This window comes from Lampris incognitus, chromosome 17, assembly GCF_029633865.1.
Source record: "Lampris incognitus isolate fLamInc1 chromosome 17, fLamInc1.hap2, whole genome shotgun sequence".
NCBI lineage: Eukaryota > Metazoa > Chordata > Actinopteri > Lampriformes > Lampridae > Lampris > Lampris incognitus.
The window spans coordinates 7884263-8026931 of NC_079227.1; the positions used below are offsets into that span (position 1 = coordinate 7884263).

Genomic DNA, 142669 nt, shown 5'->3' on the forward strand with positions numbered 1-142669 from the left:
ACAACGGTAACTACTACCACTACTTTCGGCTGCTCCCATTAGGGGTGGCCGCGGCAGATCATCCGTTTCCATTTCTTCCTGACCTCTGACCTTAGTGCGTGAGTTAGACTACATGCTTTCCCATGATCTATGACTTCTCGATTGCGCTGGCTAGGTAGTTTATCAGTGGTTAACTACTGCCCACGGTACATATAGGGTGCAAGTCAAACCAGGAAGGAGCTCAGCCATTGATAATATCGAGCACTTTGGGTAATAACTTTTCACTTGCATCTTCGTTTTCACCTCCAAATATGTAGTTTAGATAACTGGGTTGAAATGCACCTTGTTTTTTTTTTTTTTTTATAAATTTATTTCTGATTTTTCCCTTTTTTTTCTCCCAATTTAGTGGCCAATCGATCCCTATTTTAATTCAAACACCCACCCTCGCACTGTATGCGCTCGCCAACTGCATCTCTCCGGCCGGCAGTCTCGAAGGAGACCGCCTCGCCACTTTCGTGACAAGGCGACTCCAAGCCGAACCACTGTTTTTCCGACACACACAGAGACGCATTCATGTGACGAACACAAGCCGACTCCGCCCCCCTCCCGAAGACAGCGTTGCCAATGATCGCTGCTTCGTCGAGTCCGGCCATAGTCGGATCTGACGAGACCGGGGCGCGAACCCCAGTCCCCAGTGGGCAACTGCATCGACACAGAGCCGATGCTTAGACCGCTACGCCACCGCGGACCGGAAATGCACCTTGTTAAAACATGTCTGACACTTGTGTTCAGGATGCCCTATAGTCTGCATGGTGGTCCCGTATCCAAAAATCTCAACTGTGAAGCCAGTGAGCAAATAGCCATGGTGACAAAAACTACAAAAATAATATCCAGCCGGTAAGAAAATCTTGTAAAGACTAGATGTCAGTTGAAATGCTTCATTTATCCAGACAAAACCACACCTTCATACCAGTGGGCGCTGGAAGCTGCCCAGTATCACCAGTCTTCTGTTGTCATCAGGCAGGCAGCTTCCCTGGGGAAGCTGAGCGTTACGTGCTTTGCTCAAAGACTCTTCATAAGTAGTTTTCTGACGAAGCGAAGGAAGAGCTCTTTACTCTCTCTACAGACTGTCACACCAGTGACGTTTCAGCTGAAAAGCCCAAATCCTCTAATGCCCCAATATACTCCATCTGCCCTCACACACCTTACGCAAGCGCACCAAAATCAGTTCTGTTTTTTTTTTTCCAGGGGTACCAGCCGTGTTCGTGTCCATCTGGGTCAGCGCACGAGCTTCCCTGGCAGACACACAGTAAGTCATACTATGCAGTGTTTCACCATCTGCTTTTTACAGGATCAGCCATCATCACCCACAGCCATCATCACCAACAACCAGATGCTGCACATGTGAACTGATGGCTGACCTTTGGGCTTTTGAACAACTTCTTGCACTTTCACTTTAACCCGTTAAAAGCTCAGTGATAATACGCTGTTCCTGTCTCGTTAAACACATCAGTCGTATAAGTCGTCCTTGTTTCAGCGGAACAGTATTGAGCTTCCGGCGTTATTAACCCCTCCAAACACTGGCCCATTCAGACTTACGCTAGATGTCTCACAAGGCGGGGCGAGAAGAGGTTTGTTCGAAACGTGTCCTGGTCGCTGCATTAGCGCCTCCTGTGGTCGGTCGGGGTGACTGTTCAGGGGGGGAGGGGGAACTGGGGGGGAATATTCTCCCACACACTGTGTCCCCCTGGCGAAACCCCTCACTGTCAGGTGAAAAGAAGCGGCTGGTGACTCCACATGTATCGAAGGAGCCATGTGGTAGTCTGCAGCCCTCCCCGGATCGGCAGAGGGAGTGGAGCAGAGACCGGGATGGCTCAGAGAGTGGGGTAATTGGCAAAGTGCAATGGGGGGGGGGGGGGCAGACAGGCCCAAAAACGGTGGCAAAAGTGAAATTAAGAAAAAACAGGTGGAGTACATTACCGAACAGCGTGCAGGCAGAAGAGGATGGCGAGACACGGAGTAATACAAAGAGACGAGCTGACAGACACGCTGCAATGACCGGGGTTAAACAGACAGGTATGATAAAGATGATGGGAGACAGGTTTGCAGGAGAAAACAGGAGGCGGAGTTCAGGACATGCTGGACAAAAAACGTGCAGGGAGACAGAAAAGGGAGAACGACTCGTGAAGGACAGGCAGGAGTTGGGATGCCTTTAGTTTAGGTAGGCAGGACAGAAGGAGATTAGAGGCCGATATTTCAGTTAGTCAACAGGCAAGGTTTAATCACGAGCGACAGGCGAGAGGAGGATGAAGAGCTGTTCCTCATATACTGACCAAAGTGGGCTTTCTGTCGGCCCTTCAATTTTCTCTCGATAACTCCTCTGACAGCTTTATGACTCACCTTAAAGATCTGGTTTCCCTCTCACCCCGACTTTCCGCTGAACCCGGTGACTCCGGCTTTGTTTGAGCAAAGCGAATGAGGTGCATGGAAGAGATGTAACGGGAAATACCTGGGGGGGGGGGGTCACAGGGGTGAAAGCACTTAGATTAGATTGAACTTCAGCACTAGCACTTGGGTCTATTCAAAGTTCAAAGTCTTTGTTGGTCACGTGTGCAAAATAACATGGAGTCATTCTGAACAGTGAAGTCGTCGATGAAAAGTAAGGCAGTAACGAAGACGAAAAATTATTTACAAAGGTCGGTAATTTGCAGGGTTTACAAGGCTAAGAAGGTGTGTCCTATTGTCAGTGCAAAGTGCAGTACAGTGCAGCATGCACACAGACACTGTTAAATGCACTCTTCCTCTCGGTCTGCAGATGCTGGGACATCAGTGCGGGGAATCTGAAGTGGATCTACCAGGTCCCCATCCTGGCAGCCATTGTTGTAAGGACATGATGAAGGGTGAAGCATGAAGGATGTAAGGATGTTTTACCGGAGTTGATAATGACGCCGTGTTCCCCACAGGTCAACTTCTTCTTCTTCTTGAATATAATCCGGGTTCTGGCCTCCAAACTGTGGGAGACAAACACCGGCAAACTGGACCCCCGACAGCAATACAGGTAACTGGTCATGTCCCAGTTAAAAGCGGTCATGCAGCCAGTCAAGCCAAGCTCGTGTTTATCGGCCACGTGTTTAAAACCGATGAAAAGTTTCTTTGCAACGCCCCCCCCACCCCACCCCACAGTAAGTAACGGCAATGACAGCAGTGAAGCATCCCAGTCAATAACACAACACACAACAACATAACACACAACACAAAGACAATGGACTGGCGGTCTATCCCGTTGCCTACCAACACAGGGATCGCTGGATCGAATCCCCCGTGTTGCCGCTGGCTTGGTTGGGCGTCCTACAGACACAATTGGCTGTGTCTGCAGGTGGGATGTGGGTATGTGTCCTGGTCACTGCACTGGCGCCTCCTCTGGTCAGCTGAGGCGCCTGTTCGGGGGGGGGGGAATAGCGTGATCCTCCCATACGCTACGTCCCCCTGGTGAAACTCTTCACTGTCAGGTGAAAAGAAGTGGCTGGCGACTCCACATGTATCGGAGGAGGCATGTGGTAGTCTGCAGCCCTCCCCGGACTGGCAGAGGGGGAGAGTCAGCGACTGGGAGAGTGAGGTAATTGGCCAGAAACAAATGGGGAGAAAAAGGGGGAGAAATAAAAAAAAAAATAGCAAGAAGAGGTGTAGAGATGTGCGTCAGCCGTGCATCTAGAATTGGATGAGACGGCAAAAATGCTTTCTGCTGCCACTTTTTTCTTCCTTTAAATTAAGCCTGTTGTTTTGAACAAATGAATGTTCTTGTGTGCAGGAAGCTGCTGAAGTCCACCTTGGTGCTGATGCCTCTGTTTGGGGTTCACTACATGGTCTTCATGGCTCTGCCTTACACAGAGGTCAACGGGCTCATCTGGCAGGTCCAGATGCACTACGAGCTGTTCTTCAACTCCTTCCAGGTCTCTCTCTCTCTCTCTCTCTCTCTCTCTCTCTCTCTCTCTCTCTCTCTCTCTCTCTGTCTCTCTGTCTCTCACACACACACACATTCAGGAAGGTACAGATGCACTATGAGCAAGGCTCAGCGTTTTCGGTTTTTTACCCATTTTCACCAAAAAATAACCCAGATTTTTAAACTGATTTTCACCCGGATTTTACGTTTCCACGGATCCAAAAGTTGTTCCTGTTCGTGTGAGGTTACGTAACAGTGCCCTCTCGTGGCGAAATTCGGACATGCTGGGTGGCTTTGAAAAATAAAAACCGAAAACGCTGCGAGATATTCTTCAATTATTTCCAGGTCAGATATATACATAACACTTGCCGGATCACATGTGCAGTTGCGACCTGCCGCTAGCTTGTGATTGATTGTTTTTAATGGCGATGCTGTAAAACAAATCGCTTCAATGAGGACATTAAAATCTATATCCATCTATACAGTGATATCTGAACATCCATGTGCCAACATATCCAGACAAATGAACTCGTCACTGGCGAATGTCGTTTCTGATTCTCTTGTTTCCCCTCCAGGGTTTTGTCGTTGCGTTTATCTACTGCTTCTGTAACGGAGAGGTAATCGCTCCTCCATCTCACACATCTCCCATCTCTCTGCGGGAGGGGGCAAGCCTTTGACTCCGCCCATCTCCTCTTTTTCCAGGTGCAGGCAGAGGTGAAGAAGGCATGGCTTAGGCGGAGCTTAACCCTGGACCTCAAGCAGAAAGTGCGGATGACCAGCAGCGGGGGCGGAGGCAGCTGTTACTACGGCGGCATGATGTCACACACCACCACGCACAGCATCAGTCTGTCTGCTGCCAACCCCAGAGGCCTACCCCTCACCGGAGGGGCCGGAGGTCACGGTACCGGGGTCCCGGCAGGTGGAGGAGGGGCCAGGCAGTCGCGTCTAAACTCCACCCACCCTCTGAACAGCCTGCCGGGATACATCCCCTCTGACACCCAGACCTCTGCTCCCCAGCAGGAGCCGGTGGCCAGGAGGCTCGGCGGGGCAGTAGTACCCGAGACAGGAGCGTTCACCAGGCGCCACAGGGCCAGCGAGGAGAGCACAGGAGGAGCGGGGTCACCACCCAGAACCCCGGAAGGAGCCGAGCTGAGCGGAGCCTTGTCTCTGAAGGAGCTGGAGACCATTTTATGAACGTTAAAGGCTACAGCCCCGACGACAGGCCCATTTTTCTTCTGTTTACTGACACCTGTGGTGATACTGCGTGACCACGCCAGATGCGGTCGTTTGGAAGTTGTGCTGTAAATACGCGTCTCGTTGCAGCAGAAGCACCTCGGGGTCGTTTTTGTGTACACACCTCAAAACTAAAGCCGTTTCAATAAAACGCCGAACAGCACCAGTCTACCCTGACGCTGGCATTCAGTCATCGATAACCAGACGTTTCTAGATGATCTCTGTTGCTGTGGGAGGTTAAATTACCCCACAGGAAGGATAGGAAATTAAAACATTTATTAAAAAGCCCAAAAAAAAAAGGTTTTTGTGCCCCTTAACGTGTTCTATTTTCTCATTTAGCAGACACTTTTATCCAACATGAGGGGGGTCGAGGATGTCTGCGCCCTAAAAGTAGCTGTCATTCGAGAAAGGCCTAAAAGCCGTCCTGTCCCAGGCTCACCTCAGTCTCTTGAGCGGTGATGTGATGATACTCGTTCGTTGTGTTGTGTCGCTATCGGGTTTCTCATGACTTCCGCTGTTGTGAGTTGGTTGAGGTGTCTTGTAAATGTGTTACGACCCTTGCTCTGGAGAGGGTGCAACAATTAGTGTGCTGGGTAACAGTGAGGTGAGGGTGCAACGCAGTGAGACGTAAACGTTTGAATGTATTTATTAACACCGTGACAGGACAAGGGAACCGAACGGTTGCCCAAACAAACTAACAAAAGTAACCCCCCCCTGACAGTGCTGAAAAGCACCAAACCTAGAGACAAAAAGTGGCAGCTGCTGCTAACCTAGTGTGTCTGCTAACCTAGTGTGTCTGCTAACCTAGTGTGTCTGCTAACCTAGTGTGTCTGCTAACCTAGTGTGTCTGCTAACCTAGTGTGTCTGCTAACCTAGTGTGTCTGCTAACCTAGTGTGTTTGCTAACCTAGTGTGTCTGCTAACCTAGTGTGTTTGCTAACCTAGTGTGTCTAATAACCTAGTGTGTCTGCTAACCTAGTGTGTCTGCTAACCTGTTGTGTTTGCTAACCTAGTGTGTTTGCTAACCTAGTGTGTCTGCTAACCTAGTGTGTTTGCTAACCTAGTGTGTCTGCTAACCTAGTGTGTCTAACAGAGGTGAGCCACATGATGGGGTGTTTGCCCCATGGGCATCTTACCATGATCCCCTTGCCCAAAAGAACTAAACAAATTAAAGGCCAAACATAACTCAAAATACTCAGGATTTAGACGAAAACGGGCCAGACATTACAAACACAAAGTAGCCACAGAGACAAAGACCTCAACACAAAGTAGCTACACAACACCAACTAAACCAGCTGGCCGGGGAACTGAAGACACGTGGGGGTTTAAATGGGACACTGCACAACTGATGGAAATGAGATGATTGGTTGGGCGGTTGATCAGGTGATGAGGAGCACGTGGCGGGTACCTGGATGTAGGGGAGCCAGAGTGAGGGCTACATACAGAAGGCAACACAACACAACTACACGTAACAATGTTAATAACATACAGTAGATATATATCACATATAGACACACGACGTTACGTATTGCCCCCTGGTACTTCATACTGCCTATTCAAGTAAATAATGTAAATATTTAAAACATGTAAATTCATATCTTACATAGTGTGTCTGTGTGTGTAAACTGTATAGTTTGAGCAGAATGGGATTCTTCTGAACACTACCAAAGCCCAGCAACCCAACACAGATTAAACAGGTCACCTTTCTTTTCTAGCCATCAATGCCGGCGCGTCCTGCACACGTGGTCTCTGCCCCGTTCGGGCGATGTGAACACCCCCTTGCAGCGAATTCGGGGGGGGGGGACAACGCAACCACGGGAACTGCCGCGGCCGGGACGCGAACCCGTGTCGCCCGCACCGCGGGAGGCATCGCTAACCGCTCGACTAAAGGGTCAGACCCACCAGCCAGCGGCCAGCGTGTCTTCTTATCCATGCACGTTACACCCTCTTTGTTTCTGCCCTCGTAGGCCAGACCCAAACGCGCCTTCTCCCCCCCCCCACTCCTCCACCCCCCCCCCAACCCCCTCACAACACCGTCCGAAATTTCACACGATGTCGAGCCGCGGAGCCGGAGGCGGCGTGGCCGTCCGAGCCCGGAGTCTGACGGACAGACCCGCCCCGCCCCCCCCCCGCGCGCGCTGTCTCCTCCCGTGCACAGGACTAACAGCAACGCTGAGTGGCAGAGAGCCGGGAGGCAGGGAGGGGCAGAAACGCAGAGACGAGGAGGACCTCTCTGCCCACGGAGAGGCGGGGGGGGGGGGGGGAGCGAAGTCGCCGATCACCCGGTCGGACAAGCTGTCAGGACGCGTTTCGCCTCGCGAGCGCCGATGTGTCAGTCAAGACGCCGCGGTGTCTGCACAGGAAACTTGGCATTTTAATTGTGCACCCTTCAAACAAGGGGGTTTGGAATTGGGTTCAGACGAATTGGGACTGAACGAAACGGAAGATGTCGAGGCAGGGAAAAGGAGCCCTCGGACAGACCAGCAGGGGACACACGACAGAAACCGCCACGTTACTGGATGAGCAAGGGCAAACAGTGCTGACGGTGGGGGGGGGGGGGGGAGGAGGAGGGGGGGCAGTTGTCGGATGAAGGGGGAAGTTCTGCAGGCGACACGGAGCGTCCAGTGCACCGGCATGCTGTGCGCTGCAAAATTAAAAAGAAGTCTCTACTGCCCTCTAGAGGCAAACAGCAGGGACGCTCTTTAGTGTGTTACACAGACTTGTTGATGTGTCCCACATCGCCTCAAAAACGTCTCCTCCGCCCTCACCTCCTGCGGATCCCTGTGCCGCCGTGTTGACTTCCACCCCAGCTCTGTAGGAGACGAGGGAAGCTGTTTCAAACAACTCCTCAGGTGTCCCATCAGCAGAGAATTCACACGTGTGTCCTACCCAGGGGGTATGTTGGTTGTGATCGCGCCCAGAATCGGACACCACACCAGAACTTAACAATGGATGGATGGGTGGGTGGGTGTAGCACCAGCAATTAATGAAACTATCGGCAGTAACGCTGCTTGATTATATAGGGTGAGCGATGTAATCGATGGACTTTATGTATGGTTCCCCACGTGGCTGTAACGTGCACCATCTGGTTGTCAGGACTGCAGGCTAACAATTAAAATGTCCAGTGTCCGTCTCATTATATGGGCTGATGGACTCATTTGTGTAAGGGAGGGTGTTGTGGCATGGCCCTGTTTCATTTCCAACATCGCTTAAGCAGTGCCGCAAAAGGCACATTTGCTGCAAATCGACCAACTAAGGAAATCCAATTTGGCAGCGTGGGTGGAGGAAAGTGGCTCATCTGTCCATGTTTACTGTCAAAGCATCGTTCTTTTCCACTTGGTGTTGGCTTCAGCTTTCATTTGTCATGAGCACTGAGATTAAATACGTGACATTCCTAATGAAAAACAAAACGGTAGCCAATATATTGAGCAGAGGGAGCAGTAATGAAGAACCAAACGAGGCCTCGGGGCTTTTTCTCTATCTATGTCTCCTCAGGGTTAGGTCAAAGGTTATCTAATGTTTTTCTTTCTCTTGTTATTTAGATTTTTGCACACGGTATACTTTTCCACTCATGCAGCCTCTCACATACGCCATGGTTTTGACTGACAGACCAGACACACGTTCTCTGGTTTGGGTGCTTTTGTGGATAATATTGTAGCGAATTTAGGGGGCAGTCCGGGAACCGCCACGACCGGGACGCGAACCCGTAACTCCCACACCGCAAGCGACAACGTTAACCAGTCGATTAGAGGGCCCGACCCGTCAGTCAAGGACCAACGTGTCTACTTATCCATGCACGTTACAATATCTAAACAACAGTGGTTAACCATTCATTGTGTCTTGGTCTGAACCAGGTGGTGAGACCAGAGGAGGTCAAGAGCAGGGTTTGGATTTTCATATTACTGCTCTTGATGTGACATGAGGACTGATTGTAGTTCACCTGAAAGCTTACCACCCTGATGTCACATTATCAGGAATAGTATTTATGGAGACACATGGCACGCCAGACACTGTAGGTGGAGCTCCACATGGCTGAGTGCTCCTTTATCTGGGAAATGATCCACCACCTAACCCCCTCCCCCCCGAAATGTTGGTGGCGCACAGCTGCCATAACAAACCGGGGAGAGGATGCTAGCAGAGGCAGGGCTGACGTGAAGTCACAACGAAGAGGAATGATATCATTAAAGATGACCTACAGTAAACTGCTTTCCAAGCTGTTAAATGGTTTTCTGTGATGACTCGTCGTGTTTCATGTTTGCTGTGATGCACAGTGGCACCTACATATTATTTTGAATAGGTTCTCCATAGGGGGGGGCAGGTATTTTGGGGGGGCTGGCTGGCTTTCGAATTGTTCTTAATTGCTCTTAACATTATATATTCTGCATATTCCGGACAATAAAAAATGCATCTCACACAGTTGCGCGATCGAGAGGACGAGGAGACGCAAATTCATCAATTAATGCACATGGAAAAATTGCCAAACAATTGGGCAGAGGGATACAAATCCCTTCTCCGTGTTCTCCGTAAAGACGACAGCGTCAGAGCTCCGCGAAATGACGACGCCACCATCTTGCGTTCGCCGTCGCTAATAAATGACGTCAGACCTGACCGCCATATGCCGGGTGAGCTCAAGGTGACGTCAGAGAGAGAGAGAGGGGGGGGCGGAACAACGAGAGAGAGAGGCGCCGGAGGAGGAGGAGGAGGAGAGAGAGGCTGGGGCTGAATCACGGCGACGGGAATAAAGGGAGAAGGGGAGCAGTCGGGCGAGGCTGCCCGGTGTGTCGTCTTTTCCTCCTGTCGTCGTGAAATCCGAAGGTGGACGAAGGATGAGCGGCGGCCGGTAGGGAGGGAGGGAGCGGGGGAGCGGAGCTCCGCGGCTTCAGACTGCGCTCCTCCGTCTGCTGGATGGAGTCCGTCGGTGTCCAGGCTGCGATGGCGACGGGAGACGCGTCGAATAAAGCGTCGGCTCGGAACGCGGCCGTGGAGCGCAAGAACCTCATCACCGTCTGCCGGTAAGCCCGCCAAGGCGACGCCTCGTCACGGCCTACGTCACAGCCTACCGAGCAGGTGAACCGGAGCTGTCGTGCGGTTAGAAACCCCCCCCCTCTCTCAGAAGGGCGAAACCATGAAGGAGGCGTTACTTACTTACTTATGTTGGCACAAAATGAGAAATCCGTGTTATTGTCAGATTTGTTTATTTATTTGCGTGTTACGATAAACACGCGCGTCGTGTCGAATCTGCTTTGCCGGAGACGTGCGATAAGCTCCGCTGACGTCATCTTATAACCGGTCGTTATAATGGCGAGAGCAGCGCACGGTCTCCTTGTTGGGGGGGGGGCGGGTTGAGATTTCAAACTGGAGATGGAGGGCAGAGGATTTTCAAGCACATATAACCCGAATGCATGCACCTCCACCCACCCCCACCCCCAGCCCGGCCCTCCGTCACAGCCTAAAGTGGTGTCACGTTGACAACCTGACGTTTGTCGAGTCGCTGCTGCGGCTGCTGCGGCTTCAGTGACGACAACCTACCAGGGGCAAGGACGTGGCTGGTGCCCCCGGGGAGTCAGGGCAGGGAGGCGGATGCTCTCTCTGCATCGGGTCGTTATTCTTTTATCGTGTGCGAATGGGGAAGGGGAAGTCAGCTGTTTATGGGAAAGCTGTGGCCTGATGTGCCTTTCAGTAGAGTTTACAGATACACCCGCTCTTACCCCTCTTTCATTCACCGTCTTTGTCCTTTGTCACACACACACACACACACACACACACACACACACACACACACACACACACACACACACACACACACACACACACACACACTAATTCCCCTAGAAATGACATGCTCTTGGCTATAGTATAAGGCTATATATTTACGATTTAGTGCTCTACGTTAACATGTCAGAGTCAGAGACACTCTGCCGTTTCATTTCATGTGCACAAGTGCATGAAATGAAACGACACATTGTTCCCCCCAGCCCACGGCAGTGCAACACAAAGACAACAACACATATCCAAAAACTACAACAACAACAACAAGAACACATATCCAAACTATCACATATATCCATCCATCCATTATCCAAACCGCTTATCCTGCTCTCAGGGTCGTGGGGACGCTGGAGCCTATCCCAGCTGTCATTGGGTGGCAGGCGGGGAGACACCCTGGACAGACCGCCAGTCCATCACAGGGCCCACACACACACACACATTCACACCTAGGGACATATATCTAAACTGACAAAAAGAAAAATCACTGTCCAGGAGAAGGAACGCCAGCCAGGATGACTGTCGGAACTGCCGGTCTGCATGGGCTAGCAGTTAGCTTAGCCTGCCCCGCTTCTGTGTCCTGTCAGACCACTATCGGTCAGGGCCGTGGTCCTTGGGCCCACATGACACAGCAGACCAGGCTCCCTCAGCCGATCCAACGCCAGCTCTCCCAGCCAGACACCTCCCTGCACGCCACACAACAACACTAAAAACACAGTCGAGGCTAGGCGAGGCCGCCGCCGGACCGCCCTCGGTGTTAACAGAACTGCCGGTCTGCATGGGCTAGCAGTTAGCTTAGCCTGCTCCGCTTCTGCGTCCTGTCAGACCGCCCTCGGTGTTATCAGAACTGCCGGTCTGCATGGGCTAGCAGTTAGCTTAGCCTGCTCCGCTTCTGCGTCCTGTCAGACCGCCCTCGGTGTTTCCTGCTCGGGCACAGCTCCAGGAGGGCCATGGTCCCTGGGCCCACAGGACGCAGCAGATCCAGCGCCAGCGCTCCCCGCCATCAAACGAAGACTAACTTAGATGTGGACAAAGACACTGCATGGACGGTGCTGGGTGAGGCCGCAGCAAACGTGAATTTGCACCGCCATCTTCCCACGCCGGAAGCGGAACACCTGAATAGATATCTACTAAATGCTGACTCTGTTGTAAGGCACTTTGGATAAACAGCATTTGATATGTCAACAACATGCACACAAAAACAGACGCAGACGGACGGACGGACAAGACAGACAGACATGTAAAACAGTCAGACAGACTTGTAGACAGATAGACGAGCAGATGGCAGCATGATACAGTTAAACAAAGAGACACACCTGCGCACAACACAGAGACCGAAGACGGACATATATGCAAACGGACAAAAAGGTCATGCAGTTTGACAGAAACACAGGCAGACAGGCACACAGATGGACAGGTGAGTGGGAGACAGTCTGTCAGTGTTACTTAAACAGCTGAACGTATGCAGACACGTGTGAGATGCTGACGTTGGCTTGGTTGTTTGCAAAAGACTCTGATAATAATAATCAATAAACAAACAAAAGAATAAAAACCTTGGGTGTATTTCCACTCCGTTAGCAAGTCTGCAGTGTTTGGTGTCGAGTGACGGCTTCGGTAAAGGAGCCTTACCGGACGGGTTGAACACAGTGAGAGTGTGTTTCTGTCATGGATTACGGACCGGGCAAGTGCCCCGGGGTCCCGGACCACGAGGGGCCCCAAAAGGTCAGGGGTATTGTGTTCGCCTATAGTAGGGATCCCCAATCATACCCTACAAGGATGTTTGTTCCGACCCTGCGTCGCGATGCAGGGCCCAAGCTAGCCTCTATTGATGTGGGGGCCCTAAGCTACAGTCTCTACTGATGTGGGGGCCCCAAGCTACAGTCTCTAAAAATGCAGGGCCCCAAACCACAGTCTCTACTGATGCGGGGCCCCAAGCTACAGTCTCTATTGATGTGGGGGCCCCAAGCTAGCCTCTACTGATGCAGGGCCCTAAGCTACAGTCTCTACTGATGCAGGGCCCCAAGCTAGCCTCTATTGATGTGGGGGCCCTAAGCTACAGTCTCTACTGATGCAGGGCCCCAAGCTACAGTCTCTATTGATGTGGGGGCCCCAAACTACAGTCTCTCCTGATGCAGGGCCCCAAGCTACAGTCTCTATTGATGTGGGGGCCCCAAGCTTCATTGTTTCATCATGTGTAGTTGAACAAATGTGCTAGCTAGAATGCCCATACGGAAAAATAATTAAACAGATAGTTTTACGAAAATATTTCACGAAATTGTTTGCTCTGAAATTCCCGTCGGTAAGCCGCTGTAAGTGGGAAGAAGGCTTGGCAATATATTTGCGATGCTGCGAGCCGCTATTCTCGTCTCTGCTCGTTTTGTGATTCAAAATTGTGTTGTACTTTGTAGTCGCCATCCGAATCCCACGCCGATTGGCACAGTGTCGACTGCCACGTTGGCTATTTGCATTAGTTTTACGTTTAATAATGTTTGGTATTGTTTGCGTAGCCTATCTGACAGGGCAGAGGGGAGGGGGGGGGCCCAATGGACGTGCGTGCCCCGGGGCCCCCTGGTGGGTTACTCCGGCCATGCCACTAGCAAAGCGTCGGTGCGACGTGAAACCCCGCAGACACCCTCAACGTGCTGTTGGCGTTATGAAGCTGTGCATCCCAGAAACCCCTCCTGGCCGCCGCTTTGCGGAGACGTTAGCGTGCACCTTTGCAGAGGTGGTTAGCATTTTTATCAGCCTGGTGTGAAGGAGGTGAAGGACACCGTGTGGGTCCTCGCTCACATGGCCTGAAGGACACACAGGACACATTGTTCCTCTCAAAACAATGGAGAGAGAAATGAAACGCTCCTCTGTCTGGACCTGTTCCACGAGCAGTGTTAGAGGAGCATTGTCTCTGATACACACACACATCCATGCAAGGACACACACAAACATAAACACACAACAAATACCGGTCTAGGTTAGCTTTATATTTTTATTTTTTACCCAGGCCTCTTTATGATGTCGTCGGGCATGGCCCGCTCTGTCCAAAGACATTGAAATACACACACATGAAGACACAGACACAATCCGTGTGTTTCCGTGTGTGTGTGTGTGTGTGTGTGTGTGTGGGTTGATGATGAACACCGCACGGTTTCACTTCTTCCGGGCGTTTGAGAACACCCGTCCACTGGCCACCAGCAGAGGAGGACTGTGGTTTCACTGGGCGGCTCCCAGTGACACAGTAGCCTGGAGCTCAGTCTGCGAAAGACGTGTCCGGTTTTACGTCTCCGTCTGTTTGACGGCTCGGTGGGGGTCGGCCGGTCCGCAGAGCGGTTTCCAACCCGCGGTATCGCTCCATCTGATTGGACAAAGTGAATTCGGCCCGCTCTCAGCGAATGGACTTCCCGAGTTATTTAGTCTCTTAGGACATACACGTGAATGGTCTTCTCAAGGGACGGATAATGTAGCCCGATATAGAAGTGACAGAAGGAGAGCCTCCATTATTATGATTTACTGGAGGGAGGGGTCTTGGTTGTGACTGAGGGGGTTTGGGTTTGTGGTAGGACAAGTGAGCAGAGTGGCTTATCTGGACAATTGGGGACATTTCTGACACTTCTCCGCCTGTGGACGTGCGGCGTCTCTTTGCCCAGATGTGGTATTCTGGTTTCATGTGTGTTTCAACTCCGATGACAGATGGACAGGAGGGGTGGGAGTACTTCCAACACACTTATTGGACTCACTCTTTATCTCTTTTGTCTGCTTTACTCTCTCTGTCCATATCTCTCTCCCTGTCCCCATGTCTCTCTCCCTGTCCCCATGTCTCTCTCCCTGTCCCCATGTCTCTCTCTCTGTCCATATCTCTCTCTCTGTCCATATCTCTCTCCCTGTCCCCATGTCTCTCTCTCTGTCCCCATGTCTCTCTTTCTGTCCATATCTCTCTCCCTGTCCCCATGTCTCTCTCCCTGTCCCCATGTCTCTCTCCCTGTCCCCATGTCTCTCTCTCTGTCCATATCTCTCTCTCTGTCCATATCTCTCTCTCTGTCCATATCTCTCTCCCTGTCCCCATGTCTCTCTCTCTGTCCATATCTCTCTCCCTGTCCCCATGTCTCTCTCTCTGTCCATATCTCTCTCTCTGTCCATATCTCTCTCTCTGTCCATATCTCTCTCCCTGTCCCCATGTCTCTCTCTCTGTCCATATCTCTCTCCCTGTCCCCATGTCTCTCTCTCTGTCCATATCTCTCTCCCTGTCCCCATGTCTCTCTCCCTGTCCCCATGTCTCTCTCTCTGTCCCCATGTCTCTCTCTCTGTCCATATCTCTCTCTCTGTCCATATCTCTCTCCCTGTCCCCATGTCTCTCTCTCTGTCCATATCTCTCTCCCTGTCCATATCTCTCTCTCTGTCCATATCTCTCTCCATGTCCATATCTCTCTCCATGTCTCCATATCTCTCTGTCTCTGTCCATATTGCTCTCTCTGTCCATATCACTCTCCCTGTCCCCATGTCTCTCTCCCTGTCCCCATGTCTCTCTCTCTGTCCATATCTCTCTACATGTCCATATCTCTCTGTCTCTGTCCATATTGCTCTCTCTGTCCATATCGCTCTCCCTGTCCCCATATCTCTCTCTCTGTCCATATCTCTCTACATGTCCATATCTCTCTCTCTGTCCATACCTCTCTCTATGTCCATATCTCTCTCCCTGTCTCCATAGCTCTCTCTCTGTCCATATCTCTCTACATGTCCATATTTCTCTCTCTGTCCATATCTCTCTCCATGTCCATATCTCTCTCCCTGTCTCCACATCTCTCTCTCCCTGTCCCCATGTCTCTCTCTCTGTCCAAATCTCTCTCCCTGTCCATATCTCTCTCCCTGTCCCCATGTCTCTCTCTCTGTCCATATCTCTCTCCCTGTCCCCATGTCTCTCTCTCTGTCCATATCTCTCTCTCTGTCCCCATATCTCTCTCCCTGTCCCCATGTCTCTCTCTCTGTCCATATCTCTCTCCCTGTCCATATCTCTCTGCATCTGTCCCCATATCTCTCTCCCTGTCCATATCTCTCTCTCTCTGCATCTGTCCCCATAGCTCTCTCTCTGTCCATATCTCTCTCTCTCTCTCTCTCTCTCTCTCTCTCTCTCTCTCTCTCTCTCTCTCTCTCTCTCTCTCTCTCTCTCTCTCTCTCTCTCTCTCTCTCTCTCTCTCTCTCTCTCTCTCTCTCTCTCTCTCTCTCTCTCTCTCTCTCTCTCTCTCTCTCTCTGTCTCATTTCACTTCACTTCAGCTCAGTTGGAGGCTTTACTGGCATAACTGTAGTTATGTCCAGTAGTGCTAAAGCACATTGTGTAAGATAATTCAACATCACGGTAAGATTACAGTATTATAAGAGCAATGCAACAGTAAAACGCTGTCACGAAAACCAAAGGGGAAAAAAGGGATAATAGTTTAGTTGTTGAATTACATTGGTAAATAATAACATAAAGGTGAATAAAACGTATTAATGAGTTATTTGTTAACAATATATATTGTACTATAAAGATCTAAATGGTGACTCTAGCAAAACAATATCTTATCTATGACATGCAGTTATAAATTCCCCTGCCAGTTCTGCTGCGTTGATTCTCTCTCTCTCTCTCTCTCTCTCTCTCTCTCTCTCTCTCTCTCTCTCTCTCTCTCTCTCTCTCTCTCTCTCTCTCTCTCTCTCTCTCTCTCTCTCTCTCTCTCTCTCTCTCTCTCTCCCTCTCTCTCCTTGACTGTATGTCGCACGCCCTGCCTCCACAGATTTTCGGTGAAGACGCTGTTGGAGAAATACACGGCCGAGCCCATCGATGACTCGTCAGAGGAGTTCATCAACTTTGCGGCCATCTTGGAGCACATCCTCAGTCACCGCTTCAAAGGTAAGCAAACCAACACAGAGAGGGTCAAAGGTCAGACCAGCAACCCCCCCCCATCCGCTTATGGAATGATATGCGGAGATTTGATTCGATTCGATGTGATGTGATGTGATGATGGAAGTTTCTGCCTCTACTGCCCAAACTAACAGACACAAATGTCGTATAAAGAGGTGAAACGTCTCTGGAAAGAGCTTTCTTTGGCACTGGAGTGGACATGAATGGGATGAGGATGACTGATGATACAGAATCTCTGCCATTAAGAAGACAGAATAGTTTGTTCAAATGACATGGTGTGCTGCTGAACTTGCTTCTGTTCTGACTTGTATTTTTAGTTGTGTTAAGTACCAGCATGCTTTAAACCTGCAGTAATAATGCCTGTGCCTAAGAAGCCCATTCTTAGCTGTTTAAATGACTACAGGCCCGTTGCCTTAACATCTGTTGTAATGAAGATGTTTGCGTATCTAAACATCTGTCCAGTACTGTGCCAGAACCCAATCAGTTTGCGTATAGGGCAAATAGGTCAGTGGATGATGCTGTATCTCTCGGTCTCCATCCCATCTCATAGCATCTAGAGGCACCTACCACCCATGCTCGGGTATTGTTTACTGCCTATAACTCAGCTTTTAAAACAATGACACCCACAAGGATATGTAACAAACCTTTGCAGCTAGGTTTCCGTCAGTCTCTGTCTCTGGTTCTTGGACTTCTTACTGGGCAGAACACTGGTCGTCAAATTCAACAATAGATTTTCAAACTCATTGACGATTAGCACAGGCGCCCCCCAGGAGTGTGTCCTCTCACCTCTGCTCTACTCTTTCTACACCAATGGCTGTATTTCCCACTCCAACGCTGTAAAAATGACTAAGTTTGCTGATGATGCAACACAGGCGGGACCGATTTCCTGTAATGACGAGACAGTTTATAGAAAGGAGGCCTCCTCTGGTCGACTGGTGTAGCACTAACAATTTGGATCTGAACATCAACCAAACTGACTAACTTGTGGTTGACTTCTGTAAAAAACCAGGGGGCGCTACTACTGCTGGCCATTAACAGCCACGTAGTAGAGAGAGTGGAGCATTTCAAATTCCTTGGGACTACAATCCCCTCCTCCCTGAAATGGTAGGACAACTTCACCACCATCCAGAAGAGAGCTCACCAAAGACTGTTCTTTCTAAGGCAGCTTAGGAAATGTGGGGTGTTGCAGGTCTACAGAGCTGTAATAGAAGGTGTGCTCACTTTCTTGATAGCTGTATGGTATGGCGATACTACAGCCCACGAGAAGAAACTGCTGGGACAGAGTCTCACGCACAGCTTGTGCACTCCTCACCGTTTCTGAATCATGCCATATCCGCATTCAGCGGAGAGGGTTTTGAATTTTTAAAGAACTCCTCACACCCCCCTATCCAATCATCTCCCCTTTGGGTAAAAGACACCGCAGTATCAAGACCAGAACGTCTCACTTCCACAATAGCGCTTCCCCTGCTGCATCCTGCATCCTGCATGCTTCACTGCTCGTACAAGTACAGCATCCTCCAGCACCTGCACTTCAATTCGTCACTTTAGCAGCATGGCACATGTGGTCGCATTAACTGAATTATAACTGGACCAGCATGCTTTTGTGGACGCTGCTTGTGTGCATTGTGTGGTTTATATGCTCACTGTTGTTATTTCTGAGCGCACCGGAGCAAAATGCCAGATCAACTGTAAAGTTGACATGGCAATAAATTCTTGACGTCAAAGCGTGACGTCATCGTTTACCACATTTGATCTATTGGCGATTTTGGGGCTTTTTCAGGGGGTGCTCACACGTACCTAAGTTTTATTGCAGAACCGCTGAAAAAAAAATATTTTTTATTTTCCTGAAATAATGTTTAGTCCTCTGACGTCACATTTTTGCGAACTTGTCCGAGGGGTTAAATCAGGGGTCCCCAATTACTTTTCATAGCGGGCCACTTTTAGGGCCACTTTTAAAACCACGGGCCACTCAACCTCCAGCAGCATGTTGTTCGTTAGTTTGTTTTGGTGTCGATACGTTGCAGGTATTATAATTTAAACAGAGATTTTTCATGTATTTTTCGATATATTACTAGTCTTACTTTTACTAAGAAATTAACGGGTTTTTTTTGTTTTTTTTTTGGTAGGGAAATAAAAAAAATTCTTCCTTCTGGCATTTCTCCAAAAATTCTCGCGGACCATAAATCAACCCGTCACGGGCCGGACGTGGCCCGCGGGCCGCCTATTGGGGACCCCCGGGTTAAATGGTTGCTGTCAGGCGCGGAAACCTCGTGTCTCCACGTTTAGTCATTTTTTTTATTGTCTTTTATTTTCACGAACCCAACGCTATTGGCCACCCTTTGCGTCTGTCTGCGGGTTTTGCAAACATTCAACCAATGAAAAGTAACAGAAAGAGGGCTCGCGACTCCGTTGGCTCCTCAAACTGTCGGTAAAACCCTCGCGGCGCCACCCCGCCCCCTTTAGAATGAAGTGACGCTGAACCAATATGGCGTTCGGTTAGGTCCTATGACTGTTTTGTGTATCCTCCAGTAGGTGGCGGTGTTGAGCCGGAATTCTTAACGGTCGCCTCTCCCAACTGCGGAAGGGTACACAGCAGCGGTAGTCGCAGTTCCGGTTGTTGGAATAAGTACAGCGTTTTCTTTACCCAAGACACACCGCGTCTATAAATTGTTAATGTTTTATATATTTGAGGCCCGAGACATGTGGGGGCGGAGAAGAGCGTAGGCAAACCACGGTAGGCTGGAGCACAGTTTAGTCTTGCATTTGCGTCTGTCTAGTCATAGCCAATCATTAACTGGCTGGGTCCTCTCTAAAAAAAGGTGAATTATATTGAAATCTGTGACTATTCATTCTGAAAGCCAGTAGGAGCAAGACGGAGTACATGTGCTTGAATGAGAGGGAGGTCAGTGGAGTGGTGAGGACGCAAGGAGTGGCGGTGATGAAGGCGGATGAGTTTAAATACTTGGGGGTCAACTGTCCAAAGTGACGGGGACTGCGGTAGAGAGGTGAAGAAGAGAGTGCAGGCAGGGTGGAGTGGGTGGAGAAGAGTGTCAGGAGTGATGTGTTACAGAAGGGTACCAGCAAGAGGTAAAGGGAAGGTTTACAAGATGGTTGTGAGACCAGCTATGTTATATGGTTTGGAGACAGTGGCGCTGATGAAAAGACAGGAGGTGGAGCTGGAGGTGGCAGAGATGAAGATGATAAGATTTTCATTGAGAGTGACGAAGAAGGACAGGATTAGGAACGAGTATATTAGAGGGACCGCTCAGGTTGGACGGTTTGGAGACAAAGCAAGAGAGGCAAGATTGAGATGGCCTGGACATGTGTGGAGGAGAGATGCTGGGTATGTTGGGAGAAGGATGCTGAATATGGAGCTGCCAGGGAAGGAAAAGAGGAAGGCCAAAGAGGAGGTGTATGGATGTGGTGAGGGAGGCCATGCAGGAGGCTGGTGTAACAGAGGAAGATGCAGAGGACAGGAAGAGATGGAAACGGATGATCTGCTGTGGTGCCCCCTAAAGGGAGCAGTCGAAAGTAGAAGTAGTAGTAGCAGTAGTAGCAGTAGTAGCAGTAGTAGCAGTAGCAGTAGTAGCAGTAGTAGCAGTAGCAGTAGTAGCAGTAGCAGTAGTAGTAGTAGTAGCAGTAGTAGCAGTAGCAGTAGTAGCAGTACCAGTAGTAGCAGCAGTAGCAGTAGCAGTAGCAGTAGTAGCAGTAGTAGCAGTAGTAGTAGTAGCAGTAGTAGCAGTAGCAGTAGTAGCAGTAGTAGCAGTAGCAGTAGTAGCAGTAGTAGCAGTAGTAGCAGTAGTAGTAGTAGCAGTAGTAGCAGTAGTAGTAGTAGTAGTAGCAGTAGCAGTAGCAGTAGTAGCAGTAGTAGCAGTAGTAGTAGTAGCAGTAGTAGCAGTAGTAGTAGTAGCAGTAGTAGCAGTAGTAGCAGTAGCAGTAGTAGCAGTAGTAGCAGTAGCAGTAGTAGCAGTAGCAGTAGTAGCAGTAGCAGCAGTAGTAGTAGTAGTAGTAGTAGTAGTAGTAGTAGTAGTAGCAGTAGCAGTAGTAGCAGTAGCAGTAGTAGCAGTAGCAGTAGTAGCAGTAGTAGCAGTAGTAGTAGTAGCAGTAGTAGTAGTAGAAGTAGTAGTAGCAGTAGTAGTAGTAGTAGTAGTAGTAGTAGCAGTAGTATTAGTAGTAGAAGTAGCAGTAGTAGCAGTAGTAGCAGTAGTAGTAGTAGTAGTAGTAGTAGCAGTAGTAGTAGTAGAAGTAGTAGTAGCAGTAGTAGTAGTAGTAGCAGTAGTAGTATTAGTAGTAGAAGTAGCAGTAGTAGTAGCAGTAGTAGTAGTAGTAGTAGTAGTAGTAGTAGTAGTAGTAGTAGACCACACAACTAGTAAGGTTGCTTCTGAAGGTAACATTGTGCACCTGATTGGATTGAAGCCAAAGTGAAAGAGGATGAATATTTTGCAAACAGCATGTTCAATTTTTCCTTTTCTTAAAAAATATTTTGTGGTGTAAAACTCACGTTACTTAATGGCTGTTCATTAAAAGTATTGTTGTAAATTAAATATACACATATAGAAAACTATTAATGTATTAATTGTTATCTAATGAAATGAATGATTTAGCAGGGGGGTTGAACACGGTGCATATCGCGTTCTCATTAAGGGCTGAGCCCCCTCAAAGGTCTAATCCTAGACCCCCCCACCCCGTTATTTCTAACAGATTATTATTTCTATTGGTGTCATCAGTATCGGTATACGTACTGATAATAGTATTTGTATTGTTATACAAAACTTATCTCTGATACTTTCGCTCAACAACTGTGGTCTCCTGTCTGTCATGTGCGCACACTGAGTATGGAATGTCCAAACCACTGGGAAGTATTATTCTAACATTGTGTGTGTGCGGGGGGAGGGGGGGGTGACAGGGTTGGATATGGACCCTGGTGAGGGGAAGGGGAAGGTATAAGTGGATGTACATATACTCACTACTTTGCTAGTGCTTATACTCACTTTGCTAGTGGGACAAATGCAGAAGAACACGAACACCATCGCACAAAGGAAGATCTGATGAAATACTAATGGGATGTGTATCTGCCGTAGATATACTACACATTTACATTACCCGTAGATATCAATAGAATGTGAATCTGTTGGTTATGAATGTAACGTAATGCGGTCTTTCTGGTTTAAGCAGCGGCAGTATTCAACCAACCTGATAAATCTCGTGTCTGTTTGTGTGTTCGGTTGTGTATCTTTAGGTTCAGGTAGTTGGTTCGACGGCCAGCGGAGCTTTTGGGACTTCATCCGTGTGGCCTGTGGGAAAATCCCGAACAGCTGCATCAGCAGCATCGAGGACATGGAGAACATCAGCAGCTCCAGAGCCAAGGCTAGTTATTACTACTACTACTACTACTAGTACTACTACTACTGCTACTACTACTACTGCTTTCGGCTGCTCCCGTTAGGGGTCGCCACAGCGGATCATCCGTTTCCATCTCTTCCTGTCCTCTGCGTCTTCCTCTGTCACACCAGCCTCCTGCATGGCCTCCCTCACCACATCCATACACCACCTCTCTGGCCTTCCTCTTCTAGTTACATGGTAGAGATATACCAACACTACTACTACTCGCGCTGCTGCTGGTAAACATGTAAAGACCACTTAAGTTACTGAATTCTTCTTTTACCAGTGGTGCAAGGGGGGGGGGGGTTATGTGCTTTGTCAATTTCAGCACCCCCAGGAATGGTCAGAGGCCCCCTACTAAATTCCTTTTAGTAAAATGTGACGATGCAGCCGTCCGTATAGTCCTGTGTGCATCAGCCCTCGAGCTGAGTCCCAGTGCGCTGATCTAAGATCAGCCACTCTTGCGTACCGTTGTGTGCACATGAGCAGCTACGCTACACTTGCCAGTTACTTGAGGCCGAAGAGCCGAAGCTGGCAGAGCGAACAGGTCACCAGAGAGTGACAGACACACATAAACCATCGCTGGCAGGGGCCGCTGCTCATTGAAAGTGGGGTGCAGCCGTGTTCTTCTTCTGTAAATCCAGTTAACATTTGAAGTGGTTTAAATCCTGGTCCCTTGTCAAGTTTGACAGCTGTCGTTGGGATTTTTTTTGGGGTGGGGGGGTCTTTTTAATGGAGAACCCATTCACCTCAATATTTGTTGGCGTAGGGGCGTCCGGGTGGCGTGGCGGTCTATTCCGTTGCCTACCAAGACGGGGATCGCCGGTTCGGATCCTCGCGTTACCTCCGGCTTGGTCGGGCGTCCCTACAGGCACAATTGGCCGTGTCTGCGGGTGGGAAGTCCTGGTCGTTGCACTAGCGCCTCCTCTGGTCGGTCAGGGTGCCTGTTCGGGTGGAGGGGGGAATGGCGTGATCCTCCCACGTGCTACGTCCCCCTGGTGAAACTCCTCACTGTCAGGTGAGAAGCGGCTGGCGACTCCACATGTGTCGGAGGAGGCATGTGGTAGTCTGCAGCCCTCCCCGGGGTGGCAGAGTGGGTGGAGCAGCAGCCAAGACGGCTCGGAAGAGTGGGGTAATTGGCCAGATACAATTGGGGAGAAAGGGGTGGGGGTCGGCATTGGACCATGCACACACACACACACATACACACACTCAACGTGGACAGCACCAACTTGTTCTTCTTCTTCTTCTTTGTTAACAAAATGACAACATGGAAATGAATTGTTAATTATATAAATGAAGACAAAAGCAATATATCAGTGTGGGAGTTTACTTTTGTGTCTTCAAGTTGCAGATTACTCATCCCGTGTCAGTAACAGATTACTGTCAGTGCATGGCTACGGGTGTGCGGCGCTGGTACGGTCTGCCTGTCAGGATGGCAGTGTGTGAGTATCTTGTCTGGTTGATCTTCAGGGTCGGGCCTGGATCAGAGTAGCCCTGATGGAGAAGAGGCTGTCTGAGTACATCGCCACCGCCCTCAGGGACAGCAGGATGACCAGGTACAAGGAGTCTAAAAAATCCACCTAAACACAACGCAGCTCATCCAAATCACCTCACAGCAACGTTTGGCAAAACATAATATTGCCACGTTGGTACCATTTTTTATTTCCCCGCTTTCCAGTTTCCCCGAAGGGATGAATACATTTCATCATCATTATCACTATCTGTTTTGCTACCCTCCAATATCTTTGCTGTAAAGCCCCTTGAGGCAAATTTGTAATTTGTGATATTGGGCTATACAAATAACATTGACTTGACTTGACTTTGATGGCGAGTACTACTGCATGTTGCCACTAGAGGGTGCTGTTAGTCATCGTGTTTCATATCAACTGTAACAGGTTAGGAACTGATGGTGGGATACTGGAGCCGTGATAAGGCTGGAATTTGATAGCAGCAGCAACATCACATGACCGGACAGTGACTCCATCTGTTTACTCTGTGGCTGATTATTGATCAGCACACTAGACTCGTTTATTCGGTTAATCGAGACGCGATCATATACGTATGATGACGAGACGATACCGCACCACTGGGTCACACCCGCCTGGCGGTGTTAGCCCTTTGCCCTGTGCAGTGCGGCACAAGAGCCTATGGAGTGCTGCTCCCATCAGTTAGCCCTGGTTCGAGCCTGTGTGTGTGTGTGTGTGTGTGTCTGCCTGCTGCAGGCGGTTTTACGGAGAGGGAGCCATCATGTTGAGGGAGGAGGCTGCTGTTCTGACGGGGATGCTGATCGGTCTCGGAGCCATAGACTTCAGGTCAGACTATTTTTATTTTTTTACAGTAAATGACATTGTGTGTATGTGTGTGTGTGTGTGTGTGTGTGTGTGTGTTTGAAAGCTCCAGTCATTTCAGCAGAGGCGGACCAGTTTGTCATTTAACTCCGTCGTCTTCTTTCTGTCCACAGTTTCTGCTTGAAAGGAGAAGCTTTGGATGGGAAGTCTTCTGCTGTCATCGACTACACGCCATACCTGAAATTCACACAGAGGTAACATTATTGTTCAACCATCTTTTATGAGCCACTGAGGAGGTCCGTCTCCAGTGTTGCCGACATCATATCCTGTTATTGTCTTCCTAATGTGGAAGATGAGGTAGAGTGTTAACCCGGGTGTTTATGAGACAAAAATCTGTCCTTTATAACGCAGACTCTTGAGAATACCGCCCTGGGTGAGGGGAGGGAGTCGGGGTTCGATCCAGGTTACGTACCGACCCTGCTTCAGGTGCAGGAGGGGTGAATGCGACTCCGTGAGGCTCACGTTTCTCTTCATCCTCTGTAGCTACGACTACCTTAGTGATGAGGACGACAGGCGGAGCGTGGACAGCAGCACCAGCGATGACAGCGTCCCCGAACACCCGTACGTTCCCTTGGTAACCGACGAGGAGAGCTGGAGCACCAAGTGCCGCAAGATGGAGCAGAGGTTCAAGATTGTATACGCTCAGAAGGTGGGCGGCCATCTTTGTTCTGTCTCCGGTCCCACAGGGAACACAGCGCTTTATTGGGTGACTTGGCGCTGCTTTTCATGCGAGTCGCTTCTATGATTGAGTCGTCTACTGTTGTAGCCAGAATAAGACGGGGTAAGGCTGAGCATTTTAACGCTTCTTCTTCTTCTGGCCTGTTCCCTGTTTCTCAGGGGTCCCTAACACTAACCCTAACTCTGGCTTAAATGTGTTTGTGGGGGCGTCCGGGTAGCGTGGCGGTCTATTCCGTTGCCTAGCAACACGGGGATCGCCGGTTCGAGTCCCCTCGTTACCTCCGGCTTGGTTGGGCGTCCCTACAGACATAATCGGCCGTGTCCTGGTCACTGCACTAGCGCCTCCTCTGGTGGGTCGGGGGGGGGGGTGTGAACTGGAGAGGGAATAGCGTGATCCTCCCACACGCTACGTCCCCCCTGGCGAAATTCCTCACTGTCAGATGGAAAGGAGCAGCTGGCGACCCCACATGTGTGGGAGGAGGCATGTGGCAGTCTGCTGAGCCCTCCCCGGATCGGCAGAGGGGGGTGGAACGGTGACCGGGACGGCTTGGAAAAGTGGGGTAATTGGCCGGATACAATTGGGGAGAAAAGGGGAGGGAGGGAGGGGGGGGAGTGTTTGTAAGACAACACTGCTACCATCCATTTGTAAATCGTCCCTTTGTGTGAGAGTTTAGCAGCGTCAGAACGAGGAATTGAGGTTAAGAGGTTCGGCTGCTGAACATCTGGAAGAGTCCGTCATCTTAACGCCCAAAACGTCCTCCGTCCCGCTGCTCTCACGCATTCTGCTCTCCGTCGGCAGTCGGCTTTCAAGCAGAAAGCACAGCCACTGTTTTGTGTATGAGCATAATAGCCTATAGCGTGTGCAGTCGTGTGGATCCCGGTGGATTGTTGATCGAGACGCTGTTGTTTCAATAAACTCCTAATGGGAGTGTGGCGTGCAGAATGTGGACTGTGTTTCCGTTTACATGTTTTCTATCACTCCTGTCTTTCCCCCGTACCGGTTGAATGTGTTTTCTGTAGGTTTACTGGTGTTGCCTCAACTGTGTGTGTGTGTGTGTGTGTGTGTTTGTGTCTCTCCAGGGTTACCTTGAGGAGCTGGTGCGTCTCCGCGAGTCCCAGCTGAAGAACACCGAGGTGGAGAACAAGCGTCTGAAAGCCGGCTGGAGGAGACGCAGAGCCAGAGCCGGCAGGAGAAGAGGGAGTTGGAGGCCGTCGTCCTCGAGCTGCAGGAGCAGCTGTGAGTCACGCGCACACACCTTCACGTTATTTCGATGCGTCCCACAATGCCAAGCTGGCAGAGCACTGCACTGGGGGATGGGAGGAGGGAAGAGTCCGGAGAGCTTCATTTTTGCGCATTGGGAAATCTCTCCCCGTGTGTATAAAAATATGATTTGATGGCATGTGATTTAAACTTTACTGTATTATTATATACTGCACTACATTTCTCGTTTTGAAGTTGTACCCCTGCAATCTTGCATAGTCAGCGGTGCAAACGCCACTTGTTTCTGCCTCCATTTTCAGTCCTGTCCTTTTTTAATTGCTTCGGTGCTTTTTATTGTTTTACTGTTGATATTCAAGTGTATTGTGCTTTGAGCTGCACTCTACATTGTCATAAGGGACAGTGAACTGCTACTACTGCTACTTTTGGCTGCTGCTGTTAGGGGGCGCCACAGCGGATCATCCTTTCCCATCTCTTCCTGTCCTCTGCATCTTCCTCTGTCACACCAGCCACCTGCATGTCCTCCTCTCACCACATCCATAAACCTCCTCTTTGGCCTTCTCTTTTCTCTTAAAATCTTATCACGTTCAACTCTGCCACCTCAGCTTCACCTCCTGTCTTTTCGTCAGTGCCACTGTCTCCAAACCATACAACATAGCTGGTCTCACTACCATCTGGTAAACCTTCCCTTTAACTCTTGCTGGTACCCTTCTGTCACAAATCACTCCTGACACTCTTCTCCACCCACTCCACCCTGCCTGCACTCTCTTCTTCACCTCTCTTCTGCACTCCCCGTTACTTTAGACAGTTGACCCCAAGCATTTAAACCCATATGCCTTCATCGCCTCTACTCCTTGCATCCTCACCATTCCACTGACCTCCCTCTCATTCACACATAGGTATTCTGTCCTAACTAAACTAAAACAAGCTCAGATAAACTAACTGGACTAATGGTCAAGGAGGAAAAGGGTGATGTACAAATATTTTATTTAAGTTTAAAGCGAATTCCTCGTAAAATTTAGCTGTATTATCGACTGCAGTGATGCATGAACCAGATGAAAGCGGTCCCTCTGATACTCAAGGCTCAGCGTTTTCGGTTTTTTACCGATTTCATCGAAAAATACCCAGATTTTTTAAAAGGAGCAGATCGGTTTTAAACTGATTTTCACCCGGATTTTATGTTCCATGGTTCCAAAAGTTGTTCCTGTTCGTGTGAGGTTATGTAACAGTGCCCTCTTGTGGCGAAATTCGGCATGCCGGATGGCTTTGGAAAGTAAAAACCGAAAACGCTGAGCCTCACTGATACTTGAAGACGAGGCCCCGACCCAGCGGGGGGCTGTGATTTCACATCTGTAACGTGATTGGTCTAACTGGAACGCCGGCTCATTCTGTGATATTTTCAGAGACAAGCCTGATTCCGTGTGACTCCGCCCACTTGGCCAAAAACCTCTCCATCCCCCTTGTCAACCAGTGGCAGACGCCGCATAAGTACAACAACCAGGAGGACGTGAAGCTGTTCCGCAGGTCTGAGTCTTCCCCTCTCCTCTGCAAAATAAATGTGAAAGTGACACGGTTACATTAAGTGAAGTCACAGTCCTGAAGATGGTCACTGACACTGACACACTGACACACACTGACTTACTGACACTTATAGTCCTCCGAGAGGCGAGAGAAGAGGGCTCTTGAGTGTGCTCTGGTGGCGGCTGCTGGTTAGACCCTTAGACTGCCTCGCCGTGGATGACTGATTTTAAGCTGAATGAATGAAAGAGAAAATAACTAGAGGATGCGTGTACGGTTGACGTGCATTTGCACTTCCTGTGTTGGCCTGTAGGAGAGCTTCCCCAGTACTGAGCTGCTGTCAGTAGAAGAAGTTGACTCCGATCTCAGAGGACAGAAACCAAACAGAATGGAGTGTGGAGCAGAACAGGTCTCTCTCTCTCTCTCTCTCTCTCTCTCTCTCTCTCTGCTCTCTCTCATCTCTCTCTCTCTCTCTCTCTCTCTCTCTCTCTCCTCTCTCTCTCTCTCTCTCTCTCTCTCTCTCTCTCTCTCTCTCACACACACACACACACTCATTTATTAATCATAAAAACATGTTTCTAATTCTAATACTGATATTATCATAGACCCGTCTGCACAGACATTACGAGTGCACACCCATAGACATGTAGGTCTCACCTGTGTCTCCCTCCTGTGTCTCCGTCCTGCAGATAAGGACTACACCCCCTCCATGATGGCCTGTGTGGCTCCTGGCCTCTCTCCCCAGCTGCAAGTCCCTGGCCAGCCTCAAAATCCAGCGAATGTCTGGTCAACTTCAGCACAGAGAACAGCCCTGCCCCTCTCTCCCAGCTAGGGGGCGCCAAAGGTCTCCCCCACCCCCCCAATACAGACACTTGAGACAATGTGACGGGGATCACAAAAAGAGCAGGCAATGGTGTCAGGAGGACATGCAGTGTCTTTTCCCTTAAGAGTCCATTTTCCACTTCCTGCTCCGAGCATTGTGCACTCTGCAACTGCAGAGCGACCATTCTGCAAAGACTCTGGCTCTGTGGTTGAGTCAACCTCTCGCTCTCTCTCTCGCTCTCTCTCTCTCTCTCTCTCTCTCTCTCTCTCTCTCTCTCTCTCTCTCTCTCTCTCTCTCTCTCTCTCTCTCTCTGTCTGTCTGTGCTTATGTCACTCTCTCTGTTGGCTTCTCTTTCTATGTCTCCCTCTCTCTGCCTCTATCTATTTGTATCTATCTTTTTTCCTACCTCGATTGATTTCTCTCTCTTCCTTTCCCTTTATCTCTTTCTCGCTCACTCTCTCTGTCTCTCTCTGTCTCTCTCTCTCTCTCTCTCTCTCTCTCTCTCTGATAGCTGCAGTACTGCCCACGTTTTCCTCCAGTCTTACCGTCCTGCAACATGTTTTGACGCAGTTAAACTCCTGCACTACGAACTCCAAGTCAAAGGTTCAACCTATCGTTTCTGTTTGATAATGGTCATGTATGTGAACGTGTCCCGCTGACCCAAAACATTTCAGCTCCCCGGCGGGTTTTCTCTGTATGTGCCGGTCTGTTTGCCTTGTCAGTCTGTCTTGTTTCCGTCTCACTCGGCCACTCTGTGCTCAGCGGACCAACTGTCATGTTTCTTAGAAGGAGAGGAAAATCATTTCTTTATTTGTTTGCACTTTTGACCGTGAGGCCGGTTAACCGGTTGGACCATATGCTAGTATGGTTATGAAGATTAATGAAGGCTCATACCCCACAATGACGGAAAGTTTGGCCCACATTCAATCAAAGATTAGATCCAGATTTACAGGATTTGGCACAAAAGTCATCTTGGTCTACACGTGTGCCCAGAAGCAGAAGAAAATCCATGCAACTGTTATTGCATATAAATACAGCGGTGAATTGTGACTATGCAGAATGAAGGTTTGCGGTAGCTCCTTCCGCCAGCCTGGCTTGGCCGAGTAGTTTTGCTTTAGGGAAAGAGGTGAAGTGGTGAATGTGCTACTTTATTCCCTTTTTACGTACCTTCATGTACACTGCGGCGGCGTGCAGCGTAGCAAGCAGGCGACGTGTTGTTTAAAACTGCAATAAAATGGCCTTTGTTTTTGAAGAAATAAAATGTCAGCGAGACGAGGTTGTACGTTTGCTGTGTCCTTCTCGTGTCGTCGTCCGTGTGCCTTGAGTTGTGGTTCGGTGGGGATGCGTGCTCCTTGTGCGTTTTAAGTCGCCGTACTTCTATTGGGTTGCGGTGTGCAGACGGACATTATCGAACATGTTTGGCCTGACTGGCCTCCAAGGAAGCAACAAACCGCGGACACGTTTTTTTAAATAATAATGATAAATTACACTTATATAGCGCTTTTCTAACACTCGAAGTCGCTTTACAATAAAAGGGGGTGGATGGAAAGGGGGTGGATGGGAAGGGGGTACGAGAGGGAGAAGCGGCAGCCACCCACGACGCCAGCAGTACTCTCCAGCAGTACTCTCTAGCAGTACTCTCCAGCAGTACTGTCCAGCAGTACTCTCCAGCAGTACTCTCCAGCAGTACTCTCTAGCAGTACTCTCCAGCAGTACTGTCCAGCAGTACTCTCCAGCAGTACTCTCCAGCAGTACTCTCTAGCAGTACTCTCCAGCAGTACTCTCCAGCAGTACTCTCCAGCAGTACTCTCCAGCAGTACTCTCTAGCAGTACTCTCCAGCAGTACTCTCCAGCAGTACTGTCCAGCAGTACTCTCCAGCAGTACTCTCCAGCAGTACTCTCCAGCAGTACTCTCTAGCAGTACTCTCCAGCAGTACTCTCCAGCAGTACTCTCCAGCAGTACTCTCCAGCAGTACTCTCTAGCAGTACTCTCCAGCAGTACTCTCCAGCAGTACTCTCCAGCAGTACTCTCTAGCAGTACTCTCCAGCAGTACTCTCCAGCAGTACTCTCTGACTTAGACACATACAAAAGGGCAAGAAACACAAAAAACAACAGCGCTGTGGACATTGATGTTGTGTAGGGGTTTACTCCCGTAGCCTGTTCCTCTCCTGAGGTGTCCACTTGGCAGTGGCACTGTTTAACCCAGAGCTGGGGGCTGGTTAGCGTCTTACCCAGTTTGTCCTGGGTAAGACGCTAAACTGCAACCGCAGGCTGTAGAGGGGGTAGCACCTTACCTCAGCAAAGGGCCCTTTGGCTAAGGGCGACGTCCCTACTGATAGGTCTGGTCCTCCTGCATGCCCGTATGGTACTTCCCACGGTGCCCAGTCTAGCCGACACGCCGGGATAGGCGGAGAGAACTCTTGATTTCAAATCCACCCGCTGCCTGTGTGTTGGTGCCTCTTTAGGCAAAGCCTAGGAGAAGGTGACTCTGAATTCAAATCCCCGGGGCACAGTCTACCCAGCTGCCAGTACCCGGAAAGGGTGAACCGCGGTGGCTCCGCTCAGTCGACCTGGCAGCGGTTCCGGCAACCGGCAGCTCTGTTTGTCGACTGGGCAGCAGTTCGGGCAAAAAGCAACAGGGTTCTTCTGCGGCCGCCTCAGCTACGCCGTGCCACCGAACAACAGGAAATCTTGCCAAGGGACGTTATAGAGCACCAAACAGTGTCGTCATCTAGGGGTGCAGCCTCACATTTGAATACGTTGTGTGCATATACTGTCTTTGCATTAACTTGTGTTTGACTCGTTTCGGGTGAAGGGATATATATATATATATGGGGGCTGGTTCGTGGGCATCAGGGAATATCCACATACTGGTGGGTCTGCGTACCGCACGTCTAGGGGTCAGACCTCCTCCGAGTCCCTTGTGGTTCAGCCAGGGTCCAAGGTGTACCCAGTTTACACCTTGGACCCTGTAGTGCCTGCTCATGCCACGAGGGGGCACTACACCGGGCTCGCTGTTGGAGAGGCTATGCACTGGCAGGGCGAGACTTGGGCGCTCGGCTCTCCTGTTCGCGTCTCCGCCAGCCGGCGGTGAAGGGTGAAAGGTGAAGACACACGAAAAAAGGACTTGATCTGATTTCAGGTTGGCACTTTTTTGTATATCAATGTTACTTTATGTTGAGTTTTTGGGGGTTATATTTAAAGGGGAGGACACCCCGGACAGGCCTGCCGCCCAATGCCTGCTGGGATGGGCTCCAGCATCCCCGCGAAACACAGGATTAAAGTCCTGCCGCGATCCGGCGGCTACGAATGTAGACGTATACGGGACTACACAGGCGCCGCGTTGGCCGGTCCAACATGGCGGCAATGCGTCGGCGTCGCCGCCATATTGGAGCGGGCGAAACCGGCCTGTAGACAAACGCGTGTACACGGGGGAGCTGTGGATGAGTTGTTCTTATACTGAAGGGTTTACCACACCGTAACGTGCGTGGGTAAGGACACACGCTGGCCGCTGGCTGGCGGGTCTGACCCTTTAGTCGAGCGGTTAGCGACGTCTCCTGCGGTGCGGGCGATACGGGTTCGCCTCCCGGCCGCGGCAGTTTCTGTGGTTGCGTTGTCCCCCCCCCAATTCGCTACAGTGCTGTCCGGCTGCTTAGACTCTCGACAGTTGGGCCGTAGTCGCTGCTGGACCCTCGGGAGGAGTGTGTGTCAGCGTTGGGCTCACATGAACCGACAATAATCACTCACAATAACCCACGTGGCTCTGCTATGTCTAATATGCCTGTGTAAACTACTAATAAACACGTTAGCCCCTAGCTAACGGGTCTGACCCTTTAGCCGAGCGGTTAGCGATGTGGCCTTGTGGGGAAGTACAACCCGTATCGAATCCCGCACCGGGCAAGAACATAACCGGTTCCACCTGTGTATAGTTTTTCTATTGCCTTTTCGGCCTGTGTTTGACAGTTTTAGGGAGTTTAGTCACATCTACAGGTTAAACAACCATCTCAAGTTTGAAAATAAGTCACACTGGATGTCGGTGTATCAAAAAAGACATGTAAGCTGCTAATAAGACACGTTAGCCCCCTAGCTAACGGGTCTGACCCTTTAGCCGAGCGGTTAGTGACGTCGCCTTGTGGTGCAGTACACCACGTATCGAATCCCGCACCGGGCAAGAAAATAACCGGTTACATCGGTGGCAGCGGTGGGATCCGGAAGTGCACAGATCCTCAGAAGTCTCTTCGGAGCGCGGGAAGAACAGAGGGCGCGCTTCCGGGAGAGGGTGACGACTGTAAACTACTAATAAGACCTGCTAGCTGGGTCTGACCCTTTAGCCGAGCGGTCAGTGATGTCGCCTTGTGGTGCAGTACACCCCGTATCGAATCCCGCACCGGGCAAGAACAATAACCGCTTACAGGCACAACTGATTTAAATTAGACCAACTTCGGAGTTCACCGAAACATTCCGAAGCAACCGTTTGAAAACATGAACACAAAACCAGCTAATGTAGGTCCAAGACGGGCGACTCGCAACCCCCCCCCCCTCGGCCAACTCGTCTATTGTCTTCATTTCTTTTCAGCTTAAACTTTGTGCACGTCGCATCCCTCCTCAAGGGTTAAAGGTTAGAGCCATTCATTCATTAGTACAGACAGACACACAGAGCTTGACAAACAGCTGCTGAAAGCTCTTTGGCTGCGCGTGGATCGTAGATCACGCGCGAGACTCGTTCCAGATGGACGCGCCGTCCAATTAACAAGCTGGCTGTCAGGGAATGGGTGTCTATGGGTCACTCAGAGGTGGGGGCCCCCGCTCATTCCGCCGTGTCGTTTTTGCGGAGTCGTGACGTGTGCTGTCGGGGGGGTGGAGTTACGCCGAAAAGAGGAGCGCCCCGAACACAGTTATGGCGTTTTTCCTCCGACGATAAAACCGGTTCACTCCTATCTCAGAGAGTCCGTTATCGTGTTGTAGGTTGGGGACCAGCGTAAGAGACCGGTTTTGTGACCCGGCCGGGTGTTGGAGAGGAGGAGGGGGGGGGGATGGTCTGAAAGCATGTGGTGTAGATCTGGGGTCTGAGTTTAGAAGTTAGTTGGGTTATCTCCCGTCCCACTACAGACACTCCCTGTCTACGCACAGCAGTTATCTTTCACACTTCACACACGTACGCACACGCATGCACGCGTACGCGCGCACACGCACGCACACGCACACACACAGCCTCCCCATTGTGGAGGCACACCTCACAGTCCACCCACACACACCCAGCCATGATGACATAGCCTGAAACAAACGGGCCACAAATGAGTAAAGGGGTAAACGAATGAATGCATGGAGGACGGGAGGATAAACGTCAATTACACTTCACGCGGTGGAAGTGTCACTCAACGAGGCCTGCTCATCAATGGGGAACAGACCCCCCCCCCTTCAGCACCCCGGTTTTCAATTCAACTCCCAAATATACGTTTTTAAAAAAGGTCCACATTTAAAAACTTTCAAGGTATGTGTGTGGGGGGTTTGTTTTGTTTTTTTTAAGTTATCTGACATTTATTTATTTATTTATTCTATTTATTAAAAAATGGAAACGAGGTATTGATAAAACATCACACGTGAACTGGGGCCGGACGACCCTCTTTTTTTTTTCTCTTTTTTTTTTCTCTCCACCGTTCAACTTCTCACAGATTGACGGGCGCGTCGCCCAATGGATTTGGGGCGGGACGCTTGCGCGGCCAATCAGAAGCGGAGAACCGGACGCGGCTCCGCCTCCAGGTAATTAAACCCACACCAGCGTGTCGCTGGCAGTCGTCCGGGGGCTTCGCGTTGAAAGCGGCCGCGGCGAGGAAGCGAACCGAGCTGCCCGACTCCTCCACCGCCACCTCCACCTCCCGGCCCCGGCGGTACTGTGAACCCGCGTCGCCCTTAGGAGACGGAGGACGCTCCGCGGGCCGGATCCTTCCTCGTCCGGCGAGAAGAAAAGAAAAGAAAAGTAAAAACGTCTTTTTTTTTTTTTGTTTTATCGACACAAAGAAACTTTGCCCCGCTAAGGCTTGCTAGCTCGCGCGAGCCCGGGCTCGAGAGCGAGGTCGGTATCGGTCGTCCGAGGATCGATAAAGGTGAACGCCGGGCAAGTTTTGCTGCCGCTCAGTCGTGGGACTCGTCCGGCTTGAACGGCGGAGTTACTTAAACTATCTCGGAGGAGCCATCACTCGGGGAGGAGGAAGAGGAGGAAGAGGAGGAGGACTTGAGTTACAGCTGGTAGCCAGCGGCAGACTCCGGTCTCCGAAGAGCGCCCCCAGTATTTCCACTCAGCAGGCTGAACGTGGTCATTGCGGCCGATCGACGGGACAGAGGGGAGGGAGGAGGGAGGGGGAGGGGGGGGAGAGGAAGAAGTTGATCCCAGGTGGTTTGGAAGATGTCTGGCCGCGGTGGACGTGGACAGAGTCGGGGCGCAGCTGTGGGTCCTCAGCCTCTCAGAGCGACCGTCCCCTACCAGCTGCATAGGAAAGCAAGGCTGAACCCCAGAGATGGGAAGTCAGGTGGGTATCCTGGGGGGGGGGGGCTGCTGCAGCACGGCACACATTTTAACATAGTCTCACTGACTTGGGTCATCCATGGGACTTGGGTCATCCATGGGACTTGGTCATCCATGGGACTTGGTCATCCGTGGGACTTGGGTCATCCGTGGGACTTGGGTCATCCATGGGACTTGGTCATCCATGGGACTTGGGTCATCCATGGGACGTGTCCACTTCAGGTGGCAGAGGGGCAATTTAACAAACCAAGCTGAATTGCCCTTCCGGGAGAAATAAGGTTGTCTGAATAATGAAGAACTTGTTAGCTGTACCGTGATGCCCCTCATAAAACACATCACATCATGGGGTGGGCAAGCTCACCCAGAAAAGGGCCAGTGTGGGTGAAGGGGTTTTGGTTCCAGCCAAACCACTACACACACACACCTGTGTCTTCTAGTCAAGTTCCTCAGCAAAGACTCTGCTGCTTGATCAGTGGGTCGGCTTTAACTGCTTGCTTGGAACATAAACCTGCACCCACACTGGCCCTTGAAGGATAAGCTTGCCCACCCCCCGACATAAGATCTTAACGCGTAATATCAATGAAGGGAGGGTAACGACTGCATATTAGGGATGAACGATGCTAAAAAGAAGCCACGTGGTGATATTCTTGAGTTTTATTGTGTAATATGTATTGCGATAAGGGATCGAAATGAGTTGCACAACTTCAGCAGATACAAACTTCCAAAGCTCCCTTGACTTTATCACTAGCAAGGATTGGAGTCATTTTTAGAGGGGGAAATAAGGCCACAAAGTCATTAAGTTACACTATATTATTTGTCAGTTGTGTTTAAAATGGGTTTTTTTTTTAAATTTCAAGAGTAGTCATAAAAGAGCGGCGCCTTGGTAGGTTTCATTTTCTATCGAGCGTTCATTGCTCTTGCCTGACACGGCTCATGGGCCCAATTTGCCTTACATTGCATCCTTTACGGTGTGACTATTGCATACGTGTATGTTGTAATGATTCGGCCATACCCACTGAACATTTATTTGATGAAACCAATCCTGGATTTGCTCACTGCTACATAATTGCAAAGTGGCTGGAATTATTTTAACTACTAAACTGGTATTTGACCAACACTCTAATCAGCTGCCGCTATAAACCCTGACCGTCGGAGATGATTTCAGGCACTGTGTCGTTGCGTGTAAACTGACGGGTTGTCTCACATGTACAGCAGGGAAGTCCAGGTCCAACCAGCCCAGCCTCGGCATGAGAAGGACCATGTCTCTGGACGCCATCGTTGGGCCCTACCTGCAGGGCCACTGGCCTAAAGAAGCTGAGGCTCTGAGCCGCCCGCAGCGGCGTGACATTTCCACCCAGGTCAGCCTCAGATCCAAGTTGCAGTCCTGAACAATTAAGTCCAAACAGTTGTCCTTTTTTATACTTCCTGTCGCTGGTCTATTTAAGGCAATATCTGCTCAACGAACATCAAAATGATCATCAATCACTTGTTTAAATGTTGTTTTGACTGGTGGGACTTTTCCAAGGAGGGACGGTATGACATATAGTGTTTTACATCCTCACCATAGCAGCCAAAAGCAGAATGAGAAGGCGGGTAGCTCAGAGTTTGAAGAAGTGAGTTGGCGTGATAAACAGAGATATGACGGAACGAGTTGGTAGAAGACCTTTGTCAACAGGTGGTACAGCGTCGGTAACTAAAACTCGGGGCTCAGCCGTGGTTCTTGTTCGACCACCGGTGATTCTGTTACGGGGATTCGGGGCGGTCAAACACTGCTGCACTACCCGGTGTCGCCGTAATGCTCTTCAGGGTTGCAGCTGCAAGGGTGGCAAGGTTTAACACGGGAGGATTTTCAGAGTGTTTATTTCCGGGGTACCGTTGGGGATAGTACCTTCTGAGGGCTGTTGTGTGGAGGGGGTTAGCTTGCAGAGGAAGAACCCTGCAGCAGGCGGGGGTTTTGGGTCGCTGTGAAAGAGTGAGAGCCGCAGGCCCTGCGCTCAGCTGACGGGGGTTGGTTTGACTACACCCTTCCTCTCTGTTCACCCACATCCTCCTCCTCCTCCTCCTCTCTTTGTTTTAAATCTTTCATTCCTTCTCCTAGCTCAGACACTGGGTGTGACAGGTGTGATGTGGTTTGCTCGCAGATCAGATGACCAGACCTGTGGGTGGCTCTGAAGTAACACATGGTTTTCAATTATCTGTGATATCCTCACTTCGGTGTGTACACACAAGTTGTGCCTGAAACCGCATATTAATGCTGACATGAAATGAGTATGTGGTACACTTCCAGTGTGTAGTTTATAGACTTTTAACTGTGTGGATGGAAAATATATTTGCACTAATTTGTGCGGATGCAGCCAACGTGACTAGATAGACTAGACGGAGCGTTACAGACGCTGATCGGGCGGTTTCATGGATGACCACCGTGACGTGTAAGCTACATACAATAAGGGAGAAAATATCGAAATCAAACACAAAACGATGCTTGTGTAACAGAAACGGCAGTCTCGCTCTGTGTGATGTTGATGGTAGCATCCTTCTCTGCAGACGCCAGAGTCCTGGTCCGACCGAACTGAGAGCAAGAAAGGTACTGCATGTCACAAACGCTCTGCATCGTGGGGCAGCATGGACCACCTGCAAGAAGTAAGTCTGTGTGTGTGTGTGTGTGTGTGACGGTAACTGGTAAGAGTGGCCATCCTGGGCCCAGCTGAAATGTGTGGTGTTGTTTTGTTTTTTTTGTCTTGTTGAAGGCCTTCTCTGCAAGTTTCAGTTATTTTGAAACCACTGAGAAACGGGAAATCAGAATGATCTCATCCTTATATCCTCCGAGCTGAGAACTCGACACCTTTGACACCAGGCCAACAGCCTTGGAGTGGCTTTTATTTTATTCTATTTCTCTTCTTCCGCTCTGAGTTTTGACCAGCAGGTTAAGGCAGTTGTCAACCTCGATATTTCCGTCAGACAGTCATCCATATCCTTAATCCCCTGCAGACTAAACTACCACGACTCCCTTTATACCGGGATTAGCCAGTCACCCTACAGCTACAGTTGGCGCAGATTGATGCAGCCAGGCTCATGTCGGGTCCCAGGGAAAGAGTCTACATTAGCCCTCTTCTGCACTGGTTCCCAGTGTGTTTTTAGACGAGGGTTCGGCATCTGCTAGTTCGGGTAAGAGGTTAGGGAATCGACGTAATCCTAATGAGCAGAGCAGCACATTGGTGTGTGTGTGTGTGTGTGTTCCTGACTAAATTCCGCATTTGATTTCTAAGCTTCAGCAAAGGGCCAGAGCTGTATAACAATACACACACGGGCAAACCTAATACTGCAGCCCATGCTTCCGTAGGGCACCGACATGAATGGATTTCGGTTGTCTGATCCCAACTGGTCCTGTCAGAGCAAGTCGTCAGTCCTCATTCTGTCAGTGCATGCTTTGCATCTTTTGACTGCAACGCGCATTCTGGCACCACACCTGCGTACATCGCTACCAAGCGTGTCCGTGGGAAATCGCAGTCGGCAGAGTGAGTCTGTTCCATCACAGCCCTGCCGTGAACGACGGCACGGCCTCAAACCAGAGCGGCTCGTCACAGGAAGTCAGCCGAACAGGAAGGCCAGCGTGTCTCAACCTGCTTCTGCTTTCAGCACAGAGGCACATTTCCGCTTCTTAGCCCCAGCTGGTTAGCTGCCTCATACTGGTTTGTGCAACGCTTCACTGGTTTGATGCCGCTCCAGACCCAAGCTAGACAAACTGAAGGAGAAGTTAATTAACTTCACATGACCTGCGAGGACCAAAAATAATTTTTGTGTGTTTTAACTTGTGAGGGTATTGTTGACCTGATCATTAGAGTTGAGTAGCTTCGTTACTGTTGTCAGTTAGTACTGGACCTTCTGGATTTCGGTGCGCTATTGACCTGTGTTTTTTTTTGTTGTTGTTTTGTTTGGTGATGAGTCCTTTTGTGCAGTATGTGTAGCAAATGTGACACTTTCTGCTTCACGATCTCATTATCTGTACATGCAGCCATCATTTCAATATTCACAACACTTCCGTGTGTGTGTGTTTGTGCGCTCTCATGCATGTACACTTCCTTCCTCAGAGCCAGCCGGTCCCCATCCCCCTGGGCCCTCTATCCAGGCTGGCCCCTCGGCTACGCTGCAGCGTTGAGGGCCTCAACCAGGAGCTGGAGGGCATGCTGGTCAGCGTGACGACCCAACACCAGCGCAGGGTAACCGCCGCCGCCTCCTGCTCACACAGGAGTTTCTCCAGTCAACTCGATCAGGCGCGGTTTATTGTCATTTCCATCATGTGCTTGTGTACACAAATGAAAGGAAATTTCGTTTCGCCCAGCCCACAGCGGTGCAGCACAAAAGATAAAAACACGTATCCAGAATTTCCAAAAACGACACAACCGAAAACACACAAAAACGGACAACAAAGCAAAAAAAACAAAACACAAAAAACCACAAAGTTAACAATACAGTCCACTCAGTGCAACACAGTCCAAAAATTCCAGCGTCCAGAGATCGAACGCCAGCCAGGATGACTGTCGGAGCTGCCGGTCTGCATGGGTTAGCAGTTAGCTTAGCCTGCCCTGCTTCCACGTCCTGTCAGACTGGCCTCGGTGCTTCCTCCCTGGGTGCAGCTCCAAGCAGGGCTGTGGTCCCTGGGCCCACTGGACACGGCAGACCAGGCCCCCCCCCCCAAGCCGTTCCAACGCCAGACACCTTCGACACACCTCCCCCGCGCTCTGCACGACGACGGAGACAAAAACACCGCACAGCCGACGCTAGGCGAGGCCGCCGCCAGACCGCCTCGGCGCTTCCTCCCCAGGCGGGTCCCTGGGCCCACAGGAGGCAGCAGAACCAAGCTCTCCCAGCCGATCCAACGCCAGCTTTCTCAGCCGTTAAACGGGGAAAAACAACAAGGATAAAAATATAAAACGTCACACGATGACACAAACTTAGATGTAGACTTGGACGCTGTGTGGTCGGTACTGGGTGAGGCCGCTGAATTGATCAGTCAGTCAAACAGTATTCATGTTGCACATTTTGTACATGGAAAAGAAACGTTTTAATGTCGAAGATGTGCGTGCGTGTGTGTTAAGGGTGACTTAAACCTGAAATCCAGAATTTCTCTCCGTAATTAAATCATTATTTTATCCATTTCCAGTGTGACGAGGCACTTAGGCAGAGAGAATTGGACCCGTTGACACTGGTTTTCTCAGACCCGCCAACAAGGTGCAGCAGCCGTTGTTGCTGGTTTGCAGCCAGTTCCGTATTTTAACGGTTCCCGTCCCTCTAAAAAACGGGATCCTTGGACCAAAGGTAACCCAGGCACTCTTGATGTATTACAAATGTCATCAAACTATACGGCGTCCCTGTTTTACAGTCATATTAATTCTGTCCGACAGAAGCATCACCACCTCGGCATCGCGTTTTAACCTTTTTTCCTTGTTCTTTTCAACACGTCGTGTTTGCTGTTGCAAAAAAAAAAAAAATCGCCACGGTAAAGATGCCAGTTTGTGTAATGTGACCCGACTCCATGGTCGAGATGGATGAATTAAGTTGTTAAAGGAGAGAAGTCTTGGATTTCAGCTTTAAGGTCCGTGACCAGGTGAAGCTTGTATTTGATGTGTAGTGTGTGTTGTTTTGTGTCTTAACTGTGGAAGAAAGAGGGAAGCATCGATTTTTCTCTCTGTGGGGCGTGCAGGTAGCATAGTGGTCTATTCCGTTGCCTACCAGCACGGGGCTCGGCGGTTCGAATCCCCATGTTACCTCCAGCTCGGTCGGGCGTCCCTACAGGCACCGCTGGCCGTGTCTGCGGGTGGGAAGCCAAATGTGGGTATGTGTCCTGGTCGCTGCACTAGCGCCGCCTCTGGATGGTCGGGGCACCTGTTCAGGGGGGAGGGGGAATGGCGTGAATGGCGTGATCCTTCCTCGCGCTACGTCCCCCTGGTGAAACTCCTCACTGTCAGGTGAAGAGAAGCGGCTGGCGACTCCACATGTATGGGAGGAGGCATGTGGTGGTCTGCAGCCCTCCCCGTATCGGCGGAGGGGGTGGGGCAGCGACCGGGACGGCTCGGAAGAGTGGGGTAATTGGCCAAGTACAACTGGGGAGAAAAAGGGGGAACCCCCCCCCCAAAAACAAAACAAAAACGTGTCCATGTGATGCCGCCTCTTTGTTGAATTTATCAGCAGAGAAATCAGGTTCCCCCACCTTGGAAAACCCAACATGTGCTATGCTAAAAAATTAATTTGTAGCTTCACCACCTTTTTTTGATGGTTTTAAAGACTGGCTGTCTTGAGTTACTCCAGTAGAGGTGTCCGCGGTAAAAATTCTCACTGATTAGATTTGGTTTTAAGTACTGCTCGCCACCAGCTAACCTTACGAGACAAGCTGAATCGTGCCTTCTGTTTTCTCAGCTTCTTGAGGTCCCGGATGGCCACAGGGCCCCGGTGCCCACCCAGAGCTGCAGCAGCGCATCCCAGAGCGACGCCTTGACCACATCTCTCTCCGAGAGCTTCTCCAACTCCTCCTCCCCCTCCTCCTCTCTCTCCTCCTCCCCCGCTACCAAAGACCTGTCCGGGAACTTGGACCAAAGTAAGTGCCCGTTGAGGTTTGAGACGACCTCACCTGCGTGTCTTGCCCCGAAACCTTGAAATTGCTCAAATCTGTGTGGTTTTGCTTTTGCTGCCATTAAGCGCCAGTTGAAAATTGTCACCTCAGTTTTGGCCTTTACATCCAGCTCAGGGGTTTTCTGCTAACTTCCTGTATCATTGACAAACTTCCTATACGAGTAGCAGCTGCACGCACTCACGACTCGCAACACAAACATTATGACGCAATCAAAAACTGACCCGAGTAGCTTTTGTACCACTAGTACCTTCTCATAATTCTTTAAAAAAAATAAATAAAAATATTTTCTTCTTTAAATTGAACCAACTCTATGTATTTTTTTCTTTCTCAGGTTTGCTGGACGGCCTCGAGATGATCCTCTTGTCTCCCCTGTCGGCTGTCAGTGAGAGCGACCCGTCTGCCCCCCCGGTTCTGTCTTCCTCCCCGCGACCCAACAAGAGTCTGTGTTTCCTCAGAGAGCCTCCTGAGGGCTGCGAGAAGGTCCGCGTGTGGGAGGAGGTCAGGTGTGTGTACGCACAAGAAACACGCACGAGCAGGATCCTTGTGTACTGAATGCCCTCAAACACACGGCGTGTAGCTTGTGTCTCCGGTTTTGTTGCCGTTTGACTTCCGATGCTGCAGTTGACCTTTTGCAAAGTCCCACCCCACTTTAGTTATTGTTGTTGCACCCGTCAAGCTTTTCAGAACCGTCCAGGAAGTAGCTGGAAAACCCCAAAACGTGAAGGAAGAAGTCAGCGCATTCCCAGAGAAAGGAAATGACGTATTTTGGAGTAATTCATCCTTGATATCATCCCGTGCAAGGCAGGAGAGGTTACAGTATGTGGTGGCGGGATACATTCAGAATATTAGAATTAACACTGACTTGCTTGTACTCCGCGGCGCGGTGGTTAGCGCAGTTGCCTCACAGCAAAGAGGTTCTGGGTTCGAGCCCCGGGTAGTCTAACCTTGGTGGGTCGTCCTCTGTGTGGAGTTTGCATGTTCTCCCCGTGTCGGCGTGGATTTCCTCCGGGGGCGCCGGTTTCCTCCCACAGTCCAAAGACATGTAAATCGGGTGAATTGGCCATACTAAATTGTCCCTAGGTGTGAATGTTTGTGTGTGTGTGTGTGTCTCGGCCCTGTGATGGCCTGGCGGCCTGTCCAGGGTGTCTCCCCGCCTGCCGCCCAATGACTGCTGGAATAGGCTCCAGCATCCCCCCCGACCCTGAGAGCAGGATAAGCGGTTAAGCTAATGGATGGATGCTTGTACTCCAGGCTGCCGGGTGCGACTGTAGTTGAGGGTAAAGCATACCGGTCGCAATCAAAAGAATGAGAAATTCCATCCGTAAATTCTGAAAAACACCCAAAATGACATTGTGGACCAATCGTGTTCTTGCCCTGCGGGGCAGAGGAAGTTAAATATTTCAGCTATTACTGGAATCTTTTTCATAATCGTCACCATCATCATATTATAGTATTGATTTGGCCAGAGTACACCACGGCGTTCTTTTATCAAGACTATTTTGGGGGTGCTGTGCGGGCTTCCGGGGACACGCTGCAGTGCTGGGGGGGGGGGGGGGGGGGGCTTGCGATTTATTTTGTTTGTTTTTTGACCTCCGGACTGGGACCCGGATTTTCAACGAAATGAGGCTGACGAGAGGCCTCCGCGGGCAGTTTGACTTTGCCGAACCGGCCAGTTCCCGCCTGGAGCTAATGGAGGGGAAGAAAAGTGTAAAATAGGCTGGATATTGGCGGGGGGGGGGGGTAGACTGGCCAGAGACCATCCCAAGGCCCAGCCGACCCTCCCTGTGTGGGTCTTGGTTCTGAAATGAGCGATGGAACCTGGCTAACCTGTGACTAGCATAATGAAGTTAGGTTAGTGGGCTAGCTATCGCTAACGGGTATCTGTGGTTACGTTCGTCAGGTACCTTGATATTGTCTGGGTAAAAGTAACAGTAATAATACGTTGGCTATATTAGCTATTGATAACGGCTAGTAGTAAGCTAATCTTGGGAGAAGACAAAGCTTTTTTGGATGGATTAAGCTGGCTGTGGGGTCTGCCATACTGCTTAATCCATCGCCGACATCGCTTTCCTTGCGTTTTGGGTTTCGGGAAGGGGAGAGAAAATGAGCCCCCCCCCCCCCCCAAAAAAAAAACTTTTCAGATACCTAGTAACCGATTTGCAGGTGCCATAGGCACACGGTTAAGCTTGACACAGACCTCCCTTACACAGAAACCGTTGCTAAGGTAGGATTGGACAAGAACTGTTCTGGGCCGGTACTTTGCGAAAGGTCATTCGCAGCAGACTGATGTCAAAAGATGTCAGCAGGCGTGCTGTGGGTCCGCTACTTTTCTGTTTGGATATTTTCATTTATATTGATTTGTGTCTTATCTAAATCTCTGAATGACGGAGGGAAGCCTTTCAGCAGAATTCCATATAGTAGCTTTAATATAGGTGCAACTGTAGATGGATGCAAATGTTCTTGTTGCATGCTCAGTAATCCAGGCAAGGAAATCGCCGAGAGTTGAATCGGTTCATCTGGACACAACTTCTATTGGGGGAAACGTTTCATCACTGCAGTCAACAGTTGAGACCTCTTCAGTCTCCACTGACTGCAGGTATCCCCACCCTTATAAACAATAGTTTTATAACGTCCAGAAATAACAATCAGTTTCATATGCAAGTTGCCGTGACCATTAACTAGAGTTATAATGGCCATGTGTACTATTCACAGAGGATTGGGGAATAGTTGCAATCACAACATTGTAAGATTGCGACAGATGTACTCTTAACACCCCCCCACCTCCCGGTTCAGGGATGGTCGTTCCCTCTTCATATAGATGGCCTCTTTGACTCCCTGTTCAAACCAGCGTTCCTCCCTTGATAGGGAGGAACGCTATGTGCACATCCTCATCCTTTTAAAGAGTGGCCACAGGCCTGTAGATGGGTGTAGACTGAGAGTCCTGGCCTGACGTGTTAGCTGTTCTGTGTTTTGCCGTCCTCTTGGCTCTCCTTTGTTGTGCCGTCCTCTTGGCCAGCGTCTGTTTGGTTTCCCCAACGGACAAGTCATGGCAATCCTCCTGGCACTTAACAGTGTTAAGTGCCTTAACAGTACACTATTTTGCTTGTGCCAGGGGACCCGATTCTTGGGGTGGACCAATTTCTGGTGCAGCATATTTTAGGGTTTGAGAGCAACAGAAACGCAGTGTTTGGGGAAAATACGCGTCTCAACTTTTCCAACATTCCCGCCACATATGGCGGTAATGTTGGTTTACGCTTAGGCAGCTGTTGTCCTCCTCTCTTCGATCGGCGGTGCACTGTTTGGGCGTCTTTCTGGCTTTGAAAAACGCCCAGTTAGGATAACCACTCTTAACCAGGGCCTGTTTAATGTGGAATCCCCCCCCCCCTCTTCCCCTGTTGGTGTGGACGTTGTCAGCTCGGCGGTACAGCGACCTGATGACTCCTAGTTTGTGCTCCAGTGGATGGTGAGAGTCAAACCTTAAGTGCTGATCAGCATGTGTTGGTTTACGGTAAACATCAACAATCACATGTCCCCCATCACCAGTTGCTATGTCACAGTCCAAGAAGGCTTGTACATCAGGGAACCCAAACCGACATGGCACAAAACTGAAGAGCTACCTCTTCAGGCCAGGACTCTGCAGTCTACACCCGACTGCGAACGACCATCCCTGAACCGGGGTGGGGTGGGGGGGGTGGGGTAAGAGTACATCTGTCGCCATCTTACAATGCTGTCACTGTAACTATTCCGCAATCCTCTGAATAGTACACGTGGCCGTTGCAACTCTAGCTAATGGCCACAGTGATCGTCGGTTCAGTCGTTGTGCAACTGTGCTGTTTATGAGGGTGGAGATGCCTGCAGTCACTGTCTTGTTTATAAGGGTGGAGATGCCTGCAGTCAGTTGAGACTGAAGAGGTCACTTGGATGAGTGATGAAACGTTTCCCCCAATAAACGTTGTGTCCAGATGAACCGATTCAACTTTCTGTGATGGGCGCAAATTCAAACTGAGCCAATCCCCTGTCGCCCTCTGGTGGGGAATACATAGAACAGTTTGTTGGTTTTTATTTATTTAAGGGGTTTTTTTTCCATTAGTGAAGTAGAAACCTGAATTCAAGCACAGTTCAGACATGACGAGCGTCTGTTTTACACACTCTCTCCTCTCTTTCAGCAGCACTCCTCGCCTCCCTAAGCCGTCCCTCATCTCCTCTCGCCCAGACCCCAACAAGGTCAACTTCACCCCCTACGGTGGCTCTGCTTTCTGCCCCGTCAGCCTCCTCCAGCCCCTGCTGCCCTCCGTTGACTTGCTGTTCCGCAACCGGACTGCGTCCCCCCCTTCAGACTCCGCCCCCACCACCGCCATTTGACAAGATCTGCTCTCTTGATTGGTCAGTACCGCAGCTGGGTGCCTTGCTTTGAAAACCACTCGGATCATGAGGTCGAGGGGCGTTCCTCGATAATCATCCGCCGGTTTTGACGATCCGGCCAAACGCGTAACGAGCCGTCATCAAACATTTCGGACCTGCCTACATCCGAGTGTCACTTTTTTTCGAATCTGCTCTCATCACAGGTGTCTTACCCAAAGAGATGTCGTTTAGTCCACTTCCCGTTCTGCTAGGTTTTTTTTTTTTCTTCACTTAGCGGTGGAACTTCCTGTCACCTGACCATTGTTTGTTTATTTCCATCCCGCAGTCAGCAGTCAGATTTCCACTCGGAACGCGTTTCCAGTTTCCTCGGTCGGTTGGGAAGAGTTCTTCCAAAGAAAACGACCATTCCATGTTGCTGCCATTCATGTGTTGGGGGGGGGGGGGTCTTATTTATAAAAAAAAAGAAAAAAAAAGTGGAAGTGTGCTGTTCTGTTCTGACACGCCGGTTCTGTTCCTGTCCTGATCCAAAGAGGTTATCGGTCAGATCAGAACCAGAATCCCGGAATGGGGGGAAAAGTTGGTCCGGTTGTCTGACAGGAAGCATCTCTCACTTCCTGTTCTGTGTATTGAGGCTTCACAGGCACACATGACTGACGGCTTTGTGGTTGTCGGGTTTTTTTGTTGTTTGTTTTTTTCCCCCAGATGCCAACAAAAGACTGACTTGACCTTATACCCAGATTGTTGCGGTCAGACTCGACTTATCCCAAACGCAAGCAAACCCGACTTGGACAAGTAGGGGTTTTTTTTTGTTGTTGTTTTGTTTGTTTGTTTTTTTTAGCATTTATAGGTGGCGTTAGTCTACATTTCAGGTGAGTGGGAGTTTGCTTTTTGATCTCCTGAAATGGAGGAAACTTAATATAGGTACAAGAAACGCACAAACGCGGAGGGACTGACCTTCTCGGACCTTTTCCCCCCCCAACGTGGTACCGATTTATCGGACCTTCCCCCCCGCCCCCCCGCGTGGTACCGGTTTATCGGAGAGCGACGAATCGGTTGCTTTTTTTATGTCTTAGTGAACGGAGCATGTTGCTCCACGAAATCCCACTCCGGTTCTCGACAGGCGGGGGATTTTACAGTACCGCCGATGGCAACCGGGCGACGGGAGGTTTGTGTAGTTTTAAGGTCATTTTGTACATTTGTTTATGAGATAAATCTTAATATTTAGACGTTGTAGATTGTGTGTGTTTTATAGTTTTGTGAGGTCTCACAACACCGTTGACTACCTAACCAGTTTTAGTGGTGTAGAAATATACTTGACGTTCGACTCTTCTTCTCCAGGCTGACACGACGACGATAGTTCTGTTTTCCGTAGGAATGTTTGCACAAAAATTGAACTGCGTCTTTTTTTTTTTGGAGTCGCAAATCCTATTTTTCTACAGGTTTTTCTTCTTTTTTTTTTGTACAAATTTAAGTATATTAATATAGATTTTGTACAACTTTGCAATTATCTGCAATATAAGCTAGGAAGAGTTTGTTCTGATGTTACTTTTAGTTTGTTTTTTTTCTTGTTGGTAGGGGTTCACGGAGTTGGTCGAAGAGAAGATTTGGGGTTTTTTTTTTTTTTTATGCACTTCCAGGATGTCTGCTCTTTACTCCAGATGTACCGACGCGTTTGTGGTCGTCTCTGGGAGAAAAAAAAGAATTTGAAAGTGATTTTTTTTTTTTTTTCCTGTCTAACCCACGCCTTAGTTTTAGCACCGCGGCGAGTTGCTGGTCTGTTGAATGTTATCGTTCTCCAAACGAGCCTTGATTTTTTTTTTTTTCCTTTTTATCCTCGAGTCACTGTTTGTTCTGATTCGTCATGCATGTTTGGAAAAGCTGTTAGCTCAGGTTCTTCATTGTTGACATAAAATGTGTAATTGAGAAAACGCACACTCTCGTGTTTCCGTGAATTATTTTGCCGTTTCCTGCAGACGCCGCTCTCCGGTGTCCTGAGATTGAGCCGCGGCGGCGGTATTCAACGGCGTGCCGTGGAAAGCCGTGTGCCTCTAGGTTTCCTTCCACACCTAATGTTGGCGTGGACACCTACGTATACACACATGGCTCGCCATGTGTACGCCGTCTGTGCCGACACTGATTTTAAGCACTGGTTTAGAGTGAAACCCCAGGGCTGCAGTTTGCCTACTGGAAGGCGTAGGTCTTCTCTCCCCCCCCCCCCCCCCCCCAAAATGGACCATTTTATTCCAAGCCGTCCTACACAGCGGTGGGCTGGGGGAGCGGTGCCGAGGCGGGGGAACGGGAAGGCTCCACAAGCTAGTAAGGAAAAGCCGGTTCTGTTCGGAGGTAGTGGGGTGGGGGGGGGATGAGGAGTAAAATCAATTCCATCTTGGACACCCCCTCCCCCCCTCCCCCACTGAGAGGAAATGTGAGGATGGGGAGCACCTTCAGCAAAAGGTTCCTTCACCCCAGGTGTAAGATGAAGCATCTCAGGCACTCCTGAGCCAATGGCCGTCAGACCTGTACTACAACAGGGTCTGAACACCCCCCCCCCCCGCCCCAATTCTGGAACCGCATAACTTTTGTGTGGTACCATTTATTGCCATTACTAGTACAATTACTCTTCTCTGTGGATTGTCCTCTTGTGTTGGAGAAGCTTTGCATGGTCTGGGCTCCTGAGGGCAGTGCCGTCTGGAGCCGTGCTCCCGGTAGGGTCGCCCATGCCGGTAAATGTCAACGGGGAGGGGGCCCCGACAAACCGCAATCCAGCCGCCTCGGCAGTGGGACAGGCGGAGGATGACGGCTGACTTTAGGGGAGCCGGGAAAGGCGAATGAAGGCTGCAGCAGAAATGGGGGCCCCCCGGTCGTCTCGGACTCCGTGCCGCTGGATCCTGACCCAGATCTGCCACGGACCGCGTGGTGGCCGTCTGGGCACCAGTCTCCCCCACGCTAAACCAAGTCACGCACAGCTGTCCTCCAGAGGACAGTCATACTGGCCTCGATTGACCGCTGATGATGACACAATATTAATATGACTGCTGCACTTCTGATACTGTTCGTTTTAGTACACGTAGGCCTGTTTTAATTCTCTCGTCTATTCTTCAGTTTGTGCTGTCGTAGCGCTTAAATTCCCTCATCTGGGGATTAATAAAGCTAATCTAATGCTTTAGAGTGCACTATAATGTGCAATGTAGTGAAGGGATAACCAAACGATGGGGTCTCTCCCCCCCGCCCCCCCTGTCATAGAACAGCTAGAAGATATATGGATCCACGGTTTCAAAGACTATCGCGGAAGAAAGGGAAGGAGCCGTGTTCACTAGACGAGGTGTAAAGTAAAACTGAACTCACATCTGGGCCGTAAAAGCAGCGAAGCTGCACATTTCCCCAGGAGGCCCGGTTCCCCGGTGTCGCACGAAATGCAAAGCGAAAACCAGACTTGAATGGCAAACGTGTCTCCCACAGCTTATCACAGTGAAACCAACATGATTTTGACAGAAGTGACCCTTTCTCAGGCCCTATTTATAGTGTGTTTGGCATTGTGTCTCCAGGAGCCTGAACCCCCCCAAGCGTGGCAGGTGCTGCGGCCCACTAGGGTTATCTGACACGAACCCGTACGGACTAAATGAAGCGGGGCCTCCACCCGGAATAACAAAACACCCCCTGTGGTGTGCAGTTACCTCCCAGGACAACTAAGGCTGAACTCCTCAGTAAGAACAACCACACTGGAGCCGTAATACTGCACAAGCCTGCCACGACCATGAACACAATACGCCTTCGAGAAAGACCAGGTCCCACAGTAAGTGATCTTTAAATGCAACCGAATATGTCTCGTCACAACACGAGAGGTAAAACACCCCCAGTGACGTCACGCAAAAGGATGGGTTACTCCCAGAGCTGACCTGTATCTAAATGTAGACGGTGTGAGCTGCCAATCAGCTATCGATAAAGCTGCTCGAGGAAAGGACGTGCTGCCTCGTCATGCATGTCACGTGCGCTGTGATGACGTCACGCGCACGACGCGCCTTGCTCCTTAGTTGTTGAGCGCTTTCCCTACCGTTGAATGTGTGTGTGTGTGTGTGTACACTTCATCCCACACTAATTATTATTTATGGGGCTATTGGGTCTAAGAACAGGATGTTGTGTTGCTGTAAAGCCCCTTGAGGCAAATTTGTGATATTGGGCTACACAAATAAATGGGTTATTATTTACGGGGCTGTACTACATATATATATAAATAATAATAATAAAAAACATCTATGGGGGCCACATTAAAACGTCACATGGTTGTGATTTATGGGCTCGTTTTGTTTTCGCTGTATCTGCCGCTTCATGTCATTCAGCGCGATTTATTTCTCAACTTTTTGGACCTTTCAGTTATTGGGGGTGGGTCAAATGACCCCCCCACCCCACCCCGACCCCGGCTACACCCATGCAAGAGCGATCTAAGGTAGCAGTATTCTTTCCAACCCAGCACACGAGAGCTGATTTCCAACCTGACGCACAAGCCTTCCGCCAGAAAGGAGCGGAGGTGTCGCGCCAGAATGGGAAACCTGCAAGCGCGGCCACGTGTGTGTGCGCGCGTACCGCCGATCTCCGGGCTGCGCACGCGGGCGTCCAGCTGTTGTCGTCGCGTTGCGTGATTGGCTGAGGGGGGGCGGAAGACGGCGGGGGGTTCGGCGCTCGGCGCAGGACGAGAGCCGTGACACCGCGGCCGGCGCTGCTCTCTAGCGGACACGTTCCCTCCTCCTCCTCCTCCTCCGTCTCTCTGAGCTCATATCGCCAGCGAACCGACCACCGGCCATGCCGTCCGTACTGGGGACCGTCGCCAAGCAGCTGAGGAGCCACCCAGCCGTAAGTCCGAGCAGCCGCCGCCGCCGCTCCCCCATACGAGAGTATAAGCGGATGACATTGAAACGTGCCTCTGCGAATGGCAACCGGGGGGGAGCGCGCAGCCACTTTACGCGCGCGCGTTTCTTCAATTAGCCTGCACGGGACGCGTGTGATTAATTACGAACAAAGCCTTTAGCGGGAATAAACACGCGCCGCTCGCGTTCACAGCGTGGGATCTTTCAGAAGAGTGCTCAATGGAAACGTCAGCGTCGCGCGCGCGAGTGCGCGTGTTTAATTGGACCCCAACTCTGAACGCCGGCTGCTTGTTTGTGACCCCCCCCCCCAGATTCGGTCGACGAGTAAATGATGTGTCTATAATCATATATAAAATCATATAATCATAACATAACAGTTCTGCACATGTATTTAAACGTAGCGGAGCAGAGGCGCGCGCACGCGCGAGACGCTATCCGCTCGTCTGAAAGCCATTTAAGGTCGTTTTTTTTTTAAATCTTTTCATTTTCGACCCAAACCGAGGTCTGCGCGTGCTTTTCAGCAAACGGAGAGGGGGCGAGATGGAGAAGAGTCGCAGTATAGTGTGAGATCCTCGTCAATGGGGCCGTTTTTGGTTTATTTTTTATCATCTGATCTGTCTTGCGTCGTTTCACGGAAGAGCCATTGGTGCGGGTCCAGCCGGCACGTACGTGCTCCATACCGGCGCGACGCAACCCGGCTGAAAGTCACGCAGCCGTAATCAAGGACGGCGAGGTGACACGGCTCGCTTTACGGCAGCACCCAGTTTACAATGGGCGTGGGTGGGAGGGAGGGACGCCACGATAAGCGCAGATAGCCATTAACAGACCCGGCGTCATTCAAATAACAAAGAGACCTGGACTCGGAGTCCGGAATGCTCTTGACCCCCCATGCCAACTTATTATGCCTCGAACACGTGTTTGGGTTAAATAAAGCTGTTGTTCATTTGTCCCCCCCCCCCAGCTGATCCCCCTCTTCATCTTCATCGGTGGAGGGGCCGCCATGAGCATGATGTACCTGTCCCGGCTGGCCCTGAAGAACCCGGATGTCTCGTAAGTGTGGGACGTCTGAGGGTCAACCAGTTTTTTTTTTGTTTTTTTTTACTGGTTTCTCATACTGGTTTATTCTCACCATCCGTCGGCGTAAGAACAGGCATATCAAGGTCACGCCTTTGATGCCTTCTCATTGAAAGAGTGTATGTGTGTCTCTGTATGTGTGTCTGTGCTTATATAAATGTGTGTATGTTGGTGGATGTGACCTTGACATAAACTCCCATGATGCCTTGTGCCAGTTGTAACTGGTGTCTCCTTCTCCTGTGTTTAGATGGGACCGTAAGAACAATCCAGAGCCCTGGAACAACTTGGCACCAAACCAGCAGTACAAAGTAAAAAGACATCTCATGTCACTTCATTACACACACACTGCCTGTTGTGATGCATGTTGGCCATTTAAGTTGGTTTTAAAGTCTTCTAGAACGTGCTCTGTTTGCTTCCTTTCACAAGTACCCGTTTGTTTCTGGAAGCGAGAAATCAACTCTTCACTTTGTTGTCTCACATTTGTAGCTCATCACTTCGCCCATATTGACGGTGTGTGTGTGTGTGTGTGTGTTACAGCTTTTCACGGTCAACATGGACTACACCAAGCTGAAGAAGGACAGGCCTGACTTCTAAGCCGCCTGTCTCCTGCTGACCCCTTCAGTCTGGGGAACATGTGCACACTTTTCTGCCAAAAACCCACTGCGCTTAATGAAGGCTGAATCATGTGTAGCCTCTGATGTTTGGTCAGTTCGTTTCCGATCAACGGAGGGGGGGGTCATATGTTTTCAATTAAAAAACAAAAACAGGGTGCCACCTGTTTCATAAATGAATGATTTATTTTTTGACATTGTACTGTAAATTATTTAATGAATGTTGCCATTTAAAAAGGTGTGAATCAAATGCATCCCTGTGTGTCTGCATTTTTTTTGTGTGTGCATTGTTTGACTGATTCTATTTCTTCAGCTTTGCTCCATAAATCTTCTATGATGAAAACCTATATATATTTTCATAGGTGTGTAACCGGTTATTTTCTTGCCCGGTGCGGGATTCGATACGGGGTGTACTGCGCCACAAGGCGACGTCACTAACCGCTCGGCTAAAGGGTCAAACCCGTTAGCTAGGGGGCTAACGTGTCATATTGGTAGTTTACACGTGTCTGCTTACAGCAGAGCCTTTACGTTTTAGCTTGACAGGATAGTGACGCAGGCCAGTGCTTTTGCAGTTTTGTTTTTGTCATAATGAGATTGAAGTTCAGATACAGTAATCACTAGGGAATAGTATATTTTTAGATTTAAATGTCGCTAGATCATAGAAGAGAGAGAGAGCCGTGTGGATCTAGGCCCTAACCTGCCCAAACAACGGAGGCAACGAGTACTTGCGCATGCTCAGTTGACCGTTCTCCGCATCGATGGGAACTAGGCTCTACCGTGGATTTAGTGAGCAAATGTCAATTGAAAATCGTCCATTTCCCCCAAATAGACCACCGGAACACTTCCGGGTACCTTGACAACAGGCCGCCAGGAGAGGGGGATAGAACCCCAAGCCGCACTGTATTAGATACGCAGCCCGGCCGTAGCTACGACGCCCAAAAGTTGCTGTGTGGTGGACTGTACTGTTAACAAGACAAACAACCCAAATATTGTTTTTTTGTATTGCCTAAAAGGCAGAAGGGGGGAGAAAAACGACTGAAATGGCTCCGGTCGATCAGAAGGAAGGACAACTTTGGGGTCCTGACAGCAAACATGTGTAACCGGTTATTTTCTAGCCCGATGCGGGATTCGATACGGCGTGTTCTGCGTCACAAGGTGACGTCACTAACCGCTCGGCTAAAGGGTCGGACCCGTTAGCTAGGGGGCTAACGTGTGTTATTAGTAGTTTACACATGTTTACGTCTGCGGTCTGCGCTTCATCACTGGTATTGTTAGCTAGTTTAACCAGCTAACAATAGGTTACGTCTACCTGGAGACTCGATGAGGTAATTGTAGATGTCGCCGTAAGACGCATCTGGCCATTGAGTGGAGTGAAAGGACGCTGGCCGCCGATACTGCGAATTCTTCGCAAACGTCGGTTCTCGTCCGCAGCAGCCAACGTAGCGACACGGTCAGCCATTTAAACCGTGTTCAAACTTGCCGGCTTCTATCCCCCTCTAGCCCCGCCCCCCCCGCTCTAACGTTCCAACGCGGAAGTGCAGTGGCCTATCACGGATGAACAGCAAAACGACATTTCCCACAGTTCCTTGCGCTCTCGCGATGCTTCAGTCAAATTTGTATGGCGGCACGGACCGGAGCGCTGAAACGTCTGTTGGCGCGCCGTCGGCTTTATCCAAAGTCCTAAAAACCGCCTTTCGTCTTTCATTCCGCGAAATTAGCGGCATTCGGAGAGCCGGCTAATTACCGCGGACTAATCTCGGATCGCCAGATGGATTCTAGCGAAGACGTGTCTGCTCGTATCCTGCTGAAAAATGTGCTCGACACCGAAGCGCCCCGGACGCCCGTTACCCGCAGGTATTTACTTTTGAAAATGTGGCGTTTTGCTGTTAATTTAGCCGCACACGTCGACGCCTCGCTAACCCCCAGGGAGCCTACCGCTGACTAGCCCGGACTAACGCTGACTAGCCCGGACTACCGCTGACTAGCTACCGCTGACTAGCCCGGACTACCGCTGACTACTACCGCTGACTAGTCCGGACTACCGCTGACTAGCCCGGACTAACGACGACTAGCCCGGACTACCGCTGACTAGTCCGGACTACCGCTGACTAGCCCGGACTAACGCCGACTAGCCCGGACTACCGCTGACTAACCCGGACTACCGCTGACTAGCCCGGACTAACGCCGACTAGCCCGGACTACCGCTGACTAGCCCGGACTAACGCTGACTAGCCCGGACTACCGCCCGGACTACCGCTGACTAGCCCGGACTACCGCTGACTAACCCGGACTAACGCCGACTAGCCCGGACTACCGCTGACTAACCCGGACTACCGCTGACTAGTCCGGACTACCGCTGCCTTGCGGAAGCTGTTGGACCCTCTGACGACAAATGTGGGTCTCGGCGTTAAAAGTATACGGGGCCCTGGCACGGACGATAATGCGCGCTGCGTTGCTTCTGGTATCAGATTGGAAGCTATACGTGAAAGGGTCTCTGTTGATGGCGGTCTTCTCACTGAAACCGGTGTACTGCGAAGTATCGAGAACCGTGTTCTGGTCCTCATGTGGCCCATATCCTCTCGGTAGCAGCTCCGCCGGGCGCTTATGGTTCCCAGTAGCTTGAAGAGCCCATCCGCCAAAGGTGCTCCACATAAGGGGCGTGAAAGAGCCCTTTTCTGCTGTCAGTACCCGACTTTCTCAGTTTATCCCTCTCTGCCGGTACCACCAGAGTACCTCTGCCGGTACCAGAGTTCTTCTGGTGGTTTCTTTAAACGAGAGGGACAGTTTGGATGTAACACGTGGACATCATAGAACGTTCCTTTTTTTAATTTCTGACGTCATTTCTGTTTACAATGTATCAAGCATAAAGTCTGTAATGTCTCATCCCCAGTCACCAATACTGCCATGCTGACAGGTTCTCGACAGTTTGTGTTCATGTACACCTAGCCCTGACCCAACGCCACAGCTGACAACACAGTGTGGTCTAACGTCAGTTCTGCTGCTCTTCACCTCGGTTTCCGTGTTTGTTGTCAGTGCGATGCAGCCTAAACGCCCAGTAGCAAGAGGAGAAACACAGCCCACGTATCTTTTTGTGAGTGGAAAGAGCTCAAGTTTGTTTTCAGCACTGATGACTCTGCCCTGTTGTCTGCAGCGCCTCTGCGGCCAAAGGCGTGGCTCAGGTCCCCACTGGCGGGTCCAGATGCAGTGACAGGCTGAGGAGAGACTCTCTCAGCCTCTCGAAGAAGATTACGACACACAGACTGAGGCAAAGTATCAAGACGGTCAGAGGATGAAATGATATAAATGCTTGCATGTAATGTTATTGGAGATGTAGGATTTCTGATTTTTTTTGTTTGTTTTCCAAGCTTTTTTTTTTATTAATGTTTGTCAAAATTGTAAACAAGTTTCAGTTGTTTCAACATTTTTTTTTTAAACATACGAATCAGTCGGTCAAGTTATATAGCGCTTTTCTAGCTGCAACAGCCACTCAAAGCTCTTTGCATAAACATATAAATCAAAAAAATAGATAAACAATACAGCAGGAGACAATGAATGGCATAAAAACATTATGTACATGACAAAAACAGTAGTTAGAAACATATACATAACAAAAAAATTGTGTGTAGTAAAAGAACTAAATATATACCCCCCTTGCAAAGACTAACAAATAATAATTTTAAAAAAAAACACAAAAAACAGTTCATGGTAAATTGCAACATAAGTATGGTTAGTACTACAGATTAGTCTTGCGTAATCAAAGGAGCAAAATTACAGGGGAAAATAGTAACCAACAGCCAGCAGTGTTTGTCTTGAACAGGATACATTCAAGAGAAATATATCAATAAAAAAAGGAACACCGAACTTATTGCAGCACACACAGGGTGGTGAGATGGTGACATGATAGAAGACAGTTATTGTTTGTTTAGTTTCTAAGTGTCCATCCATCCACCTTCCAGAGGCTGTCCAGAGTGTCTATGCTCTCCAGTGAGAAGAGCAGGCTCTCATCTGTGGTCCTGACAAACACACCCGCTCCATCAAAAGTCTCCATCCTTCGCGATGATTCCATCACGCCGAGATACCTGCTCAGGAACATCCTGCTTGCAGGTGTGTTAATGTAGATATTCCACAGTATTAAAAGTGGCAGTAGATAACTTTTTTTGCTTTAACTTATCATTATGAAATAAATGTTGATTGCACAGTTTAATGGCTATAAAATAATGACACCATTGGTGTTTAGATTGATTTCCTCTAAGCCTCGCATTCACTATGCAGTTGTCTACCACTGGGTATGATCTTGCGGGAAAAGGAAGGCTCGATTTGCGGCTCAAAGGAAGTACCTCAACCATTGTGCAACCAAACTAGGAAGGGTAGCCTTGTTGTTTTCCCTGGTAGCTATCCCTAGTAGTACTGACATTGGGGTTTTAGTTCAAATTGGGATTCTTGCGGTTCTTGCTTTGGACAGCAGCCAGGCTGCTAATAAACGGAAAGCAATCCAGTTGTCTTTGCAACAGCAGCCTAAACAATAATACCTCTTGGGAACGCTTTGGGGGGAGGGGGTTGAAAAGTTGTATACTGCCACTTTAAACAGGTGTGTTCATATTTCACTTTAGTGGTACATAATCAAAACAGGTGTATTAATTAATTCTTAGTTCAGTAGAACATGTTGTTTGTTTAGTTTCTCTTTATTAAATGGTTTTGTATTGCAGAGCCTGAGGTGTCACTCCTGGCTCACGAGGGGACTGAAAAGAAGAAAACTCAATTGCCTTCTGATGAACTCACCATGGTCCACCAGTCCAGGTACGCTGGATGTGACAGGGTGGCATGCTGTTTGTTTAGTCATAACAGTAATAAGATTGAAATAATCCATGATTAAGATAGCATAATTCAAGTGTGTCATTTGTAAAAAAAAAATTTTTTAAAGTACGCACAGTGCAGCCAGTGCAATAAAATGCTTACTTAAGGTTGTTCTCAATGATGACGTTAAAATGTAAAAGTTAACAAATGTGCAAAGGGCAAAATTTTAAGGCAAAGTTTTGTTGAATATAGAGGCAAGTATAGTGGGACAATCAGTGGCACTTTTTGACATGTCACAAAATATTTTATGGTAGCATGGGAAAAAAACATGAATGAAATGATGAAGGAACAATAAAAAATGAATTAATTGATTCCTATGCAGTGTGCCGCATAAATTATAACTCAATTTCGGAATAGAAATAAATTTAAAATGGAGTAAAATGGAAAACGGGAGAAAAGAAGATGAAAAACATTGATAAAAAAAAGGCTCTCCCATGATATTGCTTTAAGGGATACCTTAATAAATTTAATTAGGCCTATAAAAGGCTGACAGCACTCATACTTGTGGCTGTGATAAGATCGATATTCAGTTCTCATGCATTTAGGTTGGCACATGATTTATATCTGCTAATAGCTATGTTGCTTAAGATAAAAACAGTCTGTTTACAAGAAATTTAAAAAATGCTCAAATATATGGTTTTTCCAATTGGCAGTATTGGCTGCATATCTCATATAGTGATACTTGTGGTGTCATTATTGGTTTTCAGCTGTATTTGGGGCCCTTACAGCACTTGGGTTCTGTGCTCGATAATTGATGATTAATATCCTCCTGGTCATAAATTAATGTTTCATTTTTGGCTAATTTCTGCTTGACCTTTAGCACGGAGCTGTCAGAGCTGGACCTGCCTGAGATGACCATGATGACCAGAGCCAGCACTAGGAAGAGACTGGGAAGGAAGCGGCCGCGTCAGAGCCTTAATGTCACCACCTTCGAGAGGAATCTGGGAGAATATGATGGTAACTTCTTAATAAACAAAGATTTCCAGCTCAACTGAATTGATAAATTTAGGTTTTGTCTTGAGTCATTAGTACCCTTCTCATTTATTCAGAAATGTGAGTTTTTAATCTCGTCTTTGTCCACTTATGGTTTAGCAGGAATTATTTTTGTAGGGTATCCCTTAAAGCGGAAGGCTGGAATGAGTTCTCAGTAGACTGGCTCTTCAGAGAGCGAATAACACCAGCTGGTTTAGGCTGTTCAGGATGGATGTGTTCTGAGGTATATGTTATGTTTCTATCAACAGATGTGGAAGAGAAGGGTGAAGAAACAGGAGAGCTCTCAACGTTGTCTTTGGGGTAAACTAACTTAAAAGGATTCTCCTTTTCCACTGCACTGCCTTTTGTTTTCCTTTATCTTTCAACAGTTCCCCTGTTGCTATCTTTAATTAGTAAGGCTACAAGCAGTATGATAAGTCAGTTTTATTTGTATAGCCCAACATCACAAATTACAAATTTGCCTCAGGGGGCTTTACAGCAACACAACATCCTGTCCTTAGACCCTCGCATTGGATAAGGAACAACTCCTTAATAAAACCCTTTAACAGGGAGAAAAAAATAGGACGACACCTCAGGGAGAGCAATAGACGTGGGATCTCTCCCAAGATGGACAACGTGAAATGTTTACACAATTTACAGAATCCAACATTGAAAGAGGATAACAGAATTATAATGGAATTATAAAATATGAAGAATTTGATGAGGAGGCTGCCCAGCAGTGTCCAGACGCCAGTGGAACAGCCCAGGACCTGAGCCATGCGATCAGCATCACCATGTAAACAAAAAAACAAAAATTAGTCACACGTCTTAGTGGGAGAAGGATATAATATTAAAACAGGATAACAAAATTATATGGATTTATAAGATATATCAGAAGAAAATGTGATGAGGGGGATGCCAAGCAGTGTCCAGGTGGTGACCCCCACGGAGACCTGGGAGGAGGACAGACGGCATGTGCACACAAGGGAGACTCATCACACCATTCACACACAGAAAAAGAGAAAGGAGAAGACATCATTCAGAGAGAGAGAAAAGACGTGCGAGAAGAGAACAGTTGCAGTAGTCAATAATACATACTCTGTAATCTCGTCAGCAGAACAGTGGTTAGTAAATTCATTGAGACAGAAACCGACCCGCCATGCAGTACAGGTTGGGAAGCACTCAACTTAAAGGCAAGTAATTGTAGGCTAAGGCAAAACAGATTAGTTTTAAGTTTGGATTTAAAGGACTCAACAGACTCTGATTGTCTGATGGCAGCAGGCAGGTTATTCCACAAGAATGGGACCTGATAGGAAAAGGCCCTGCCACCAGCTGACTTTTTAACTTTGGGTACACACAGGAGCCCTGTATTTTGAGGGCAAAGAGCTCGAGATGGAATGTACGGTTTAAGGAGATCAGACAGGTAAGATGGGGCAAGCCCATTTAGGATTTTATGTCAGCAGAAGCATCTCGAAGTCTGATCTAACATGGATAGGAAGCCAAAGAAGGGAGGCAAGAATTGGTGTAATATGGTCAAATTTTCTAGTTTAGGATTTTAGCTGCAGGATTCCGAACCATCTGAAGACTTTTAGTACTAGCATGTGGCAGACCTGAAAACAACATTAAAGTAATCAAGTCAAGTCAATTTCATTTGTGTAGCCCAATATCGCAAATTACAAATTTGCCTCAAGGGGGTTTACAGCAACATACCATCCTGTCCTTTGACCAGGCGTGGGCAATCTTATCCAGAAAGGGCCAGTGTGGGTGAAGGTTTTTGTTCCAACCAAGCAATTACACACCTTTGTCTTCTAATCAAGATCCTCAGCAAAGACTCTACTGGTTGATTCGTGGGATCAGCTGTGTAACTGCTTGGCTGGAACAAAAACCTTCAGCCACACTGGCCCTTTCTGGATAAGATTGCCCACCCCTCCTGTCTTAGAACCTCGCATCGGGTAAGGAACAACTCAACAACTCCCTAAAAAAAAAAAAAAAAAACCACAACTCTTTAACAGGGAGAAAAAATAGGAAGAAACCTCAGGGAGAGCAACAGATGAGGGATCTCTCTCCCTAGATGGACAAGGGTGTTACCACTGCAACGATTCGACTCTTGAACAACTTTTATTGAATTTAACATGTTTAACCGCATAATGATGCTGACACATTGTGTTAGTTCAACTGAGCTTAAAATGTTTTGCGGCGGATTTTCGTTTGTACTCAGCATCTGGTGCCTCTTGTGTCAGTGTCCAACAATAGTCGGCCAGCATTGATGGATTCCAGTTGCCCTGATACCTCTTTTCAATGGTCGCAATGTCCTGGTGAAACCTTTCACCATGTTCGCCACTGACAGATCAGCAGGGAAGAAGTCCCAGTGTGAATGCAGAAAAGGAAGTTTCAGTGACATGTTGCACTTCATGGTTTTGTATGCTTTAAGCATGTTGTCAAGCAGCTCAATGTAGTTTGGTGCTCTGTAGTCGGCAAGAAAATTCTCAACAGCATCCTTAAATGCCTTCCACGCTATTTCCTCTGGGCCCCACTAGCAGATCTTCTAACTCCCTGTCATTGATGAGCTGTCTGATTTGTGGACCAACAAAAATGCCTTCCTTAATCTTGGCATCAGTTATTCTTGGAAACATCTGTCTCAAATAGCGAAATCCATCACCTTCTTTGTTCATTGCTTTCACAACATTTTTCATCAATCAGTTTTATGTGAAGACAAGGAAGAAATATCTTTGTTGGGTCGACAAGTGGTTTATTTGCCACACTTGTCTGCCCGGGAAAAAAATGCTTAGGGAGCGGCCAGTTTTTTTTAATGTAATGTGACTCTTTAGCATGGCTATCCCATTCACAAAGGAAAGAACAGTTCTTTGTATATCCGAGCTGCATATCTAGCTGCAGTGCCAATACTTCTAGATCACCACAGATGTTCCAGTCGTAATTGTTGTACTGCATGTGTTTCAACAACAGTTCCGTGTTATTGTAGGTTTCTTTCATGCCAATGGGTACTGAAGGGTGAACATTGCCATTGTGTAACAGGACAGCTTTCAGGCTTAACTTTGACGAATCTATAAAAAGACGCCATTGTTGTGGGTCATGCACACAAGCCAAAGCCATGAACAATCCATCAATGTCAGTGCAGAAACAGGTTGTCAACCGGCGTAAAGAAGTTTGTCAAATGTTCTTGACAGTTCCAAAAGATAGACATTTTTGTACCTGGTGACCGCAAACCCCATCCTTGCAATCTTGAACCAAGTAGTTCTGCTATTGACAAATCTTAAGTCCTTGACCAGGTCATTTAATTCTGGCTGTGTTATCAGATGAGGATAACCAGGCATAAAGGGTTCAATCAGTGTCGTTTCCACATCTGGTTCATGCGTTGTGGCGTCTTCATCTGCCTCATCTAGGCTTAATGTCTCTGGTGGCTTCGGTACTGGCAAACTGTCATCAAGTGGCACTGGTCACATGGCTGAAGGTAGATTGGAGTATTCAATAGATTTCTTATTTTTAGTAGCGAAGCCAGATACACTGGTCGGACAGAAGTAACAGTCCGTCATGTGATCCTTCTGTTCTCGCCATATCATTGGGACTGCAAAAGGTATTGATTTCCGATTACCTCTGAGCCAAGCTCTCAGGTTGACTGTACATGTTGCACAACAAATGTGAGGAGCCCAGGGTTTGTCTTGGTCACCAATTTTACATCTGAAGTAGAGCTCATAGGCTTTCTTAATAAGTGTAGTCATGGTGCGTCTTTGAGCCTTAAGTGTATACTCGCCACAGATGTAACAATGTATCGCAGCTGTATTAAATCTTCCCGAAGACAATAAATCCTATTGTTAAGTATACTCACTATGCTATTGCCTGAATAACGTGTATCAACATGTGTCTAAAGAGCATCTGTAAATGTGAGCAGCTTTTATAGCCTGTGCCAGCATCGTGGTGGTGCGGTGGCCCAGTGGTTAGTGCTGTCGCCTCACACCAAGAAGGTCCTGGGTTCAAACCCGGGGGTTATCCAACCTTGGGGGTCATCCCAGGCAGTCCTCTGTGTGGAGTTTGCCCGTTCTCCCCGTGTTTCCAGTGGGTTTTCTCTGGGTGCGCTGGTTTCCTCCCACCATCAAAAAGACATGCATGTTAGGGTTAATGCTTCTGTCTGTGCCCCCGACCGAGGCATGGCAAGACCAACTGGAGTTGGTCCCCGAGTGCTGCACAGCGGCTACCCACTGCTTCTAACTACACAGCTAGGATGAGTTACTAAATGCAGAGAGGAATTTCCCCATGAGGAATAATATAGTATATCAAAATCAAAAATCTAACCTGACTAAGTGTAACCCACTGTATTTTAAGATTTGCAATATCCAATTGCAGTGGTACATCGATTCCAGGTTATAAGGAGACTGGCAGGTATTTAGACACTGTCTGATTTAAGGAATAACACGCAGACACAGTGAGGCACTTTTGACCTTATATGTAAGTATAAATTGGAACTTTCACACAACAATAATAACAACCGTGGACCCAAAAGAGGTCCACCAGAAAAAAATATAACAGTCCATCCATCCATTATTCAAACCACCCATCCTGCTCTCAGTGTCGCGGGGATGCCGGAGCCTATCCCAGCAGTCATTGGGCGGCAGGCGGGGAGACACCCTGGACAGGCCACCAGGCCATCACAGGGCCGACACACACACAATAGAAGCTAGGTTAAGAGGAAAGGTGACGGTTAGCGGACAGCAGTATGGTTTCAGACCATGAAAGAGCACTACCGATGCTATGTTTGCTTTGAGAATGTTGATAGAGAAGTATAGAGAAGGCCAGAAGGAGTTATATTGTGTCTTTGTGGATTTAGAGAAGGCCTGTTACAGGGTGCTGAGAGAGGAGTTGTGGTATTCTATGAGGAAGTTGGGAGTTGCAGCGAAGTATGTAGGAGTGGTGCAGGATATGTATGAGGGCAGTGTGACAGTGGTGAGGTGTGTGGTTGGAAAGACCGATGGGTTCAAGGTGTAGGTGGGATTACATCAAGGATCGGCTCTGAGCTCTTTCTCGTTTGCAGTGGTGATGGACAGGTTGACGGACGAGATCAGGCAGGAGTCTCCGTGGACTATGATGTTTGTGGATGACGTTGTGATCCGTAGCGAGAGTAGGGTGCAGGTTGAGAAGAGCCTGGAGAGGTGGAGGTATGCACTGGAGAGAAGAGGAGTTAAAGTCAGTAGAAGCAAGACTGAATACTTACGCGTGAATGAGAGGGAGGACAGTGAAATGATGAGGATGCAAGGAGTGGAGGTGACAGGCGTATGAGTTTAAATACTTGGGGTCAACTGTCAACAGTAACAGGGAGTGCAGAAGAGAGTGCAGGCAGGGTGGAGTGGGTGGAGAAGAGTGTCAGGAGTGATTTGAGACAGAAGGGTACCAGCAAGAGTTAAAGGGAAGGTTTACAAGATGGTAGTGAGACCAGCTATGTTATATGGTTTGGAGACAGTGGCACTGATGAAAAGACAGGAGGCGGAGCTGGAGGTGGCAGAGTTGAAGATGATAAGATTTTAAGAGGAAAAGAGGAAGGCCAAAGAGGAGGTTTATGGATGTGGTGAGGGAGGACATGCAGGTGGCTGGTGTGACAGAGGATGATGCAGAGGACAGGAAGAAATGGAAACGGATGATCTGCTGTGGCGACCCCTAATGGGAGCACCCGAAAGTAGCAATAGTAGTAGTAGTAGTAGTAGTAGATATCAGGGAAATGTATTTTGCACTTTTGCTTTCGTTTTTTGTTAATATTGAATATTTTCAAAAAGACAGATGTTCTTGATGTTGTTTCCATTACTGCCAGTCTTTCCAAGTTATTTAAAGTTAGGGTAGGCAGTTTATTATAGAAGCATTTTTGTTTGTTGTGACTTGTCTTTACATCCTGATAGCAATCAATAAATAATATGCTCTGACAGAAAAAGGAAAAAAAAATCCAGTATCTGTGGCTGTCGCAGGCATGTAATAAGCCTGTCCAGTCATTTTATTCAGTTCGCATGAAATGATTGGATGGCTTCCCTACCTGTCTACATACCTACCTGGCACACACTGTGTCCATTTGCGCATGTCCAGTCTTGTTGTTCATTTCTTACGTTCATTATGATAATGTTAGTTATTTTCTTACTTGTGAATGAGATCTGAGGTACTTGGATACGGCTAGTGATGAAAACAATGCACCGTGCTCCTCTCCCCAATGCTCTTTCGTGGGCTCGTCTTCCAGCAGTAGTCAGGCAGTGCACTTTCATGTGTTGGGGAAGTGGCTTTGGAGGGAGGCCTGAAGGAAGGGGCTGGGATTTTTTCGATTGGATACTTTCAAAATCTAGTTTACTTTTGCTTGTTTCTCCAAAATAGCGTACCCCAGCTTTAAAGTGTTAAGTGTGGAAACAGAGCATGTCATGCAATTATAGAGCATTATATGTATATGCACAGTCTTGATGAACCCTTATTTTAGAAAAAGCTTTGATTTAAAACTTATGGTGAATAATGAGAGATTTTTCTTTTTGTATTTCCCCAGATCTGTCAAGATGCCATATGCAGAGATTCACACTGAGAAAACAGGACTGAGGAGACGGATAACGGACCATTGCAGAATCAGCGTGGAGGAATTTGGTGCCGCGGTTCAGACGAGAAAAACAGCAGGTTATTCTGTGTCCCCCCCTCTATGTATTTGGAGATTCTGTTCTGTCTGGTCTTGCCTGTTTGAAGTTTTCCAATATGAGATATCCACCAAGTACCAATTACCTGAAATACTTCTACCAAAGGGATCGTGCAGATTTTACAGACACTCAACTATTAGTTAAAAAAAAAACTATTAGTTTTTTTTCTTCTTTTATTTAAACTGTAGCATTTTTAATGGAATCATAAGTGACCAATTGTTTGGTTTAGTATGCTAAGAAGACTGTAGAAATGTGTCATATACTATTGCTGTCGGCGAATCTAGACTCTAGTTCATCTCTGCCATGTCTGTCTGTCTCCTCTCTCTGTCTCTCAGGACACAATAGTCAGGAGGTCACGTTGTCTATGAATGAGATGGCCCACTCAAAGGGCTTCACCCTGGACTTCAGCAACCTCTCTCAGCCTGACTTCACCACTAACATTACCAACCAGGATATATCCATCTGTGCTCCATTGTCCTCCATCCCGGGCTCCTTTATCACACAGGGTGATGCCAGGGCACCCTCTCCTCACAGAGACACTGCAGAGGGAGAGGAGGGAGGAGAGGGGCAGAGACCATCTGAACAGCCACTTAATGACCAAGAGGAAGCCACGTCTCTGATTGAAGAGGAGGAGGACTTGGAAGTTTCTGAGAAAAAAGAAGAAACCAACGCTCTTGTAGATTTACAGACAGAAGAAGTTGTAGCAGAATCACAGACAGAGGGAAAAGTTGTATATTCACAGACAGAGGAACCTGAAGTTAAAGCAGAGTTGCAGATAGCAGATTCACAGCCTGAGGAAGACATGATTGTAGCAGTTAATCAAATAAAAGAAGAGGTAGCGTTTGAGACGTATTCACAGACAGAGGAAGAAGATATATTATGTGATAATAAGGCAGTAGAAGTGGAAACAGATAATGGGAAAGTAGAGACTGAATTTGAGACATGTTCACAGGCAGAGGAAGATGTGGCGGGGGATGATCAGGCAGTAGAAGAAGTCAAAGCTCTTAATGAGACAAAGGAGGAAGAGTTCGGAGCAGATTTGCAGACAGAAATCATGGCAGATTCACTGCCTGAGGAGGACGAGATTGTACCAGTTAATCAGACAAAAGAAGAGGCAGAGATTGAGACGTATTCACAGACAGAGGAAGAAGATATGGTATCCGATAATGAGGCAGTAGAAGTCAAAACAGGTAATGGGACAGAAGAGACAGAGTTTGAGACACATTCACAGACAGAGGAAGACGATATGGTGGTAGATGATCAGGCAGTAGAAGTCGAAATAGATAATGGAACAGAAGAGACTGAGCTTGAGACACGTTCACAGACAGAGGAAGACGATATGGTGGTAGATGATCAGACAGTAGAAGTCGAAATAGATAATGGGACAGAAGAGACTGAGCTTGAGACACATTCACAGACCAAGGAAGACGATATGGTGGTAGATGATCAGGCAGTAGAAGTCAAAGCTGTTAATGAGACAGAAGAGGAAGAGTTAGGAGCAGATTCACAGATGGAAGAAGCCTTTAAAACTCATACCAATGGAGGCGGTGATGCGGAATTGACATTACAGCTGTCTGATGTCAAGCACATCGTTCGCAGAGCTCGTCACTCAGAAGCTGTCCCCATCAGACCTGTGGCTGTAGATGATGGTAGGGGCTACTACAGCATGGGGGCAGTCCCCAGAGCATCTGAGGTTGGTGAGTATGGACACTTTTTAGATTGTGTGAAATGTGATTTAGACTATGTGAAGTACATGGAAAGGTTTAAAGAGATTTCCAGTTAAATAGATCATGCTGTTTTCACATGAACAGGCAGATATTTGGAGGGAACCCTTCACACTGTGCGGGTAGTTGCCATGGAAACAAACAATACAACATTACGTACACTATATGCATCGTACAGTATACTAGCATACTGATATAGATGGAAGTTTTATGTAGGGATGATCCGATGGATCGGCCGCCGATCATTATCGGCCAATTTTCATTCTAAATAGTTTGATTGGAGCTCTCTATAAAGGCCGCTCAGAAGAACTGATCAGCTGACGCAAAGTACGCGAGACATTTGTCTGTCCGCGGCAGATTCAAGATTCAAAAAAAGGACTGGTTGTTAAAATCCCTAGTGTTTGCACTGCAACAGATTCAGTGGAGATTAAACTGGAGATGTCTACCAAGGTGACATTGCCACCACCAGGACACATCATCAGTTGTGTACCTCAGCATCACAGGGTGTTTCGGCCTTTTATCACAAGACACCCTCCGCTGAGGCAGGCCCACCACAGGTGTGGTTAGCTGTTCACCCTGGCAGCCCAGACGGCGTCTCTCCTTTTGATCCAGATCCAGTGGCTCGTCCTCTCAGCAGTGTTGGCTAGCTCTTTGATCACTCTCCTGTGTGCCTGTCCTGACTCCTAGTTCCCTCAGGAGTTTTGCTGTGGAGCTGGCAACAAAGCCCTTACAACCCACCTCCACAGGGCGCACCTTCACCTTCCAGCCTCTGTCCTCTGCTTCGGCTGCTAGGTTGGTGTACCGCAGCTTCTTGCGCTCGTACGCTTCATCGACTGCATCCTCCCAGGGGACTGTCAGCTCAGTGATGTAAGCAAGCTGGTTAGAATTGGACTAGAGGACGAGGTCTGGTCGCAAGGTGGTTGTTGTGATCTCTGTCGGGAAGATGAGCTTCTGGCCTAAGTCCACTCGCATTTCCCATTCCCTGGCTGAGTTTAGTGAGCCTAAGTTGGGAAGTGAAGGGTTGGCCTTCAGTTTATCCCCCTCCCGAACGAAAGCTGGAAACCGCCGGGGCCCTTCCTGGTTGTTGAAGGGTTGGGCATTGATGGAAACCCTCTTGCAATCGAGTTCAGCTGCCAAGCACCTGAGCACCTGATTGTGTCGCCAGGTGTATCTGCCTTGGGTAAGGCTGGTCTTGCAGCCAACCAAGATGTGCTTGAGGGTTGCTGGGGCTGTACACAGGGAGCAAGATGGATTCTCTCCAAACCAGAGATTTAGATTTATGGGAGAGGGCAGGACATCATATGCGGCTTTGATGATGAAACTCAGCCTGTTTGATTCCATGCTCCAGATCTCAGTCCGTGTGAGTTTCCTCTTTTCAACAACCTCCCACCTCATCCAGCGGCCCTGTTTGGCTTGTGCTACAGCTTTAGAACATCTGGCTGCTTCTTCCTGTCGGCGAACCTCCTCAACCAAAAAGAAGCTCGCTAACAGGGTGTCCGAAAAAGGCAATAAAATCGCTATATGCAATGTGTGTGAAGCAGAAATCCCTCGTGGTGGAACGTAACAACGACATTTTAATATGAACCTCCATGAGACATTTGAGAATTCATCACGTCAAAGAATATGGCGAGTATGAAAGGCAAGCCAGCGCAAAGTCAGTAAAGTGAGTCAACCTTTAGCAACTCAGTCTTCCGTCACTCAGTTGTCAGTTAGGGAGACATTTAAACGGCAGGGACCCTTAATTATATTTCTGCAAAGCTGTAAAGAGTAGTTACTTTTATTGCTATAAATAGTAAACACATAAATAATGCTACACACTAAATAGAACACTTTAATTGGAAGTCCCCCCCCCCCCCACCACCTCTTTTGCTGCCAAAATGCGCGCGCATACTATGCGTGACGTAGGTCATAAAAGGGTCTATTGTGTCTGTAGGGACACCTGACCAAGCCGGAGGTAACACGGAAATTCGAACTGGCGATCCCCATGTTGGAAGGCAACGGAATAGACCGCTGCGCCACCCAGACGCCTCTCCTTTCTTTTAATCTAAATTTGTCTATGTGCTTAGTAGCTGACATTAAACTGTGACCTTGTCCAAACTCCTGTGCTGAAAAAGTGCTCAAATGTGATTGGTCACAGAGGATGCGGCAATGAGACTTCCTCTGACAGGTTAAAATGGTTTCAACTTTTTTTTAGCTTGTTTCACCCACTTAGCAAATTTCTTTTCCTGTTGCTTCATCTTGCATGTTTGCCCACCAGGTATCTGCCTTGCTCTCTTTTAAAAGTGAAAGGCCACAGTGGAATGGGTTTCTCCATGTTACAACAGTTTAAGTGTAGTTTTTCTGGTGTGGACTGCAGGTAGCGCTGCTGAGGGGCACAGCGGTGTAGCTGCAGCAGGCACTGAGCATAGCCACGGCCATTCTGATTTACTTGACGAAGCTCCATCCCTACTTGGTGGACATAGCAGGGAAGGTTCTGATGGCTCTGAAGACGAAAAGGACTCCCATCCTCCAGGGAGGTTAGATGAGGACAGTGAGAGATCAGCTGGCCAGGAGGAAGAAGGAGCGAGTGACGGTTAGTGTTTCTGTTTTGAGTTTTAATCTTGTTGGCAAAAACTGAGGAAAAATGTTTTTTCATCTTATTTTTCCATGATGAAAATAAATAAAATCCACCTGTGGTTCAGACTGGGATAAGAAAAGAATAAGTCACACAGACGTGATGGAACTTGGTTTGAATCAACATAGTAAAGCAGCGGGTTCACCTGATGAAAACAAAATTGTAATGAAACCTAAATTCCCATTGGTGAACAGGCACTACATGGTGAAATGTAAATGCAGTTGATGAAGGGTAGTTTTCAGTTGGCTATCTTCTTTTCTTTCTTTCTTTTTTTAGTTTTCACCCCCTTTTCTCCCCAATTGTACTTGGCCAATTACCCTATTTTCTGAGCCGTCTCGGTCACTGCTCCACCCCCTCTGCCGATCCAGGGAGGGCTTCAGACTACCACATGCTTCCTCCGATACATGTGGAGTCGCCAGCCGCTTCTTTTCACCTGACAGTGAGGAGTTTCACCAGGGGGACATAGCGTGTGGGAGGATCACGCTATCCCCCCAGTTCGCCCTCCCCTCTGAGCAGGCGCCCCGACCGACCAGCGGAGGAGCTAGTGCAGCGACCACAATGCATACCCACATCCGGGTTCCCACACGCAGATATGGCCAATTGTGTCTGTAGGGATGCCCGACCAAGCCGGAGGGTAACACGGAGATTGGAACTGGCGATCCCCGTGTTGATGGGCAACAGAATAGACCGCTACGCTACCCAGACGCCCCTCCTTTTTTTTAATCTATATTTGTCTATGTGCTTAGTAGCTGACATTAAACTGTGACCTTGTCCAAACTCCTGTGCTGCAAAAAGTGCTCAAATGTGATCGGTCACAGAGGATGCAGCAATGACACTTACTCTGACTGGTTAAAATGATTTCAACTTTTTTTTGGCTTGTTTCACCCACTTAGCAAATTTCTTTTCCTGTTGCTTCATCTGGCATGTTTGCCCACCAGGCCTTCCTCTCTTTTAAAAGTGGAAGGCCACAATGGAATGGGTTCCTCCATGTTACAACAGTTTAAGTGTAGTTTTTCTGGTGTGGACTGCAGGTAGCGCTGCTGAGGGGCACAGCGGTGTAGCTGCAGCAGGCACCGAGCATAGCCACGGCCATTCTGATTTCCTTGACGAAGCTCCATCCCCACTTGATGAACAGAGCAGGGAAGGTTCTGATGGCGAGGAGGAAGAAGGAGAGAGTGACGGTTAGTGTTTCTATTTTGAGTTTTAATCTTGTCGACAAAAACTGAGGAAAAATGTTTTTTCATCTCATTTTTCCATGATGAAAATAAATAAAATCCACCTGTGGTTCAGACTGGGATTAGAAAAGATTAAGTCACACAGACGTGATGGAACTTGGTTGGAATCAACATAGTAAAGCAGCGGGTTCACCTGATGAAAACAAAATGGTAATGAAATCTAAATTCCCGTTGGTGAACAGGCACTATGTGGTGAAATGTAAATGCAGTTGATAAAGGGTAGTTTTCACTTGGCTATCTTTCTAGTTTCCTCATGAGAAAAAAAAAATCTCCAAAATGGACCAATGTTTTTGTTCAAAAAAAGTGAAGGAACTTGTGGGTTCTGTTGCTCTGCTGTCAGAACTCCCCTTGAAGACTCCGGCCTTCGTCCGACAGAGGAGGTTGTTTCCCTCCATCTCTACAGCCTCACCTGCTGTTCTGTCAAGTACCTCCACACAGTAAGTACCAGGCCCTGCTGGACCAGAACATTAGTCTTCAAAACCTGCTATGATTAAAGGGTATTCATTCAAAATCTCTTATGAGAAGTAGACAAATCAACCATCCAAACAACAAAGTGAAAAATATTTTGTTATTTAGGATTAAGGATCGACTGATTACCAGTCTGGCCGATTATCGGCTTAGATATTCGTCATTTTTCATATTACCGTTATCAGCATATTTTTTATTGGCCAGCTGATTTATTTATTTTTTAAATCACATCGAAAATGTTTATTATTTCCTTACACACAGAAAAAAAGTTTTGAAACAATCACAAGAAGAGGAGAGATGTGAAAAGAGGAGAAAGGGGAAACTTGTAGAAAAACGGCAAGCAGGAATGGTCAGGGTGTGTGTTCAAAAGCATAACTACAGCATTATCAACAGTAAAATCTATTAGACACTTGAATAAATGCAGCAATCAAATTTCGCTGCACGGGAGCAAGGTTATGAAAATAAACTTCAAAATGAAGCTACAACCTTTATATAGCTGGAACTCACCTGAACAGTTTTCAAGGCATTTCTAAATGTTGCAAAAGTCTTTAAACCTTCTCGGCTTTGGCAACATCATTCCTTCAAAATACTTTATTGACAGTTGCTTTTAAAAACTGTCATAAACTTTCATAAAGGGAGAGAGCAAAGGCCAACTCTTTGGTAAACTGGTAGGGCTGTCAATGAATGTTCCAAATTCGTATTATACCTGAACCGTGAAGAAAAGAAAACAAAAAACAACAACACACGGGAAGGTTTTGTCTGTGTCCCATTCCTCAACTTCCGTGCCGGCTACTCCTGCTGAATCTCCAAACTGGGAGCGCACAGACTCCCATCTCCTGCAGGTAATACACTGGCTATTGATAAGTACCTCATGCAACCCCACTTCAAAAAAACCCGAACTACCACTTAGAACATAAGGGAAAATAATGACACCAATGTACATTTTTCCATTCAGTTCAGTCAAAGCCTACTGGGAGCACTTTAACCAATTATTCAGTTTGATCAAAGTTTATTTCCTGCTGTCCATGCTCAATCCAATTTATTGTATTGAATGCTGTTTAATGTATTGTATTGAATGCTGTTTAATTCATTCCATTTTCATGTTTGGAAGTTATTTATTTTTAATTAAAAAAGGATTCCACTCAGATTGTTATCTAGTGCCTTGAACATCATGCACTTTATTTTTTCAAATATTTTCTGTTTTACACAAAATTCAAACATATGTTCATTTAAAGGTAGCCTTGTGTTGGGGTTTGTGTTGCTGTAAATTTGGCACAAAATGTTTTACATTTACTGCAATTGAATATCGGCCCCAAATATCGGCTATCGGCTGCCATAACTTACCAATAATCGATATCTGTATCGGCCCTGATAAAAACATATCGGTCGACCCCTACTTGGGATATTTGATACCATTTTATGCTATCAACAATATCAATCGTTTTTTTTTTATCATGCACAGTCTTTGAAATTCTTAAACTTTATGAATTATTCACTCAATGTTCTAATATTGGTCCCATGTCTCCAGTGTTGCAGGTGAAAGTTCTGCTCCAGCTCAGCCCAGGAAAGCCCAGAGGAAGAAGAAAACGCTGGCTAAAAGCAAGCCGAGCCTTCCTAAGAGCTACCTGATGGGTGTATTTAAGCACTTTGCCAAGACCAAGGTCTCTGCAGATGTCTACCCTGCCCTCCAAAAAATGTGAGAAACCCCATTCATACCTGTGTGTTGGGCTACCTGATGGTCCTAGACTCCATGTATCAGAAAGCCGGCATAGTGGCAATTGATGTCTTCAGAATCTGTTGGTCGTTGTTGGTTAATGCTAAAGCAGAGGACATTACATTACAGTCATTTAACCGACGCTTTTATCCAAAGCGACTTACAACAAGTGCATCATTTAACGTAGGAAATCAAGAACCTGTAGTTGGGTTTAAATGTGAATGACCGGACAAGCAGGAAATGATCACAGTACATGTAAATCAGGTCCATTTTGTCTCAGTTTTTAAATTTGACTCTGTGATGGTGAAATCTCCTAGAAAAAAAAAAGCTATCCGACATTGTTTTTATTGCCTTACAAAGATAATCAGCATTACATTCTTTCACGCATTAAAGATCATGGCTGCTGTTCTATGTTTCATAACATCCGTAAATAGTATTAATTGATTATTACTTTATACTAGCAGTCATAAATCAGGGGAGGGGTCATTTTTCCCTCTTCAGTGCAGTTCCTGGCCATTTGACTTTAGGTTGTAGTATATCCAATTTACAGCACCTTCTTCTATTAAGGTATTCTCCCCACGTTGGCACCCTGCCAAAATGTTCAATATTATTTAAAAGTAATTTACTTCTGATTTTTACTGCCAAGGCTGTGATGAACTGATCAACACTTTAGGATGGTGGTCGGTTTTCCCAGTGCTTTGGTCAGGCTATTTAAACTGGGCAGGAGGAGTGTCAGCCTTTTTCTGTGTTTGGATAGATCAAGAGAATGCTGTAAATCAACAAAGCTGACAGTTTGATAGATTCTGTGTGTGTGTGTGTGTGTGTGTATATGGGTGTGTGTTTAACACAGTATGGATCGATTCTTTGACCGTATGGCTGAGGACTTGGAAACATATTGTCTACACGCAAAGAGGAAAACCATTGAAGTGGAAGATGTTGTGCTGCTGTTAAAAAGGTATGTATGTGAGTTAAGTGTTGCTTTGTGTGTACAGTATTAAGGAAAATGCAAATGAATTTGAGCACTAAGATTTCTTGACTTCATCTGTCACCTAAACACAAATGACACATGCATTTGCTTTTCATTTATTGTTAATGTTAGTGAGAAATGTGAAGGGGTTGGCTAGTCCCAGGCTATAAGTGATCATAAAATCACTTATTATTCAGTTATTAATTGATAAGTAATTCCTTTCAACTCCTACACATTCTTCATGCAGCATTTCATTTACACTATATTTTGTAGCATAGGTGATTTGCGGAAAGGATTCATTTGAACTGATGACCTGAGAACATACATTAGGCTGTTTTTGTTTTGTTTTTTTGGGGGAGTTGGAAGGGGGTTAATTTGTGTGTATGTATGTTGTTGCTCCCAGACAGGGCCATGTGAATGACCAGGTTCCTGTCGAAGTGCTGATAGAGAAATACCTCCCTATGGAGTATCGCCGACTCCTCATCCCCGTGGCTACCAGCGGGAACGTTGTCGTACCGAAACTTAAGAGATGAGATGTCTTTGGTTCAGTCTCCATGTGGATGCTTCACACCGCTGTCCACTTGTTAAGTTTATCTGATATAAAGTTATGTTCTGTGATCCACTTTTTTCTGCAATTCATTTTTTTTTTTTTTTTTTTTCTGATTTTTCCCCTTTTTTCTCCCAATTTAGTGGCCAATCGATCCCTATTTTAATTCAAACACCCACCCTCATACTGCCTGCGTTCGCCAACTGCATCTCTCCGGCCGGCAGTCTCGAAGGAGACCGCCTCCCCACTTTTGTGACAAGGCGACTCCAAGCCGAACCACTGTTCCTCCGACACACACAGAGACGCATTCACGTGACGAACACAAGCCGACTCCGCCCCCCTCCCGAAGACAGCGTTGCCAATGATCGCTGCTTCATGGAGTCCGGCCATAGTCGGATCTGACGAGACCGGGGCGCGAACCCCGGTCCCCAGTGGGCAACTGCATCGACGCAAAGCCGATGCTTAGACCGCTACACCACCGCGGACCCCCCTGCAATTCATTTTTTTGACCAGATTATACCCATCTAAGTGTCTCTGATATAAAGTTATGTTTTGTGATCCACTTTTTTCTGCAATTCATTTTTTAGACCAGGCTACACCCATCTAAGTGACTCGAGGTCACTTAGATGAGTGATGAAACGTATCAATACTATACAATAACAATATAATACAAACAACTTTATTAATCCCGCTAGGGGCAATTTGTTTGGAGAAGCTTGAGAACACACAACTCAGTAACATGCAAACAAACGTATCACAATAAATAGTAACACCCCACAGAGCTAAATGTGGAATAAAACCTATAAAAGTATACAATAAGATAAACTTGATAAAGACATGAAAACAATCTGATAAAAACACTATGGAGCATTTAATAATCGAGTTGCAACAGAATTAGAATAACAGTTTTACACGGAAGTAAAATGCAACGACGCCCTGATGACGACAGAAAATCCACTCTAGAACAGTGTTTCCCAACCCATTCCTCAAGGACCCCCTATCCTGCAAATTTTCTTTGCAACCCTGAATAGGTACCTGTTTGTAGTTATTCAACCAATCAGCAATGACTTATGTCAGATTTTGCACACCTTGCATAATTAAGAGATGTGAGATGATTGGTTGAGTAAGTACAAGCAGGGCTACCTATGCAGGGTTACCATGAAAATCTGCAGGATAGGGGTTCCTTGAGGACTGGGTTGGGAAACGCTGCTCTAGAACATGTCCAGAAGAAGTCAAAATACTTGCTCGTTTTTGGAGGATTTGTTGGTTGCAAAAAGAATTCAGATCTCTTTGTTTCACTGCGGTGATCTTAGAACACATTTTAACAATGCTGTTCAGGCTGTTTTTGTCTTTTGCTGTGAGGCCGTGAAACCAGCAGATAAATGAAAAACTTGGAAGACTGAATAAGAAATTGATAAAAGCAACGTTGGATGACAGGACTGACAGAAAAGGAATTTAGTTTACGGTGAAGGTGAATTCTCTGGTGCCCCCGTTTCACAATAGCCTCAGTGTTCACATCAAATGTAAGGTGTTCATTGATGATAGTGCCCAAATATTTTTATGACGTAACCATTCCCACACTTTCATTATGTATGATGCACTCTTTGGCTGCACATCTGTTACGTCTAAAATCAATAATTAGTTCCTTGGTTTTAGAGACATTTAAGTCCAAGAAGTTGTTATCACACCACCAAGAAATAAAATCAGTGAGAGTATTCCCATGGACTGATTCTGAACCTTGGAGGAGGCTCAGCAATGCAGTGTTGGTCAGAAAATTTGACCAAATAGCTGCCCTCCTGAGTGCTCCTGCGTCCATCAGTGTACATGATAAAAAGTAAGGGCGAAAGGACTCATCCTTGTGGTGAGCTACAGAGTCTTAAGAGACAGCCATTTACAGAAATCTGCTCTCTGTCAGTAAAGAAGTCTAAAATCCATAACACAAGCTGGTGAGGCAAATTAAAATCACATAGCAACCCATCTATTAAAAGATGGCAGCTGCATTTTATTGAATGCTGATGAAAAGTCAGCAAACAAAAGCCTGGCATGGGCTCATAAAGTCATTAATAACTTTTTTAAGACTTCACAGAGCTTCATCAATTTGTTAATCAGATTGATTTTTCATAAATTAATGTAAATTGTGTTTGGTAGCTGGTGGGTGTCTTTATGCATGCTCAATAATCCAGGTAAAAAAAAAACCCAAAGAAATTTGAATCAGTTCATCTGGACACAACATTTATTGAGACATAAGTTTAATCGCTCATCTAAGGGACATCTTCAGTCTAAACTGACTGCAGGTATCCCCACCTTTAGAAGCAATACAGCTGCATAATGACCGAAACCAACAATCGGGTTTCGTATGCAGATAGGCGTGACCCTTAACTAGAGTTTCAATGGCCGTGTGGACTATTCACAGAAGATTTGGGAATGTTTGTGCGGAAGTGACGGAAAAGTTGAGACGTGTATTTTCCAAACACTGCGTCTCAGTTGCTTTCAAACCCCAAAACATGCTGTGCCAGAAATTGGTCCACCCCAAGGATTGGGTCCCCCAGCAACAAATAGAAGCAATACAGTGTATGCTGTTAAGTGCCGGGAGGATTGCCATGACTTTTCCATCAGGGAAACCAAACAGAGGATGGCACAACACAGAAGAGCTAACACGTCAGGCCAGGACTCTGCAGTCTACATCCATGTGCAGGCCAGTGGACACTTTTTCAAGGATGAGGATGTGCACGTCCTTGATAGGGAGGAACACTGGTTTGAAGGGGGAGTCAAAGGCCATCTATGTGAAGAGGGAACGCCCATCCCTGAACTGAGGGGGGGATGGGCTAAGAGTACATCTGTTGCCATCTTACAGTGCTGTGATTGCGTTCATGCTGGAACCTGTCCCAGCAGTCATTGAGCGGCAGGCGGGGGGACACCCTGGACAGGCCATCACAGGGCTCACACACATTCACACCTAGGGACAATTTAGTATGGCCGATTCACCTGATCTACGTGTCTTTGAGCTGTGGGAGGAAACTGGAGCACCCAGAGGAAACCCAGGTGTGCACATCTGGATAAAAGCATGAAAATGGGTACGTGGGGGTTTTAGAGTGCTGATTTCAAAAATAGCGGGAACTACGGGTCCGCGGTGCAGTGGCGCCCCCAGAAATGTTTCATAGGGGGGGGGGGCAAATGGGGCCACTGAAAATCTTGGGGTGGCACACCAAAACCAAAAGCCATGACTGAATTTCGGGAATTCTATGACGCTGTTGTAGTGTACTGTATAGCCTAGTGGAAAACTGTCAATATGAGAGTTAAGAAAAATATACATTATTGATTTAAATGAACAGCACCTAATGTAAAATATCCGATAGAAGCATATTCTGCATATGCGACTCGTGGCTGGGGGGGGGGGGGCAGCGGCCACCCTGATACTATCCCTGCCCCCCCCCCTTGGGGGCGCCACTGCCGCGGCGGTGTAGCGGTCTAAGCATCGGCTTTGTGTCGATGCAGTTGCCCGCTGGGGACGAACCCCGGTCTTGTCAGATCCGACTATGGCCGGACTCGGTGAAGCAGCGATCTTTCGCAAAGCCCCGCCCCCCTCAGTTACTGTTGCTATGCCCGTCAAGCGTTTCAGAACTATCCAGGAAGTAGCCGGAAAACACCAAAACATGAAGGAAGAAATCAGCGCATTGTGTGGGTAAAAGTAACAGTAATAATACGTTAGCTGTATTAGCTATCAATAGTAGCTAGCAGCAAGCTTAGCTTGGAGCAGACAGGTATCTTTGTTGATTTTGGATGTGTTACTTTTCCTGTCTCCCGTCTTCTGACTACCTTCGCCGGAAGCTACAGGGGAACCGAATTTATTTGGGATCCAGGGCCGAAGTTGGCTGGCGCTGTCCGTCACTGCCCGGTGCTAGCTAGCTAGCTAAGCTCCGGAGCACAACCCAACACGGCTCAATAGTTAACTTCGTCTGAAAATGGCGAGGACACCGTCTTCTCTCTCTGGAAACACGTTTAATCCTTCTTCGCAGCTGCACAAAACGTTGACATAGGACCCAATATATCACAGTTCTTAGTCATAATATCTCCTTTCACTTGCGCAGAGCTCCCAATACCGTTCGCGCCACACAACAACAACAACTTCCTCATTCCCCCCTCCCTACCAACCAATCAGAGTCCGACCCCAGATCTCGCTCTTAAAGCGGTACACCCTTATTTACCAACAGATGGCGTAAGCTGGCCAAATCTATTGCCCACATTGCGCTTCTTGCGTTCTGGGTTTCGGGAAGGGAAAGAAAATGACACCCCCCTCCAACCTTTCCAGATATCTAGTATGGGATCTGCAGACCCCCATAGGCACACCGTTTCAGCGTCTTGCTGTGCGTTTGAAAGCTTGACGGACCTCGCTCACATAGAAACCGTTGCTAAGGTGGGATGGGACAAGCCCCGCTCTGGGGCGGGACTTTGCGAAAGGCCAATCACGGCAGTTTATTACTGCCCCGCTTGCTGCGCAAGCGCAGGGTTGGAAACTGGCGGGCCGGTGGTAAGCCTTAGCTAGCGCGTACTCACTCGACTTTATCCGGTGTCCTAAAAGTTACCTTCATTCCAGCCATCAGCGGTCGGCAAGGAGCCGGTTAACTGCTGCAGACGCCGGGGACGAATCTTGATTTCCAAAATGGATTCCAGCGAAGGAGCGGCTGCTCGCGTCCTGCCCGTCGCCAGCAGGTATTTGCTTTTTTTTTTAAACTGTTGTGTTTTCTGTAATTTGGCCATTCGTGTTGTAAACTACTAATAAGACACGTTAGCCCCCTAGCTAACGGGTCTGACCCGGCTAACGGGTCTGACCCTTTAGCCGAGCGGTTAGCGACGTCGCCTTGTGGTGCAGTACACCCGGTATCGAATCCCGCACCGGGCAATAATGTAACCGGTTACATTGTCGTGCCCAAACCACCCCAGCGAGCCGCTGTTGACTCACTTAGACGAGCGCTGCTTCCTGACAGAAGTTGTCCGACGTCTGGCAACAAACCGTGCGTTTCGCCGTCTTGAGCATACGGGAGCCCTTGCACAGACGGATTTAAAGTGTGCGTCGTAATAGTTTTTTTTTTTAATCATTATTTCTGAGATGTCGTTTACATATTTCAAGAAGAGGGAGGGACACAGGGTGTAATATACCACGTGGTGGAAGCCATGTCTGGTCAGGCAACGACGTTTTTTTTATTCTGTGGTCTCAATACAAACGCAGTAACACAACAGCAACGTTACAGCGCCGCCTAGCAGTCACACTGAGTAATGCACTTCTTATTCAAATACACTACACAGGGTGACGCACAAGAGTGGAGGAAAGTGCACGCGGGTGGACTATATCATGTAGAACAGTGTTTCTCAACCCAGTCCTCAAGGACCCCCCTATCCTGCAGATTTTCATTGTAACCCTGCATAGGTAGCCCTGCTTGTACTTACTCGACCAATCATCTCGCAGCACTTAATTATGCAAGGTGTGCAACATCTGACAAAATTCATTGCTGATTGGTTGAATAACTACAAACAGGTACCTATTCAGGGTTGCAAAGAAAATATGCGGGATAGGGGGTCCTTGAGGACTGGGTCGAGAAACACTGATGTAGAAGGCGCGATCTGAAAGGGCTTGGAGACTGCAAGGTGGTTAAAGGGGAGGACGCAGCTGGGCAGCATCGGATTGTGGTCTGAAGGATGACGTTGGAGACCAAGAGGAAGCAAGTGAGGGCAGAGCTGAAGGTCAAGTCAAGTCAATTTTATTTGTATAGCCCAATATCACAAATTACAAATTTGCCTCAGTGGGCTTTACAGCAACAGAACATCCTGTCCTTAGACCCTCTCATCGGATAAGGAACAACTCCCTAAAGCAAAAAAAAAAAACCTTTAACAGGGAGCAAAAATAGGAAGAAATCTCAGGGAGAGCAACAGAAGAGGGGTCTCTCTCCCAAGACGGACAACGTGCAATCATGTTGTGTTTACACGATTTACACAATGCAACATTGAAAGAGGATAAACAGAATTATAATGGACTTATAAAATGTATGAAGAACATGATGCGCAGGTTGCCAAGCAGTGTCCAGACGCCACCGGAACAGCCCAGGACCCAAGCCACGTGACCAGCATCATCATGTTTAAAAAAAAAAATGCTGGAAGTTGAAAAAGGAAAACTGTTGTGTGAAGTTCAGGGAGAAGTTAAGGCAGGCACTGGGTGGTAGTGACGAGCTGCCGGATGGCTGGGCAAGCACTGCAGAAATAGTGAGTGAGACAGCTAGGAAGGTGCTTGCTGTGTCATCAGGACAGAGGAAGGAAGACAAGGAGACTTGGTGGTGGGAAGAGGAAGTACAGCAAAGTCTACAGAGGAAGAGGTTGGCGAAGAACTGGGATAGTCAGAGAGATGAAGAAAGTAGACAGGAGTACAAGGAGTTGGAGTGTGAAGCAAAAAGAGGTGGCAAAGGAAAAGGCGTATGGTGAGTTGTATGACAGGTTAGAGTCCCAGGGGTGGGCAGTTGGGGTGAAGGTTTTTATTTCAACCAAGCAATTACACACTTGTGTCTCCTAATCAAGTTCCCCAGCAAAGACTCTGCTGGTTGATTAGTGGGATCATGTGTGTAACTGCTTTGTTGGAACAAAAACCTTCACCCACACTGGCCTTTTCTGGATAAGATTGCCCACCCCTGGGTTAGACACTAAGGAAGGAGAAAAGGACTTGTACGGAGAGGGACTGAGCTGGGGAGGATGTGCAGCAGGTTAGGGCAATCAAGGATAGAGATGGAAATGTGCTGACAAGCGAGTAGAGTGTGCTGAGAAGGTGGAAGGAGTACTTTGAGGGGCTGATGAATGAAGAAAATGAGAGAGAGAGAGAGAGAGAGAGAGAGAGAGAGAGAGAGAGAGAGAGAGAGAGAGAGAGAGAGAGAGAGAGAGAGAGAGAGAGAGAGAGAGAGAGAGAGAGAGAGAGAGAGAGAGAGAGAGAGAGAGAGAGAGAGAGAGAGAGAGAGAGACGGGATGATTTGGTGATAGTGAATCAGGAAGGGCAGCGGATTAGCAAGGAGGAAGTGAGGGCAGCTATGAAGAGGATGAAGATTGGAAAGGCAGTTCGTCCTGATCACATACCTGTGGAGGCATGGAGATGTTTAGGAGAGATGGCAATGGAGTTTTTAACTAGATTGTTTAACACAATCTTGGAAAATGAGAGGATGCCTGAGGAATGGAGAAGAAGCATACTGGTACCGATTTTCAAGAACAAGGGCGATGTGCAGAACTGTAACAACTACAGAGGTATAAAGTTGATCAGCCACAGCATGAAGATATGGGAAAGAGTAATAGAAGCTAGGTTAAGAGGAGAGGTGATGATCAGCGAGCAGCAGTATGGTTTCATGCCACGAAAGAGCACCACAGATGTGATGTTTGCTTTGAGAATGTTGATGGAGAAGTACAGAGAAGTCCAGAAGGAGTTATATTGTGCCTTTGTAGATTTAGAGAAAGGATATGACAGGGTGCCAAGAGGGGAGGTGTGGTAGTGCATGAGGAAGCCGGGAGTTGGAGAGAAGTATGTAAGAGTGGTGCAGGATACCACTCCTACATATGTATGAGGGAAGTGTGACAATAGTGAGGTGTGTGGTCGGAATGACAGATGGGTTCAAGGTGGAGGTGGGATTACATCAAGGATTGGCACTAGGCCCTTTCTTGTTTGCAATGGTGATGGACAGGTTGACGGAGGAGATCAGGCAGGAGTCTCCAGTTACTATGATGTTTGCGGATGACATTGTGAGAGAGTAGGGTGCAGGTTGAGGAGAGCCTGGAGAGGTGGAGGTTTGCACTGGAGAGAAGAGGAATGAAAGTCAGTAGGAGCAAGACTGAATACTTGTGCATGAATGAGAGGGAGGACAGTGGAATGGTGAGGATGCAAGGAGTGGAGGTGATGAAGGTGTATGAGTTTAAATACTTGGGGTCAACTGTCGAAAGTAACGGGGAGTGCAGGAGAGAGTTGAAGAAGAGAGTGCAGGCAGGGTGGAGTGGGTGGAGAAGAGTGTCAGGAGTGATTTGCGACAGAAGGGTACCAGCAAGAGTTAAAGGGAAGGTTTACAAGATGGTTGTGAGACCAGCTATGTTGTATGGTTTGGAGACAGTGGCACTGACAAAAAGACAGGAGGCGGCGCTGGAGGTGGCAGAGTTGAAGATGCTAAGATTCTCACTGGGAGTGACGAAGAAGGACAGGATTAGGAATGATTATATTAGAGGGACCACTCAGGTTGGACGGTTTTGAGAGAAAGCAAGAGAGGCAAGATTGAGATGGTTTGGACGTGTGGAGGAGAGATGCTGGGTATATTTAGAGAAGGATGCTGAATATGGAGCTGCCAGGGTAGAGGAGAAGAGGGAGGCCAAAGAAGAGGTTTATGGATGTGGCGAGGAAGGACATGCAGGTGGCTGGTGTGACAGAGGAAGATGCGGAGGACACGAAGAAATGGAAACGGTTGATCCGCTGTGGCGACCCCTAACGGGAGCAGCCAAAAGTTGTAGTAGATTTCTGAGAAGTCATTTCTGTTGCAACTGATCAAGTGTTACTTCTGTAATGTCTCCGAAGTCACCAATATTGTCATATTGACAGGTTCTTGATAGTTTTGTTAATGTACATCTAGCCCTGATCAAACGCCACAGTTTACAATGTATCTTGACACGTGCTCAATAATCCAGGTAAGCAAATCAAAGAAGGTTGAATCAGTTCATCTAGATCAGTTCAGACTGAAGATGTCACTTAGTCGAGTGATGAAACGTATCTGTCAATAAACGCTGTATCCAGATTAGGGTTGTGCTTCGTTGCTCTGAGGCCGATACGATACGTATCTCGATACATTGCCAACAATCCGATACATTAACGGTACATATGCAGCAACTACCGATGCAATACGATATGATTTCACCCCCAATTCCGATGCAGGGCAAATCCACGCGATTTGATTTAACACAATGCGATGTGATGCGATTCGACTCGATGCAAAGGAATGATGCTATGCAATTTGATGAGTTTGATTATTTATTAACCAAATAATATTAAGATCTTTCACAAGCGGGCCTTTTTTTAACAAGTCCTGTTTGAGTGTTCTCCGTCTCAAGTTTACAGTACAGTACACTTTCATAACACCTGGCTCACATAATAGGATGCTCAAGATTAACTACGACATTGAAGCATAGTGCAATATGAAAAACACTGCTAGGCAGTAAACGGATATTCTTAACATTCTTTCAGCAGCAGGTAGGCTAACTCAGCAGTGAGCAGCAGAAGACAGTTTTTATATTATGAACAATAAAATAATCTTTCACACAGGTCTTTCATACCTGCTGCTTAAAATGGAAAAAAATGGAAACTATTGTAAGCTACTAATAAGACACATTAGCCCCTAGCTAACGGGTCTGACCCTTTAGCCGAGCGGTTAGCAATGTCGCCTTGTGGTGCAGTACACCCCGTATCGAATCCCGCACCGGGCAAGAAAATAACCGGTTACACTATTATTGGCAGTCACATGCTGCCAATAATAGTTTACATTAAACAACCAGTGTCACTGTCATAATCAAAACAGTCATGACAGTAAAATGGCTTAGCTGTGGTGAGGATTTGAAACCAAAAAGACTCCAAGAATCGAAAGAAAACGATGTCAAGAGAGGACGTCTTGTTACTATTCAGAATAGCGCACAATTGCACATCAGTCAGTGACCTTCGGTCCACAGGTGTAACTGGGTCTGCATTTCATGTAGAACTTCAGTTGATTTTGGGCTTCTGTGGAACAAAAGGGACCAACTTCCTCGCTTTCACCACAAGCTCTGTCACCCTGTCCACCTTCAGGGCTTTTTGCGAGGCCGGATTTGGTGTGGGTATGATGCATCGCACATGTGGGTCCACCTCTGCACTAGCTCTAGCCAGCATCACATTTTTTTGCGTTATCTGTGACCAGCGCTGGGTTTTTGTCTTCGATGTTCCACTCGTGGCAAACGTCCTGCAGTAAAACTGCTAGATTATTCCCCGCGGGAGCCTCGTTGAACACTCTGGTCTGCAGAACATGGTTTCGCAAAACCCACTCGTCATCGATGAAGTGTCAGTGGCGCAAGACGGCCAGCTGTCAACTGTTACTGTAAGCGTTTGTGCATTGCTCAGTGACTCGGTTACCTCTCGTCTCACTTTGCTGTACAGAGCAGGAACTTGTTTCTCAGTGAATAGCTTCCGGTTAGGTATTTTGTACCTAGGCTCCAAGACTTGGAGGAGGTCTTTGAAGCCCTCGTTCTCTGTGACACTGTCAGGCGGGATAGCTTCACAAATAAAGAAGGCTGTGGTGTCAGTTATCGTCTTCGAGCGAGTGGAGCTGTTAGCCAGCGGGGCCTGAAAGGAAGTTGCAATGCTTTGCTCCCCACTCTTGGGGCAAGTAGCCCGAGATGAATCTGAGCCTGAGGCCGGGGCGCTGGCAGGTGTCTCATTCACGCCATGCCTCCGCTTCAAGTGAATAATAAGGTTAGTTGTGCTGCCTGTGTACTTTACAGCAGTACGGCACATTTTGCAAATTGCATTTGCCTTGTCAAGTTGCCCATCTTTCTTGTAAAATCCGTAGTGCTGCCAGACTTTTGATTTGTAGTTGGTAGCTGGTGTGTATTTGCTCTGGCTACACCATGTTTGTTGTGACACGCCTACGGCATCCGCGCGCTAGCGTAACATAACGAAATGTAACGAAGGAGGAAGGCATATAACCTCTAATAAGGGCGTCCAGGTAGCGTAGCTGTCTATTCCGTTGCCTACCAACACAGGGACTTCCGGTTCGAATCCCAGCGTTACCTCCAGCTCGGTCGGGCGTCTCTACAGACACAATTAGCCATGTCTGCAGGAGGGAAGCCGGATGGGGTTATGTATCCTTGCCGCTGCATTAGCGCCTCCTCTGGCTGGTCGGGGCGCCTGTTCAGGGGGGAGGGGGAACTGGGGGGAATAGCGTGATCCTCTCACGTGCTACGCCGGCCTGGTGAAACTCCTCACTGTCAGGTGAAAAGAAGCGGCTGGCGACTCCACATGTATCGGAGGGGACATGTAGACATGGTAGTCTGCAGCCCCCCCCCCCGGATCGGCAGAGGGGGTGGAGCAGTGACCGGGACGTCTTGGAAGAGTGGCGAGGTAATGGCCGGATACAATTAGGGAGAAAAAGTGGGAAAAATCCCCCCCCCCCCAAAAAACCTCTAGTAATCGGTTTTTACCGCTATAAAGACGTATGAATCGATGCATCTGGATTTCATCCCAAATTGTATCCGGTTCACAGCTGTTCTACTGATGCACTCGCATCGCGCATGCCCGTGTATCGATGTGAATTGGTCGATCTTCCCAATCCCTAATCCAGATGAACTGATTCAACCTTCTTTGAGTTTGCAACATACCCTAACGAGACCCTATTCTGCAGCAGCTACTCTTCACCTTGGTTTTCCAAGCCCAAGTATCTTTTTGTGAGTGGAAAGAGCTCAAGTTTGTTTTCAGTACTGATGACTCTACCCTGTTGTCTGCAGCGCCTCTGCACCCAAAGCCCTGGCTCAGGTCCCCGCTGGTGAGTCCAGATGCAGTGCCAGGCTGAGGAGGAGCGACTCCGTCAGCCTCTCAAAGACGATTATGAAACGCAGTCTGAGGCAAAGTATCAAGACGGTCAGAGGATGAAATATGTGCTTGCATGTAATGTCATTGGAGATGTTGGATTTCTATTTTTTTTTCTTTTCCAGACTTTTTATTAATGTTTGCTAATATTGTAAACAAGTTTCAGCTTTGTCAAACATTTTTCAAACATAGAGAAAATACATATGATAATAATAATGGCATATAAACATTACGTATATGGGGAAAATAGTAGTTAGAGATGTATACATAACGTGCATATATAAAAATAGTGTGTAGTAAAAATATATATATAGATACTACATCTCCCCCCCCAAAAACTAACAAATTACAACATAAGTACTGCTAGTACTACAGATTAGTCTTGAGTGATCAAAAGAGCAAAATTACAAGGAAAAATAACCGACAGCCAGCTTCACTGAGGTACACTCTGGAACTGCAGTGTCTCCATATGGTCAAATAGGGGTTTCCATATTGTAAAAAAAATTAGCCGTAGACTCATGTAGTTTATATTTGATCTTTTCTAACTTACTAAAATAAAGAAAATGAAGGATTTTCTAATTTTTGAGAATAAATGTCCTCCGTTAATTAAGAAGGCCACTGAATAGATTAGATAACACTGGATTTGATCAGATAAAACTAGTGTTCCCTGTGATGAGTTTGAATTGTTGCAGCAGTGTTTCTCTTGAACAGGATACATTCAAGAGAAATATATCAATAAAAAAAAAGGAACATCAAACCTGTTGCAGCACTCACAAGGTGGTGAGATGCTAACTTGATAGCAGACAGTTATTGTTGGTTTAGTTTCTTAGTGTCTTTCCATCCACCTTCCAGAGGCTCTCCAGAGTGTCTCTGCTCTCCAGTGAGAGGAGCGGGTTCTCATCTGTGGTCCTGACAACAAACACACCCGCTCCAACAGTCTCCATCCTTCACAACGATCTCATCACTCCGAGATACCTGCTGAGGAACATCCTGGAGACAGGTGCGTCAATGTAGATATTCCATAGTATTAAAGTAGCAGTAGACAACTTTTTTGCTTTACTCAAAGAAGATTGAGTCAGTTAATCTGGATACAACGTTTACTGGCAGATATGTTTCATCACTCATCTAAGTGACCTCTTCAGTCTCAACTGACTGCAGGTATCCCCACCCTTATAAACAATACAGTGGCATAATGACTGAAACCAACGAATAGCGACAGGCATGGGCGCAAGTCCATGAATACTGGGATGGCATCCAGCGCTTTACCTGTGCCCCCGTCCATAGGGTTAGTGGTGGTGTCAGGAAGGGCATCCGACGTAAAATTTTGCCAAATCAATATGCAGATTGACAAGACCATACCGGATCGAACAACGGTCATTGGTACTGTGCCCTCACGGGGTCCTGATGGAAACTGTAAAATCTGCTGTGGCGACCCCTGAAAAACAGGGAAAAAGCTGAAAGAAGGAAATGACTGAAACCAACGACCAGTTTCATATGCAAATATGGGCGTGACCATTAACTACAGTTTCAATGGCCACGTGTACTATTCATAGAGGATTTAGGAATGTTGGCAATCACAGCATTGTAAGATGGTGACAGATGTACTCTTGACACCCCCCCCCCGTTCAGGGATGGTTGTTCCCTCTTTTCATAGATGCCCTCTTTGACTCCCCATTCAAACCAGCGTTCCTCCCTATCAAGGATGTGCACATCCTCGTCCTTTAAAGAGTGGCCACTGGCCTGTAGATGGTGTAGACTGCGGAGTGCTGGCCTGATGCGTTAGGTCTCCTGTGTTGTGCCATTCTCTTGGCTAGCATCTGTTTAGCTTCCCCAATGTACAAGTCACTGCAATCCTCCATGCGCTTAACAGCGTACACTGTATTGCTCTGTTTGTGCCAAGGGACTTGATCCTTGGGGTGGACCAACTTCTAGTGCAGCGTGTTTTGGGGTTTTGAAAGCAACTGGAACGCGATGTTTGGAAAATACGCATCTCAACTTTTCCAACACTCCAGCCACATATGGAATCACCACTGGTTTACGCTTAGGCAGCTGTTGTCCTTCTCTCTTCGATTGTCTGGTGCACTGTTTGGGCATCTTCCTGGCTTTGACAAATGCCCAGTCAAGCTAACCACGCTTAACCAGGGCCTGTTTAATTTGGGATTTCTCCCCTTCCCTGGCTGCTGTGTCAGTGGGGATGTCCTCAGCTTGGTGGTACAGCGTCCTGATGACTCCTAGTTTGTGCTCCAGTGGATGATGAGAGTCAAACCTTAAGTATGTGTTGGTTTACAGTAAACTTCAACAATCAAATGTCCCCCATCACCAGCCCAGGTCTGACATGTTAGCTCTCCTGTGTTGTGCCATTCTCTTGGCCAGCGTCGGTTTGGTTTCCCCAATGTACAAGTCACTGCAATCCTCCTGGTACTTAACAGCGTACACTATATTGCTCTGTTTGTGCCGGGGGACCCGGTCCTTGGGGTGGACTAACTTCTGGCGCAGCGTGTTTTGGGTTTTGAAAGCAACTGAGATGCGGTGTTTGGAAAATACGCATGTCGGTTTTTCCTACACTCCTGCCACAGACGGAATCACCATTGGTTTACACTTAGGCAGCTGTTGTCCTTCTCTCTTCGATTGTCTGGGCGTCTTCCTGGCTTTGACAAACGCCCAGTTAGGATAACCACTCTTAACCAAGGCCCGTTTAATGTGGGATTTCTCCCCTTCCCCATCCACTGTGTCGGTGGGGACATTGTTAGCTTGGTTTATAAGGGTGGGTATACTTGCAGTCAGTTTTGACTGAAGAGGTCACTTAGATGAGTGGTGAAATGTAACTGTCAATAAACGTTGTATTCGGGTGAACTGATTCAACCTTCTCTGATTTTCTTACCTGGATTATTGAGCAAAACATAAAGACAATGTTTTTGCCTTATCAATATGAAGTACATGTTGATTGCACAATGTAATGGCTACAGAATAATGACGCCATCGGCATTAAGATTGGTTCCCTACAAGCCTCGCTTTCACTATGCAATTCTGTCTGCCACCGGGTACGAGCTCGTGGGAAAATTAAGGCTCAATTTACGGCACAAAGGAAGTGCGTCAATCATTGTGCAGTCAAACTAGGAAGAGGATATCGAGTTTTCCCTGGTAGCTATCCCCAGTAGCACTGACATTAGGGTTTCTAGTTCAGATTGGGATTATTGCAGTTGCTCTTGCTTTGGACAGTAGCCAGGCTTCTAATGAATGGAAAGCGATCCGCTTGTCTTTGCGACAGCGGCCTAAACAATAATACTGCTTGGAAATGCTGGGGGGTGGAGGATTACAAGTTGTCTACTGCTGCTTTAAACAGGTATGTTCTTATTTCAGTTTGGTGGTACATGTTTTTAACTGGTGTGTGAATGAATTTATTAGTTCAGTAGAACATATTGTTTGTTGTTTGTTTAGTTTCTCTTTATCAAAGTAGGTCTGTGGGTTTTGTATTGTAGGGCCTGAGGTGCCTCTCCTGGCTCAGGAGGGGGCTGAAAAGAAGAAAACCCAGTTGCCTTCTGTTGAACCCACCGTGGTCCACCGACCCAGGTACGCTGATAGTGACAGGGTGGCATGCTGTTTGTTTAGTCATAACAGTAATAAGATTGAACTAATTGGGGCATCCGGGTAGCATAGCGGTCTATTCCATTGCCTACCAACACGGGGATCGCCGACTTGAATCCCCGTGTTACCTCCGGCTTGGTCAGGCGTCCCTACAGACACAATTGGCCGTGTCTGCGGGTAAATTGGATGGCATAGTTGTCAGTTTGGATGCTGAGAAAGCCTTTGATCATATCGACTGGCTCTTTGTTTTCTGCACTTGATGTATTTGGTCTGGGGGAGGGGTTTATCAGCTGGCTGAAGCTTATATATATTACCTTGTAATTTCCCTAGTAATAAGGGGGTAGTTTTTAAAGGTAATTTTAAAGCTAACCCTAACCTAACCTAACACAAATTACAAGGTAATTTCAACCTTATTTCTAAGAATTTGCGTGATACTTACCACCTTATTATTAGGAAATTACTAGGTAATTTCTGACCCCCCCTAAAATAAAGTGTAACCGACATGTGGTAGTCTGCAGCCCTCCCCGGATCAGCAGAGGGGTTGGAGCAGCGACCGGGACAGCTCAGAAAATGTACAAAGGGTGATTTTTTAAGATAAAAGTAAAGTTATGCTAAATACTGAGGTAAGTAGGGTGAGAAATAATCATATGTGCATGACACTTTTTGGCACGTTACAAAATGCTTTATAGTAGAATGGGGGAAAAACATGAATGAGCAATAAAACAAATTATAAATTGATCCCTATACTGTTCACCGTGAGGCATAAATTGCAACTCAGTTTCGGAGTAGAATTAAAGGTAAAATGGAGTAAAACGGAAAACAGGAGAAAAGTCAAGTCAATTTTATTTGTGTTGCCCAATATAACAAATTACAAATTTGCCTCAAGGGGCTTTACAGCAACACAACATCCTGTCCTTAGACCCTCGCATCGGATAACGGACAACTCCCTAAAAAAAAACAACCTTTAACCCTTTAATCCCTCCATGAAAAGAAGATGAAAAAACACATGTTTGTATAGAATATACGTATATATATATATATATATATATATATATATATATATATATATATATATATATAAATAAAGACTCTCACATAATATAACTTTAAGGGGTGGTTTAACAAATGTAACTGGTCCTATACAAGGCTCACAGCACTCATAATTGTGGCTGTGATCAGTTCTCCATTCAGTTCTCTATGATGCATTTGGGTGGACACATGATTACATCTGCTAATAGCCAAGATGCTTAGGATAAAAGCTGTCTCCTTACAAGAAAATGTAAAAGTGTGCAAGTATTATAAGGTTTTATCAGTTGGCAATATTAGCTGCATATCTCATATAGTGATACTTGTGGTACCGTTATTGGTTTTCAGCTGTATTTTGGGCCCTTACAGCACTTGGGTTCTTGCCCCTTGATTGATTATTAATATCCTCCTGGTCACAAATGTTTAATTTTTGGTTCCTTTCTGCTTGACCTTCAGCACGGAGCTGTCAGAGCTGGACCTGCCTGAGATGACCGCGACGACCACAGTGAGCACGAGGAAGGGCCTGGGAAGGGGGCGACCGCGTCGAAGCCTTAATGTCTCCACCTTCGAGAGGAATCTGGGAGAAAATGATGGTAACTTCTTAATGAAGATTTCCAGCTCCGCTGAACTGATACATTTGGGTTTTGTTTTGAGTCATTAGTACCCTTCTCATTTATTCAGAAATGTGAGTTTTTAATCTCATGTCTGATATCCTGACAGCAATCAATAGATAAAATGCTCTGGAAAAAGAAAAATGTATACTATATGGCTGTCACACGCCTGTCATAAGCCCGTCCAATCATTTCATTCGGGCTGCATGAAATGACTGAATGGCCTACCTGCCTGTCTACATACCCACCCGCCTACCTGCGCACACTGTGCCCATGCACTCGTTGTGCATGGGCAGAGTCTTTTGTGCTTCACGTTTGTTAGGGTAATGTTAGGTATTTTCTTACTTGTGAATGAGACATGAATTAATTGGATGTGGTTAGTGATGAAAACAATGCACTTGTGAGGCATATGCGCTCATAATTAAGCAATATCACACTCGAGGTCGTGCTGTTATACTGAATATCAGCACGGCCGCGATTCGGTCGTAGGTACGAGTCCGCAGGCTGAGTACCGAAGATGGTCACAGCCAGGCTGCTAGCAGCGATCTGGTTGTCTTTGCAACGGCGGCCCATACAATAATACCGCTTGGAAATACTGGGGAGGGGGATTAAAAGTTGCCTACTGCTGCTTTAAACATCTGGGTAGAATAGCGGTCTATTCCGTTGCCTACCAACACGGGGATCGCCGGTTCAAATCCCCCGTGATACCTCCGGCTTGGTCAGGCGTCTCTACAGACACAATTGGCCGTGTCTGCGGGTGGGAAGCCAGATTTGGGTGTATGTCCTGGTCGCTGCACTAGCGCCTTCTCCGGTCAGTTGGGGCGCCTGTTCAGGGGGGAGGGGGAACTGGGGGGAATGGCGTGATCCTCCCACGCGCTACGCCGCCCTGGTGAAACTCCTCACTGTCAGGTGAAAAGAAGTGGCTGGCGACTCCACATGTATGGGAGGAGGCATGTGGTAGTCTGCAGCCCTCCCCGGATCGGCAGAGCGGGTGGAGCAGCGACCGGGACGGCTTGGAGAGCAGGGTGATTGGCCAGGTACAATTGGGGAGAAAAAGGGAAAAATCAAAAAATACATAGATGAAGAAACAGGTGTGTCCATTTTCCAGTTCAGTAGCACATATTCCAAACAGGTGTGTGAATGAACTCGTTAGTTCAGTAGAACATACTGTTTGTTGTTTGTTTAGTTTCTCCTTATTGAAGTGGGTCTGTTGGTTTTGTATTGTAGAGCCTGAGGGTCCTCTCCTGGCTCAGGAGGGGGCTAAAAAGAAGAAAACCCAGTTGCCTTCTGTTGAACCCACCGTCGCCCACCGGCCCAGGTATGCTGGATGTAACAGGGTGGCATGCTGTTTTAGTCATAACGGTAATAAGATTGAACTAATTGGGGCGTCCGGGTAGCATAGCGGTCTATTCCCTTGCCTACCAACACGGGGATCGTTGGTTCAAATCCCCGTGTTACCTCCGGCTTGGTCGGGCGTCCCTACAGACACAATTGGCCGTGTCTGCGGGTGGGAAGTCGGATGTGGGTGTGTGTCCTGGTCGCTGCACTAGCGCCTCCTCTGGTTGGTTGGGGTGCCTGCTCAGGAGGGAGGGAGAACTGGGGGGAATAGCGTGATCCTCCCACGCGCTACGTCCCCCTGGGGAAACTCCTCACTGTCAGGTGAAAAGAAGCGGCTGGTGACTCCACATGTATCGGAGGAGGCATGTGGTAGTCTGCAGCCCTCCCCGGACCGGCAGAGGGGTTGGAGCAGCGACCGGGATGGCTCAGAAAATGTACAAAGGGTAAATTTTTAGGATAAAAGTAAAGTTCTGCTAAATACTGAGGTAAGTATGGTGAGAAATAATCATTTGTGCATGACACTTTTTGGCACGTTACAAAATGCATTATAGTAGAATGGGGGAATAACATGAATGAACAATAAAAAATAAATACATTGATCCCTATACTGTTCAGTATGATGCATTAATTTTAACTCCGTTTCGGAGTAGAATTAAAGGTAAAATGGAGCAAAATGGAAAACGGGAGAAAAGTCAAGTCAATTTTATTTGTTTTGCCCAATATAACAAATTACAAATTTGCCTCAAGGGGCTTTACAGCAACACAACATCCTGTCCTGAGACCCTCGCATCGGATAAGGGACACCTCCCTAAAAAAAACAAACCTTTAACCCTTTAATCCCTCCATGAAAAGAAGATGGAAAAAAATGTATATACATATATGAAGGCTGTCACATAATATAACTTTAAGGGATGGTTTAACAAATGTAACTAGTCGTATACAAGGCTCACACTGTGGCTGTGATCAGTTCTGTATTCAGTTCTCTATGAAGCATTTAGGTGGACACATGAGGATGTCTGCTAATGGCCAAGTTGTTGAGGATAAAAGCTGTCTCCTTACAAGAAAATGTGAAAATTCACAAGTACTATGTTTTTGCAAGACTGCATGTTTTTATTGGCAATACTAGCTGCATATCTCATGTAGTGATACGTGTATCAATCAATCAAGGTGCATTTTATAGCACTTTCTAGCTGCAACAGCCACTCAAAAGCGCTTTACAATTAATTAATTCACACACACACACACACACACACACACACATACACGTCTTTCTTCATAATTCTAGTTTTGACTGTTGAAGTGATCAGGCAAAATTGTATTATTTGATCTGATTCTAAAATATCATGTCATGTGCATTATCGTCGTCTTGCCACAAGAGGGCGATAATGACCCTAGGTCATTGTTGCTCATTATCGCCGTCTTGTGGCAAGACGGCGATAATGTTATACACACACACACACACCCACACACACACACACACAAATTTGCACAAATAATGAAATGTATAATTGTAATACATGTATCTGATGTAAAACATGCAATACTCTCAGTTAAAAATAAATATATCATGAATGGGTTTCCGCTGTATTTGGGGCCCTTACAGCACTTGGGTTCTGTGCTCGATAATCACTTATTAATATCCTCCTGGTCACAAATTGATGTTTCATTTTTGGCTCATTTCTGCTTGACCTTCAGCACGGAGCTGTCAGAGCTGGACCTGCCTGAGATGACCATGATGACCAGAGCCAGCACGAGGAAGGGACTGGAAAGGGGGCGACCGCGTCGAAGCCTTAATGTCACCACCTTCGAGAGGAATCTGGGAGAAAATGATGGTAACTTCTTAATAAGGAAATATTTCCAGCTGATAAATTTAGAAACAAAGATTTCCAATTGATAAATTTGGGTTTTGCCTTGAGTCATCAGTACCCTTCTCATCTATTCAGAAATGTGAGTTTTTATCTCGTATTTCTCTGCACTTATTGTATAACAGGAATTATTTTTGCAGGGTATCCCTGAAAGCGGTAGGCCGGAGTGAGTTCTCAGTAGACTGGCTCTTCAGAGAGCCAATCACACAAGCTGGTTTAGGCTGTTCAGGATGGATGTGTTCTGAGTTGTACGTTTCTATCAACAGATGTGGAAGAGAAGGGTGAAGAAATTGCAGGAGAGCTTTCATCGTTGTCTTTGGGGTAAACTAACTTAAAGGATTCTCCTTTCCCATTGCACTGCCTTTCGTTTACCTTCATCTGTCAACACGTCCGTCTTTAATTAGTCAGGCTACAGTATGATAACAGCTATAATCCTGATAATTCTTCCATTTACAGAAAAGTTTATGCCACCTGACTTTTTTTTTGCCTTATATCTGGGAAATCTCCTATTTTCTTGCACTTTTGCGTTCCTGTTTGTTAATCTACTCATATATTTTCGTAATGTGTGTGTGTGTGGTGTTAGTGTGTGTGGTGTTAGTGTAAGTAGCGGGACCGAAAACTAAAGCATTTATGATCCTAATTCTTTTTGGAGGTGGTAGGTATTGTCTCAGAGAGTAAGGGAAAAATCACAGAAAATTAAAATTATGCATAATCATGCATAAATATGCATTTTTCTAAAAATGGCTAAAAACCACTTTTCTCGGCATTTCAGATGATTCTGAGCATCTTTGATTTTTTCACCTGTATAAAAAAAATTTCTGTGACTTAGAAATGTTTTGGCATTATGCAAAATAAATGCATTTTTGCAAAAATGCACTTATGATCCTCATTTTTTTTGGAGGTGGTAGGTATTGTTCCAGAGAGGACCAGAAAAATAGCAGAAAATTAAAAATTATAATAATTATGCATAATTATGCAAAATATGCATTTTCTAAAAATGGCTAAAAACCACTTTTCTCGGCATTTCAGATGATTCTGAGCATTTGGGGGGAGGGAGTTGGAGTGGGGGGGGGTTTAGGGGCAGGGGGAGGGCGGTTAGCTGGCAGGATGAAGAGGAGGGAGATTTAGACGGACGGGTGGATAACCAAACCGCTACATTGTAGCGGGGTTCTTCTAGTATCGAATATTTTCAAAGTGGCAGGTCTTCTTGATGGTTGTTTCCATTACTGCCAGTCTTTAAATCGTATTAAAGTTAGGGTAGGCAATTTTTTGTGGAAGCTTTTTTTTTTTTTAGGTTTGTTGAGATTGTTTTTACATCCTGACAGCAATCAATAAATAAAATGCTCTGACCGAATAAATAACTAAATAAAGCTGGTATGTGTGGTTGTTACAGGCCTGTAATAAGCTCATCCAATCATTTTGGCCCATATGAAATGATTGGCTGGCCTACCTGCCTGTCTACATATCTACCCACCTACCTGTGCGCACTGTTCCCATGCACTCATTGCGCATGCCCAGAGTCTTTCGTTGTTTACGTTCATTATGATGATAAAGTTAGGTTGTTTTTTTTTAAACTTGTGAATGAGACATGAGGTAGTTGGATACTGTTGGTGATGAAAACGATGCCCCGTGCCCCTCTCCCCAGCGCTCTCTCGTGGACTCATCCTCCAGCAGTAGTCAGGCAATACGCGTTCATGTGTTGGGGAAGTGGCTTTGGAGGCAAGGCTGGATTACGGACTGGGCATGCCAGGAGAGTCGCCCGGGGCCCCGGACCATGAGGGGCCCCAAAAGGTCAGGGGTATTGTGTTCGCATATAGTAGGGATCCCCAATCATACCCTACAAGGGACGTTTGTTCCAACCCTACGTCGCAATGCAGGGTCCAAGCTAGTCTCTATTGATGTGGGGGCCCTAAGCTACAAAGTCTATTGATGCGGGGGCTCCAAGCTACAGTCTCTACTGATGCAGGGTTGATGTGGGGGCCCCAAGCTACAGTCCCTACTGATGCAGGGCCCTAAGCTACAATGTCTCTATTGATGCTGTGAGCTGCTGTTCTCATCTCTGTTTGTTTTGTGATTCAAAATTGTGTTGTACTTTGTAGTCGCCATCTGAATCCCATGCAGATTGGCATAGTGTCGACTACCATGTCGGGTAGTTGCATTAGTTTTACGTTTAACAATGTTTAGTATTGTTTGCATATCCTATCTGACGGGGGGAGGGGGCAATGGACGTGCGTGCCCTGGGCCCCCCTGGTGGGTTAATCTGGCCATGTTTGCAGGGAGGCCTGAAGGGAAGGGCAGGGATTTTTTCGGTTGGATACTTTCAAAATCTAGTTTACGCTTGCCATGTTTCTTCAAAGTTGCCTACCCCCGCTTTAAGTGTGGAAACACTTAAACATGTCATGCAATTACAGACCATTATATGCATAGCCTTGAAGAAGCCCTTATTTTAGAAACTTTGATTTAAAACTTATTTCATGCTGGCACAGTGGTTAGCACGGTCGCCTCACAGCAAGAAGGTCCTGGGTTTGTGCCCCGGGGTAGTCCAACCTTGGGGGGGTCATCCCGAGTCGTCCTCTGTATGGAGTTTGCGTGTTCTCATGTCTGTGGGTTTCCTCCGGGGGCTCCGGTTTCCTCCCACAGTCCAAAGACATGTAGGTCAGGTGAATTGGCCGTACTAAATTGTCCCTAGGTATGAATGTGTGCGTGTGAATGTGTCGGCTCTGTGATGGCCTGGCGGCCTGTCCAGGGTGTCTCCCCGCCTGCTGCCCAATGACTGCTGGGATAGGCTCCAGTATCCCCGCGACCCTGAGAACAGGATAAGTGGTTCAGATAATGGATGGATGGATGTGAAAATAGTTTTCTCAGTAACGAGAGGTTTTTCATTCTTTATTTCCCCAGATCTGCCACTCGGCGTTTCAAGATGTCGTATGCAGAGGTTCTCACTGAGAGAACGGGACTGAGGAGACAGATAACGAACCGTTGCAGAATCAGCGTGGAGGAATTTGGTGCCGCACTTCAGAAGAGAGAAACAGCAGGTTATTCTCTGTTCCCCCTCCATTTATTTGGAGATTCTGTTCTTTCTGATCTGGCTTGTCAGAAGTCCACCTAAGGACCAGACTGATTATCTTAAATACTTCTACCAAATGGATCTTGTTAATTTTACAGACATTGAACGATGAACTATTAGTTGTTGTTTTTTTCCATTTATTTAAACTGCAACATTTTTGAATGGAATCATAAGCAACCAATTGTTTGGTTTAGAAACATGTCACATACTACTGCTGTTGTGGAATCTAGACTCTAGTCCATCTCTGCCATGTCTGTCTGTCTTCTCTCTGTCTCTCAGGACAGAATAGTCAGGAGGTCATGTTGTCTATCAATGAGATGGCCCACTCTGAGGACTTCACCCTGGGCCTCAGCAACTTCTCTCAGCCTGGCTTCACTACTGACATCGCCAACCAGGATACATCCATCTATGCTCCATTGTCCTCCATCCTGGAAGAGGATATGGTATCCAATAATCTGGCAGTAGAAGACGGAACAGATAATGGCAGAAAAGATCAGGCAGTAGAAGAAGTCAAACCTGTGAATGAGATAGAAGAGGAAGAGTTCGGGGCAGATTCACAGACAGAGGAAGAAGTTATAGTGGGAGATGATCAGGCAGTAGAAGTCAAAGCTGTGAATGAGGCAGAAGAGGAAGAGTTCAGGGGGGATTCACAGACAGACGAAGAAGATATGGTGGCAGATGATCAGGCAGTAGAAGTCAAAGCTGTGAATGAGATAGAAGAGGAAGAGTTAGGAGCAGATTCACAGGCAGAAGAAGCCTTTGAAACTCGTACCAGTGGAGGCGATGATGCGGAAGTGACATCACAGCCATCTGATGTCGAGCACATTGTTCGCAGAGCTCATCGCTTGATTTCCCCCATCATGCCTGCAGCTGTAGGTGATGGGAGGGGCTACTACAACATGGGGGTGGTCCCCAGAACATTTGAGGCTGGTGAGTATGGGCACATATTAGATTATCCGAAATGTGAAGTATATGGAAAGGTTTAAAGAGATTCCGTATTAAATAAATCGTGCTCTCTTCACACGGGCAGGCAGATATTTGGAGGGGAACCTTTACACTGTGCGGGCAGTTGCCATGGAAACAAAATACATCGTTATGTACACTGACTGTGCATTGTACTGTATACTGCTATAGATGCTGTTTTATGAGCAAGCATGGTTAGCATCCACAGAGGTTTGAGTATTTTCCACATTTTGGGGGAATTTTCCCTCCCTTTTTTCTCCTCAATTGCACTTGGCCAATTACCCCAGTCTTCTGAGATGTCCCGGTTGCTGCTCCACACCCTCTGACGATCCAGGGAGGGCTGCAGACTCCCACATGTCTCCTTCGATACATGTGGAGTCGCCAGCCGCTTCTTTTCCCTTGACAGTGAGGAGTTTGACCAGGGCGACGTAGCGCATGGGAGGATAACGCTATTCCCCCCAGTTCTCCCTCCCTCCCGAACAGACAACCCGACTGACCAGAGGAGGTGCTAGTGCAGCGTCCAGGGCACGTCCGGCTTCCCACCCGCAGACACGGCCAATAGTGTTTGTAGGGACGCCCGACCAAGCCGGAGGCAACACGGGGATTCAAACCTCTAATCTCCGTGTTGATAAGCAATGGAATAGACCGCTATGCTACCCGGACGCCCCACTTTTTTAATCTATATTTGTCTGTGTGCTTAGTAGCTGACATTAAATTGTCACCTTGTCCAAATTCATGTGCTGCAAAAAGTGCTCGAATGTGATTGGTCACAGAGGATGCGGCAATGAGACTTACTCTGACAGGTTAAAATGATTTCAACTTTTTTTAGCTTGTTTCACCAACTTGGCACATTTTCTTTTACTTCATCTGGCATGTTTGCCCACCAGGTATCTGCCTTACTCTCTTTTAAAAGTGAAAGGCCACAATGGAATGGCTTCCTCCATGTTACAACAGCTGAAGTGTAGTTTTTCTGGTGTGGACTGCAGGTGGCGCTGCTGAGAGGAACAGCGGTGTAGCTGCAGGAGGCACTGAGCATAGCTACGTCCATTCTGATTTTCTTGAGAAAATGGACCAGTGTTTGTGTTCAAAAAAGTGAAGGGACTCGTGGGTTGTGTTTTTGTGCTGTCAGAACTGTTCGTGAAGACTTGCGCCTCCGTCCGACGGAAGTTGTTTCCCTCCACCCTGACAGCTTCACCTGCTGTACTCCCAAGTACCCCCACTCGGGAAGTACCAAGCCCTGCCGGACCAGAACATCAATCTCCAAAACCTGCTATGATTAAAGGGTATTCATTCATAATCTCCTATGAGAAGTAGACAAATCAACCATCCAAACAACAAAGTGGAAAATATTGTTTGTTACTTAGGATATTTGATACCATTTTATGCTATCAACAATATCAATCGGGGTTTTTTTTTTTGGTCATGCACAATCTTTGAAAATCTTAATTTACTAATTATTTACTCAATGTTCTTATATCGGTCCCATCTCTCCAGTGTTGCAGGTGAAAGTTCTGCTCCAGCTCAGCCCAGGAAAGCCCAGAGGAAGAAGAAAACGCTGGCTAAAAGCAAGCCGAGCCTTCCTAAGAGCTACCTGATGGGTGTATTTAAGTACTTTGCCAAGACCAAGGTCTCTGCCGATGTCTACCCTGTCCTCCAAACAATGTGAGAAACCCCGTTCATACCAGTGTGTTGGGCTACCTGATAGTCCTAGACTCCATGTGTTAGAGAGCCGGCATAGAGGCAATAGATGTCGTCAGAATCTGTTGGCCGTTGCTGGTTAACGCTAAAGCAGAGAACCTGTAGTTGGGTTTAAGTGTGAGTGACTGGAAAAGCAGGAAACGATCACGCTACATGTCTTTTTGCATGCTCAATAATCCAAGTAAGAAAATGGAAGAAAGTTGAATCAGACTGAAGAGGTCGCTTAGATGAGTGATGAAACGTTTCTGTCAGCAAACGTGTCCAGATGAACTGATTCACCTTTATTTGATCACACCACATGTAAATCAGCCCATTTTCATTGCCTGAATTTTTAAATTTGACTCTGATGGCAAAATCTCCTAAAAAAAGCTATGCGGCATTGTTTTTATTGCCTTACAAAGATGATCAGCATCACATTCTTTTGCCCATTAAAGATCACGACTGCTGTTCTATCTTTCATTGCATCCGTAAATGGTATTAATTAATTTCTACTTTTAATACCAGCAGTCTTAAATTAGGGCAGGGGTCATTTTTCTCACCTCAGTGCAGTTCCTGGCCACATTAAATTTACAGCACCGTCTTCTATTAACCTGTTCTCCTCATGTTGGCACCCCGCCAACATTTGTAATAAAGTCAAGTCAATTTCATTTGTATAGTCCAATATCACAAATTTGCCTCAGTGGGCTTTGCAAGCAACATAATAGCATGTCCTTAGACCCTCACATCAGATAAGTAACTACTACTACTACTACTTTTGGCTGCTCCCGTTAGGGGGCGCCACAGCGGCTCATCTGTTTCCATCTCTTCCGGTCCTCTGCATCTTCCTCTGTCACACAAGCCACCTTGCATGTCCTCCCTCACCACATCCATAAACCTCCTCTTTGGCCTTCCTCTTCTCCTCTTCCCTGGCATCTCTCCTCCACACATGTCCAAGCCATCTCAAGCTTGCCTCTCTTGCTTTGTCTCCAAACCGTCCAACCTGAGCTGTCCTTCTAGTATACTTGTTCCTAATCCTGTCCTTCTTCGTCACTCCCAATGAAAATCTTAGCATCTTCAACTCTGTCACCTCCAGCTCCACCTCTTGTCTTCTCATCAGTGCCACTGTCTCCAAACCATACAACATAGCTGGTCTCACTACCATCTTGTAAACCTTCCCTTTAACTCTTGCTGGTACCCTTCTGTCGCAAATCACTCCTGACACTCTTCTCCACCCACTCCACCAGGGCTTAATTTGTGCCGGAGCAAGCCGGAGCGCGCACCGGGACCTCCCAGATTTGGACTGGCACCTATTTGACTGGCTCCGCCACCTCTTTCATCACTATAAAAATCTGTAAAAACATTTTCTCTAATATTTAGTGTTATCTGTTCTGTCACTCTATTATTTCCCATTGACGTTTTTTGTAAATCGCTTGTTTGCCTACGTTTGATGCATTTTAAATCAGCTATTTTTTTAAGAGAGAGAGAGAGGGAGAAAGAGACATCAATCGCTCAAGTCACGCAGTGCACGCCACATCACAGGGGCTAACATTACCGCGATATTAGACTCACAACAACTAGCTGCCTGCTCTATCAAAAGCCATTGATTAAAAAATGTAAAAAAGACAGTCAAATTTGTTTAGTTTTTTTCAGACGAGCAGGTCAGCCGAACCCTAAGAAAGCCATGGTAATTTCGGAAGGGCACAGCAGCAGCTAGCTAGCACAAGCGTGCAGCACCTGCTACTAGCGAACATGACGAACAGGAGGAAAAAGAGGAGGATAGCGACCCAGAGGGCAACCGAAGAGAACTTTTTTCAAGGTGTACCCCTACATACAGAGCGAACGAGCGATAGAACCTTGGCCCAGAGGGCGTTTTTCAGAAGCCTGGTAAGGAATCTGGAGAAACGTATGACAACGATCACGGACGAATAGGCTCGGTAGCACTTCCCAAAGGAAGGGGGCGAGTTTGCGCCCCGGCTGTGACGGTCCGGCTAGGCTGCCCCCCAAATTCACTGCAGTATTGTAGTAAATTCGGGAGGGTATTGTGAAATTCGGGGGGGGGGGCTATTGTAGTATTGTAAAAGTACTCTACCCACAACATTGGTCGGACGACCCTGGGGCACTGTTTGGGGAAGATGAAGTCGAAAGACTGCCAGGAGTTTAGAATCGATGATGCGCGGATGTGTCTTTCGGGCATATGGAGAATATAGGGACAATGGTGGGAAATTTGTCACAGATGGACTGAAAGACCTCTTGGCAGCAATCAACACTGTCCCCATCTCAAGTGCAGAGCGTGAGAGGGGCTTTTCCCGGATGAACCTACTCTGCACCGCCCACAGGTCATCTCTTCGCACATCCACCATCTCTACGTTACTCTTCCTTTGCCTTGTTGGACCACCGCTCACCCTGTTCAACTCCATTCCATATGTGAGGTCATGGATTACTAAAGGACATAGAATTGCACAGGACACTAGGAGTAAAGTAAGAAGCAGGGAGAAGGAGGCTGAAGGCTCTACTGATGTTTTGTGGGCTGTTTTGGACAAATAAATAAAAGGTACTTTTTAAAATTTATTTTCCGCAGTGTTGTTAATTGAGCCTTATAGTTTTGTGACGGTGATCAACGTATCGGGTCAAATTGCGTCATTCAAGCGCCATAGCCTGTATGCATTGTATGCTGGCAAGTTGTCTGATGTTTTTTGTCTAAGCATTTGAAAGTTTCTTTAGCTCGGCATTAACTTGGCGAGCTTTGCTACTGTGCATGTGTCTACTGCCTCGTTGTCACGTCAGGTTAGGCTAGGCCCGTCTATTTAATAAAAGCAACAGTAAAGTTATCGGTCGAAAAGCACGTGACTATTGCGTAGCTGTTTCAGCGTCATGAAAAGCACTGTTTTGTGCATTTTTTACATGCGTTCCATGACTTTATTTCTCACCCCTAACTTGCCGGAGCAGCACCCTCTCAGTGCTCCGGGACCTCCTCATTTACAAATTAAGCACTGCACGCCACCCTGCCTGCACTCTCTCTTCTTCACCTCTCTCCTGCACTCCCCGTTACTTTGGACAGTTGACCCCAAGTATTTAAACTCATCCACCTTCGTCACCTCCACTCCTCGCATCCTCGCCATTGCACTGTCCTCCCTCTCATTCTCGTATAGGTATTCCGTCTGGCTCCTACTGACTTTCGTTCCTCATCGGATAAGGAACAACTCCCTAAAAAAAATTAAAAAACGGAGAACAATAGGAAGAAACCTCGGGGAGAGCAACAGATGAGGGATCTGATGGGTGTTAGTTACCTAACTTCCCCTTGGGGATTAATAGTCTTCCTGATCTGACGCTGATGTCCCTCAAGTCGGACGATGTGCTATGGATTTTGTGTGTACACAATTTACAGAATACAACACTGAAAGAGGATAAAAGGTTTTTTTTTGGGGGGGGGTCTTTTTCCCCCTTTTTCTCCCCAATTGTATCTGGCCAATTACCCCACTCTTCCGAGCTGTCCCGGTCGCTGCTCCACCCCCTCTGCCGATCCAAGGAGGGCTGCAGACTACTACGTCTTCTCCGATACATGTGGAGTCGCCAGCCGCCTCTTTTCACCTGACATTGAGGAGTTTCACCAGGGGCACGTAGCGCGTGGGAGGATCACGCTATTCCCCCCAGTTCCCCTTCCCCTCAAACAGGTGCCCCGACCGACCAGCGACACATACCCGCATCCGGCTTCTCTTCCTGCAGACACGGCCAATTGTCTCATTAGAGACGCCCGACCAAGCCGGAGGTAACACGGGGATTCGAACCGGAGATCCCAGGATAAAGGAATTATAATGGAATTATAAAATATATGAAGAATATGATGAGGAGGATGCCAAGCAGTGTCCAGACGCCACTGGAACAGCCCAGGGCCCGAGGCACGCCACCACCATGTCGACAAAAAAAAACACATTAGTCACATGTCTGAGGGAGAGGAGGATGTAACATTGAAACAGGATAAGAAAATTACCTGGATTTATAAGATATATAAAATAATGTGATGAGGGGGGATGCCGAGCAGAAACCAGGTGAATCAACTTAAGTTGAATCAGTTCATGTGGACACAACGTTTATGGAGAGAACTGAGTGCAGTTGCAAAATGTTTAATATTGAATTTAATATTTAAGTAATTTCCTACTGATTTTTGCTGCCAAGGCTGTGATGATCTGATCAACGATTTAGGGCGGCGGTCGGTTTTCCCAGTGCTTTGGTCAGGCTATTTAAACTGGGCAGGAGGAGTGTCAGCCTTTTTCTGTGCTTGGGTAGATCAAGAGAATGCTGTAAATCAACAAAGCTGACAGTTTGATAGATTCTGTGTGTGTGTGTGTGTGTGTGTGTGTGTGTGTGTGTGTGTGTGTGTGTGTGTTTAACACAGTTTGGATCGATTCTTTGACCGTATGGCTGAGGACTTGGAAACATATTGTCTACACGCAAAGAGGAAAACCATTGAAGTGGAAGATGTTGTGCTGCTGTTAAAAAGGTATGTATGTGAGTTAAGTGTTGCTTTGTGTGTACAGTATTAAGGAAAATGCAAATGAATTTGAGCACTAAGATTTCTTGACTTCATCTGTCACCTAAACACAAATTACACATGCATTTGCTTTTCATTTATTGTTAATGTTAGTGAGAAATGGGAAGGGGGTGGCTAGTCCCAGGCTATAAGTGATCATAAAATCACTTATTATTCAGTTATTAATTGATAAGTAATTCCTTTCAACTCATACACATTCTTCATGCAGCATTTCATTTACACTATATTTTCTAGCATAGGTGATTTGCGGAGAGGATTCATTTGAACTGATGACCTGAGAACATACATTAGGCTCTGTTTCTTTTGGGGGGCAGGGGGTTAATTGTGTGTGTTGTTGCTCGCAGACAGGGCCATGTGACTGACCAGGTTCCTGTCGAAGTGCTGATAGAGAAATATCTCCCTATGGAGTATCGCCGACTCCTCATCCCCGTGGCTACCAGCGGGAACGTTGTCGTACCGAAACTTAAGAGATGAGATGTCTTTGGTTCAGTCTCCATGTGGACGCTTCACACAACATCCATCCTTCTCCCAGTCACCGCTGTCCACTTGTAAAGTTTCTCTGATATGACGTTATCTTCTGTCGTCCACTTTTTTTTAGACCACATTAATTAATAAAAGCCGTTTAATAAAGCCATACCTTATGCGATTTAAGTCAAGTCAATTTTATTTATATAGCCCAATATCACAAAGTTGCCTCAGTGGGCTTTACAGCAACACAACAGCCTGTAGACCCTCTCGTCGGGTAAGGAACAACTCCCTAAAAAAAACAACCCTTTAACGGCGAATAGGAACCTCAGGGAGATCAACGGGGGGGGGGGGGGGGATCTCTCTCCCAAGACGCACATGTTTACACAATTTACAGAAAACATTCACTGCCTCGGGAGATCCCTTTAATGCCATCCTCTACCCCAAGAGCTCTAGCGAGTGGCACGATCGCCAAATCGAACAAGTAAGGAGTGAGACTGCAGCCCTGTCTGTAGCCCCTATGGAGCGAAAAATACTCAGAAATAATGTTATTCGCCCGCACTGCGGCTGTCGGTGGACAAGATAACATTTTAACACATGCTAGTGTAACCCCTATCATATTACAGTAGTTAATTTACATGTATGGGTACTTATGCCTAGTTCGGTACTGTCACTTTAAGAGACCGTGATTCTGCAGGTCAAGCTTGCTGGGCGGCACTTCTCTGCATTACATTCTATGCGAGCTGGCGGATCACCAGTCGTTACCCTGGTTGCAAGCAAGTGCCTGAACATTTTTATTTCTTATATTAGGTAAGCATGTATAAACCTATCAGTACCGTGTGTAGCATATTTTGTGTTGAATATCTTAAATACTCTGCAAAGTAAAAGTTTAAATATTGTTCATAAATATATTTGCAACGTTGATGTGACTAGCCTACGGTTACTTGCCTTCACCACACTATGTGTAGCGTTGGCCACGAAATGTGAACGTAATTCTTTGCTATACTATGGTTTTAATATCTTCTAGAGGTTTATGCATTTCGGAAATGTTTACAAATGTTCACATTAGGTTTGTGAGTAGAAAATATTGTAGGCGGTAATTTTCTTAATGTTAATTTCAATCGTAGTATGTATCTTGCAATAGCAGTTAAACTCTTCTGCATTACATTCTATGCGAGCTGGCAGGTCACCAGTCATTACAGTGATTGCAAGCCTGAACTTTTTTTTTTCTTTTTTATAAATGTATTTCTAGTTTTTCCCCTTATCCCACCTGATTAACCCAATGGCATATGGCCGGAACTCTTGTCGAATAACTCCCCTGGCTCACGTTTCCACAGGAAGGAGATAGTCGTTACACCAGCTTCCTTCAAACTCGTGTCGGCCGCTCTCGCTAGTTTACACGCTGAAGCCTCGCGTGGATTGCATCACCTTCAGGCCGCGAAGGAGGCGTAGGGAGAATGTTTTCGGTTGCTTGGCTGCAGGCGCCCGGGTGGGCCAGAGGGGTCGCTGGAGAACGACGAGTCCCCGAACACTACACCGATCTACACCCACTATCCCTCAGGTAAGGGTGGTCTAATGAATACCTTACCCCGTGGACGCTCTGGCCGTGACCGGTTACGGCGAGTCTGGGATATGAACCTCCCAGCCATATGACGAGCGGGTTGCAAGAACGGCGGTTTATTCCGCTCGGCCACCAGAGCGGCCACGCCTGAACATTTTTATTTCTTATATTAGGGAACTGGTGTTCGGACACGGCCCACAACCTAGCCATTAAGGTTGCGTCTTCCCGCTATTCCACTTTGGGACGGATGTGGTCAAGCAGATTCAGCCTTCCTAAATTGTCCATCATTGACTGCGTAGCGCCTCCTGTTGGCGAACTCGATGAACTGTGAGCCGGGAAACGCATCACGGATTTATTCAAGTAAAACTTCCAGTTGAGGGCCCCAACGAGATATCTCCTTTTGTTTATTATTTTGTTTAATTGGGCGTTGTGCACAACAGGGGTACTGCAGCGCTGCAACATATCAGTGTGTAATTCATACTTGTATTTTGCATATATATGTTTTTGTATTTGCGAACCATCACACGAATATTGGTACATACTGTTATTCACTATCTACATCTGCCTACAGTATAACTCCATGCAACTCTACTTACATTGTGCCCCGTCCAGATTATTCACACACAGTCAACTCCTACTATCCCTGACCTGGAGGTAAAATTCTATCCTTATTAAAGAAGGGTTACACTAGGAATGATGAACCACAGCCAAACCTTTCTAGAACAGCGAATAGGCATTGCCATTCGAATGCCTTCTCAGTGTCTAAAGAAATCACTACTTCTCTCAGTACAGTTGCATAATAACTGAAACCAATGATCAGTTTCATAGGCAAATAGGTGTGCCCATTAACTAGAGTTTCAACGGCCATGTGGACTATTTATAGAGGATTTAGGAATGTTTGTGCGGAAGTGATGGAAAAGTTGAGACGTGTGTTTTCCAAACCCCCCGGCACAAACGGAGCAAGGGCCGAGAGGATTGCCGTGACTTTTCCCGAGGGAACAAAACAGACGCTGGCCAAGAGGATGGCACAACACAGAGGAAATAACACGTCAGGCCAGGCCTCTGCAGTCTACATCCATCTACAGGCCAGTGGCCACCCTTTCAAGGATGAGGATGTGCACATCCTTCATAGGGAGGAGCGCTGGTTTGAATGGGGAGTCAAAGAGGCCATCTATGTGAAGAGGGAATATTGTGGAGGGACTGTCTAGGACTGGTTGTCTCATTAATTAGGTGACGTTGGCCCTTCGGTGTCGGCCAAGACACTAGACACAGAGAGTGGATCTTCAGGTCACTGTACTTTATTTGTAAGGCACAATAGACACGGGTTACTGGTTTGATGTAAGAGTACATCTGTCACCATCTTACAATGTTGTGATTGCAAACATTCCCAGATCCTCTTATAATAGTACACATTGCGATTGTAAATCTAGTTAGTGGTCACGCCGATTTGCATATGAAATCGATCGTTGGTTTCAGTCGTTATGCAACTGTCTTGGTATAAGGGGGTACCTGCAGTCAGTTTAGACTGAGTGATGAAACGTATCTCACTAAACGTGTCCAGATGAACTGATTCAACTTTCTTTGAAGTCGTTGGTGGGTGTTAAGACCCTCGGTGGTTTGCTTTTCTGATGTTCTGGAACGAAAGTGTTAACATTTAAGTTGGTACAATAAGAGTACATAAACTTGTGCAAAACCAAGTCTTCACGTTTCTCCATGTTCAGGAAAAAAACAGCCTTTTACTTACAAGCGTCCTCTCCTCCTCCTCCTCCTCTTCCACCAGCCACCTTTTAGAGAGGAAGCCTCATTTACCTGCCTTTAGAACTGGTCGTGTGATAGTTAAGATGGCTATGACAAGTTTCTTTCTTCCCTCAATCTAAACTGACACCCTATTCTATATTTTCTACTTGTTTAACAGCTCAGAGAAGTAGCAGCTAGTAGGTATGAATAAGTTGACTGATGAGCAGTGATGAAAAGAAAACCCTTGATTCTGCCATGCTGTTCATTGATTAATATTGGCATTGTTTTTGTTTTTTTAACGTCAGCTATGTCCCCCTGTAGTCCCAAAAATATTCCATAGATGGTGACCATTTAACATGTTGAGCAGATCTTTCCTTACATGGCATTTGACGAGAAGTTCTACCGTAAAGGGGAACATGTCTCGGTCCTCTTCTCTCTCTGCAGTCCCAAGACGCCTGATGCAAACAGCAGAACGAATTTGTCCAGAGACAGAACGTTAAATGAAAGCATTTCTAAGTCCTAAATAAATGTTCAAAAAAAAAATTCCATTGTTTTGTATACGAATACAAAACAATGATGTGGACATTCAGGACTAAACTGGCAATGACATTGCTGAGGGTGGGCAATCTGATCCAGAAAGGGCCAGTGTGGGTGAAGGTTAACGCATCATAAGGGGGGGGGCAATCTTATCCAGAAAGGGCCAGTGTGGGTGAAGGTTAACGCATCATAAGGGGGGGGGGCAATCTTATCCAGAAAGGGCCAGTGTGGGTGAAGGTTTTTGTTCCAACATACCTGATCCCAATAATCAACCAGTAGAGTCTTTGCTGAGGAACTTGGTTAGGAGACACAGGTGTGTAATTTCTTGGTCGGAATAAAAACCTCGGTATGCTGTAGTTCAGGGGTCCCCAATTACTTTTCATAGCAGGCCACTTTTAGGGCCACGGGCCACTCAACCTCCAGCAGCATGTTGTTCGTTAGTTTGTTTTGGTGTCGATACGTTGCAGGCATAATAATTTAAACAGAGAGTTTTCATCTATTTTTCGGTATATTACTAGTCTTACTTTTACTAATGTAAGCGGTTATTTTCTTGCCCGGTGCGGGATTCGATACGGGGTGTAATGCACCCCAAGGCGACGCCGCTGACCGCTCGGCTAAAGGGTCAGACCCGTTAGCTAGGGGGCTAACGTGTCTTATTACTAGTTTACAGTCGTCACTCTCCCCGGAAGCGCGCCCTCGCGCTTTGTTCTTCCCGCGCTCCGAAGAGACCTCTGAGGATCTGCACACTTCCGGATCCCGCCGCTGCCACCAATGTAACCGGTTATTTTCTTGCCCGGTGCGGGATTCGAACGGAGTGTACTGCACCACAAGGCGGAATCACTAACCGCTCGGCTAAAGGGTCAGACCCGTGAATTAACGGGTCTTATTAATAGTTTACACTAAGAAATTAATTATTTCACATACAGTAGTGGCCAAAAGTTCAGTCCGGGTGCCGGATTTTTTATTTCCAAAAAAAAAAATTAACAGTTGTTTTTTTTTGGGTAGGGAAATAAAAAAATTCTTCCTTCCGGCATTTCGCCAAAAATTCTCGCGGACCGTAAATCGACCCGTCACGGGCCGGACGTGGCCCGCGGGCCGCCTGCTGTAGTTCATCCACTCTGACGATCAAACATTAAGATACATTTGTTCTAGAATGACCGCACAGATCCCAATCGCCCATGTTGTACAACACCAGTTACCCTATAGATATGATCTGAAAAGTGTTGTTTGTTTAAAGAAAACCAGGGACTGACTGCTTACACTTGTTTGTGTTGCGCCGCCGTGGGCTGGGGGGCGGGGCTGGGGGCGGGGCGGGGCGGGGGAGACGGCGTTCGGTTTCACTTCACGCCGATTCCTCCCCATAATTGGGTGCGTCGCGTCGTCATTACACTCCGACACAGCAGGCGGCGCTCGTCGACGGACGCCGCGGGTAAAGATTTTCCAGATTTCGAGCCAGTTAGCATCGAGCTAACAACAACAGAAAATCCGGGATAAGTAGCGGCGTAATTAGACGGGAAGGTGAGTTTCGTTGAACGTACACGCCGACGTGGCCGTGTTCCGTTTAAAGCGGGCGGGGGGGAGGCGGCGGAATCGCACTGCCGACGCGGCCGTGTCGGTGTTTGTGAAACGGGCGCATTCCTGACCTTTTTTGTTTGGCTCAACTCGTTCAGGGGGCTAGGCTAGGCTAGGCTAGGCTAACTGTTAGCGCGAAGGATTCCCCTCATTACAGCCAGCGAGCTAATGTCAGTCTGTCATGGTTACCGTTTGACGTTAAGCTAGTGCCGCTTTCGCGAAGTGATTTACGCCTCCTCCTTCTTCTTCTTTTTTTTAAAAAACGCCAGCGGAATGGGGGATAATTCGAAGTATGGTGGGCTTTATTTTATTCAGGATTATTGTGATGACAGGGTACATGAGTTGGGATTGTGATGATCGCCGGCCCAAGGCGAGTGACATGCGGATGTAGTACATTTGTTGCATGAGCGTTATAGGTGCAGAAGCAGTTGCAGTATTGAGTCAGTCAGAAATAGTAATTGGTGTAGTGTTAGAAGTACTGTCAGTATTGTAGAAATAGTGGTCGTAATGGCGTTTCAGTCGTAAATGCTGCAGCAGTAGTATTGGTGTATTCAAGTAATAGTGGTGTTGCAGTGGTCAGTAGTGTTAGTGAAGTAGAAGCAAGAGTAAAGGCGTTGCAGTGTTAGTGTATTAGAAATAGCAGTAGTACTGTTAGTGTAATAGAAGTACTAGCAGTAATGGTGTTGCTGTCTGCAGTAGTAGTATTAATGTAGTAGAAATAGTTGTAATAGTGTCGCAGCAGTAGTTGGTGTAATAGAAATGGTAGTGATAGTAGTGTTGCCATAGTACTGTTAGTGTAGTGGAATTACTCATCGTAGCTAATATCACAGTAATAAGTGTGATAGACAGATCAAACTAGCTAGATTCATGTTGCTAGGCAGGTACAAGATCATTATTTCTATTTCAGCCAACAGTTACCAGTTTTAGCTATGCTTTTAATTATGTCAGTGGTCAGAAAGGTGGAGCTGTGTGTGTGTGTGTGTGTGTGTGTGTGTGTGAGAGAGAGAGAGAGAGAGAGAGAGAGAGAGAGAGAGAGAGAGAGAGAGAGAGAGAGAGAGAGAGAGAGAGAGAGAGAGGCTGGTCTGTAGATAATAGGACACTTTTTGGTACTTCTGGGTTTGGAATTCCAAAATGAACAGGCAGCAAGCAGGCTTTGTCTATTAGCCCCTTCAATGTGAAATGCTTTGGGTGTCTAGAAAAGTGCTATATTACTACTACTGCTGCTGCTGCTGCTGCTACTACTACTACTTTGGGCTGCTCCCGTTAGGGGTCACCACAGCGGATCATCCCTTTCCATCTCTTCCTGTCCTCTGTATCTTCCTCTGTCACACCAGCCACCTGCATGTCCTCTCTCACCACACCCATAAACCTCCTCTTTGGCCTTCCTCTTTTCCTCTCCCCTGGCAGCTCCGTATTCAGCGTCCTTCTCCCAATATACCCAGCATCTCTCCTCTACACATTTCCAAACCATCTCAATCTTGTCTCTCTTGCTTTGTCTCCAAACCGTCCAACCTGAGCTGTCCGTCCAATATACTTGTTCCTAATCCTGTCCTCCTTGCGCTGTATAAATGTAATTATTATTATTTTTATTATGTGGTTTGTATGTTGTTCACATGTATCTGAGTTTACAGGCAGGCAGACTCCATGTTATTCTCATGTATCTGATTCAACAGTCACACAATTACACCCTTTGAACTTCCTTATGATGCTTAGTTCTGCATTGCAGGAGTCCAGTTGTTGTACTGATGTTATTATTGGTTCATGTTCATGGAGAGTCATGTAAGTTTGAACATGCTGGGACGTAGTCTTTGTGCAGACATCAACAGGGCATTTGAAAGTGGAAAACATAAAGAACATTTGACATTATCTATTGAAATGTCAATAGAGCAAAGGTTATCAAAATATATTTCAACGTCTAGACAGTAAGAATTATGCGATGGTAGATATCTTTTCTGTGTGAAGTGGAAAATAAGAACAAACAATTACTACTACTATTAAAACTTTTGGCTGTTCCCGTTAGGGGTCGCCACAGCGGATCATCCGTTTCCATCTCTTCCTTTTCTCTGCATGTTCTTCTGTCATGCCAACCACCTGCATGTCCTCCCTTACCAAATCCATAAACCTCCTCTTTGGCCTGCCTTTTTTCCTCTTCCCTAGCAGCTCCATAGTCAGCATCCTTTTCCCAATATACCCAGCATCTCTCCTCCACACGTGTCCAAATCATCTCAGTCTCACCTCTCTGGATTTGTCTCCAAACCGTCCATCCTGAGTTGTCTCTCTAATATAATCATTCCTAGTCCTGTCCTTTTTTTGTCACTCCCAACGAAAATCTTAGCATCTTCAACTCTGCCTCTCTTTTCGTCAGTGCCACCGTCTCTAATCCGTACAACATAGCTGGTCTCACTACCATCTTGTAAACCTTCCCTTTAACTCTTGCTTGTGCTCTTCTGTTGCAAATCACTCCTGACACTCTTCTCCACCCTGCCCGCACTCTCTTCACCTCTCTTCTGCACTCCCTGTTACTTTGAACAGTTGACCCCAAGTACTTAAACTCATACACCTTCATCACCTCTACTCCTTGCATCCTCACCATTTCGCTGTCCTCCCTCTGATTCACGCAGATGTATCCCTTCTTGCTCCAGCTGACTTTCATTCCTCTTCTCTCCAGTGCATACCTCCACCTCTCCAGGCTCTCCTCAACCTGCTCCCTACTCTCACTACAAATCACAATGTCATCTGTGAACTTCATAGTCCACGGAGACTCTTGCCTGATCTCGTCCATCAACCTGTCCATCACCATTGTAAACAAGAAAGGGCTCAGAGCCGATCCTTGATGTATTCCCACCTCCACCTTGAACCCATCTGTCATTCCTACCGCACACTTCACCACTGTCACACGGCCCTCATACATATCCTGCACCACTCTTACAAACCTCTCTGCCACTCCCGACTTCCTCATACAATACCACACCTCCTCTATAGGCACACTGTCATATGCTTTCTCTGAATACACAAATGTAACGCCTTCTGACCTTCTCAATACTTCTCCATCAACATTCTTGAAGCAAACATCACATTTTTAGTGCTCTTTTGTGGCATGAAACCACACTGTTGTGCTGTACTTAGCCTCACGTTGGGAGAGCTTTTAGCCAATGTGCAGCACTGGATATAGAGCTGGGCAATACTGACAAAATCAAATAGGAAATTTTTGACTGAGTACCTCTATCTATATACCTATTTCTATGACTATATTTTGGAAATGATTATTGTTGCTTTCCTAAGGTAATTACATATGAGGCAGTTTTGAGAAATGATCATTAGTAATGTGGCTATGATGACAGAAGAAGATAAAAACGTTTATTGTTCATTTCACTCAGCTAAAATAATTAATACATTCAGAACATTGTATCATTTTACTGGAGTGTGAAGTAAAGTATCACTTTACTCCACAGTCCCTGTGGAGGTGTTCCGGGCACGACCGACTGGGAGGAGACCCCCGGGACAGACCCAGGACACGCTGGGGGAATTATATATCCCAGCTGGCCTGGGAACGCCTTGGGATACCCCAGGCGGAGCTGGTGGATGTGGCCGGGGAAAGTAACGTCTGGGCTGCCCTTCTCAGCCTGCTACCACCGTGACCCGGTCCCGGATAAGCGGCAGAAAATGATGATGATGATGATGTATCACTTTATTTTAATGCCGCCTTTAATGCCAGGGAATGATATCACAATACTACAATAACCAAAATCCCAGACGCTATATAGTCTCATCACAATGTCCTTATTATATGGATATATTGCTCAGTTTTAAATGGGCAGACAACCCCCTCTAACTCCTGGGACAAAACAGCCCCCAGCCCACCAATGAACATGTCTTGTCTGTAGATAAAGGGAAGAACAAGGTTAGGTGTGTCTAGGAATGGGTTCAGATTTGGGCGGCGTGGTGACGCAGTGGTTAGTGCACTTGCCTCACAGCAAGAAGGTCCTGGTTTCGAACCCCAGGGTTGTCCAACCTTGGGGTGCGGTTGGGTTTGGGTAATGGATGGATGAAATTGGTATTTTTGTATTTCAAATCTACACCATCAATTTCTCACCACAAATTTTCCTAGAAATGAATTTGGTAATACATTAACAGTCCTAGTATAAACATTATTGTGGCCCAGTGGTTAGTACTGTCACCTCACAGCAAAAAGGTCCTGGGTTCGAACCCCGGAGTTGTCCAACCTTGGGGGGTCATCCCAGGTCGTCCTCTGTGTGGCGTTTGCATGTTCTCCCCGTGTCTGCGGTGGGTTTTCTCCGGGTGCTCCAGTTTCCCCCACCATCAAAAAAAGACATGCATGTTGGGGTTAGTACACCTGTCTGTGCCCTTGGAGGCACGGCAAAATGAACTGGAGTTGGTCCCCTGGTGCTGCACGGCGGCTGCCCACCGCTCCTAGCTACACAGTTAGGATGGGTTGAATGCAGAGCGTAATTTCCCTACGGGATCAATAAAGTACATGAAAATTTTAAAAAAAAATCACTTGTTTTGACCCTCTCAAACACACTGGTCTGAGTGCTGGACCGGAGCTGGGGCACACTTTTGAAGAAGATTGGCTATGGGACTGGTGACTCAACAGCCCCAAGAACCACCTAACCTTTTTTGGTCTGGGGCTGCAGGCAGGCTGCGATAGACGCCATCCTATCTACCTGAGCGGTACCTCCCTCCAACTGCACACTTCTTTGGGTTAGACATAAGCCCCACCTGCCTCAAAGACTCAAGCACAGCTCCTGCCTGCAAGGGCTGGGCGATATGGACAAAATCAAATATCACGATATTTTTGACCGAATACTTCAATATCGATATTTTTGCAATATTATAGGGATGACTGTTCATGCTCTCACAAAGCATTTACACAATGAAGTTTTTGCTAAACACTCATTAGTAATGTGGATACAATGTCTAAACAGGTAGAGGCAAAAAGTATAGCATCTAGAACAGTCTAAAAAGTTCAGAAAATTGCATCTGGTCACTGTAATGCAGCCTTTAAAACCAGCAAAAGACAACATGTGTCATATCACATGTTAGGATATCCAACATCCCAGATGATATCTAGTCTTATGTTATGATATTGATATAATGTCGATATATTGCCCAGCCCTACCACCTGCTGCATGAGCTGGCCCCTGGTCTCAGTATGGATGATGGCATCATCCAGCTTAGAAGCAGAATGGGCACGTAGCGCCTGATCCATGAGGTGTTGAAATGTGGCTGGGGCCCCGAACGAAAGTCTTAAAAACTGGTACGAACTGCACAGAGTGGAGAGAGCCATTCTCCATAAACTTCAGAGACAAGGGAATCTGCCAGGTGGATGCCTCACCCACATCTAAAGCAGCGGTCCTCCACCACATGCTCTGGATGTGTGTGCAGGTTTCATTCAAACAACACTACATCGGCTTATTTCACTTGAGGAGTCCTCCCCTATCTTGTTGAATTTGTGTTGATAAGGGAAATCAGCTGTTGTAGTATGGAGTTGGAACGAGAACCCGCATACAAATGACCCATAGTGGTGCAGGAATAAGTGCCACTGATCTCAGAGAATGGTTTGTCTGTGATCATTAGAGCCGCTCCTGGCTATAACAGCACAGACAATGTGTGGGGAGTCCTGTTGCATAGCTACTCAACATCTGTACTGATCTGTGGGTACTTCGTCATTTAATATCCGCAAGCATCCTCACATGGCTTGACAGTGCCATCAACTCTTAACACCCAACCTACACCCCTCACCCTAACCAGGGTCCGTATCCTTCCTACCAGCACTAACCAGGGTCCATATTCGTCCTACCAGCACTAACCGGGGTCCATATCCGTCCTACCAGCACTAACCAGGGTCCATATCCTTCCTACCAGCACTAACCAGGGTCCATATCCTTCCTACCACCAGTAACCAGGGTCCATATCCTTCCTACCAGCAGTAACCAGGGTCCGTATCCTTCCTACCAGCACTAGTCAGGGTCCATATCCTTTGTACCAGCCCTAGTCAGGGCCCATATCCTTCCTACCAGCACTAACCAGGGTCCATATCCTTCCTACCAGCACTAACCAGGGTCTGTATCCTTCCTACCAACACTAACCAGGGTCCATATCCTTCCTACCACCAGTAACCAGGGTCCATATCCTTCCTACCAGCACTCGTCAGGGTCCATATTCTTTGTACCAGCCCTAGTCAGGGTCCATATCCTTCCTACCAGCACTAACCAGGGTCCATATCCTTCCTACCAGCACTAACCAGGGTCCGTATCCTTCCTACCAACACTAACCAGGGTCCATATCCTTCCTACCACCAGTAACCAGGGTCCATATCCTTCCTACCACCAGTAACCAGGGTCCATATCCTTCCTACCAGCCCTAGTCAGGGCCCATATGTCAACAAATCGCTTAAGGTTTTGCTGCGATGTTTTCCTTGCGTAAGTGTGTCTGTGTCTTTTGTCAATCTTGATCATTGGTGTAAAGAACATTAAATATTCTGCCAGCGTTATGATGGACGTCTTTTTGATCTGTTTTGCCTAGGGCGGACACCCGTTGTTCACCGAAGGAGACGGGAGTTAGGAGTGTTGACATTTAGAAGTGAAGCGTCCTCCTGATACCTCCTGTCACACACACACGCACACACACACGCATACAGTTGCTGCAACCCTGGCCATGTCAAGAGTCCCGAGCCCCCCTCCCCCAGCGGAAATGTCCAGCGGGCCTGTGGCAGAGAGCTGGTGCTACACACAGGTAGGCCATCCCAAGTGTCTGTCAGACAGTTATCACTTTGTGTCGGGAATCTATTCTGTAGTTCAGGGGGGGGATGATGCATCGGATGATGCATCCCATAATATCCTAGCCCCTGTCAAAATTCTACCAGCCTACTAGAATGAAATGAAAAGGACCTCTGCATGATGGTTGTTGATATTGGTATTTGCATTGTGTTACTTCAGTTCTGGGGTGTTGTGTTTGCAGGAATGTGTGTTAGTGTGGGCATTTAACAGAATGCCAAACAACCCAACAAAGCCATACACATGAGATTATCACTGACTTCAAGCCCATGGCTCTTAAACCAGAGACTCTTCCAACTTAATGTTCTCTCTTTGTTTGCCGGTTAACAGGCATTTTTGCAGTGGAAAATGCCACAAAGAAACGTGTTAGCACACTGTTTAGTTAAATAATTGATTAATTTAACAGGTAAATCGAATCTTAAGTGTTAAACATGAGCGGGTCTGAGGACAGAGGGCGGTTCACTCATAGTCAGTGCCGTTTACCGAATCTACCGGAAATTTATGGTGTGAACGAAGAGCCCTGTGTAACAGGAGCTGGGATTTAGGGCTTTACAAATAAATTTGATATTTTTTCTAATAGCAATATCAAATCACACCTTTTTCCTCCACAGTGTTGATGGAGGAGGCAAGCGTTTTCGGTCTTACTCTGTCTTAATGATAACAGATGGCGCAGAAATCCGTCTGGTAATCTCATTCTGTTTACAACAGTAATGGCTTGAATCTGATTAAATCAATCCAAAACGATGCCAAAACAGACGTAGTCTGAGTACTGAGTACTGCCGACTGCTGTGTGTAGATCAAATTACCGGGATACATGTAAATGAACCTGTTGTCATGAAGTCTGTCTGCTGTCTAAGATACGGGGGGATGTTTTCTGTTTGCTCGCCAGATTAAAGTAGTGAAGTTCTCCTACATGTGGACCATCAACAACTTCAGTTTTTGTCGTGAGGAGATGGGCGAGGTCATCAAGAGCTCCACCTTCTCTTCAGGAGCCAATGACAAACTCAAATGGTGGGTTTGTTCTTTTATCCCCCATGATCTGATTTCTGGTACTATACGTAAAACAGACCCTTTCTAAAGCTTGCTAGTTAGAGTGGAAAACTCCAGAAAATACCCTAGAGCAAGGCACTAAAAACACTTGCCACTTAACTTTGCTTGGGTTACGGGTTCAGTTTCCATTGGGTTAGGATAATGTCACATGATAGGTGTTTCCGATTGAAAATGTATTTGTCAGATAAAAAATGAAATGTGAATAGAATTTAATCACATGATCAGCTTTTTTTTTAATCTGAAGTGGTCCATCTTTGTGGTGGGTGTTGAAGTATGAACATATGATGCAGAAAACATAAAATTATATTTGGGGGCATCTGGGTGGTGTAGCGGTCTATTCCATTGCCTACCAACACGGGGTCGCCGGTTCGAATCTCTGTGTTACCTCTGGCTTGGTCAGACATCCCCACAGACACAATCAGTTATGTCTGCGGGTGGGAAGCTGGCTGTGGGTATGTGTCCTGGTCGCTGCAGTAGCACCTCCTCTGGTCGGTCAGGGCGCCTGTCCGGGGGTAGGGAGAACTGGGGGGGAATACCGTGATCCTCCCATGCGCTATGTCCCCCTGGCGAAACTCCTCACTGTCAAGTGAAAAGAAGCGGCTGGTGACTCCACATGTCGGAGGAGGCACGCGGTAGTCTGCAGCCCTCCCCGGCTCAGCAGAGGGGGTGGAACAGCGACTGGGATGGCTCGGAGAGTGGGGTAATTGGCCAAGTGCAATTGGGGAGAAAAAGGGGAGAAAAAAAGAAGAAGAAAGAAATGGTTTGGACATGTGTGGAGGAGAGATGCTGGGTTTGTGGATTAAACCATAATATAGGCTACACCATAAATTAGGGTTATCGCCTCCGCTACTGAGTTCCTGACCGACCTCTTCCTCAACCCAGGTGTTTGCGAGTGAACCCCAAAGGTCTGGATGAGGAGAGTAAAGACTACCTGTCTCTATACCTGCTGCTGGTCAGCTGTCCCAAGGCCGAGGTACGAGCCAAGTTCAAGTTCTCCATCCTCAACGCCAAGGGAGAGGAGACCAAAGCCATGGGTGAGTCTCTAGGCAATGTAGCATTAGTTTCGGTGCTGTGTCACCAAGGTAGTATTACCATGATCACTGTCAATAAAGTTAGCATCAGCTTTTCTCCTGTTTCACCAAGATGGCATTCGCTATAATGCCATACTGGTGGTTGTCCATGGATTCACCATTGTCAGTGAACTAGCATTAACTTGAATTCCCTGTTAAGAAACTGGCCATAGCTTCACCACAACTGTCAACAAACTAGCATTAGTTTTACTGCTAGTTTTGACTGACAAAAACAATGCTGGCACTAACCTACATAGCAAATTTAGATTTCGAGCTGAGTTACAAAATGTTTAACAAACACACATTTTTTGGGGGGGATTTTTCCTCCTTTTTCTCCCCCATTATTCTTGGCTAATTACCCCACTCTTCCGAGCCATCCCGGTCGCTGCTCCACCCACTCTGCCGAGCCGGGGAGGGCTGCAGACTACCACATGCCTCCTCCGATACATGTGGAGTCGCCAGCCGCTTCTTTTCACCTGACAGTTAGGAGTTTCGCCACGGGGACGTAGTACGTGGGAGGATCATGCTATTCCCCCCAGCCCCCCCCCCCCCGAACAGGTGCCCCTACCGACCAGAGGAGGTGCTAGTGCAGCGACCAGGACACATACCCACATGTGTCTGTAGGAATGCCTGACCAAGCCGGAGGTAACACAGCGATTCAAACCGCCAATCCCCATGTTGGTAGGCAATGGAATAAACCACCACGCCACCCGGATGCCTCAAACACACATTTCTAGAATGGATCTACGGGGTGTCTGGGTGGCGTGGTGGTCTATTCCGTTGCCTGCCAACACGGGGATCTCCAGTTCAAATTCCGGTGTTACCCCCAGCTTGGTCGGGCCTCCCTACAGACACAATTGGCTGTGTTTGTGGGTAGGAAGCTGGATATGGGTGTGTCCTGGTTGCTGCACTAGCACCTCCTCTGGACGGTCGGGGCGCCTGTTCGGGCGGGCACAGTGGGGGACACGCGCTTACGTACCCCTGAAACTCCTCACTGTCAGGTGAAAGAAAGCGGCTGGCAAATCCACATGTATTGGAGGAGGCGTGTGGTAGTCTGCAGCCCTCCTCGGATCAGCAGAAGGGGTGGAGCAGCGACCGGGACGGCTTGGAAGAGTGGGGTAATTGGCTGGATACAACTGGGGAGAAAAGGAGTGGGGGGGAATGGATCTACAGCAGTGTCTGTTTCTGATTATGTCAGAGTGCTCAGGTTGAGGTCAAGTGTTTGATGATGTTGTGACTGGTATTTTGTAACTTGTTCGCGATACAGCCACATCATGTTGTAAGTTTCTACTTTGATTGTGTCTCGAGTCTTAAACTTGTGCTGGCCTGTGTGTAGGTTTCTAAACGGTGTGTTCTCTGTGTTCGCTTGACCAGAGAGCCAGAGGGCCTATCGCTTTGTTCAGGGCAAAGACTGGGGTTTCAAGAAGTTCATTCGTCGAGACTTCCTGTTGGACGAGGCCAACGGTCTTCTACCCGACGACAAGCTCACGCTTTTCTGTGAGGTAAACCCTGCTCAAAGGGCATCCAAACTACTGATTGATGGGGGAGGATAGTTGGACATGTGACCAACACATAAATGGCATTCAACGCCACACTCATTCAGAAAGAGGTGATATGATTATCTCGTTTCAGATTTCTAATCCCCCTTTTTTTTTTTTAACACAAAAGATCAACAACAGTATTCTGCTGGTCACTAGGAGCTGTCCAGTGCAACCATAGTCTGCTACTGGGAGCTACTCAGTAAAATTGGGAGCCAAGTGTTTTGCACAAGATAACTAGTGTAACCTTGAGTCTGTTATCAGCTGCTTCTTATGTTAAATATGTATTGTCACCATACGGTGTGTACTTGTATTACCATTGTCCACTTGTTGGAGTGAGAATCCCACCGGTTGATGCCCTTAGAAGAATAATTAATTGATGGCACATAAGAGGAAAGAATGCTTTGATTAAGAATGAGTCTAACTGAAGTCCAGGGTTTACAAGTCTATAGCTGCTGGTGGTTATGAGATCACTTCCTGTGTGTGTGTGTGTGTGTGTGTGTGTGTGTGTGTGTGTGTGTGTGTGTGTGTGTGTGTGTGTCTCAGGTGAGTGTGGTCCAAGACTCCGTGAACATCTCAGGTCAGAACACCATGAACATGGTGAAGGTTCCAGACTGCAGGCTGGCAGATGAGCTGGGAGGATTGTGGGAAAATTCGCGCTTTACAGATTGTTCACTGTGTGTCGCCGGACAGGAATTCCAGGCCCACAAAGCCATCCTCGCAGGTACACATGCAAACGTTCTCTTAAACTCTAAACTGACCGTTCTCTCTCGCTCAACCTTCTCGTGATTTCTGTTCACCTTTTACTTTTTCTTTTAATTTTCTCCTTTTACTATTGTTGTTGGCTTTCAGCACGCTCCCCGGTGTTCAGCGCCATGTTTGAACATGAGATGGAGGAGAGTAAAAAGGTGAGACCAATGCTCCCCATCTATGTTTTGTCTGTTTCAGAGCCTCTGCACGTGAAATATGAAAATGACAGTTTGTCAAATAACTCCTGTAAGGTAAATAATAATGGTAAATGCTGGATGAATCGCTTTCTCTCCAAACTGAGAGCTGCAGAGAGGTCCACTGTTCTAGTTTAAGATCAGAGAGAGGATTTATCAGTGCAAACTAAAGTGGAAAAATATAATATCTTGGAAGCATTCTGTTGTGGGACGTTGAGACTGCTCTACTTTGATTCAATATTCTAGAAATGTTGGTAGTAGCTTTATCTCCTCAAGCACATATTTATGTTAAAAACAAATGATCTCGCTTTTTTCCCCATTACAAATTACAGCAGCCATTTTAATGAATAACGTCAAACAGAAGGAAGTGGTGTTGATCTCTCTTCCTTGTCTGTCCCGGTCAGAACCGTGTGGAGATAAACGATGTGGAGCCCGAAGTCTTCAAAGAAATGATGTGTTTCATCTACACAGACAAGGCTCCCAACCTGGACAAGATGGCCGACGACCTGCTAGCTGCAGCTGACAAGGTAAACGGAATATTTCAACACTCAAACTCAACTGCTCAAAGCACACACCTGACCGAGATGGGTTCGTGGACATTTTTGCCAATTTTTGCTTTATCAGACAGTATAGAGAAGAGACGGCAGGTACAGAGTGGAGCGACCGAGAGACATAGACTAACTGATTGATTCACACACACAAACACACACACACTCCCCCTCCAAATGGTTGTCCTTTTTGCGGGGCACTAGAAATAATTTTTCAGGGGCGTCCAGGTAGCGTAGCGTTGTATTCCATTGCCTTGGTCGGGCATCCCTACAGACAGAATTGGCCGTGTCTGCAGGTGGGAAGCCGGATGTAGGTGTGTCCTGGTTGCTGCACTAGCGCCTCCTCTGGTCAGTTGGGGCGCCTGTTTGGGGGGGGGGAACTGGGGGGAATAGCGTGATCCTCCCACACGCTACGTCCCCCTGGCGAAACTCCTCACTGTCAGGTGAAAAGAAGTGGCTGGTGACTCCACATGTATCGGAGGAGACATGCGGTAGTCTGCAGCCCTCCCCGGCTCAGCAGAGGGGGTGGAGCAGCGACCGGGACGGCTCGGAAGAGTGGCGTAATTGGGCTAGTACAATTACGGAGAAAAGAGGGGGGTGGGTGTTCCACAAAAAACAAAAAAACAAAAATAAGTCAATGCAATTTAAAAGAAGTGTGAATTGGAGTACCGTTATTTTCCCATGTTGATTGAAATGTTGGACTCAAATCTGTGATGTGAAGAATACCTATCCTCCAGCCTGTCACTTTGTCAAAAAAGGTGGAGATTATTTTGGGGTTTTTTTTTTTTTTTCAAGATATGACTTTATGTTGTTTTTTCCATCGTTCATATTTTGGTGACATATGCCATGTGTCATTTCTATCGAAGCGCTGCCCTCTATCATTTAGCAGTGCGGGTCATGACAACAAATTAAAGTACAGACCACGAGCAAATTCAAACTGAAGGGTAGTAAATACACAGCATGTAAATGGCGTATGTCAGTTTTCACACTCCTTACGTTGAATCAGTTTACTACGATGCTGCACCGTCATTGAACAATGCAGTAATGTCAGCTTTCAGAAACACAGGAGACGGGCCGTCTGAATCATTTTGGCTCACACAGTCCTCCGCAAAACCATACAGTGATCACAGCAAACTGATATCTGCTCTACTCAAGGTGTTGGAAAATGGCAATGTAAGGAATCTGCAAAACGCTGTGTGACCACTACCTTTCTATTTGAAATACTGGTTGTGTTGTCTGTTTGGATTAGTTGTTGCCATTCATATTTTCAACACTAGGGGGCAGCATTGAATTACCATTACGCAGCACCTTTATGTAAAAGGTTAGTTTTGGGTTGAAGTGTTCTCTCTGTTTAAGTAGAAGGTCAAGTCCAATCTCTGTCTCTGGTCTGGTGTGACAGTACGCTCTGGAGAGGCTGAAGGTTATGTGTGAAGACGCTCTGTGCAGCAGTCTGTCTGTGGAAAACGCTGCAGAGATTCTCATCCTGGCAGATCTGCACAGCGCAGACCAGCTCAAAACCCAAGCTGTGGACTTCATCAACTAGTTAGTACACACACACACACACACACACACACACACACACACACACACACACACACACACACACACACACAGAGCATAGACCAACTCAAAATCAAAACTGGATGTAACCAGTTAGCAAACACATACACACACACACACACACACACACACACACACACACACACACACACACACACACACACACACACACACACACACACACAGTTACGGTCACTTCTACATTCACACATACATGCACATCAAGTTTATTTGATTTCATAAGATCCCTTTCCTGGACTGTGTCAGTCTGCTTACTACTACTACTATTTTCGGTTGCTCCCATTAGGGGTCTCCACAGCAGATTATCTGTTTCCATTTCTTCCTGTCTTCTGCATCTTCCTCTGTCACGCCAGCCACCTGCATGTCCTCCCTCACATCCATAAACCTCCTCTTTTCCTCTTCCCTGGCCGCTCCATATTCAGCATCCTTCTCCCAATATACCCAGCATCTCTCCTCCACACATGTCCAAGCCATCTCAATCTTGCCTCTCTTACTTTGTTTCCAAACCGTCCAACCTGAGCTGTCCCTCTAATATACTCGTTCCTAATCCTGTCCTTCTTCATCACTCCCAATGAAAATCTTCACAACCTCAGCGCCGCCACCTCCAGCTCCGCCTCCTGTCTTTTCATCAGTGCCACTGTCTCTAAACCATACAACATAGCTGGTCTCACACCATCTTGTAAACCTTCCCTTTAATTCTTGCTGGTAACCTCTGTCACAAATCACTCCTGACACCACTGTTGCACTGCCCTCATACATATCCTGCATCAATCTTACATACTTCTCTGTCACACTCAACTTTCTCATACAATACCATACCTCCTCTCTTGGCACCCTGTCATATGAGAGTTGAATCAGTTCATCTGTTCATCAGTTAGCTTCTGTTACTCTCCTCTTAACCTAGCTTCTGTTACTCTCCTCTTACCATAGCTTCTGTTACTCTCTTAACCTAGCTTCTGTTACTCTCCTCTTAACCTAGCTTCTACTCCTCTCCTCTTAACCTAGCTTCTGTTACTCTCCTCTTACCATAGCTTCTATCTCTCTCCTCTTAACCTAGCTTCTACACCTCTCCTCTTAACCTAGCTTCTGGTACTCTCCTCTTAACCTAGCTTCTGGTACTCTCCTCTTAACCTAGCTTCTGTTACTCTCCTCTTAACCTAGCTTCTGTTACTCTCCTCTTAACCTAGCTTCTGTTACTCTCCTCTTAACCTAGCTTCTGTTACTCTCCTCTTAACCTAGTTTGTATTACTGTAGCTTCTATTACTCTCCTCTTAACCTAGCTTCTATTACTCTCCTCTTAACCTAGCTTCTGTTACTCTCCTTTTAACCTAGCTTCTGTTACTCTCCTCTTAACCTAGCTTCTACTCCTCTCCTCTTAACCTAGCTTCTGTTACTCCCCTCTTAACCTAGCTTCTACTCCTCTCCTCTTAACCTAGCTTCTGTTACTCTCCTCTTAACCAAGCTTCTAGCCTCTATTACTCTTTCCCACATCTGTCAGTCTGCTTGTGAAAGAAAGATGCCTCATTTTGAGTTTAAAAATTGCTTGATGTTAAACTTGTTTATCTTGTAAAGGAAAATTATGGAAAACTGAAACTTATCTAAACATGCTTCATTGAGTATGTCTGCATGTCAAATGATACCCCGATTTAGATGAGTAATTAGTTTCATGTAATATTTTGCTAAACATGAAATCTGTTACAGTCGGTAAATCTGCTCTTCCCAAACTTCTTCCTTTCACTGCCTGATCGAGGCACGAAATCATTTTATTTTTCCGTTCTTCACGAATTATTTCAGAACAACATGAGCGTCGCTATCTCAGAGTTAGCCATTGGCTAGCTTGTTTGCTGATACCTGTTTTTAACTGTTCTGGTCCACTGTATCTGGTGACTTTTTACAGACACAGTTTGAAAAAACACAAAAGAGACCTGACTAAGATGTTTACAAGCACAAGTAAGTCGGAGGACTGAGCAAAAATCTTGGTTTCATAATCACGTTAAGCTAACGCTGAATTCTGACGTTCACCTCACTTTAACATAACTTTCTCAAGTACGGGCAACAACTCTGTTCATAATCAGATTATTAGTCTGCATGTGCACATATTTCTCTAAAATTTCAAAACATTTTCAGGTTGTCAGGAAAAGGTTTTTTTTTTTTTTTATGACATGGAGATCCAGTTTTTCAAACTGTTTTAATCCCCACCCCGCCCCTCTCTCTCTCTTGCTCTCTCTCTCCGCAGTCATGCAGCGGAGGTAATGGAGACAGCTGGATGGAAGTCGATGGTTGGTTCTCACCCTCACCTGGTTGCTGAGGCATATCGCTCACTGGCCTCGGCCCAGTGCCCCTTCCTCGGCCCTCCACGCAAACGCCTCAAACAGTCCTAACACAAACACACAGCAGATCCTCACCCACACACACACACACACACACACACACGCACACACAGTGGATTCTTGCACATCAGGCTGAACAAATGCCTCAAACAGTCCCAACATATTCACGCATGCACGCTCACACACACACACACACACACACACACACACACACACATGCACGGACACTTACTCCCAGAGGTGTTACCTATTTACTGCCCCCCCCCACTTACTGTCTGTGTCTGTTTAAGATGGAGGAACTTCCTGTCTCCTCCTGTAGAGAGGGTAGCAACCAAACACTCCTCCCTGTGAGAGAGGAGGTGACCATACGCTCCTCCCTTTGAGAGAGGTGACGACCAGCGTCCTCCAAGGAAAAACCAGAATCATAAGAAAAAAACAAAAGAACCAGTCTACGTCCTGGTGTTTGGAAACATGGAGACTTTAGAGGAGGGTTGCTTCTGCTGTCCGGCGCTTTCTAGTGTTGCCTTCGCTGTTTACAGCAGAAACACTCAGTGGTCCAACCGACCAGCGACCACCTGCAGAAGAAATCATCTGTCGGCCACAAACGAGACAGCCCAGGGAAGCACAACCAAGGGCTAGTCAAACGAAGATTGGACGAAAAACGTCTGAAATATTTACTCTTAAGAGAGTAAACGTTGCACTAAGGTCACAGGCCGCCCCCTCGTCCCATGTCTACCAGCAGTGGAGCAGGAAAACCACAGGCAGGCACACGCTGAGGAAAACTTCACAGACTGATGACCCGGACCGGGAACCAGAACCCTTTAAACCGAATTGCGCTCAAGTGACTGAAAACAAAGAAAATGTCCTACCATTTTAAATTTCAGCTGTGTCAATTCATTTCCATGTGTGTGTGTTGATTCCTGAAGACAGTGCAGGAAGCGGGCAGGACAGAGCACGTTTCTTTGAGAATCGTGTTTTGTGGGCGGATCGGACTTTGGATCAGTACAGAGAATAAATTCTTCGGATATTGGACTAACCGACCCGGAGACAACAGGAAGAGGATGAAACATTACGTTCGTTTAAGAAATGACTTGAGGACTGAATCAGGCATAACGTCGATGTTACTTTATTTCACCTTCTGTTTCGTTTGCTCAGATCTACCCTCTATCCTCGTTATTTTTAATAGGAATTTGTGCAGACCGCAATGGTTTTGGCAACAAAACATTTTTGACAGCAAAACGAAAAAAGCAGATGCGGATGTTTTCTTTGACAAATGAAAATGAAATGAAAATGAACACGTTTTAATGTTCAGAATCGACAGAATGTAAAAACACAAGAACCGCATCAGAGCCCATCCGGACTTTTCCTTTAAACCTGCTGGAAAGCCACCCAGAACCCTTTTCTGTCGATTTTACTGGTAAACAGAAGTGACTCCTAGTCGTTGAAAATTTTGTTCCAAGAGGAATAAACCACAGCTATTTTTTAATGAACGCAATGCGAATTTTGTTTGGTGATGTGATAAATATTTCTGATTAGAAGTTGGTTCTGTAGTATTGGGTAGATAAATGCAGTTGTTCAAGGGGTTGGTGTTTTAGAGACGGATCAAGTGAGGCTGGGAACAGGAATTTACCACAGAGCTGCAACATCATGGTCAAAAGGAAAGCTTTTCTGTTAGGCTACAACACATTTATTGCTGACATTATATTTATTCCATTCCATTATCCAAGCCGCTTATCCCAGTCGGGGTCGTGGGGATGCTGGAGCCTATCCCAGCAGTCATTGGGTGGCAGGCGGGGAGACACCCTGGACAGGCCGCCAGACCATCACAGGGCCAGTATATTAATGAAGTTTAATAATGATAATAATTGTGCCTTTTAATTATAATTCAGTTTTGATGAACAGAATCTCAAAGCAGTTAGAAACTGACTGATTCTGTGATCTTTGAAGGTGGAGCTTCACTCTTAAAGTAGGGATTTTCTCACTCATTTTATATATTCGTTATAATACTTCATTGACCGGGCGGCACGGTGGCGCAGTGGTTAGCGTGGTCGCCTCACAGCAAGAACGTCCTGGGTTCGAGCCCTTGGGTAGCCCAACCTTGGGGGTCATCCCGGGTCGTTCTCTGTGTGGCGTTTGCATGTTCTCCCTGTGTCTGCGTGACTCAGCCTGACGGCCTGTCCAGGGTGTCTCCCCGCCTGCCACCCAATGACTGCTGGGATAGGCTCCAGCATCCCCACAACCCTGAGAGCAATGTAAGCGGTTCGGGTAATGGATGGATGGACTTTTGACCTTCAGAATAGAAATTCTCTTTTCTCTTTGGGGGGCAAAGGTTATAAGCAGCCACAAACAGCTTCTCCGGGGCTAGTAGGGATTTTGTGTCTTACCAAAGGGATGTTACGGCAGGGTGGATGTTTGCTTATGGTTTGTTTGTGTTTTTTAAACCTGGGCCCTAGCCTGATGTATTCCCACTCAAGCAGTGTCCAGTGAAGCAGCGTCGGAGAGTAGACTGACAGACTGATGCCGGCCGTCAGTTGGTGGACCATCCACAGATGTTTGGCACCTGCAAGATTCAAGGGACGGATGCCGAGGACATGTCTGCTCATAGACGGGGGTCTTTCTTCCACCGTAATGCCAAACCTGTTTGGATTTTACGTGCCGCCAGCATGCAAGTTGAGAATGTTCTGAGGAAGATTCATCCTCATCTATGGCGGTGTTATCAGAGCTAAAACCTCCACGGCTTTTGGGTCTAGTAGGACTTTTCTCAAAGACGGTTTGTGGGTTTGCATGGTGCTGCTCCACCCTCACACTGCCAATGCGACATAAAGGTGTCATATCTTATATTTCTGCTCTCCTGAAGCATAGTGACTTGTAAAAATAAGCAGGGGTTGCTAAGCGGTACTGATTGAGACTTCTTTTTTTTTAATAACCAAATTTTAATTCAACAATCCGCACATATGATAATACATTATTACAGATTCATATTTGTCTTTTAAGACAACATCGCCCCACTCCCCCCCCCATCAATCCACGCCCTGCTCATAAAAACAAGATAGCGATAAATAACATAGCTAAGTAACAATAATAGTAATCTAATAAATTCAATAAATACAGATAATAAAGTAATTGTACAACTAAAAAAGAGGAATGGACAACTGGTACAGGTAGTCCCGGGTTACGAACGCCGGACTCGCGAATGCCCGTACTTACGAACCGACCTCCGTAAAGTGTATTATTTAAAAAAAAAACAGAGTTACACATTGGTTTGTACTAATAAACTACTTTGCGCGACGCTCAAAACACTGCGCGTTTTAGGCGGTTCGTCGGCCCAAGGGACTTACAACGCCGGTTTAAGTCGGGTCGTGTAAACGTGTGCGTTGTTTTCGCTTATATGTTTCATGTTTTCCCGCGTAATCATGGTTTCAAAGCGTAAATCTGATGCAAGTGATGGTGATGCATCAAAGAAAAGGAAAACGATCATGACTGAAATGAAATTGGAAATAATAATAATAATAATAGGCGGCTCGGTGGCCCAGTGGTTAGCGCTGTCGCCTCCCTGCAAGAAGGTCCTGTGTTCGGACGCCGGGGTTGTCCAACCTTGGGGGTCATCCCAGGTCATCCTCTGTGGTGTTTGTATATTCTCCCCGTCTGCGGTGGGTTTTCTCCAGGTGCTCCAGTTTCCCCCCCACCATCAAAAAAAGACTGCATGTTAGGGTTAGTACTCCTGTCTGTGCCCCTGGCTGAGGCATGGCAAGACGACCTGGAGTTGGTCCCCGGGTGCTGCACAGCGGCTGCCCACTGCTCCTAGCTACACAGCTAGGATGGGAGAGGTGAAATGCCAACAAACATTGGAAAAGTGTTAGGCTACAGTCAGTCAACGAGCGGGACAATTATAAAGGACAAGGGGAGAGTAATGGACTATGTAAAAGGCCCTGTCCCAATGAAAGCGACAATTATCACTAAGCAACGCAGTGGTTTAATTATCAAAATGGAAAGGCTATTGGTAATTTGGTTAGAGGATCAAAATCAGCATAATATTCCTATTATTTTGATTTTGATTACTATGGTATGCAAGACATCAGTCGGAATGAGAGTAAGTAACCTTTAATTATCTTGCCTTTTCAATCTAAACAGTTTAAGAAATGTTTCTTTAATGTTTTTTAGATCTATACACAAATTCTCGCTCAATTATAAATACTGTACTGTAGTTACATTTATTATTACAGCATTATTATATTTATGTTTTAGGTAAAATATATGCCATATACTAAGACAAACATTTGACTAATTGATGCTAGATGTGAACTGTACGTAACTGTTCTGACTTACATACAAATTCGACTTATGAACAGACTCAGAAACGGAACTCATTCGTAATAATCCCGGGACTTCCTGTATTATACAAAATCATCATGTCAGCCTAACCTTAAAACACTGCCTGCACATACAAATTCGACTTATGAACAGACTCAAAAATGGAACTCGTTCGTAATCCCGGGACTTCCTGTATTATACAAAATCATCATGTCAACCTAACCTTGAAGCACTGCCTGCACCTTACAAGGTCACTGTCCAAGATGTTTGTACCTGTACACTGTTACATCTGCACACATATTTACCCACTCATACATACACTTAATGTGCCTTCGTACGCACAACTTTAAGCATATGTGTGTATACATCCCTCCCCCCAGAACAATCCACAGTTGTCCACAACCCATCTTCCAACACTCTAGTCCAATGGGATAGATTGTATTGTTACGAAGTGAGAGATGAGAGGCTGCCAGTGTTTGTAAAATCTTTCAGCTGAGCCACAGACAACAAATTTGATCTCCAATTTCAGAAATGACAACAAGTCCCGCAGTCAGGATGTGTTTGAGGGGGGTGAGTGATTTTTCCATAAGAGGAGAATTCCATCCATCCATCCATTGTCTTAACCGCTTATCCTGCTCTCAGGGTCGCGGGGATGCTGGAGCCTATTCCAGCAGTCATTGGGCGGCAGAATTCACCGACGGGCAATTAAAGAGGCAAAGGAGATTACATTAGTTTGTTTGGCAGTCATTCTAACACCCTCCTCAGGTACACCAAAGATAGCAATCTGAGGCGATGGGTCCAGATTCATTTCCAATATCTCTGATATAAGATCAAAAAAAGACCTCCAATATTCCACCAAGCTCAGGCATGACCAGAACATATGAGTCAAGTCTGCTGGTGCATGACAGCATCTGTCACAGATATCAGAGAGGTTTGCATAGATCTGCAAGAAGATGGTCAATGCCCAAGACCAGTGGAGCCTGCGGAAATGCTAAAGTGTTGGATTTAGCAAAGTTATAAATTTGGAGATACCTAAACAAATCAAGAGTGCAGAAGGTTGAATGTGGAGCGTAATTGTGCAAAGCTAGCAAACAGGCAATCAACATAAAGGTCATCCAGGAAGGATAGGCCTTGTCTTAACCAGGTGGCAAATCTTGAATCAATCTTGGGTGGTAGAAAGAATTGATTGTTACAAATAGGTGTAGCTAGGGGCAGAGAAGTCCAGTCGAACTTTTGCCTACTTTGTTGCCAGATTTTCAAGATGGTAATAACTATGGGATTAGAGGAGTACTGCCTAGGTTCAAGTGGAAGGCTGCTACACACCAGGGCTTTTAAGGATGGGGAGTGACGAGAGTTAGCTTCTAGTTGGATCCAATTATTATCTGTATCCAAGAACCAGAGTGCAATTTTCTGTATGTTAGCTGGCCAGTAATATGACTGAAAATTCAGTAGACTGAGCCCCCCTTGTGACCCCCCCCCTCTGGAGCAGAGATTTAGAAATTCTTGGGATTTTACACCACCCCCCCATATAAACTTTGAAATTATCGAATCCTACTACTACCACTACTACTAGTTTTGGCTGCTCCCGTTAGGGGTCGCCACAGCAGATCATCCGTTTCCATCTCTTCCTGTTCTCTGCATCTTCCTCTGTCACACCAGCCACCTGCCACCACATGTCCTCTCTCCCTACATCCATAAACCTCCTCTTTGGCCTTCCTCTTTCCCTCTCCCCTGGCAGCTCCATATTCAGCATCCTTCTCCCAATGTCCAGGCCATTTCAATCTTGCCTCTCTTGCTTTGTCTCCAAACCGTCCAACCCGAGCTGTCCCTCTAATATACTCGTTTCTTGTCCTGTCCTTCTTCGTCACTCCCAATGAAAATCTTAGTATCTTCAATTCTGCCACCTCCAGCTCCGCCTTCTGTCTTTCCATTAGTACCACTGTTTCCAAACCAAATAACTTAGCTTGTCTCACAACCATCTTGTAAACTTTTAAAATAATTTTTAAATTATTGAATCCAATTGATGAAAAAAAGGGTTTAAGTAGAAAAATGGGTAAGCACTGAAAAAAGTATAAATATCTGGGGAGCACATTCATTTTAATGGATTGTACTCTACCTGCTAGAGAGAGGGGTAGGCTGTTCCATCTCGCAGATCAGTTTTCACTTTAGTTGTTAAAGCTGTAAGATTTTGCTCATGCAGGGAGTGGATGGAACAAGTAATATTAATTCCTACGTATTTGAACCTAGTGCTAGATAAAACATTTATATATATATATATATATATATATATATATATGAATTTATTTCTGGTTTTTCCCTTTTTCTCCCAATTTAGTGGCCAATCGATCCCTATTTTAGTTCAAACACCCACCCTCATACTGTATCGCCAACTGCATCTCTCCGGCCGGCAGTCTCGAAGGAGACGCCTCCCCACTTTCGTGACAAAGCGAATCCAGGCCGAACCACTGCTTTTTCCGACACACACAGAGACGCATTCATGTGACGAACACAAACCGACTCCGCCCCCCTCCCGAAGACAGCGTTGCCAATTATTGCTGCTTCATCTAGTCCGGCCATAGTCGGATCTGACGAGACCGAGGCGCGAACCCCAGTCCCCAGTGGGCAACTGCATCGACACAAAGCCGATGCTTAGACCGATACACCACCGCGGACCCCAGTGCTAGATCATTTGAAGGGGATACTAGATTGGGGTATTCCCTGGGCCAACTGATTAATAGGAAAACATTTGCTTTTCTGTATATTTAATTTGTACCCAGAGAAAGTTCCAAAGGATTCATGAGTGGCTAAAATATGCAGAATGGAACTTATTGGATTGGAAACATAAAGGAGCAGGGTCATCTGTGTACAAGGATACTTTGTGCTCGACTCCACCTCTTTTAATACCTGAAAACAACTTATTAGCTTTAAGAGCAATTGATGGAGGTTCACTAACAATGGCAAAAAGGAGGGGGAAAATTGGGCAACCTTGGCATGTTCCGCGAGAGAGGGGAAAGAATTGTGATCGCTGATTGTTGGTACATATACAGGCCTGTGGGGAAGGAGACAGTAAGCATATCCAGGATGTAAATTTCTCTCCGTACCCAAATTGCTTTAATGTGAAGAATAGATGGCACCACACAACTCGATCAAAGGCTTTTTCCACATTGAGCACTATAACCACCTCAGGATTGGACAGAAGTGCCGGGGAGTGAATGTGTTAAGGAGTCTCCTTACATTTGCGAAGGAATGACGGTTTTTAATAAACCCTGTTTGGTCAACTGAGATCATAGAGGGCAAAATAATCTCAATTCTACATGCAAGGACTTTAACAAGTAGCTTTTCATCTACATTAAGAAGTGAAAGAGGCCAATAAGAAGAACATGAATTAGGATCTTTATCCTTTTTAAGGATCAGTGAAATAGAGGCTTGGCTAAGTGTTGGCGGTAGTGTACCTTGTTGGAGAGAATCTTCAAACATTTCTAAGAGTAAAGGTGCCAACTGATTGGAAAACTTTTTATAAAATTCCACCGCAGGGTAACCGTCTGGTCCAGGGGACTTCCCACTCTGCATTAACTTGATGGCATCAGTTATTTCGCTAAGATTTAGTGGTGTATCCAATTTTTTTGTTGTGTTCCAGAGTTAATTTAGGAACACTGAGCCCATTGAAGAAATTTAACATGTCAACATCATCTTCAGGTGAGTCAGATTTGTATAAATCAGAATAATAGCTCTGAAAGTCTCATTAATTTCATGGGTTATTTGTCAGTGAACCTAAATTATTGGTTATTGAAAAAATTTGTTGTGAGGCCATCCTGCCCTTCAACTGGTGTGGGAAAAGGCGTCCTGCCTTTCCCCCATGTTCATACAATGTTCCATGTGCTTTAAGTAGCCTCTTTTCTGCATCCCTAGTGAATAAAAGATTGAGCTCAGTCTGGAGACCAAGTCTCTCCTTGAACAGCTCAGGAGACTGCAACATGGAACATCGGTCGTCTAGATCAGCTATTGCTTTTCTAAGCTCACGTTGCCATCTCTTTCTTGCCTTGTTAGTATGAGCAGTGGATGAGATTATCTCACTCCTAAGGAATGCCTTAAGTGTTTCCCATAATAAAGATGGACTGGTTACCTTTCCTCAATCACTACAATCTCTGAATCAGAGGACTCAGATATGAGCAGGTTTGACTAAACCTCTCTGGCCGGTGAGACACTGTTATGCGATCTGGAAAGCTCGGTCTCACATTTAGGGACAGACTCGACACTGGGCCGTAAGTCTACTCTGTGAACTCTTTTAATAGGTCCACCCTCCACTGGCTCAACAGAATATGTAGTGCCCTGCACCTCAACTACTCTGCAAATGGTGGGGTTCCAGGTGTCCTGGATTTTGTTCCTGCCTAATGGCCTGTGGCGCAAGTACACAAGCTGTCCAACATCAATGGATGGGCAGTGAACCTTTTCATATAGATGAACAATTCTTTCAGCTGCTTTGTGCTCTGTGTACTGCTTTGCTTTCTCATGTGCCTCCCTCGTGCCGTGTTTCTCTGCCTGTGTTGCTCCCTTTGCCGTCTGTCGACGTTAACATTAGACACCTGCAGCTCTGGTGGGTTGGTCTGGAGGCTAATCCATCTAGCAACCTCCTCGGACTGCCACGCTTGCTGGATAACTTCTGCTAGCGTCAAGTCTGTGGTTAGCTGAAACTTCTGAGACAACTCCTTGTCTCTGATACCCACGACCAGTCTATCAAGGATGTGTTCATCCCTTTTGTCGCCAAACTCGCAGTTCTCTGCTAGCTCATACAGAACTCTTATGTATGCTTCTGCTTTATCACTGGGTAGCTGGCTCCTCTGATAAAAGCATGCTCTGTCATGTATTAGGGTCCATCTTGGAATGAAGTAGTCGTCGAATTTCTTCAAAACAGCGTTGTAATCTCTCTTGTGGGCCTCCTCTTCAAACTCGAATGAGCTGAATATCTTTTCAGCCTCATTTGCCTAAAGCGTAAATGAGCAAACAGACCTGGACTTCCCCGTCCTCTTTGTTCAACTTGGTGGCTGTCCTGAAGCAGGAAAATCTTTGCTTCCACTCCGGCCATTCTCTCGGGCTGGCAAACTTGAACTCCTCCGGCGGATTAAACTTCGACATGTCGATCCGTTCCGATTACTCTCATCACTTCTGACACCATGTGATGTCTGTCTGACATATAACTGATAAAAAGGAACAACTCGCCAAAAGCTCCGAACTCTCAGGAGCATTTAATAGACTGCTTGACCACGTTATCAACACGAACACCACTACAGACGTCCTGTTCACGTCACATACGGAAATCCCGCAACATCTGTACTGATGCGTTCGCGGTACCATCACAGTAGGAGATTTCATACATTACATTAGTCACACGTCTTAGTGAGAGAAGCATATAGCAATAATACAGGATAACAAATTTATATGGATTTATAAGGTATATAAAAAGAAAATGTGATGAGAGGGATGCCAAGCAGTGTCCAGATGGCGACCACCATCACCATAGCGACCTGGGAGGAAGACAAGACTGCACATGCACACAAGGGAGACTCACATCACACCATTCACACACAGAAAAAGAGAAAGGAGAAGACATCACTCAGAGAGAAAGAGAGAGAAAAGACATGTGAGAGAAGAGAACAGTTTGCAATAGTCCATCTATACACTATAATCTCGTCGGCAGAACAGTGGTTGGTAAATTCATTGAGACAGAAACCGACCCGCCATGCAGTACAGGTTGTGACGCACTCAACTTAAAGGCAACTAAATGTAAGCTAGAGCAAAAAGATGAGTTTTAAGTTTGGATTTGAAGGACTCAACAGACTCTGATTGTCTGATGGCAGCAGGCAGGTTATTCCACAAGAACGGGACCAGATGGGAAAAGGCCCTGCTGCCACCAGCTGACTTCTTTTTAACTTTGGGTACACACAGGAGCCCTGTATGTTGAGAGCGAGGAGCTCGAGATGGAATGTAAGGTTTAAGGAGATCAGACAGGTAAGATGGGGCAAGCCCATTTAGGATTTTATAAGTCAGCAGAAGCACCTTGGTGTCTGATTTAACATGGATAGGAAGCCGATGAAGGGAGGCACGAATTGGTGTAATATGGTCAAATTTTCTAGTTTTAGTTAGGATTCTAGCTGCAGCATTCTGAACCACCTGAAGGCTTTTAGTACTAGCATGTGGCAGACCTGAGAACAGAACATTACAGTAATCAAGTCTGGATGAAACATATGCATGTGTTAGAGTCTCTGCGTCAGCCATGGAGAGGAAAGACAGAATTTTAGCTATGTTACGTAAGTGGGGGGGGGGGGCATTGTGTCAACACCTTCCTTACTGCCGAACAAAAGAAAAAAATTTTTTTGAACCTGGGTTTTATATGTGGATCCAACTGTTGGTAAAGCTCTTCTACCACATGTTTCTGTCATATCTGCTTGCTGACCACAACAACTTCACTTCTTCAGACTCAATGCTACCTGCCTTCTTCCTTCCTCCTCTGGCTGCTGTGATGAAAAGGTAAACCGCTATGCACCACGTCAATCTCTCAGAAAAGTCTGATCAGACCCTTACTGTTAAAATGAGCAGCTAGGGGACAGTGGTAGTTTACTCTCTGCCACTCAGCAACTCCTGCTCCCATTTACAAGTCACATTATGGGCTTCAGGAAAGCCAAAATATCACATATCATAATTCGACATGTTACAGCCACCTGGTTCTGTCTCCGTCTCTCTGTCTCTGTCTATCCATCTGTTGGCCAGAGATAGACTGCAATGCTATTTTTCCTTCAGATGCCTTCTTCCCCCTATCTGAACATTCAACAAATCCAAGTAGAAGAATTAAACAAGGTAAGTGAGATTCATCCAATTGAGTGTTGTAACATTCAAATCGTTTTGAGATTCGCACAGAGCAATCTATCTGGTGTGATGATGGCCTTCACCAAGTTAAACTGTTTTTGGATGGGAGTAAAATGTACTTTTAGGCCAGACACTTGGAATGTTGTGTTTACGAACGGCAACCGACAAATCCTGCTCGTTCCATCTTTTAAACCCAACCCCATTTTAGCGAGTTTGCTCACATCTACAGGTTAGAATCCATGAAAAGTTAAAAACACGTCAGTCTGATCCGGGTGCCCTGTGATGTTAGCACAGCAGGATCAGCACAGCTGCAGCTAGCCGCATTACATATTATGTATGTAGCTGCATTACATGTTATGTATGTAGCTGCGTTACATGTTATGTAGCTGCATTACATGTTATGTATGTAGCTGCATTACATGTTATGTAGCTGCATTACATGTTATGTATGTAGCTGCATTACATGTTATGTATGTAGCTGCATTACATGTTATGTATGTAGCTGCATTGCATGTTATGTATGTAGCTGCATTACATGTTATGTAGCTGCATTACATGTTATGTATGTAGCTGCATTACATGTTATGTAGCCGCATTACATATTATGTATGTAGCTGCATTACATGTTATGTAGCTGCATTACATGTTATGTATGTAGCTGCATTACATGTTATGTATGTAGCTGCATTACATGTTATGTATGTAGCTGCATTGCATGTTATGTAGCTGCATTACATGTTATGTATGTAGCTGCGTTACATGTTATGTAGCTGCATTACATGTTATGTATGTAGCTGCATTACATGTTATGTATGTAGCTGCATTACATGTTATGTAGCTGCATTACATGTTATGTATGTAGCTGCATTACATGTTATGTATGTAGCTGCATTACATGTTATGTAGCTGCATTACATGTTATGTGTGTAGCTGCATTACATGTTATGTAGCTGCATTACATGTTATGTATGTAGCTGCATTACATGTTATGTATGTAGCTGCATTACATGTTATGTAGTAACATTACAGTACCTGTTTGTACTGTAATGTTGCAGGGTGTTTTGAGAAGAAAAACAGAAGTTTTAAATGAAGAAAATAATGGATCTGTCGGATTTTGGGGTACCAGACATCTGTCAGCATTGACAGACACAGCCAGTGCTAACAATTGTCAGTAGTACTGTCAATGCTGCTTTTAACCTTTAGATGGTTTGCAACATGTGCATGTCAGCAAACTCACTGAAATGGTCTGGGGTTTAGTTACTCTTTAAGAACGGCTGTTGGTATCCGAAGTGTTGCATCACCGCCACTTGCTGGGTAAAGGCTTTTTTTTAACCCCCCACCCCTTTTCTCCCCAATTGTACTCGGCCAATTACCCCACTCTTCCGAGCTGTCCCTGTCACCGCTCCACCCCCCTCTCCCGATCCGGGGAGGGCTGCAGACTACCACAAGCCTCCTCCGATACACGTGGAGCAGCCAGCTGCTTCTTTTCACCTGACAGTGAGGAGTTTCACCAGGGGGACGTGGCGCGTGGGAGGATCATGCTATTCCCCCCAGTGGATGATGGGGACACATTTGCTGAAAAAATGAAATGCGGATAATTTAATCATGTGACCAGCTGTTTCTTCATCTTAACTGGTCCATCTTTGTTGTAGGTGTTGAAGTGTGGTCACATGATGTGGGGCACATAAAGCTACATGGTCAGGGTCTTCTTCACCTAAACAGATCTGATGGAAATGCGGCTAAATATTTTAAATATATATATATTTTTTTACATTTAGTGTTTCCAGTCAAGATTCGGCACAGTGGTTAGCGCTGTCGCCTCACAGCAAGGTCGTGGGTTCGAGTCCCAGCCGACCAGCCGGGGTCCTTTCTGTGTGGGGTTTGCATGTTCTCCCCGTCTCCGCGTGGGTTTCCTCCGGGTGCTCCGGTTTCCTCCCACAGTCCAAAGACATGTCGGTCAGGTGAACCGGAGACTCGCCCCTAGGTGTGGATGAATGCGTCGGCCCTGTCACGGCCTGGCCTTCTGCCCTACTGAGCACCTGGATAGGCTCCAGCACCCTGCGCACCCTAACCAGGAACGGTAGCTTGGAAAATGAAACGGATTAAGGAGTGTTTCCATTCAGCGTTTCCCTTTTGAAACATAATCTTTCGCATAAACCGGTTTGATGGAAACTGGTCGAACAAGGATACCCTTTTTTCATAGGGAGATATTACGATACCTTTTGTTACAGCCAGAAGTTAAAATATCTCCTGTTCCTCGTTCCTTGAAATGATTTTTGGACAGAGAAGACCAAGGGTCTCATGTATCAATCGTCAAATTTGCGCGTACACACCCATGGGATTTTTTTGACCCTGAGGTTTGTCTCAGAGGCCAGCGTAGAACCTGGGTAACCCCCAAATTTAGACACCGATTGGCTAACACTGATGTCTTTGCAGGCCCCGGCGATTGCTCGTTGCAAGAGATAGACGATAGATGTTAGGAGGAAGGAATTACAAATAACCATCATGCTTTGCAACTCCTGTTAGACAGTCTCGAGGGCTAAAAAATTCCATGGGTGTGTACGAACAAATTTGCCCATAGTAACGACTGATACATGAGGCCCCTGGAGTGGGCGGCACGATGGCGCAGTGGTTAGTGTGGTCACCTCACAGCAAGACGGTTTTGGGCTCAAGCCCCGGGGTAGTCCAACCTTGGGGGGTCGTCCCGGGTCGTCCTCTGCGTGGCGTTTGCATGTTCTTCCCATGTCTGCGAGGGTTTCCTCCAGGTGCTCCGGTTTCCTCCCACAGTCCAAAGACATGTAGGTCAGGTGAATCGGCCATACTTAATTGGCCCTAGGTGTGTGTGTATGTGTGTGTGTGTCAAGGCTGGATTACGGACCGGGCATGCTGGGTGCGTGCCCCGGGACTCCGGACCACGAGGGGCCCCAAAAGGTCAGGGGTATTATGTTCGCGTATACTAGTAGGGATCCCCAATCATACCCTACAAGGGATGTTTGTTGCAGGGCCCAAGCTAGCCTCTATTGATGCGGGGGCCCCAAGCTACAATGTCTCTACTGATGTAGGGCCCCAAGCTACAGTCTCTACTGATGCAGGGCCCCAAGCTACAACGTCTCTAGTGATGCGGGGCCCCAAGCTACAGTCTCTACTGATGCAGGGCCCCAAGCTACAACGTCTCTAGTGATGCGGGGCCCCAAGCTACAGTCTCTACTGATGCAGGGCCCCAAGCTACAACGTCTCTAGTGATGCGGGGCCCCAAGCTACAGTCTCTACTGATGCAGGGCCCCAAGCTACAATGTCTCTAGTGATGCAGGGCCCCAAGCTACAGTCTCTACTGATGCAGGGCCATGTTTAGTATTGTTTGCGTAGCCTATTTGACGTGGGGGGGCAAAGGACGTGCGTGCCCCGGGGCCCCCTGGTGGGTTAATCCGGCCATGGTGTGTGTCTGTGTGTGTGTGTGTGTGTGTGTGTGTGTGTGTGTGTATGTGTGGGCCGTGTGTGATGGCCTGGCGGCCTGTCCAGGGTGTCTCCCCGCCTGCCGCCCAATGACTGCTGGGATAGGCTCCAGCATCCCCGCGACCCCGAGAGCAGGATAAGCGGTTCGGATAATGGACGGAAGACCTGGAGCGCTGTGAAGCAGGTCCAGTCAAGTCACTAATCATGCAAGGGTCATCATTCATTTGTCACTTCTAAAATTCTCTACGACGCCAACTTTGAATAATAATGACAATAACAGTATGAATATTTCCAAAAACATTTCGCCATGGTTAGAACTAGTTTAGAAGCACCGTGTTCACCTCGGATTACAACTGTCCGGGAAGAGACGCCAAAATTACTGCAGCTGCCAACCGATCGTTAAGCTCATGTCTCCTGATAACGGTTATCAATATGGATCTATACGAAATTTTATCGCCCCCGTTTTACACACATATCAAGAATTGACTTTTGAAAAATCCTAAAAATTGCTCAAGTGTTGCTGCAGTTTTTTTTCCCACATCACTGTGCAAACACTAATCAATACTATACAAATTACTATAATACTGTAATACTACACAAATTACCATGTATTTCATGTTTTTCTTTCATCACATTATTATCACATTACTATTCAAATACCATGTTTCAAATACTAAGTGTTGCTTTAATTCTGCAAGTAGATCTCTAGTCACTCCCGGCGGGGAAGTGACTATGTATTTAGACCCTGGGGGATATTTTCTTGGCACACTTTGGGCCCCTTAGTACCAATTGAGCATCGTGTCAACGCCACAGCCTACCTGAGTATTGTTGCTGACCATGTCCATCCCTTTATGACCACAGTGTTCCCATCTTCTGATGGCTACTTCCAGCAGGATAACGCGTCATGTCATAAAGCTCGAATCATCTCAGACTGGTTTCTTGAAAATGACAATGAGTTCACTGTACTCAAATGGCCTCCACAGTCACCAGATCTCAATCCAATAGAGCACCTTTGGGATGTGGTGGACCGGGAGATTCACATCATGGATGTGCAGCCGACAAATCTGCAGCAACTGCGTGATGCTATCATGTCAATATGGACCAAACTCTCTGAGGAATGTTTCCAGTACCTTGTTGAATCTATGCCACGAAGGATTACGGCAGTTCTGAAGGCAAAAGGGGGTCCAACCCGGTACTAGCAAGGTGTACCTAATAAAGTGGCCAGTGAGTGTATGTTGTGTGTACGGTGTGGAGCACGATATCAAACACCGTGCTAGTAAGAGTGCTGTCGTGATCTGCAGAACCAAAGAGGTCAATTGTCTAAAAAAATCCTGATTTTAAATTGTCTGATAATAATCTTGGGGTATGTGATGAGGTGAAATATCTTGGACATTATATTACTGAACAAATGGCAGATGATATTGA

The 142669-nt window shown here is 46.9% G+C and overlaps 7 protein-coding genes across 8 annotated transcripts in view; all 7 read left to right on the forward strand.

Annotated features, from left to right (window-relative positions):
- The window catches only part of pth3r (parathyroid hormone 3 receptor), a 29130-nt gene extending 24017 nt beyond the window's left edge, over window positions 1-5113 (forward strand). Inside the window, exons 8-13 of the mRNA XM_056297606.1 lie at window positions 1228-1288; window positions 2795-2861; window positions 2943-3037; window positions 3788-3929; window positions 4495-4536; window positions 4622-5113. Coding sequence (XP_056153581.1) covers window positions 1228-1288; window positions 2795-2861; window positions 2943-3037; window positions 3788-3929; window positions 4495-4536; window positions 4622-5113 — 899 coding nt within the window. The remainder of the gene's footprint in view (window positions 1-1227; window positions 1289-2794; window positions 2862-2942; window positions 3038-3787; window positions 3930-4494; window positions 4537-4621) is intronic.
- A 4887-nt stretch (window positions 5114-10000) lies between these two features.
- On the forward strand, window positions 10001-30048 carry rundc3ab (RUN domain containing 3Ab). Its single transcript, XM_056297781.1, is given in 14 exon segments — window positions 10001-10163; window positions 16678-16793; window positions 22045-22172; window positions 23661-23746; window positions 24413-24502; window positions 24652-24732; window positions 25022-25187; window positions 26297-26369; window positions 26372-26457; window positions 27841-27965; window positions 28272-28315; window positions 28318-28362; window positions 28643-28663; window positions 28666-30048. Coding segments are annotated over 14 exon segments (1332 nt in total). The 5' UTR covers window positions 10001-10056; the 3' UTR covers window positions 28830-30048.
- Window positions 30049-35157: 5109 nt separating this feature from the next.
- On the forward strand, window positions 35158-46716 carry LOC130128071 (protein FAM117A-like). 2 transcript variants are annotated; one of them, XM_056297778.1, is made up of 7 exons: window positions 35158-35304; window positions 36513-36658; window positions 37845-37940; window positions 39389-39517; window positions 41715-41892; window positions 42260-42431; window positions 46098-46716. In XM_056297778.1, the coding sequence occupies exons 1-7, from the start codon at window positions 35181-35183 to the stop codon at window positions 46288-46290; spliced, it is 1038 nt and encodes a 345-aa protein (XP_056153753.1). In that variant the 5' UTR covers window positions 35158-35180; the 3' UTR covers window positions 46291-46716. The 2 variants fall into 2 exon arrangements, with proteins under 2 accessions (XP_056153753.1, XP_056153754.1); XM_056297779.1 differs by lacking the exon at window positions 39389-39517.
- A 4247-nt stretch (window positions 46717-50963) lies between these two features.
- On the forward strand, window positions 50964-53085 carry ndufa4b (NDUFA4 mitochondrial complex associated b). Its single transcript, XM_056297780.1, has 4 exons — window positions 50964-51138; window positions 52114-52202; window positions 52474-52534; window positions 52764-53085. Exons 1-4 carry the CDS (start codon window positions 51088-51090, stop codon window positions 52818-52820), a joined length of 258 nt encoding a protein of 85 aa, XP_056153755.1. The 5' UTR covers window positions 50964-51087; the 3' UTR covers window positions 52821-53085.
- A 1445-nt stretch (window positions 53086-54530) lies between these two features.
- LOC130128070 (centromere protein T-like) lies at window positions 54531-75120 on the forward strand. The gene is made up of 14 exons (XM_056297777.1): window positions 54531-54691; window positions 55989-56118; window positions 56794-56941; window positions 57544-57634; window positions 58512-58648; window positions 58933-58984; window positions 65187-65311; window positions 65664-67025; window positions 69409-69624; window positions 70698-70847; window positions 71242-71338; window positions 72898-73065; window positions 73934-74038; window positions 74454-75120. Exons 1-14 carry the CDS (start codon window positions 54606-54608, stop codon window positions 74581-74583), a joined length of 2997 nt encoding a protein of 998 aa, XP_056153752.1. The 5' UTR covers window positions 54531-54605; the 3' UTR covers window positions 74584-75120.
- Window positions 75121-79242: 4122 nt separating this feature from the next.
- On the forward strand, window positions 79243-105363 carry LOC130127892 (centromere protein T-like). Its single transcript, XM_056297607.1, has 13 exons — window positions 79243-79307; window positions 86127-86259; window positions 87061-87208; window positions 89688-89778; window positions 91276-91412; window positions 92658-92748; window positions 94464-94600; window positions 94900-94954; window positions 97532-97668; window positions 97980-98630; window positions 100166-100325; window positions 104734-104838; window positions 105234-105363. Exons 1-13 carry the CDS (start codon window positions 79258-79260, stop codon window positions 105361-105363), a joined length of 2025 nt encoding a protein of 674 aa, XP_056153582.1. The 5' UTR covers window positions 79243-79257.
- Window positions 105364-110628: 5265 nt separating this feature from the next.
- Window positions 110629-128088, forward strand: spop (speckle type BTB/POZ protein). Its single transcript, XM_056297243.1, has 10 exons — window positions 110629-110707; window positions 117308-117517; window positions 118448-118569; window positions 119491-119642; window positions 121053-121180; window positions 121763-121940; window positions 122069-122124; window positions 122565-122687; window positions 124108-124250; window positions 126526-128088. The coding sequence occupies exons 2-10, from the start codon at window positions 117440-117442 to the stop codon at window positions 126668-126670; spliced, it is 1125 nt and encodes a 374-aa protein (XP_056153218.1). The 5' UTR covers window positions 110629-110707; window positions 117308-117439; the 3' UTR covers window positions 126671-128088.
- Window positions 128089-142669: the final 14581 nt, after the last annotated feature.

Coding starts and splice junctions, on each gene's coding strand:
- LOC130128071 (XM_056297778.1), top strand. CDS start 35,181: ATGTCTGGCCGCGGTGGACGTGGACAGAGTCGGGGCGCAGCTGTGGGT. Junction 36,659..37,844: donor GGCGTGACATTTCCACCCAG/GTCAGCCTCAGA, acceptor CCTTCTCTGCAG/ACGCCAGAGTCCTGGTCCGA. Junction 39,518..41,714: donor CGACCCAACACCAGCGCAGG/GTAACCGCCGCC, acceptor CTGTTTTCTCAG/CTTCTTGAGGTCCCGGATGG.
- ndufa4b (XM_056297780.1), top strand. CDS start 51,088: ATGCCGTCCGTACTGGGGACCGTCGCCAAGCAGCTGAGGAGCCACCCA. Junction 52,203..52,473: donor CTGAAGAACCCGGATGTCTC/GTAAGTGTGGGA, acceptor TCCTGTGTTTAG/ATGGGACCGTAAGAACAATC. Junction 52,535..52,763: donor CACCAAACCAGCAGTACAAA/GTAAAAAGACAT, acceptor TGTGTGTTACAG/CTTTTCACGGTCAACATGGA.
- LOC130128070 (XM_056297777.1), top strand. CDS start 54,606: ATGGATTCTAGCGAAGACGTGTCTGCTCGTATCCTGCTGAAAAATGTG. Junction 58,649..58,932: donor GAATCTGGGAGAATATGATG/GTAACTTCTTAA, acceptor TTCTATCAACAG/ATGTGGAAGAGAAGGGTGAA. Junction 58,985..65,186: donor CTCTCAACGTTGTCTTTGGG/GTAAACTAACTT, acceptor GTATTTCCCCAG/ATCTGTCAAGATGCCATATG.
- LOC130127892 (XM_056297607.1), top strand. CDS start 79,258: ATGGATTCCAGCGAAGGAGCGGCTGCTCGCGTCCTGCCCGTCGCCAGC. Junction 86,260..87,060: donor TGAGGCAAAGTATCAAGACG/GTCAGAGGATGA, acceptor TCCACCTTCCAG/AGGCTCTCCAGAGTGTCTCT. Junction 100,326..104,733: donor TACCCTGTCCTCCAAACAAT/GTGAGAAACCCC, acceptor TGTTTAACACAG/TTTGGATCGATTCTTTGACC.
- spop (XM_056297243.1), top strand. CDS start 117,440: ATGTCAAGAGTCCCGAGCCCCCCTCCCCCAGCGGAAATGTCCAGCGGG. Junction 119,643..121,052: donor AGAGGAGACCAAAGCCATGG/GTGAGTCTCTAG, acceptor TCGCTTGACCAG/AGAGCCAGAGGGCCTATCGC. Junction 121,181..121,762: donor AGCTCACGCTTTTCTGTGAG/GTAAACCCTGCT, acceptor TGTGTGTCTCAG/GTGAGTGTGGTCCAAGACTC.